The 142,879-nt window shown below is 34.4% G+C and overlaps 16 protein-coding genes and 2 pseudogenes across 26 annotated transcripts in view; 4 read left to right on the plus strand and 14 right to left on the minus strand.

Annotated features, from left to right (window-relative positions):
• Positions 1-15,405: 15,405 nt before the first annotated feature.
• Positions 15,406-18,863, minus strand: LOC141672713 (putative nucleoredoxin 1-2). The gene is made up of 3 exons (XM_074479362.1): positions 18,591-18,863; positions 16,487-16,972; positions 15,406-16,064 (listed from the first exon to the last, which is right to left on the minus strand). The coding sequence occupies exons 1-3, from the start codon at positions 18,795-18,797 to the stop codon at positions 15,561-15,563; spliced, it is 1,197 nt and encodes a 398-aa protein (XP_074335463.1). The 5' UTR covers positions 18,798-18,863; the 3' UTR covers positions 15,406-15,560.
• A 6,808-nt stretch (positions 18,864-25,671) lies between these two features.
• On the minus strand, positions 25,672-29,790 carry LOC141670678 (putative nucleoredoxin 1). 4 transcript variants are annotated; one of them, XR_012554678.1, is made up of 6 exons: positions 29,550-29,790; positions 28,488-28,991; positions 27,916-28,401; positions 27,220-27,711; positions 26,020-26,258; positions 25,672-25,896 (listed from the first exon to the last, which is right to left on the minus strand). XR_012554678.1 is itself a non-coding variant. In XM_074476629.1 (5 exons), the coding sequence occupies exons 1-5, from the start codon at positions 29,760-29,762 to the stop codon at positions 26,226-26,228; spliced, it is 1,728 nt and encodes a 575-aa protein (XP_074332730.1). In that variant the 5' UTR covers positions 29,763-29,790; the 3' UTR covers positions 25,672-26,225. The 4 variants fall into 4 exon arrangements, 3 of the variants coding, with proteins under 3 accessions (XP_074332730.1, XP_074332732.1, XP_074332731.1); XM_074476629.1 differs by having other exon boundaries at positions 25,672-26,258; XM_074476631.1 differs by having other exon boundaries at positions 25,672-26,296.
• Positions 29,791-38,817: 9,027 nt separating this feature from the next.
• LOC141675079 (uncharacterized) lies at positions 38,818-41,182 on the plus strand. Of its 2 annotated transcripts, none has more exons than XM_074481792.1 (5): positions 38,818-38,975; positions 39,464-39,733; positions 39,859-39,925; positions 40,212-40,321; positions 40,741-41,182. In XM_074481792.1, exons 2-5 carry the CDS (start codon positions 39,479-39,481, stop codon positions 40,978-40,980), a joined length of 672 nt encoding a protein of 223 aa, XP_074337893.1. In that variant the 5' UTR covers positions 38,818-38,975; positions 39,464-39,478; the 3' UTR covers positions 40,981-41,182. The 2 variants fall into 2 exon arrangements, with proteins under 2 accessions (XP_074337893.1, XP_074337894.1); XM_074481793.1 differs by having other exon boundaries at positions 38,821-38,975; positions 39,467-39,733.
• A 2,112-nt stretch (positions 41,183-43,294) lies between these two features.
• LOC141670963 (tyrosine-sulfated glycopeptide receptor 1-like) lies at positions 43,295-45,756 on the plus strand (annotated as a pseudogene).
• A 486-nt stretch (positions 45,757-46,242) lies between these two features.
• On the minus strand, positions 46,243-46,677 carry LOC141673112 (uncharacterized). Its single transcript, XM_074479845.1, has one exon. The coding sequence runs from the start codon at positions 46,675-46,677 to the stop codon at positions 46,243-46,245; it is 435 nt and encodes a 144-aa protein (XP_074335946.1).
• Positions 46,678-48,330: 1,653 nt separating this feature from the next.
• On the minus strand, positions 48,331-53,919 carry LOC141671981 (oleoyl-acyl carrier protein thioesterase, chloroplastic-like). Its single transcript, XM_074478454.1, is given in 8 exon segments — positions 48,331-48,839; positions 48,991-49,059; positions 49,138-49,225; positions 51,029-51,124; positions 51,727-51,840; positions 51,936-52,069; positions 53,364-53,498; positions 53,500-53,919. Coding segments are annotated over 8 exon segments (1,134 nt in total). The 5' UTR covers positions 53,716-53,919; the 3' UTR covers positions 48,331-48,557.
• A 6,569-nt stretch (positions 53,920-60,488) lies between these two features.
• On the plus strand, positions 60,489-63,944 carry LOC141671671 (membrane protein of ER body-like protein). 3 transcript variants are annotated; one of them, XM_074477969.1, is made up of 8 exons: positions 60,489-60,864; positions 61,459-61,889; positions 61,975-62,108; positions 62,200-62,322; positions 62,409-62,675; positions 62,775-62,972; positions 63,086-63,147; positions 63,253-63,944. In XM_074477969.1, exons 3-8 carry the CDS (start codon positions 62,090-62,092, stop codon positions 63,706-63,708), a joined length of 1,125 nt encoding a protein of 374 aa, XP_074334070.1. In that variant the 5' UTR covers positions 60,489-60,864; positions 61,459-61,889; positions 61,975-62,089; the 3' UTR covers positions 63,709-63,944. The 3 variants fall into 3 exon arrangements, with proteins under 3 accessions (XP_074334070.1, XP_074334072.1, XP_074334071.1); XM_074477971.1 differs by having other exon boundaries at positions 62,412-62,675; XM_074477970.1 differs by having other exon boundaries at positions 61,994-62,108.
• An 806-nt stretch (positions 63,945-64,750) lies between these two features.
• LOC141671670 (uncharacterized) lies at positions 64,751-72,426 on the minus strand (annotated as a pseudogene).
• A 1,491-nt stretch (positions 72,427-73,917) lies between these two features.
• On the minus strand, positions 73,918-78,818 carry LOC141670451 (dolichol-phosphate mannose synthase subunit 3). Of its 2 annotated transcripts, none has more exons than XM_074476293.1 (4): positions 78,621-78,818; positions 74,865-74,971; positions 74,624-74,731; positions 73,918-74,304 (listed from the first exon to the last, which is right to left on the minus strand). In XM_074476293.1, exons 2-4 carry the CDS (start codon positions 74,964-74,966, stop codon positions 74,269-74,271), a joined length of 246 nt encoding a protein of 81 aa, XP_074332394.1. In that variant the 5' UTR covers positions 74,967-74,971; positions 78,621-78,818; the 3' UTR covers positions 73,918-74,268. The 2 variants fall into 2 exon arrangements, with proteins under 2 accessions (XP_074332394.1, XP_074332393.1); XM_074476292.1 differs by having other exon boundaries at positions 73,918-74,275; positions 78,621-78,808.
• Positions 78,819-84,331: 5,513 nt separating this feature from the next.
• On the plus strand, positions 84,332-87,498 carry LOC141675284 (galacturonosyltransferase 8-like). Its single transcript, XM_074481999.1, has 3 exons — positions 84,332-84,662; positions 85,200-86,450; positions 86,841-87,498. Exons 1-3 carry the CDS (start codon positions 84,411-84,413, stop codon positions 87,114-87,116), a joined length of 1,779 nt encoding a protein of 592 aa, XP_074338100.1. The 5' UTR covers positions 84,332-84,410; the 3' UTR covers positions 87,117-87,498.
• A 216-nt stretch (positions 87,499-87,714) lies between these two features.
• LOC141671257 (GTP cyclohydrolase 1) lies at positions 87,715-91,706 on the minus strand. The gene is made up of 2 exons (XM_074477432.1): positions 90,921-91,706; positions 87,715-89,293 (listed from the first exon to the last, which is right to left on the minus strand). Exons 1-2 carry the CDS (start codon positions 91,126-91,128, stop codon positions 88,134-88,136), a joined length of 1,368 nt encoding a protein of 455 aa, XP_074333533.1. The 5' UTR covers positions 91,129-91,706; the 3' UTR covers positions 87,715-88,133.
• Positions 91,707-105,007: 13,301 nt separating this feature from the next.
• Positions 105,008-106,176, minus strand: LOC141675195 (chaperone protein dnaJ 20, chloroplastic-like). Its single transcript, XM_074481908.1, has 2 exons — positions 105,590-106,176; positions 105,008-105,311 (listed from the first exon to the last, which is right to left on the minus strand). The coding sequence occupies exons 1-2, from the start codon at positions 106,085-106,087 to the stop codon at positions 105,189-105,191; spliced, it is 621 nt and encodes a 206-aa protein (XP_074338009.1). The 5' UTR covers positions 106,088-106,176; the 3' UTR covers positions 105,008-105,188.
• A 7,641-nt stretch (positions 106,177-113,817) lies between these two features.
• LOC141671897 (uncharacterized) lies at positions 113,818-120,699 on the minus strand. The gene is made up of 4 exons (XM_074478329.1): positions 120,542-120,699; positions 119,372-119,804; positions 115,852-116,707; positions 113,818-115,561 (listed from the first exon to the last, which is right to left on the minus strand). The coding sequence occupies exons 2-4, from the start codon at positions 119,447-119,449 to the stop codon at positions 114,513-114,515; spliced, it is 1,983 nt and encodes a 660-aa protein (XP_074334430.1). The 5' UTR covers positions 119,450-119,804; positions 120,542-120,699; the 3' UTR covers positions 113,818-114,512.
• A 1,258-nt stretch (positions 120,700-121,957) lies between these two features.
• Positions 121,958-124,608, minus strand: LOC141673071 (chloroplast envelope quinone oxidoreductase homolog). The gene is made up of 4 exons (XM_074479805.1): positions 124,400-124,608; positions 123,591-123,732; positions 123,018-123,109; positions 121,958-122,771 (listed from the first exon to the last, which is right to left on the minus strand). The coding sequence occupies exons 1-4, from the start codon at positions 124,463-124,465 to the stop codon at positions 122,079-122,081; spliced, it is 993 nt and encodes a 330-aa protein (XP_074335906.1). The 5' UTR covers positions 124,466-124,608; the 3' UTR covers positions 121,958-122,078.
• A 632-nt stretch (positions 124,609-125,240) lies between these two features.
• Positions 125,241-128,302, minus strand: LOC141671130 (chloroplast envelope quinone oxidoreductase homolog). The gene is made up of 4 exons (XM_074477266.1): positions 128,124-128,302; positions 126,572-126,713; positions 126,191-126,282; positions 125,241-126,101 (listed from the first exon to the last, which is right to left on the minus strand). The coding sequence occupies exons 1-4, from the start codon at positions 128,196-128,198 to the stop codon at positions 125,409-125,411; spliced, it is 1,002 nt and encodes a 333-aa protein (XP_074333367.1). The 5' UTR covers positions 128,199-128,302; the 3' UTR covers positions 125,241-125,408.
• A 2,777-nt stretch (positions 128,303-131,079) lies between these two features.
• Positions 131,080-133,585, minus strand: LOC141672361 (quinone-oxidoreductase QR1, chloroplastic-like). The gene is made up of 4 exons (XM_074478938.1): positions 133,109-133,585; positions 132,190-132,331; positions 131,983-132,074; positions 131,080-131,872 (listed from the first exon to the last, which is right to left on the minus strand). The coding sequence occupies exons 1-4, from the start codon at positions 133,151-133,153 to the stop codon at positions 131,186-131,188; spliced, it is 966 nt and encodes a 321-aa protein (XP_074335039.1). The 5' UTR covers positions 133,154-133,585; the 3' UTR covers positions 131,080-131,185.
• Positions 133,586-134,254: 669 nt separating this feature from the next.
• Positions 134,255-137,438, minus strand: LOC141672360 (UV-B-induced protein At3g17800, chloroplastic-like). 4 transcript variants are annotated; one of them, XM_074478935.1, is made up of 3 exons: positions 136,742-136,903; positions 135,389-135,467; positions 134,255-135,264 (listed from the first exon to the last, which is right to left on the minus strand). In XM_074478935.1, exons 1-3 carry the CDS (start codon positions 136,755-136,757, stop codon positions 134,466-134,468), a joined length of 894 nt encoding a protein of 297 aa, XP_074335036.1. In that variant the 5' UTR covers positions 136,758-136,903; the 3' UTR covers positions 134,255-134,465. The 4 variants fall into 4 exon arrangements, 3 of the variants coding, with proteins under 3 accessions (XP_074335036.1, XP_074335035.1, XP_074335038.1); XM_074478934.1 differs by lacking the exon at positions 135,389-135,467 and having other exon boundaries at positions 136,742-137,438; XM_074478937.1 differs by having other exon boundaries at positions 134,255-135,537; positions 136,742-136,879.
• Positions 137,439-140,344: 2,906 nt separating this feature from the next.
• Positions 140,345-142,879, minus strand: part of LOC141672359 (putative glucan endo-1,3-beta-glucosidase A6) — a 3,150-nt gene continuing 615 nt past the window's right edge. The window contains exons 2-3 of the mRNA XM_074478933.1: positions 141,649-142,879; positions 140,345-140,721 (exon numbers count right to left, since the gene is read on the minus strand). The exon at positions 141,649-142,879 is cut by the window's right edge and continues 71 nt beyond it. Of these exons, the coding sequence (XP_074335034.1) occupies positions 140,684-140,721; positions 141,649-142,879 (1,269 nt within the window). The 3' untranslated portion in view covers positions 140,345-140,683. The remainder of the gene's footprint in view (positions 140,722-141,648) is intronic.

Below are 142,879 nucleotides of genomic sequence, written 5' to 3' on the forward strand. Positions count from 1 at the left end.
GATGAAGAATCAAGGGAAGAGTCCCAAACTATAGATGGTACTCTCACTAATGAGCACCTGAATTTTAGATGTTAATAATTATGCTTGCCTCAAGGGTGAATGATCACCCATCTTACGGGATGTAAAATTTTGAGGAAGAACGCAAGACCGAGTACATGAGGAGTATGAACATCAGTATTTGTAAGGGTTAAACCTTATTGAAGGAAGAAGTTACGATTTCTATGATCACCATATCGAGGATAGTGATCATTCATATGAAGAGGAGATCGCCCCAAGAAGGGTGCAGCCGATTGAGGAACCTGTTGCCAAAGGGCGTTTTTAGCCCCGAAGACGTGAAAGGATGAATTCCCAAATCATAAAGAAGAGGATCTGTGCTCATAAAACACACATCCGAAAACCCCAAAAAGATCTGAAATCATGAAGCAATCAAGATCTACCAGCCACAACTCAAGTTGTCGCTTCCATCATTGGAGTACTACAACTCTCAATCACAAAATCAAGAATTCGGTCCCATAATTATGAGATTTCTTTTGACCCGAACGTTGATTCAAAGGACCGATACCCAATCTCAAGGAGTAGAAAACCAAGGGATGAATCCCCAATCGTATTTCAGATGTTAAAAATTATGTTTTCTTCTAGGAGGAAGCTAACCCACCTGATTAAAATAAACTTCGGCGTCGACCGCATTAGGAGTAGAATTCTGATATTTGCAAGGGTTGAGCCCTATTCGTAAATGAGTCAAAGATTTCTTTTGTCCCAATATCTAAGACAATGATCGTTAATCTGGTAAGAAGACCAAACTAAGAAGAAGACGACCAATCAAAGAGCCTGTTGTCAGAATATTTTCTCAGTCTCGAGGGCACGAAGGGGTGATTCCTCAAACCATTACAAGAAAGAATTTGAGCTCATAAGGAGCACATCAACAAGATTTAACAAGTATAGAGGTGTGTTATGCAAAAACCCGATCTTAACCTGAAGGGACGATTTAAGATCCCCAAGTTCAGAAGATATAATCCTTAAGTTTAAGGGTCGAATCCCCAATTTCAGATGGTAGTTGAGACCTTAGCTCTACCAATGTTCTCCTTTCCCAAACCGCGGATGATCCGGGATATAGATTTAAAGATTATGACCAAGGAAGCAGAATTCAACATCAACCTTGCAAAGGTTGTACATCCCCTTATGTTCAAGGATTGAAACCCATCAATGACCAAATTTGTGATTATTCCAGTCCCTGTACAGAGGATGATAAAATCTGAAGTGATAAGGATGCCACTCCAAGAAGGTGACGTCCATGAAGTGACCGACCGAAGAAGGATGTCCCAAGCCTCGAGGGCCTCAAGGACTTAAAGCTTAGGATGATGATAAGAGAATATTTGTCTCATAAAACTCGTGATTTATTGGAGGAGAAGAAACTTGAAAAGGGAGTAACAAAGTCGACTACTTGCAAAATTTGGAAATCCTGGAGCCCCGAGGGTTGATTCCCCGGTATAGTTGGTTTAAACGCCCTTCCATGAAAAAGGAAGACGTATATTCTAAGGGTTGATCCCAAAGATTTAATGCCCCTTTAAGGCCTGAATGATCCAACGTATCTCTTTATGAAAGAAACTACAAATACCTATATTTCAAGGAAGCTGAAGGTACCCCAATCTAGGCGTATGATGAATTCAGTAATCCGCATGACCATGTAGGAAAGTTTTCAAACTCTCTACTACAAAATCTGATGCACGATTTTATAAAGTGCATGACATTTTCTTAAACCCCAGGGGGCATGACTCGATTATGGTGCAAAAGTGCAAGAGCCACACTGCATCCCCAAGAACATGAAACGAGGATAAAAAGAATCCTTGTATGACCTAGACCGATTCAAAGAAAACCCATGATCACCATATACTTGAATGCTATGATGTCATTGATAGTCCAACAAGGAGCATAGGATGTTAACTTTAAGTTATCATTGGCCGAAACCAATATGAAAAACATACATAGGTTGCAACAACGGGGAGGTGAAAATAAATAACATGAAGAAGAATTTGACCCCAAATAGGAGGTGATGAAGATAACAACTAGAAGCAAAAGGAGGATCAAAAGTGTGATGCTAAGGATAAGTATCTTTGATAGAGACTTTCCCCCCAATAAAGAACAACAGAGAACCGAAATTAACCAAGTGTGCACATTTTCATACTCCAAGAAGCCGCATGTTGATGAAAATTAAAAAAGATGAAGAATGTTGATGGTTGATGCCACTACGCACCAACCCTGAAAAGAGGAACAAGAATTTATATCCGAGATTTTACATAGAGGACATCGACGATTGCCGTTAGCTAAGGAATACAATTAAGTTGTAAATCCGAGGAGGGATACTGAAGAGGTTCACCAAAATGGTGGAGAAATAATAGAATGAAAGATTATGAAGAATAAGAGGGGAGATCAAGATACTCCAGGAAAATAAGCAGCCCCGAGGGCCGATTGTCAATATGATCTTTAGAAGACTAATAATCGCTGGGACTTCAAGAAAATCAATGAAATCTTGCGCCCGAAAGGTAGTACACCATAAGGAGCGACAATGGAAATTTCCAATAATTTTGATAATTCTGATTCGAAAGGGTTGAAATTCTCCCATGAAGACCCGATGATCATCACACTTTGATATAAAACTGTGAAAGATGCTTGGAAAATGGGAATCGCTAATTCCCAACTTGCCTTTTATGATATGTTGCCACGATTAAAGGCCCGATTGAGTGAGAGCAGGTCCTCCCAAAAGAAGATATGGAATTCCGAAGGTTCGACGAGCAATGAGAAAATTCAATAGCAGATATGATTCTTATCCACTTGTAACCGGTGTACATTGAGGAAAACGAAGAGGAATTCTTGCCATTGGCAGGCGAGAAACCACAAAACAGTAAGCTGATTATAAGGACGGCATTTTTAAGGTACCACTCCTCATTAACTTTGTAATATTATGTATTTTTTTGCTGCTTTTATTTTGAGAAACCAGATGCCACCTACCAAAGGTTAGAAAGTAAAATTTTTTGAGCATCTCTATTGAAAGACCATGAGAGTCTATGGTATAATGTAATTAAAGGCCTAGACAAGGCAGAATACATGAAACACCTCCGAGAGGAATTTGAAGTGCTAATGCACCACAAAGTAATGTTAAATCCTTCAAGGTGTGCCTTCGAGGTAGGATCTGTAAATTTTTGGGCCACATCTCTGAGTGGGGAATCAAGGCCATGTTGATAAGATTCCTGGTTATGGAACCCACATCTTTCATTAAGAACATAGAGAAACTAAAGAGTGCGATTTAGGAGAGGTTCATCTCTGAACCCAGTGACAAGTGTTTTCCCTTCTTCACGGTATTGAAGAAAATAAAGGACCCATTATGGATTGATGAAAGCCATGTAATCTTTGAGAAATTGAAGAAGCAGAAAACCGGAACACTAGAAGAAGTGCTAAATTTATACATGGAAAACTCAATTGTGTAATTGAGACTTGCCCCTATGAGAAAAGACATGGAGGTTCAGCAACCCATATGTTGAGACATTGAAAAATTATGTGAATAACTCTAGTATTGAGAAGTTCGCGTTAGCCATGACCATGGCATGAGGAAGTTAAACTGTATTTCCAAATATGCAAAACTAGCCCCGGGGGGCATAATGCATAGCCCTGAGGGTGGTGGAAGGTGGTTTAAGTGGATAACCGCGCCTGACGAATTTAGTATAAACATGTACATTATTTAAGGTTCAAGATTTGGCTGACTTCATGGTTGAATGTCATATTGACAACCAAGAAGTCAGGGGGCAGGATGAGATACCCTATGAGGGCAAGGAAACATGTAGAAAAAGATAAAGATATCATACTGAAGTACTATTTGGTTCTCTATTTTAATGGAACATTCAAAACAAAAGTGAGTGTTGTAAATTCATGATGGATTAATGATATAGTTAACCTCGACATCGGATTTCTCAATAATGAATGACGAAGTTAAAAATAAGGCCTCGATGGCCAGACTTAGTTTAGCTCGAACCTTGTGGGTTGAAAACCTCAAAGTCTATGGAGACTCGGTGTTGGTGATTTCTCAAGTAAATGGGGAATTCGAAATAAAGTATGAAAGGGGCAGGCGAAGCCGTGAATAAATTCAATGGATGTTACGTAAAGTTACATCCTAGTGGAGGAAATCATGAAGGATAATGTCCTATTTGAGTTTTCATATTCAACGATAGAGATTTATAAATTTCAGAACCTGAAGCATGGATTCCAAGTTGATACCAACAGTAGGTGTGGAAAATTGTTGAGTTAATTTTATGAAGGTTTACCTAGAAACTAGTGATTGCCCAATGCATATGAGGCATGAAAGCCATTGGAAAAGCGCCTAGGTACGCTCTGGTTGAGAGGTGTTACGTAAGAAATTCTTTGTGATTCCGTACTCGGAATACCTGGGACCCTAGAAACGGAACTAACCTTGAAAGAAGTTCATCCATGAGCAACACCCGGGGGGCAGAGCTGACACCAGAAAAAAAGTAGTTGAGCAGAATTCAGCTCGAAAGGAGATTGAATCCTGACCGAAATACGGTTCCATCAGGCTGTCTGAATTAAAGATAAGTCGACCAGAAGGCTGGAGTTTTAGAATCAATAAATTTGCAACAAGATATGAGAGACTTGTGAAGTCATGACTGAATTTGATGAATTTTACATCCTGAGGAAGGAAGGCAAGAGGGTCGTGACTCAAGAGATACAAAATTATACGGGAAGTTTTGACTTCTAAGTCTCAAAGACCCAAAAACTAATACAAAGCTGATAACACTGATATGTGTGAGGACTCATTGCCTAGAAGTCTCGACTCAAACTAGTCGATGACCCGACGATGCCATAGAAGCATGAAAAATGCTGGAAAAAGCTTTGAAGCTTGATCCGATTGCAAGGACTTTATACAAGAAGTAGTTCGTGACTCCTTACCTGAAATGCCTGAGAACACGAAAAATGAAGTTGGTCTTAAAGTAATACATGAGAAGAAACATGGGCTACGCTCGGGGGGCAAGGTTGTCACTTAAAACGTATCCTATTTAGATTATATTAGCCAAAGATGATGGTCGATGCCAAAGATTGTGAGAGGAAAGTATACTTGATTTCGGAAGCACACACATGTAGGTTGGAAATCTTATGATATATTGATTTTAACCAATTCCCATGTCTCATTTACAACGTATAAGATTGATACTCTTGATACATTCCCATAGCCAGTGCCCGGAGGTAGATCCTGACATAAAGAGGATTGAGGCTAAAACCCTTAGTTGTATAACCAGCATCCAAGTGACACAATTCCCGTAGAAAAGTGTGATATAAAGGTATGAACTCCCATGAATCCTAGTGACGGGTGATAATGGACAGTACAATATCAATGATGTGAGAAGAGTGATAGTAAATCCTGCTCCATAGGAAGTCGAGTAATCCTTGATGGACTGAAAGAGGGACGAATACTCGAGAAATGACTAGGCAGATGTAATATCCCATATTTTCAGATATTATTTTTATAATTATTTGGAATTGTTTATGTGATTTTATGTGAATTTTGGTGAATTATCTGATAAGTGAAATTGATGTTTGGGTGTTTAGATTTGATATTATTTGAGTATTTGAATTTTTATATGTCCAGAATAAAATATAGATAATTGTGATATTTTCTGGTAATTTTTGGACTGTTAGATGATTTTATATTGATTTATGTAATTATTAATTATTTTCTGAGTAATTACAAAATTATTCTACAAAGCCGGGAATCGTCCGACTTCAATCGTTTTTGCATTTTTACAACCCGAAACTCTTCCGAAAACTCCGTGCTAACCTAATCTGGTAATTCCGGACATTTTCTGTGTTTTAACTTTTTCAATCCGGATTACGGTTTGACCTGTGCACGGCCCGGCGCAATATTTTCGATACGATAGTTATTTCGGTAATCAACAAAACCCGTATTCTCGAGAGGCGGGATATTTTTACATTAATTTCGTATATAGTGTTTAATAAAAAGCTCGATTTTGATAATTATCCAATTCTGGTATTTAATTGTATCGTTTTTATAGTTACTTAGCGGCTAAGTAACCTATTTTTGGATCCGATATGATCCAATGTGATGTTGGTTATGTGTTTTCGGGATGTCAAAGCCCCCAAAATTCATATTTTTATTTTTATAAAATTATTCGTATTTCAAATACCCTTTATTTTTGTATTTTCGAATTATTCACAATTTTTGGGGAATTTTGATATTAATTTTGTATTTTATCGTTTTTAAAATTATTCCCTGTAATTATTATTTTGGGGCTTAATTATTGTAATTTAGGGATAAAAACACTCTTAATTAATTTTTGGGGATATAATTTTATGTAAATATAAATAGCTGATCAGAAATTCTTTATTCATTTTATTTTATTAAAATTTCAGAAAATAGGATTAATCAAGAACAAACCCTTGAGTTTTGGGAGTAAAATTTCTTCTGCAACTTCAATCCCTGATTTCGATCGATCTAACAAACCAAACCAGATGCTCTGATAGTCAAAATCATTCCTGTGATAAGAGCTTTCTATTGATACCAGAATCGTGACTTGAGATTGATTGGTGGTAAAAATCATTTTTTTTGTTCTTGTTCTTGAAATCGACTTTTGATTTCTGTGGTATTTTGATTGTTTTTAAGATCATAATTAGCTTTAGGATGGTTTCCTTGATCGACCCATATGATTATCTGAGCTGTTTGAGTCCGGGTTTAGTTTAATATAGCTTTCATTTTTGCTTCGTTTTTGTCTAAGTTTAATTCGATTTTATGGTCTAATCTTGATTGTTCTGATGATTGTGATGTGATGAAGAGTCTGTAAATGAAGCAAGCTTTATTTTGGTATAAAATCAGCCAAGTTTGAGTCGGTTCTGACGGAGTTGGGTAGTTCGCCGAACTTTGATCGGAAGTTGACCGGTTTTTGGATTGTGGTGATGATTTAAGGTTGGTTAAAACGTGATTGTGCTGTTGTGTTGTTGTGGACTGTTTTGGCATCGAAACCGGAACAAAACCATAGGAGTATATGACTGAACGGACCTCGCCGGATAATTCCGAGGTCACCGGAATAGTCACCGGTTTCTGGGTTTCCCAGAAATCCGGCGATTGTTCTTGGGGACCCGGATTAATTCGGCTGACCCGTTTTCAAATCTGGAAATTACCCGGTTTTAATCCCCTAGGCCCCAATTGATTTCTAGGATTCTGTTTTTGGGATATTCTGTTTTAAAAATAATTCAAAAATCCTATTTTTAATTCCTAAAAATTCATTTTTAGTTTAAAAATCATTATTTTATTCTGAAAATTTATTTTAATTTAAAAATAAATCCAAATTATTTGGTTAATTAAATTTAGTTGATAATTAATTATTTAATTAGTTAATTAATTTAAATATTAATTGATTAATTAATTAAATTAGTTATTAATTAATTTTAATTGATTATTTAATTAGATTTAATTATTTATTATTGATTTAAAAATTCCGAAAAATAGTTTCGAGCTTTAAAATATTATTTTAAATTATTTTCCAGGCTCAATAATTCTTATAAAATTATTTTAGGGTGTTCGAACCCTATTATTTTATTATTAAATGATTCGGAGATCGTTTTTATTCCGAAAAATGTTCAAAAATTCATAATAAATCAACCGTTCGTCCGTTTAATACGAAACGAACGTGTATAGACTCAGAAAAATATTCCGCTTTCATTAAAAATACTTTCGAGACCCAAATCCTTTTTGTTTCAAAAGGTCGCTTATTTTACAAGTTATTCTGAGTCGATTATTGATCAATAAATCATATTTCGACCCGATTTCAGTTTTAAACATATCGAGTCGAACCTTTTTATACACCGAGTCATATGTGATATGAATTATGTGATACGTGAGTTATGTGCTTATGTGCTATGTGAATTATGTGTGTATGTGGATCAAGAGTCCTGTGTTTGTCTGTTTTAATTATATGTGGGCTATCGTATGGGTAGACGATAGGCTTTTGACGCGTAGTTCGTCGAGTGATTATTGATTAGACGATTAAAGTTGTATCTTTTAATTATAGATGCGAGTCTTTCAAGACGATCAGGATCAGATGAAATGGATGAAGGCTAGAGTTGAATAGTACGGAATATTGGGTTGCGACACTGCACGAGCAGTAGGCCAAAGAATTAGTAGAATAAAGACGGTGATGTCTTGAGACAGAATGTCAGAATAGATGCGTTTTTGCGAGTGTGACTAACTGCTAAAATCCAAAGGCAAGTACCCTAACCTCACTTATCATTCAAGTGACGTTTATTTCGATTCATATTATGCAAGTATTCCTATCATCACTTATTATTCAAGTGATATTTATTTTAAATCTTATCATGCAAGTATTGCATTCCATATTCAGTTAGAATCGATAAATGTTTTACATATCGCTGAATTAAATAATTCTGTTTGTGCACGTATTCTTCTACTATTCTATGTTCAGAATAGCTAAGTGATTTTACTTATCCAATTATCGGATTTATAAATGTTTTGGATTTTGAGAAAAGTGATTTGGTTGCGAATATTCCTGCCCAAGAATTGGGGGAATAAAATTATTTTGGGTGTCGATTATTATGACCCCATTGCAATAAAATGTTTTAAGATTGGATCATAATTGCGTAAGTGATCGGGACGGACGGTCCAGCGGAGGGCTATTTCTAAGTGCCATATGAAATATTATGACACCATTTTGCCACAGGCGAGTATTGCCTTTTATTTGAGTACTCGTGTTTTTGGGGTCACGTTTCTAGGAATCATGATCTTGTGCTATCACACGGGCTGATCAGCATGTGATAGTACGTCCGTCGGAGAATGATCCTAATCTAAATTATCATATCATTTTTGATATTCATAGAATAAATGATTTATCAACTGATTCTGTTTTGGATTAAAAGTACTGTTTCTGTTTTGGAATAATAGTGAATTGCAGTTTTGATTCAGATTCTGATTTATGCTGATACTCACGTTATTGTTAAATATCAAAGGTGGTATTAGTATAGATGATTGATGTTGACTTCAGTATGGAATGTTGTGAGCATCAAAGTTCGTATTGATATCTAATTTGATATGACAGCAAAATAAGTATTAATTTCAAGAGTTCGGTTTTGAGTAAAGTTACGATTCAATCCATAATCATTGTTTCATGTTATTGTTGTTTACGATATTTCCGTAAACACTGTTTTACGAGTTTTATTCTCGTCAAGATTCAAAGTATTGCTGAAGCCTTTCGCTCAAAAATATCAAAATGGTTTTGAATATAATTAAGGAATCAATTCTGGGGTTCCTCAACTATAATTTTATGATTCAGCAATTATGATTTTAAATGTCCTGCGTTATTGCAGATGTCGGTTTTATATCAAAATGACCCGATATTTACTATAATGATCTTGCTGAGCATTTCTTCCGCTCATACTTGCATGTTTTTAAATTTAACCTCCAGTGAGGATTAGCTTGCACTATTTAGCTGCGTAATTCGAGGAAGCAAAGAAGAAGCTTTTGGAAGGTGATTATTCCAGGGTTTGCGGGCTAGTGTAAGTTCTATTGTGTAAAATTGTTTATATTATTTTTGGGCCTAGTATACTTCTTTTCGAAGTTATACTAGGGGGTTTAGCTTTGAGTTTGGAATTTGTTGAAAAGAGTTTTGAAAGAAAGTGAAAAATTTATTTGTGGAATTTGGATATCTTGTTTCTAGAACTGTAACCTTAAAAGATCTTGGATTAGTTTGGGGTCATAAATGATAAATATCTTCCGCTGGCATTTATTTATTGATTTAACAGGATATTTTGGATTGAGGTTTCATAGTGACGACCAAATCCTTTGACCCCGGATTTGGGGGCGTTACAGCAGACATGCCACTTGCAAAGAAATGATAGGACTTATTCCATTCTTACTGGATGATAAAGCTAAACTTTGGAAGGTTTATCCAAATTTCATGTATGTCGTCCATCACTACAATTACGATAGTACAAAATGTCATAATGGACAACATTTTTTTCTATATACTCATTTAAACCTAATAAACCTACATCCGCAAAGTTTTCAAGTAAAGAGGTTGTCATTTTAGGTATACATTTTAACCTAAATAATATTCTATTATATGTTCATACAACCTACCGCAAATATTCTACAATATATAGATAAAAGTGTTCTCTGGACACACAACAGTAATACATCATGTATTCCCTAAACAAGACACACAGAGTGCAATGCATAATTCCTTAAACTAAATAATTAGGGCTAATCCGATATGATACATGGTAATAGCTTAGACATAATGAGAGTAGGACATGAACGAAAAATAGACAGAAAACTGACTAAAAGAACCACCAGCACTAAAGACAATGACTAAGGCTTCATAAGGCTATAATTTAACACTACAAAGTACATTTTGGTGCAAAAATAATACTCTGTCAAAACACATAGTGCATACAAGCAATTAATTTTCATACAAGCAATTAGGAAAGAAATTGAGAAGGGGCAATACATGTTATAGAGTGCAAACTCAAAACTTAATTCACTGAACTCAAAGATCTAAAGTCCTACAGCCAAAAACAATACAACACGATAGTTAATTTTCATCAAATAAATCCACATAAATATCTACAAAAACAAACACAAACACGCAACCATAATCGTAACCGAAAAAACATACACAAATATACACACACACACAGAGAGGGGGGATAGAGAGAGCGAGAGAAGGAGGGAGGGAGGGGGATAGAGAGAGAGAGAGAGAGAGAGAGAGAGAGAGAGAGAGAGAGAGAGAGAGAGAGAGAGAGAGAGAGAGAGAGAGAGAGAGAGAGAGAGAGAGAGAGAGATAAACATGGATAGAGAAATTAGTAACACAACTACACACACCTTAAATTCCAAATAAAGCAAAGCAAATAAACAAGGACATTTACAAAGCCCTAAATAAAAATAAAACCCTAAAAATTAAAAAATACCTTCAATTGAACACGAACACCTGAAAACCAAACACCTTTAACTGAACACGAACACCTGAAGCCCTAATTGAATTAAGACTGGAAGACTCGATCCCTACTTAAATTGAGCCCTAATTAGAAAGTCCCAATTAAGCCCTAATTAGAAAGTCACCACAGATTATATTTTATGATTATGCATGGTGAGTTTGCACAGGTCCTAGAGATTGATAATGGTGGTGAGTAGAGCTGCAAATGAACAGAGCCGTTAGTGAATAAAACTCGGGATCGGCTCGTTTAAGTGCACTCAGCTTGGCTCGTTTTCTTTAACGAGCTGATCGCGAACATAAAAACAAGCTCGGATAATTAAACGAGTCGAGCCGAGTTTTTTTATGATCGGCTCGGACTCGGCTCGTTTAGCTCGGACTCGGCTCAGACTCGGCTTGTTTATATCACTAGAACTTGATTACTTTAACAAATAATTTCTAATTAAACTTATCCCTAAATTTCACCTCACAATTTTATTAGAGGAGTCTATGATAAAATCAACCAAAATTATGATTTCAAATAAATTAAAATAGTGAGTTGTTAAAATAAATTATAATATTATAATATTTATAGGAAAAAGAGAAAATAATTTTTAATAATTATATTTTTCAACCACTTAAAGGGGCTCGCTTCCTTTATTTTATTTTATATGTCTTTTATAATCTAAATCAATTTAACTGATATATCAAAAATTACTAAATCTTTGACAATCAACATTAACAATTTAAAAGTATGTACGATTTCTAAAGTTGATTTTATTCTTAAAACTCGACTTGTGAAATAAATTGATAAAATAATATGGATTAAGAAAGAAATATAGAGTGTGAGTGTGCGTATATAATTGTAAGATGAAATTAGTATTTATCTCCAAATAACTTTTAAATTATAAATTATACCTTAAGCTTGGTCGATTAAAAAATATAGGCGAACTATTAGTGGACAACTCGAATCGGCTCGAGTTCGGCTCGGCTCGATTGTTCGTGAGCAAACTCGTGTTCGGCTCGGATCGGCTCGTTTATAAACGAGCTGATCGTGAACATTTTTTTTCAGCTCGGTTTCTAAACTCGACTCGGCTCGGCTCCTTTTCAAAAAAATTATGCTCGGCTCAAACAGAACTCGACTCGGTTATGTTCGTTTGCAACTCTAGTGGTGTGAGAGAGTTAAAGTGGCAGCGAAAGAGAGGTTAGCGAGAGAGAGGTCAGAGGGAAGGAAAGTTGAGTGTAAGATTGAAAGTTAGAGAAGGAATTTATTGAAATTTTTGTCCGAAAAATTTCAAAGTGTCTGAAATTTGGGCTGTTGGAGCCCAAATTTTACAGCTCTGAGCCAAAAAATTGACCCGCTCTGTGAGTCCAAAATGAGTTTATATTTATATTTTTTTATTTTAATCATAAAATTTGTTAAAAAATTTATAAAAAATATTTACTTATATATTTTTTATTATCTTTATAATTTAAATATTTATAATATTTCATATGATATATTTTTAAAACGTATATATGAGTGCTCATATCAACACTCTTGTAAGATTAAATTTAAATAATATTTGAACTTAAAAATATATTATATTTATATTTTAATACCCTAAGCTAACATTTTTACAAGTATGTTTCAAGCGACTAAACTACCCCTGTTTGTGGGAATCGAACTCAAGATATTCCATTCATCTATAAAAGTTCATATCACTACACCATATTGTCACATGTGTTTTTTATCATACACATAATATGTAAGTGTGCTAAATGAATATTTTATTTAACTTTAAAAATAATTACTTAAATTCCGCAAAAAAATGATAGTTGCTTGAATATTTGCACATTTAATTTTAAAGAATTGAATTCCAGATATAAAGTTAGGCATAGTACATAAATGGATTATTATCTTATTTATTAATCATTTTTTAGTTTGAATATATATCTCATATATTTTTAACATATTTTTTATTATAAAAAGTAATTAAAATGTACATATATAATTTTTTTTAAAAAAATTAAAATAAAATCGCTTATATCTAAATAATCTATATTGGTATTACATATTTAGATAAGTTCGAATTATAATGAGTCAATGCATTTTAGTTTATATCGAATTTGAAGTCACAACTTGGACCATTGTTAAAAAAATACTTGAAATTTGACTGCATGACCCGGCCGAAAAATATTGTCATATTGTACGTTTAGTAAATTTAAATTACAAATTCGGCGAGAATATCTTACCAATAATGTGAAATTTTTTAATATGTTATATTAATATAAATTAATGTGTTTGAGGTCTTTATAAAATCAAGTCAATTGATTATTTATATTAAAATTACTAACTTCACTGGTAACACATTATTATTTTTGGGATTTGTCCCGATTTTAAGAATATTCGAAATTTGATATGAGATCTCACGAAATTTGTTAAAACTACAATGATATATTAAATCGATTTATTTTTCATATTTCACTTTAAAAAAATAGCTTTTAAAATAGTATTCTTTTAGATAAGCAATATTTATTGATCAAGATAATATTGTACAAATATTTTGAATTATTTTAATATTTCGAATTATTCAAATAAAAGTTATATCTATACTATATTGTAGCATTTGATTCAATGTATTTTATATTATTTAAAGAAAAAATTATATATTATTCAATAATTTGAAGGAATTAACCGGTTGAACTGATATTTATAAGAAATTTTTGCATAAATACCCAAGTTGCAGAACATATTTGCAAAAATACGGATCAACCTCATATACAACCACATATGCAATAGTTTCAACCACATATGCAACAGTTTCAACCTCATATGCAGCCATTTATACAACCTCTGTCCGTATTTTTACAAATATCTTTATAAAAAATGGTATTTTTGGTAAATTCCCTATTTATAAAACTTTATCAAATTGAAAAATATTTAATTTTAGGAGAATAGTATACAATGTTATCAAATTATTATATGAAGAAATATTAAAGTCGGAATGAAAGAAACTTAAAAACAGTTTAAATAACGATATAATTACATTTTTTCCTTTGAATTCTTAAAAAAATCATGAATATCAATAATAAGTATTAAAAATATATAATTTATTTTTATATTACAACCATGATTGATACTCGATTGCGTAAAAATAGATATGGATTGTTTGTAAGTGATAATGTGAATACCATATATAAATTATAGCAATTTATTTATTACATAATTTTAATTTTTGAATAATTATAAATGCATGTTATTTAAGTAATCAATTGTCTCACTAGATGTTAATAATGATTATACATGTACATAAATCTGATATTTAGCATATAAATAATTGAAACCATCATATTTTACTAAGAAATGTGACATACAATAATTTAAATGCTAACACACACATACATATAACTTAATCTTACTTTGTTAACAGTAATGTAAATAAAAACTAATATTTTCCCATATATACGTTGAATTTCAAAAACTAATATTTTTCATTAAAATCAACTTTAATATTAACAGTATTGTAAATTTTACATTATTGTATATTATGATTGCAAGTCATTCTAACTTCAGTTTTGCATTTTTTATCTTTTTAAATTGATTAAGTTAATTATAAGTAAGTAGTAAACTCAGTTTAATATAGATCAGTACATGTAATTTATTTAAATAAAATACAAATTTTTTGGTCAACTCTGTATTCAACATATATGTTATATGTTAATTTTTAGTTTTTTATTTATAAACATACTAACGACATTCTACAGATTAAGTTTAATCGTTTTGTTTTAAACGTACACTGACTACCCTGATTATATTTATTTATTAAATACAAATTATACAACACAAACAAAAATATATATATTTAGCTTAATGAGCTATATTAGAAATTTTGTGTAATTTGGTAATGTCTTGTATGAAAATAATATATATTAATAAACAATCAATTTATATTTGATATACGTTAGACATTGTACAACATTTACAAATAAGAAAACAATTAAGAGCAACTCCAACAACCTCCTTGCATTTTCATTACAAATAATATAAATAAATGAGCTCCTAATTACTTAGAAGCCAAAATCAAATAATTCCTCCAACAATACTCCTTAAACTCACGCTCTATCTATTTTTTTACTCATTAAAGTCATTTATGTTAAATAGACGGGTAAGAAAAATATAATATAATAATAGTTGAGGAGAGGGTATTCATTCCTAAAATTGAGGAAGCATTCGATACTTCTAATGTTATAGAGGGGGACAGAGAACTTGTTGGAGAGGAATTTTATTTCCGTTTCTTCAAATTTTAACTTAAAAACCTATATAAGGATACTGTTGGAGCTTGTTGGAATATTATAATTTTGTCACAACTCACAAAGAGCCAAATGTCCTTTTAACTGATTAAAACGTCTCACGAATTTATTGATTGAAATGTCTCACGCATAAAAGTGTCAAATGCAGAAAAGGAATATCAGTACAAATTTTCTAACAAAAAAAATCCTCATAAATAAAATATTGTTCTGGATTTTTCTGAACAATATTTAGCCATAAATCAATATAAGTAGCGCCGTCTGACTGATTTAGCCATAAATCTGTCTAAACTTTAAAGAGCTGGTCTCTGACTCCGCACGAGAGTAAAAGAGGTTTTCCAAGTCCCATCCGTGCTCGTCTTTCAGTTCTTGATAAACCTCATCATACATATCAGCCTGTATAAATGGTGGATACTGAGAGACCAACTTATCATTAGAAGCTAAGTCTGATCCTTTTGTTTCCAGATGCCCATCTACCCCAAAGGCTGCAATGGCAGGGAGCTGTGGAGATATGGGAAACAGACACTCGAACAAGGATAGTGCAACCTCTGGTTTAGAGGAGTGTACCACCCAAGGAATTTTCTGGATAGTGTTTGAGAAGGAAGTAGATTCTGAACTGATATCCAAATTAATGTAGATAATCTCGAAGTCAACATCACGCTTGTTAACATACGCATTCTTTATGGTAGACAAAACTGATTCCCACGCACAACCAGGAGTCACAAACAATAATAAGACGAGTGTATTATCGAGGTCTGAAACAGGGATCACCTCCTGCCAGACAGATTATTAGTACAAGTTTCAGAGGATGTTTCAACAAAATAGTACTCCCTCCGTCCCTCCCAATTGTAATCGTTTCTGATAGAGTGCTCGATACGCATTTTAAGATTAAGAGAAGTTATGGTTCTTTAACTTTTGTAAAAAAATTATTTTTCTGAATAAAAGTTTAAACATTCTATTTTTATTCAGAAAAAAAAAATTCTTTAAAAAAAGTTATAGAACTATACTTTCCATTCATCTTAAAATGCGTGCCGGACACTCTCTCAGAAACGATAACAATTGGGAAGGATGGAGGTAGTATATGACTGAAAATAGTAAATGATAATAATAACAAAAACTCTATCTTCAAGAAAATAATGAGAATAAAATCAAAAACTGTATCATGGTAGATAGTGCTGATAAATAATGACACATACCTCATTGCCTTGTCTTCGTAAACTAGACTTGGACGATAATATTTCATTCAATACTATGTCGCCTTGTTCATTCTTTGCCTCTTTTACAGCGTTTTCCATGGTAAACGGGTAGGCATCAACTCCAAAGCGCGCAAAGATGTGCAAGGCAAAAAAGCTGACAGAAAGATGCTTATCGCCCTTAAGAATAACTAGATCACATGCTCCGGAAGAAAGGTACGGTTCCTTAAGATTATCTTGGAAAACTTTATGCAAGTAGCGACACTCACTAGCGGGCAGAGTGTACCAAGGGATACTACGTTCGAGATGGCTGCATTCAGCTCTGATCCATGACCAGGAGGAATGGTATGATGTGATGACGGGAATTAAGACAAAATCCTCTTTCTTATCCTCGCAGATACGTTTCAACTCCTCAAGGATAATATGAGATGGATATGGGTTCAACATGTAAAGACCCACGGTCTTATTTTTCAAGTCGGAGGTAGGTACCTGCACAATATACACAAACAAGAATGGTCAGTCACAACATATGGAGATATTCCCGGAAAATGGGAATGAAAGTGCGAACTTGCAAAATACTCCCTCAGTCTCTTCCAATTGTTTACATTTCTGAAAAATTATCCGGCACGCATTTTAAGGTGCATAAAAAATATAGTTATGTAACTTATTTTTACAATTTTCTTTTTATGAATAGAAGTTGTATGTTCTAATTTTTATTCAGAAAAACAAAATTGTAAAATTTTTTTACAGAACTATACTTTATATGCACCTTAAAATGCGTGTCGGATACTCTCTAAAAAATGTAAACAATTGAAAGGGACAGAGGGAGTACAATGTAATATACTTTGGTGTGAATGATCAATTTGTGCCTTGCAAGCGGAATAGAAAATATTTACTTGCCTTGTCTCCTGTCGGAGAAAACACATGAGGACCCAAAATATCATGCAATGAATTTTTTTTGCCATCGATGATTTGAGAACGGAGTTTGGCAGTACCCATATCTACTTCGTCGATCTTTTTATGGGTAAAAGGAAAGCCTCTGACACCATAAGAATTGATGTTCGTTCTGGCATTGTAAAGACACAAGGAGCCTTTATCGTCAAAAAGAAGGAAACACACCGGGTGGCCTGAAAAATCAAACTCCTCAGCAAGAACATTGACGGTTCTCTCATCCTTTGGTGAGACAGCAAGCCACGGCATATAGAAGTCATTAGAGAACGCGTCCTTGTCGTCACCAAGCCAAACAAAGACAATCTCAAGCTCATATTTGTCGCCATGTCTGCCGTATTTTTGGTAAGTTTCTATCAAGTCGGGTAAGATTTCTGGACAAGTAGCTTCCACATCACGGACATAATCATTCAAGAGATGGAGAATAACATATTTGCCCCGAAGATCTTTAAGGTCAACCTGAGATTGAGGGGAACACAGAATAACAAATCAGCGGAATCTTAGTTTTGGACAAATTCAATTTAACAACAATTTCATTCCAATTTGGCATGGTTAATTGATTCATTCCAATTTATGTCGTTTGGTTCGCCCAATACTGTGATCAGGTTTCGGTCATTCCAACCCCATACCTGCTGTTTGGTTCACAAAAATAAAAGTCCAATACCCATTCCTCAAACCCCCAAGGTATGAGTTTTTCATAGCCAAGTGGGGAGCTGGGTATGGGTATGAGAGAGTGGTATGAGAATCAACTTTATAACTACTAAGCATTTAAATATAATTGTTTAATACCAAAATAAATATATGAACCAAAAATATATTAAAATAATAATAAAATATATATTTAATTAAATTAAAATTATTGACATAAAATATTTTAAATTAGAGATGTTTATTCTAGCACTCAACCAAACACATGATATAACATGATATAAGATATGATACATATACCTCAACCCTATACCATGTTAACCCGATTCACCAAACACATGATATGAGATATGATACCTATACCTCAACCCTATATTATGTTAACCCGATTCCTGATGACCCCAAACAACCATGTTAAGTAACCAGGAGGAACACAATTAAAATTCACAAGTAAGTCCTCTAATAACAATTAAAATTTACAAACAGATAAAATATAGAGTGTAAAGTTAACCTTATGGCCTTCCCATGTGAACAGGCATTCTGTATTGGCGGCACCGAAGAGATGGAATATGTTAGTGTTGCCAAGTTTATCGTACTCCCATGGATGACTTTGATTGAAGAGAATATCCTGAACTGACCTCTCTGGGATTTCTGTTTCCGACGGCTCCGGTGGTGGTTGATATTTAGGCTTCCCGTTCCAGTCCCGAATCTGTTCCATTTTTTTCACCCATTGGGCCAAACCTTTATCAACATCGTATATTTCTGTCTTGTTCTTTTTCTGAGAATATCTTTCTGTGTTTTTCACCCAGTGGGGTGGCGCCGGACATTGTATATGGCCTTTATCGTATGCTAGAGCTAGACTCATGATCTTCTGTTCCTCAAAACCAAGAACTTCTATATCTTTTATAGATTTGTATTGGGCCTTCGGGGCCTTGTCTATCTCGATTACGGTGTATAGTTATGTAACTTATTTTTATAATTTTCTTTTTTCTGAATAAAAGTTGAATGTTTTAATTTTTATTCAGAAAAACAAAATTGTAAAAAAAAATTACAGAACTATACTTTATATGCACCTTAAAATACGTGTCAGACACTCTGTAAAAAATGTAAACAATTGAAAGAGACGGAGGGAGTATATAATATACTTTTGACCTAATTTTTTTATTTTGTTACCATTAAAAATTTTTTGATATTAATTCTATATCCTATTAGATATTTAATTCAGTTTTGTTACTACAATATGATAATATTATACAAGTTTTTTGAAAAATAATCCGGTTTAAAAATTGCTATTATTTTTTAATCATTTTATAAAATAATATTTTTTATTTGCAAAAATATGATTTTTTATTTTTACAAACATACGTTTTTCTGTAACTCGGTCCAATTAGATACAAACTCTATCCGTTTTTCAATTTTATTATAATTCTTAATTCGATGAAAAAAGTCCAAAATTATTTGTATATCATATCAAATATTAAAAGGTAGGGGTGACAATTTCGATTTTTTGGTCAACCCGAACCCAACACGACCCAGAACGGATTGAAATATTTAAATTCGAACTCGACCTGTTGAGTTTTTACTTTACCTGAACTCGACTTGATTCGACACGAATTATAAATGGGTCGTTTAATCCAATCCACAAACTTTGGAGCTTTCTTAAGACCATACATAGATTTCTTTAATCTGAAGACTAAATTGGACATGACAGAACTTGATTCTTGAGTAATTCTACAACCCAGATGTGGGTACCCTCGAGGCATCTTCATATATATATATATATAGTGTCAGGCAACTCACCATGTAGAAAAGTGTTGCTAACATCCATCTAACATGTATACCAGTCCTGCATAGTTGCCACTGCTAGCAGAATTCTCACTTGGTGAGTTTTTCCACCGGTGCAAATGTCTAGCATAATCCACCCCATATTCTGCTTATTTCTAAGAAGAATCAACCTTGACTTTTATTTGTCAACTATTCCATCAGGCAAGAATTTTGTTTTAAACAAACATTTACAGCCTATGGCCTATTTATTGGGTGGCAACTTTGTGATCTCCCATGTGCCATTATGCTCCAATGCATCTAATTCTGCATTAATAGCTGCTTTCCAGTGAGAATGTTACACTGCCTCCTTAAAACTGGTTGGATCATGTGTTTTTGCAACACTTAACATAAAGCAGTGAAACTGAGGCTCAATAATGGTTGTGGACAGATTGGAGATAGAGTTTATGTTGGATGGCAACACAAAATCTTGCATCCAAGCAGGATTCTTAGAAACTCTGGTAGATTTCCTGATAACAGGTGGGGGGTATCACTAGCTTGATGCTTATCTGGTTCTTCTGAGGTGTTGTCATCAACCTCATCATCATTATCAGATGGTCAAGAAGGGATCCAATCATCAGAGTTTATAACTGGTGCAACAGAAGGGAATGATGGGGGAACATGGTTCATAAAAGAGTTTGCAAAATCTTTATAAAAGGGAAATATTGTCTCATGAAAGACAACGTCTCTTGATATGAATTCTTTGTTTGTGAGAAGATTTAATAGTTTAAACCTTTTTCAGAGGAGGGTAGCCTATGAAGACACATGGCACTCTTTTGTGAGCAAATTTGACATCAGTAATTAATGGATTTGAAGCAAAGCTCAGGCATTCAAACACCTTCATATGATCATAAGTTGGAAGTTTCTCATAAAGAATTTCATATGGGGTTAGGAAGCCTGTTGATAATATGTACGGATGTCATAACACATGATCCCTATAAGTGAAGAGAGAGGCCATCATGAAATCTAAGAGATCTAGCAATTTCAAGAATGTGATTGTGTTTTCTTTCAGCCCTACCATTCTGATGGGGTCTGTAAACACATGAGATTTGGTGTAGGATTCATTTCTCAGAAAAGAAGTTTTTTGACTCATTGTCATCAAATTCCAAGGCATTATCAGATCTGGGAAACTTTACGGTTTTTTTTTTAAATGATTTTGAGCATATTCAAAGAAGGATTTCAGATTTGTGAGTGTATCAGATTTATGGTTTTTTCCATTTTAAGGTAGTTTGTAGGGACCCCAAATGTCCAAGTGAATCAATTCAAATGCACAAGTTGCATGAGACTGACTATCATTAGAAGGTACTTTAGCAAACCTTGTCAGAGGACATGTTAAGCATATTTGAGGTGCATTGTGAGTGCAAGGCTTAACACAAGGAATATATTTCAATTTAAATAAGGATGCATGCCCAAGTCTATGATGCCATGCACTGTGCTAATTTCTTGGAATGAGTAGAGGAAATATGAGTAGGAAGAAGGTTAGAAGCAGTCGAAGTAGTAGATACAGCTGCCATAACATAGACATGAGGCTCCATTTTTGTGTCCATATAGTAAAGTCCATTTCTTGCTCTTCTAATGCCCTTCAGTTGATTAGTCTCACTGTCCACTATAGTGCAGTGAGTTGAGTAGAACTGCACCTCACAATATCCATCTTTAATAAGTTTTTGCACTAAGAGGAGATTGTGCAGGAAACCAGGCACACAAAGCACATCTTTGAGAACCAGATCAGGTGTTAAACATACAGTTTCAGTGTGAGTGATAGCAACTGTGGCACCAATTGGGAGATTAATTTCTGAGCAAGCTTGAAAGAACTTGAGTTAATAAGAGTGGACAGATTTGGTGTCATGTGATCTGAGGCACCTAAGTCTATAATCCACTTTGTAGATAAGCCTTTAGAGGTGTGAAATGTGATTATTCCATAGAAATGGTGATCCAAATCCTCATCTGTGTCAGAGTCATTAGAGTTTGCAGTTGTGGCATGATTATCATTAATTGATCTAATTGTTATGGAGTGAACAACAGACCAGAGGTAGTTTGGGATTGAGAGGGCATATAGTCATAGGTGGGACTACTGTGAGCTGCAGCCGCCAATCTGGAAGAAGGGTTTGGTTTATGAGGTCCGGACCATCTATTGGTGGTGTTTGAAGCAAAGGTTTTAGGTTTAAAAGCAGGGTTCTTTCTGGTGTTTCTTAGATACCATCTTGAAAAACCAATCACTTGCCAACATTTATCACTATTGTGCCCTTTGACACCACACACAGTGCATACAACATATCTCTCTTGTTGAGTTATACCATACATAAATAAGATCAGTTTCAAAACTTTCAAAATATTATGTAAACCCACCTGAGGATAATAAGCATTATGTTGTATACCAGTTTGATAAAATATTGTTTAGCTAGATCAGTAATATTTATTATATTGTTTTACATGGGGTAGCAAATGTTGCTTTTAGTCTTAGACCCGTTATGTTAACCAAATGCAGCTAATTATATTTAGTTTTGTGTTTAATTTTATTTTAGCCCGGAATAAATATTATTATGTTTTAGACCGAATTGATAATATGTATAATTTTATTTTAGTCTGATGATATTATATATGTCAAACGAATTACTTTCAATTTATTTTGTTTTAACTCATTTATTTTTTTTTGTTTTAACCTGATAACATTATATTGGCCAAACAAATTTGCTTTCAAATTTTTATGAGTTTTTATTATTTTATTTTAATTCGAGGCTGCAAATCCAACTAATTGTACGTAATTTATTTTTATTTTTTATTTAGGATTGGATCAACAGTATAATTTTATTTAATATTATATATTATTTTGTTTAAATCAAACCATTAGACATATTACAATTCTATTTGTATTTATATAATTATACTGTAAATAGTAATCTATTTATGAGAGTATTTTATTTTAAAAATTTCTTTAATTACGGTCCCCAGACCGACTAACAACCAAACTTTTACCATTTTGTTTTTAATATAATAGTATAAATAGTGTAAAAGATAGATATATTGATTGAAAGATAATCAACATATATTAAAAAGAATTGTCCGTAATATTTTTAGAAAAAGATTTTTTTTATTTTGAGAAAATAAATAAGACAACATATTTTACTTAAAAAAGGTAGAGATTAAAAAGAATTGTCTAAAATATTTGTACAAAAAGAGTTGTTTTAGTTAGTGAAAATGAAAAAGAAAACGTATTTTACTTATAAAGGTAATTGGTTAGGTATTAATTAAGGATAATTGAGTAAAATATTTATTTTTTTTAAGAAAGGGTAATTATGTAATTGAAGGAAGGATAATAAAGTTTCGTATTTAATTTAATAATATAGATAGATAAATAATTCGATTTCAAAAATTAAATAATTTTTTTTATTTTGTTTATGTAATTGAATTATAAAGATAATATTTGCTTTAAGTATATTTGTCTTTTATAACAGTAAAAATTATATAAAACAATTTTTTTTATTGTGAACCCGTACAAAATATATCTGCCATAACCAGTTAGAGGTGTATATGATTTTGACTTTTGCATTATTCTAAGAACATAGGGTTTTGCATTATCTTAAACAATGAGATGAAATTGTTGTTATTATCGAGGAATAAGAATGATGATGTTAAGTTGTTCTTTTTAAGCAGTTAAGAGATTATGGATGGCTAAAGTCGGTGAATATTATTTAAATAAAATAAACAATTAAGTAGTTGAAAAAGATAATTTATTAGTTATTAGTGATTATAATATTATTATTCTATTTTATTAAATAAACTTTTATTTCTTTTTATTTTATAATTCGATTACTAAAGTTAATAAAAAATTTAAATTAAATAAGGGTGATTTAGTAAATTCAACTTATACCAAAAAACATACTCCCTCTGTTCCTGCCATTTGTTTACACTTTCCTTTTTGGGATGTCCCTTCCAATTGTTTACATTTCAAAATTTTCCAAAAATAGTAAAATTTTTATAATTTTTAAATTAACTACATCCACTACATTTCTCCACTATACCCACTTTATACATATAATATTAATAGATGCCACTGCTTTACTTATTTTTTCAACTTTTCTCCGCAACTTTATCATTTTTCTTAAACTGCCCGCCAACGGAGGGAGTATGTTTTATCAAAACATACGATAAGAAGCTTGAAAATATTGATCTTGGCCTGGTGAGAAGCTTACATCATGCTAATGATGTCAAATTCATTTGAGGTATGAAAGGTGCAACCAATTATGTTTATGATAGCCTTTTTGGTAAGACTACCTGGGCAGCGAAGTGCTTTTACCCATTAGAATTTTAGTTTTAAAGTTGAAATCTCAAACAGTGCAGGATATCAAGAGATATCATGTATGGACACATTATAACTGATTAACGTTACCTCTTCTGATAGCAACTTAAGTTCAGTGACTAAAGCCTTTGTTGTCTTCTCAATACCTCCGGTGATAAGGACAAAGTTTGCACCAAGCCAAACAAAGACAATCTCAAACTCATACTTTATATTTTAACTTAAAGTATGAGTTTGAGATTGTCTTTGTTTGGCTTGGTGACGACAAGGACGCGTTCTCTAATGACTTCTACATGCCGTGGCTTGCTGTCTCACCAAAGGATGAGAGAACCGTCAATGTCTTTGCAGAGGAGTTTGACTTTTCAGGCCACCCAGTGTGTTTCCTTCTTTTTGACCTAAATGGTCACCTGTGTCTTTACAATGCCAGAACGAACATCAATTCTTATGGTGTCAGAGGCTTTCCTTTTACCCATACAAAGATCGATGAAGTAGATATGGATGCTGCCAAACTCCGTTCTCAAATCATCAATCGCAAAAAAAATTCATTGCATGATATTTTGGGTCCTCATGTGTTTTCTCCGACAGGAGACGAGGCAAGTAAACATTAAAGAATGCGTATGTTAACAAGTGTGATGTTGACTTCGAGATTATCTACATTAATTTGGATATCAGTTCAGAATCTACTTCCTTCTCAAACACTATCCAGAAAATTCCTTGGGTGGTACACTCCTCTAAACCAGAGGTTGCACTATCCTTGTTCGAGTGTCTGTTTCCCATATCTCCACAGCTCCCTGCCATTGCAGCCTTTGGGGTAGATGGGCATCTGGAAACAAAAGGATCAGACTTAGCTTCTAATGATAAGTTGGTCTCTCAGTATCCATTTATACGGGCTGATATGTATGATGAGGTTTATCAAGAACTAAAAGACGAGCACGGATGGGACTTGGGGAACCTTTTTTTCTCTCCTACAGAGATAGAGACCAGCTCTTTTAAGTTCAGACAGATGTATGGCTAAATCAGTCAGATGGCTTTATATATATGTAATTAGATATTAAAGTCTGTATGCAGTGAGCAAACCGGATTCAACAAAAACTAGAAACTATTGTTTTTACGAGGATATTTTTTGTTAGTAAATTTGTACTGATATTGCATTTTTGCGTTTGACCCTTTTATGTGCGTTTATTATATTCTGTTTCTGTTCTTGTCTTGATTAGCTTTCGGAATCTATTATATTCATAATATCCCCATGAGACATTTTAATTAGTCTGGTCCCAGTATGATGAATTAGCAGGGATTGACTCTGGTCTGGTTCTGAATTCACCAACATGTGTGCGCTTGTAGTTTGTTTTATGGACAATGAGATCTTAGTTTATTGATCAACCGCTAAAGTGTTGTTATATCCGTTGCATTTTAAGTATGTATAGTGTTGTTTTATTCATTTTAAGTTTTGTTATACAGTAAATCATGTATAGATGTTTAGGCATAATGTAGTCCTGGAGTGTTCTTGATTATATCACTGCAGAAAAGCTGCAACATTTGGCTTTCACCAAAAACATTATAGTGAATTTAATCATCTTTCTAAACCACAATAATTGTGCAAATATATGTTTGGAAGGCATCAACATTGATTTTTATAATATGAAGACAAAAACACTATTATTTTTATAACTGCAGCTACGTTTGCCAATTCACCATCTTCAACCTGAAATTTCATCAAGTTCTGACCATCACATATTATTTTAATTTTAAAAGTTGAGATCTCAAACAGGGCAAGATATCAAGAGATATCAAGTATGGATACATTATTATAACTAATTAACGTTACCTCTTTTGACATCAACTTAAGTTCAGTGACTAAAGCCTTTGTGGTCTTCTCAATACCTCTGGTGATAAGGACAGGGTTTGCACGGCTGCAACTACCTCTGGATAATAACAGACGGACTTTAACACCTTCAGCGATAAGACCCTGTGCAAGAACAACGGATGTTGTCCCGTTACCAGCCAAGTCATTGGTCTTCGCAGCTGATTGTCTCACCAAGTTTGCACCAATTTTTCCCACCGGAGCTTCCAGTTCAACCAGAAATGCATCAGATATGACAACACTTTATCTGATGATCAATAAACTAAGTCACGGTCCATAAAAAAACTACAAGGCACACTAAAATAAATTTCATAAGCAGGCAAGTAAGAACTATCCTTAATATATCCGGAAGGTGATGTCATATACCATTCTAATTCTTGATATGAACTATTTCCTTTTGACATAACTAATTGGAAGATCTACTAATTAAAAAATTACCAAAACAATCTGTTCAACCCTAAAATTTAGAATTCCAGATGACAGAATAATAGAATTAGACAGAGAACTAATTCTCAGCATATAAATTCTCATTTTCACCAATCTAAGCGAATTAACCAAACCCCAAATGCCACAAATTATACAATCGACAAACACCAATTGATACTCTAGGAGCCGTAATTAACAAGGAAAAAATAAACTAGCAAAGGAGAAATAAAATACGGGAACAGACCATGAAATTACCTCGGACAGCCACAGAATCCATATACTAATCCACACTAACTCGACATCTCTACACCACCTACAACTCTCGATTCTCAATTTCTAATCCTCGAACTAGGCTATGCTAGGAAAATTAATCCAGCCACACTCCAGATCATCATCGTCTTTTCATTCTTCAGTTCCAAACACCAACCCTAACGGTCATAACTCACAAAGAACGAAATGGGCTTTTCACAAGTATGGGCAAATGTCCTTTTATCTGATTAAAATGTCTCACGAATTTATTGATTAAAAGGTTCATGGGATACTATTAATATAATAGATTCTAAAAGCCAATCAAGACAAGAACAGAAACACATTAAAATAAACCTACATCAAAGGGCTGAACACATAAAACCAATATCACTACAATTTCATAACAAAATAATCCTCGTATAAACAATATTGTTCTAGTTTTTGATGAACCCAGTTTTTGTAGCGCCATCTAACTGATTAACCATAAACCTGTCTAAAATTTAAAGCGGTGGTCTCTCTCTCTTCTGGAGAGTAAAAGACGTTTTCCAAGTTCCATCCGTGCTCATCTTTCAGTTCTTGATAAACCTCATCATACATATCAGCCTGTATAAATGGTGGATACAGAGAGACCAACTTATCATTAGAAGCTAAGTCTGATCCTTTTGTTTCTAGATGCCCGTTTACCCCAAAGGCTGCAATGGCAGGGAGGTGTGCAGACATGGGAAACACACACTCGAACAAGAAAACTGCAAGCTCTGGAGACGAGTGTACCACCCAAGGCATTTTCATGATATTGCTGGAGAAGGAAGTAGATTCTGAAGTGAAATCCACATGAATGTAGATAATCTCGAAGTTATCACGTTGCTTGTTAACATACAGATTCTTCATGGTAGACACAAATGATTCAGTCTTAAAACCATGAGTCCCAAACAATAATAATACATGTTTACCATCTAGGTCTGAAACAGTAATCTCCTCCTGCTAGGCAGATTAACAAAACAAGTTTCAGAGGAAGATTCAATAAAATAGTATATGATTGAAAATAGTATATGATAATACTACTTAGTTTTATAGTGATGGCTTTAGGAAATAATCTACAGCTAAATGTAGGTGCATTTTACCCATCATAATAATTACAAAAACTCTATTTCATGCTAGATAGTGCTCATAAATAATGACACATACCTCAGAACCTTGTCTACGCAAAATAGACTTGGATGATAATATTTCCTTCAGTACTAAGTCGCCTTGTTGCTTCATTTCCGCTTGCACAGCTTTTTCTATGGTAAACGGGTAGGCATCAACTCCAAAGCGTGCAAAGATGTGCGAGGCAAACAAGCTGACAGGAAGATGCTTATCGGCCTTAAAAATAACTAGGTCACATGCTCCAGATGAAAGATAAGGATCCTTAAGGTAATTATGGAAAACTTTATGCAAGAATCGACACTTAAAATCGGGCAAAGTGTACCAAGGGATACTACGTTCGAGATCACTACATCCGGCTCTGATCCGTGACCAGGAGGAATGATATGATGTGATGATGGGAATCAAGACAAAATCATCTTTCTTATTCTCACATATACGTTTCAACTCCTCAAGGACAATACGAGATGGATATGGGTTCAGCATGTAAAGACCCACGGTTTTATCATTTAAGTCAGAAGTAGGTACCTGCAAATATACACCAACATGAAAGGTCAGTCACAACATATTTGGTATGAATGATCAGTCAAGCGAAATGGAAAATATTTACTTGCCTCGTCTCCTATCGGGGAAATTACATGAGTACCCAAAATATCAGGCAATGCAACTAGTTTGCCATCAATGATTTCAGAACATAGTTTGGCAGCATCACTATCTATTTCCTCCATCCGTTCATGGGTAAAAGGAAATCCCAAGACACCATAAGAATTGATGTTGTTGCAGGCACTGTGAAGAAATAAGGAGCCATTGCGGTCAAAAAGAAGGAAACGCACAGGGGCTGGAAAGTCAAACTCTTTCGCAAAGATATTGACGGTTTTCTCATCCTTTGGTGAGACTGCAAGCCATGGCATATAGAAGTGATTAGAGAAGACGTCCTTGTCGTCACCAAGCCAAACAAAGACAATCTCAAGCTCATATTTTTCGCTATGTCTGCCATAGTCTTGGTAAGTTTCTATCATGTCGAATAAGATTCCAGGACAAGTAGCTTCCACATTGCGGACATCATCTTTCAAGAGATGGAGGATAACAAATTTGTTTTTAAGTTGGTCAATCTCAACCTGAGAGAAGAACACAGAATAACGAATCAATCAGAGCATCTCCAACAGTGATCCAAAAATCCAAATTTGGGGCAGATTATCCTAAATTCTTCTCCAACAGTGATCTAAATGGTGATCCAAATTTGGATCAATAAACAGTACTGATCCAAAATTGGATCACCACTGTTCACTGATCCAAATGACTTACAAGTAAAATTAACCAAACACTTACATAACTTATAAGTATTCATCTACTTATCACTTTTACGTCACTTATTAATTTTAAGTAATGAGTTAATTATTTTAAGATTTCCCAAACGGGCACATAAATTGTTAATAATAATTAAACGATAAGTTTAAGATAAAATTACTTTTTGGATCATCTGGTGATCCAAATTTGAATTTTTGAATCAAAACTGTTGAAAATGGCCTCAAAGAATCGCCGGAATCCTAGATTTGGACAAAATCAATTTCAACAACAATTTCATTCCAATTTGGCATTCTTGTTTAATTCATTCCACTTTCAACAACAATGACAACAAACACAATTTAAATTTACCACAATTGAAGTTAGTTTACCTTATGGCCTTCCCATGTGTATAGGCATTCTGTATTGGCAGCACCCAAAAGATCGAATAGGTTAGTATTGCCAAGTTTATCATACCCCCATGGTTGAGTTTTATTTAAGAAAAAGTCACTAATTGACCTCTTTGAAATTTCTGTTTCATACGACTCCAGTGATGGTTGATCTTCAGGTTGATATTTAGGCTTTCTGTCCCGAATATGTTCCATCTTTTTCACCCATTGGGCGACACATTTATCAGCATCGTATCTTTTCGCCGTCTTTTTCACAAATTCAGTGGCCATACAGAACATAATTTTTCTGCTGTAAGACTCAAACTATGAACCTGTAAAAATTGTTAAAATAAAAAACATATAAGTTTAAATATAATACGTTGTTGTTGACGGGATTCGAATCCAGAACCTATAAAAGTAATTTAATTGTTAATATAATATTATTTTATTAGTGCATCTAATGATTGTCATTTATTTGGGTTTAGATCTGACGACTTTATTTATCGTACCAAACAACTGTACCAAATAATCGACCAACAACCAAATAAAGTATGTTCTGCTTACAATAGTATAATATAATATACACAGATAGATTGGGCCAGCCATAGTGGTGTGTATTAGATCAAAGATATTTGTCTATTACAATTTTATTTTATTACAAATCTAATCCGATGAAAAAGTTTTCAAATTTTCTGCAATTTTATGCAACTAGATACAATTTTGGAATACAACCAAAAGCAAACTCTAATGTAACCAAAAAAATTCGATACAACTAGTTTATCTGGTAGTTGTATATCTAGTAGTTTTGATTGTATCATATTCTTAAAAATAATTTTAAAAATATACTAAAATTGCATAAAAACTTAGAAAATATATTTTTTTAATAATTTCTCTATATTATATAGCACAGTAATTAGTATTATTAAATTGTCTGTAGGGTACATTAATCTTATATTTTTGAACAACTAATTATTTTAAGATATTGATTATTTGATGATATTTAATATTTTTTATTAAAATACCTATCCCTTTTTTATTTGTGGAACTAGTACATAACCATGTGTGCACCATAACTTTACAATCTGATGATATAGTGTAAGATGGAACAACTAAAGAGTTGGTGGGGCTTACCTCTAAGTTCTAACGCCCAGATTTTGGGGCCAGATTTTTTAGAACGGACACTTATTTGTAAAGAAAAAATAAATCGACTCCTCCTAGCAATTTGATGATGCTAGGACTAACTCTGTAGTAGCATTTTAAACAGGAAATGCCACTGAAAATAGACCTTTGGTATTATCAACCTCATCATCAACATCAACTTTAAACTCATTATGAGTGGAAAGGTCCAAATTTGAAGGTACATGTTGTTTTAGAGTCAAAAGATTGGAGATTTGATTAGTTTGTTGGAGAGTTCTTAATGCAGATGATAATGACACCTCAACAGAGTAAAAAGTTGCAAAGCAACAAGCTGCATTGGTGAGCCTTAAGCCACAACATTGGCTCACTATAGGACGCGCTATAGAGTCACAAGTTATGCAGGAGTTAGACAAGACTACTTGGACTTTGAGTCATTACTTAGCCAGCTGCAATTTTAAAAAGTTTATTGGGATCTGTTTTGTCTATAAATATGTAAACCATAACTTTATTTAGTCAAGTTTGTTGAAATCCATTTTATCAATTTTTCTCTTTTCTTCTTGTTCAAGTTTACTCATATACATTCATAGTTTTACATTTCTAAATCTATCATGATATCATAGCCAAACATGACTGTTTACGATTGTAGATGTCGTTGCGATCTTACTCGTTCACGCAATTACTGATTCGTTTTCAATTTCGCATTACTCACGACGAGTTTAAGCCCTAATTTCCAGCTTCAATCGTTCTTTTTCATCCTTTACTGCTTGTTTCTACGATTAAATAGTTGAGACTGTTATCGTCCAAATCAAATTTGTTTAATTTGAAGCTGTAGATTGATATTTGTCAAATAGACTTGTTTTGCACAAATTGACGAGTATTAAATTACTTTTCTTCTATCAGTCATGTTGAAAAATACTCTTGTGGATAATGTCCGTACTTCTGCTTCAAGTAATCATGTAGATGATGTAATTGAAGAAGAAAATGATACAAAACATGTTGTTGTTCAGAATTTTGGTGATATAGCTATTGATAGCAATGCACATTCGTTGTCATACATAAAACGGATCATCCAGGCTTGCAATTGTTAGCTAAGAAACTACTATGTCCAGATAATTACGCTTCTTGTTGTAGATCTATGCAGATAACTTTGAATGCGAGAAACAAGTTTATTTTGGTTAATGGAACTTATCCGAAACCAGCTAAATCTTCTCTGATGTATGCACAATGGGAAATATTCAATGATCTTTTTCTAACTTGGATCTTAAACTCAGTAGCGGAAGACATTTCGGATGGATTGAATTATGTCATTACAACTAGTGAAGTTTGGAATGAATTGAGAGAGCATTTTTTCTGGAGTAAGTGGACATAGAATTTTTCAGGTTTTGAAGGACATTCATAGCCTAGAACAAGGAAATAGATCAATTGAAGTCTATTTTCACAAATTGAAAGGCTTATGGGATGAGTATGTTATTCTTGAGCCTAAGGTATACTGTGTTTGTGGTGCTCACGAAGTTCAGATTGAACGAGATCAAAAAAGGAAATTACTCCAATTTCTCATGGGATTACATGACAGCAATTCTACAATTCGTGGTCAAATCTTAATGATGACATATCTACCCACCATTTTCTCAAGCTTATGCTTATGTTAAACAAGATGAGAAGACAAGGCAAGGATTTCAGAGTTCAGTTCAAAACTTGAGTCCATTTGCTAATGCCTTGGTAGCAAATTCTAGTGTAGATGCTTCTGGTTCCAGTGTTGTTTTTAAGAAAACATCGGTCAAGTCAGTTCTTAAACGTTCATATTGTAATTACAATGGACATACTAAAGAAAATTATTTTAAGATTATTTGTTATCCAGTCAATTGGAAAAAGAAGAAGGAAGCTGGTAGTTTGAAGAATCCTTTTCAGTTTTGTATTTGCTTAAGAATATTCAGGCTAATTCTGCTTTAACTGGTTCCATAACTTCCAATAATGATCAGATGCGTAATATGCAGAGCCAGATCAATCAAATCATCCAGATGATGAGTTTCTTTATAGGAAATTCTACAAGCAAAGATAGTCCCGAGGATCATTTAGCTGGCATGGTCACTTCAAGAGTGAGTCTGGTTGTTTCTTAAGTTTTCACTTATGTATGGCTGATTGATTCTGAAGCAACGGACCATATTTGTTGTTCACTTGATTTACTGGTTGATGTCAAGCATTTACCGGTACCTATTCATTTGGCTTTGCCAAATGGTGTTTCCCTGTTGGTAAATCAGATTGGTACTTTTAGTGTGCATCCACAGTTAAAATTTATAATATGTTGTTTGTTCCTTCTTTTGGTTACAATTTGTTTTCAGTTTCCAAATGGTTGTCTGATTCTATAGGAGTAATTTATTTTCAGCCTGAATCTTGTGACTTCTTTGGCTTGAATTCTACAGTGCCTTTGGCACATGGGAAGTTGATTGATGGTTTATATCATCTTAAATTTCAAGCTTCCAATACCTCCATTGGTGATAATTCCCAACTGGTGAATACAGTAATGTCTAAGCATAAGCTTAATGCCCTTTGGAATCTTCGTATAGGGCATGCCTTTAATGAGGTTCTTTATAAGACAGCAGATCTCTAAGGCACTGATTTGGACAAATGTAATCAAGTATGTCCAGTATGTCCTTTGTCAAAATAAACCAAGTTTCCTTTTACCCTCAGTACTGCTCAAACTGATTGTATTTTTTAGTTGGGTCATATTGACCTATGGGGACCATATGCACATGAGACGCATCAAGGTTGCATGTATTTTCTCACTGTGGTTGATGATCATTCTCGCTTTGTTTGGGTGTTTTTTCTTCCCAATAAGCAGTATTTTTTTACTTAAATTTAACATTTTGTGAGTTCTATTGAGACTCAGTTCCACACTAAAGTGAAGCAGATATGCAGTGATCATGGCACTGAATTTTTCAATTCAGCAATGAATTCTCTATTGGCTGATAGAGGGATTGCATATCAGGCCTCGTGTGTTGGCACACCAGCTCGGAATGGACGAGTTGAACAGAAACATAGGCAACTCTTGTCTATAGCTCGTTCCATTCGTTTTCAATCTGGATTACCAATTATCTACTGAGGTGAATGCGTACAAACAGCTTGTCATATCATAAATCGATTTCCAACTCCGGTTCTTGATCATAAAACTCCTTTTGTTTGTTTGTATGGTAAGGAACCATATTATACTCAGCTGCGTGTTTTTGGTTGTTTATGTTTTTCATCAATTCATGATGGAAACAAGTTTGGTCCTCTTGCTATTCGCTCAGTTTTCTTGGGCTAGTCCCTTGATCATAAAGGGTTCACACTATTAAACCTCAACACTAAGGAAATTTTTGTCTCGTGTCATGTGGTTTTTCATGAATCCAAGTTTCCTTTTCATGATACCAACTTGCAGGCTACTCTTAATGATCCTTATTGTGTTGCTCAGTGGTTAGACTCTTCAGATTCGTCTTTTCTTGATACTAGCACTCTTAATTTGGAGGATAATCATATTATTCCAGTAGAACAAACAGTTCTAGAGACTAGTGGACAATCTTTCGAGAACGCCACTTATTCTGATTTTTCAGATTGGCATGACTTTCCATCTCATGTTGATACTTTGGTGCATTTACAACCAACTACTGATTTCTTTGCAGAATTTACAAACCATTTTATTCGAAAGCCTACTAGAGATCGTAAACCTCCAGCTTGGTGGTCTGATTATCAAACTCATAATGTTCAGACTCTGAAACCTATCAAGTATCACATTTCAAATTTTGTTTCTACTGCTTCCTTCTCGACAATACATTCTGCATTTATGACAACATTAATCCAGAGAACAAGGAACCCAATTCTTTTACTCAAGCAATTAGAGATCCTAGATGGATAACAGCTATGAACAAAGAGCTTGATGCTCTTGAGTCTAATAATACTTGGGTTTTGGTGCCTCTGCCTTTTGGAAAGCAGACTATAGGTTGTCATTGGGTTTTCAAAATCAAATATCTGGCTAATGGTGAGGTGGATAGATTCAAAGCACGTCTTGTGGCGAAAGGGTACACTTAAGAACCTGATCGACTTTCATGATACCTTTGCACCGGTTGCAAAAGGGGTGACTGTGAAATCAGTCATGGCAATTGCTTCTTTAAAGAATTGGCCTCTTTATCAGCTTGACATCAACAATGCATTTTTACACAATGATTTGAATGAAGAGGTATACATGGACTTGCCATTGGGCTATATTTTAAATTCTGATTCAGTACATCTAGTATGCAAGTTAATCAAGTCAATATATGGATTACGTCAAGCATCTAGACAATGGAACAGAAAGATATCATATTTTTTGTTAACTCTTGGTTTTAAGCAATCTCTTGCAGATTATGCTCTTTTTACTTGTCAACAAGGTTCATATTTTACTGTGACGGTGATTTATGTTGATGAGATCTTGTTAACTGGTAATCACACCTTATTCATCACTACTATTTTAAGAAGCACTTCATGAGAAGTTCAGTATTAAAGACTTAGGTCAAGCCAAGTATTATCTTGGGCTTGAGATTTCTCGTACTGATTCTGGTTTGTTACTTAGTCAACAGAAGTTTATACTTGACTTGCTTTCTCACACAAATTTACTTCATTCTAAGCCACTTTCTATTCCACTGGATCAACACACTAAGCTATATAACAATGTCAAGCCTGGTGTTCTAATTCCCAATCCATCTTTCTATCATAGTTTGGTTGGTAAACTTCTGTACTTGACGCGTTCACTAGGCCCGATATTAACTATATTGTTCATTTGCTCAACCAGTTTATGCAAACTCCACGAGCAAAACACTTGGATGTGCTTTTTAGAGTTTTAAGGTACTTAAAATGTACTGTTGATATGGGTCTTTATTATTTTCTTGCAGCCAATCCTTTGCACCTAGTTGGATATTGTGACAGTAACTGGGGTGGTTGTACTATCATTGTCATTCTGTGACTGGTTTTTGCTTGTTATTGGGTTCTGCATTAATATCTTGGCAAGCCAAGAAGTAGACTGACACTTCTCAAAGCACTGCATAGGCAGAATATCGAGCTTTAGCATCGATTACTACTGAAATCATGTGGTTGAAGTACTTGTTGGCGGATTTGAGTGTTTCGGTTATACATGTTGTTGATGTGTTGTGTAACAACCAAACAACAATTGATATTGCTAACAATCCAGTTCAACATGCTCGCACTAAACATATTGAATTGAATTGTCATTTTATTCGTGAGAAAGTTCAGGATGGGGTTATTGTGCCTACGAAAATTGCTTCCAAGTTATAATTGGTCGATACTCTAACAAAGGCCTTAGGAGGAACTTCTCACTGGTTCATATGTTCCAATCTCGGTCTTCACAATTCGTGTGTGCCTCAAGCTTGTGGGGGGAGTAATGCAGATGGTAATGACACCTCAGTAGAGCAAAAAATTGCAGGGCATCAAGGTGCATTGGTGAGCCTCAATCCATAACACAGGCTCACTATAGGACTTTCTCTAGAGTCACAAGATATGCATGAGTTAAACATGGCTACTTGAACTTGAGTCATTACCTAGCCATCTGTCATTCTGAAAAGTTTGTTAGGATCTCTTTTGTCTGTAAATATGTAAATCATAACTTTGTTTAGTCAAGTTTGTTAAAATACATTTTATCAGTTTTTCTTTTTTCTTCTCATTCAAGTTTACTCATATACATTCATAGTTTTATATTTCTAAATCTATCAGTTCTTGAAGATAATTGTTAGCGGACTCTAAAATCAGGTTGGTCGAGGTTGGTCAAGATATGAAATTAGATTTATCTTTACGACAACCCCACAGTGCAGGACTAATCTTCAACTACGAGATAAATTATTATTTATAGCGAGCCGTTATGACAACCAAACAAAATTTTTAGTTATAGTAGCCACATCCAATACTCCATAAATACTTTTATCATTGCTCAGCATGTTCGAGCATTTTCTGCCAGAGTATGGCCTTAAAGATTTTCTAATAAGCTGGCAAGTGGAACGCAACATACTATCAAGATTTAAAGGGAAATTCTTAGACAAGGAAGTACAAAAATCACTAGAAAGGGTCAATCTGAAGTGGTAGTAAATTCAGGTGGGTAAAGCTTGAAGATTCGTCTGATACAAAGCTTTTGGGTTATCCACAGGCTCTATCACAATTTGGGTACTTTTTGATGGATATTTTGCGGGAGAAAGGAGCAGATGAAAACTTTATCGCATATCGACATTCAATATGCTCATGATATCTCATGAGTTCTAAATAATTTTCACTGCAAGACAATAAATGCTTAAATGTCCAATATAAATTAAATTTTGTTATGTTTGGTTTAAGTGATCAACTATCAAATTAGCTATTAATCATGCATGTAGGATCTCTTTAACACTCTTTTATTCTGATTGATTGTCATAATTCTAGTGTGTACTCACAGGATTTGTGAATGAGCTGGTACCAGAGAATATCTTGAAATATGTGGCAATTAGCATAACTCTTAGAGCATGGTGACATTCATGAAAAGACCATTTTAGAAATTTAATAGATAGCAAGCAGACATTTAACTATAATGTCGTTGATATATAAAGGATAACGAGTAAACACATAACAATTATGATCATGACATCAGCAGGTCCTATGTATTCGAAATTTTAGGAGTAGTATTTCATGCAGACAATTGTGTTAGGAGTTGTCCCACATCATTTGTGGGGGGGCAAATTGCTATAATATAAGCAGGCAGATAACTCCATTAGTATGAGGCTTTTTGGAGTAACCCAAAAATAAACCCGTGCGGGCTCGATCCAAAGCGGAAAATATCATACTAATGTGGAGTTAGGCCTGCTTAGCAAGCCCAACAAGTGGTATCAGAGCTTTCAGGTTGTAACGCTCCAAAACAATCTCAGTTGGGCTTCCATAATAGACCTAGGAGGAGGCAGATGGGCTACCCCGTATGGGCTCAAGCAAAAGGCAGGTGGACTTTCCAGTATGGGCCTAGGGGGAGTCAGAAAGCCAGAAGGATTCTAGTATGGGTCAAGGGGATAAGATCACATCATTATGTGGCAGATTTGGCAGGAGTCGAGCCCGACTATGATCATTGCCACAACGAACGGATTGGTTCTTCTTGCTAACGTATGAAGTCCTTTTGGAGTAATCCAAAAACTAAACCTGTGTGGACTCGACCCTAAGCGGACAATATCATACTAATGTGCAGTTTGATCTGCTTAGCAAACCCAACAAATTGACCAGAGTCATTTCTTGTTTTGAGCCTAGTTCCAGAGCTCAATGTCCAGGAATTGAATATAGCTACGAAGCCATAGTAACAATGACAATCTTCTGTCAAAATAATAATGACATCTCTTGTCTTCGTAATTAGAAATTTAAATCAGTTTTTATATTATTAAGTTATAGGAGAATTGAGAAGTATAGACAACACTTTAATTCTAAACCGTCTTCATTTTGATAAAATATAATAATTCCTATAATAAGAAATATATCATTTAAATTACAAAGATGTGAGATAACAATGGGCAAGCTGGATATCAATATCCAAGTTAATTTCAAATTTTCACACATTTATGTATAAACTGAATGGATCGCAAATCGTATGTTTTCAAAATTTGAAATTCTATCTGTTGAAACATTATATCAAATTAAATTACAAATAAACTAAATGTATTGCAAATCGTATGTTTTGCAAATTTGAAATTCTTATTCGTTGAAATATTATATCCACGTAAATCACAAATATATGAGTAACGCTCCGCAAGCTCGATAACAAGATCCTGTTAATTTCAAATTTCATTCGTTTAAAATATACGGATCGCAAGACATGTCATTAATTTTTTAAAAAATTTGGAAATTCTATCCGTTGAAATATGTATACATATACTCGCGCTATCAATATACGTTATAAGAGAAAACGATATAATTGGATATTGAATTTATCTCGGTATATATTTATTTATAATATCCTGAATTGATAGATTTCAATGGATTTCAATATTTTCTTTAAAAAATATACATAAATACTATGGATCAGTACAATATCTTATTTATTATTACAGATAAATAATTTTAGATTATTTTCAAGATTTTCCACAGTAGTTCTTAAAAGTCAAATAGTTTTATCTCCCCTTTAACTTCTCAATAGATTGTCTTTGTAATCCCCCACCTCACCTCCTCATTATACTATATATAAATCTATACATACACATTACACACAACCATCCATTGGAGATGTCCAAAGCCTCTCTACATTTTCAAGTCTTGCAATTGTAATTCAAGGTACAATTTTACTTCAGTTTTCTTGATTTTCAAGTTCTGTGATTGTGATTATTGGGTTTAATTCTTTTGTGGGTCGTGTTTATTTGAGTTTAATTGATGTGGGTTTGTGTTCTTTTGTTGATTTGTGAGCTTGATTTTGAGTTTAGGGGTTGATTTGGTTAAAGTTTGTATGTTTTGGTCGGGTCGGGTCGGGTCGAAAAGTTTTGATCTTTGAAGTTGATTGAACTTTTGATGTTGGTTTTTGGTTCTGATGAATCTTGTGTCATCAAGTTTTTATGGGGTGTTTGGTTTAGTACTTTAATTTTAGTTTCTTGAAATGAGATTTATTTGTGTTTAAAATGTTTGATTTTGCATCCTTTTACTTATAATTTGTTTGTGTTTTGATGATGAGGAAGTTGAGAGCAATAGAAAGATTTTAGCTTAACTTTTATGTGATCGTTATGTAAAATTGTAGGTTTTTTACTCTTTTTCGCTTTGTGCAAATTTAGCAGGAAGGCTTTAACATGAGTGCCCGAGAGTCGAAGAATCCTGTAACATATGCTAGGAGCTCTAGTAGGCGCAGGAAGAGGCCTTTGGAAGTAGATCTCAATGTTCCGCCACCTGCAGAGAATCGGGAGCAGGGAGGGGTAGCCACTGATGCAGTAGAGTCTCATGTTGGTCCAAGTGTACAACAAAGGAGTTCAATCACACCTCCACCTATTGACCTTGAAGCATTAGATGATGATGTTATTATATCGTCTCCTAGAGCATTTGCAGAAGTATGGTTTCCTTATTTATTAGTATTATTGCCAATCTATCTTACTATGTTATAGTGACTATCTTGCTATCTTATGTGACCGTTTAATGCTATTACTAATGTATGTGTGTTAATAATTTATTACAGGCAATAAACAAAGCTGGAAGGCCTCGTGCAAGAGCGATTCGAGTTGATGTGGATTTGAGTATTTCAGGTTCTTATACTATATGCTTATTTTTTGTTACAGAGCAAGAGTTTTTTTTTTCCTTTTGCTAATTAAGTATTTCAAAGTTATTTATATAGTCACGTATGAGTTTCCATTCTTATTGTGTTGTTATTGTTGTTTCTTGTTTATGTGTACTTGTTTCAACAAAGTTTGCTAATTCTCGTGGCTGCAATAATACTTTAGAATGCATTGTTTTTGTTACCGTATCTACGAACTTGGAATCCTTCTATTCTTTGGAACTCTAATTTTGATTATGCAATCAAATCAAATGCAGATGGTCCATCGTCGAGGGCTGCTCGCAGCAAACGTGGAAGAGGTTCCCCCAACCAAACAGCTATTGATGGAAATCTTTTCATAAATCTGGAAGGAAATGGCAATTCAATGGTAATAAAACTATACCTCATTTTAATATGTTAATGAATAAAGATGATTTATATTCATTATCACATTAACCCGTGAGTGCACATGTCTTGTTCACTTGAATTTGCTACCTTGCTCATCAAACTATGGAATTAAGGGGAAAATCCCATCCCCTGTTTTTGGGCACCTTGTTGTCATCTATAAGCTTGTTTTCGGCACCTTCATTGTTTTCCTTCACTTGTAATGCTCTGTTTTATTTTTGCTTTTAAATTCCTTTTATCCTTATAATTGAACTTCTTTTTTTTAATTTGTGCTCGATTATGCGACCAATTTATATTATGGTCTTAGTAATAAAATGTTAACTTGCATTGAAGGCTTGAATTGAACTTTTTTGTTGACCTTATTATAATTTTCTGAATGCTTTCATCTTTATGCAATTGTAGAGAGATAATGTGCGTCCCGTACCCGTTGTGACTCCGCCTCCCCCGCCGCCTAAGGAACTAGTGTTTACATGTCCAATTTGCATGGGCTCAATTGTCGAGGAAATGACAACCAAGTGTGGTCATATTTTCTGTAAGGATTGTATCAAGGCGGCATTAGCTGTTCGGAACCAGTGTCCTACTTGCAGGAAGAAGATTAGTATGAAAGACACCCATAGAGTGTACCTTCCTAGGTCTCATTAAGTAGTAGTGCAGTCTGCTTGTTGTTCATTTAGCAAATGATTATATGTTGACTTGTCATCATTTGTCAAGACTTTGTGGCTCTTAAAAATTAGAAATCGATGATATAAATCTTGCATTATGGATATAGAATTAATTATCGGCCTTAAACTTCTTGGCCAAAACAATATCTGTAGTTTAATGAATTCCAAAGTTTATTTGAACTTATATTGTTTATTTTTAATGCTAATGCAATTGAACATGAAGGCTAGTAACCAATTTTTTCCGAAAGTTTATTCCAGAGCATTTTTTTAATTTACCAAGTTATTTTAACCAGGGGCATGGGCATACTCTTAAATATTACAAAATATTTTTTATTACTTTTAATTTTTATTTGAGGTATTTGAAATTCTAGGGATACATGTTGCGATATTACAAACTTTTTTTTGTGGTATATTCTCAGAAAGTTTCCACGGTGGCTATATTATTATCGAATTACCGGAAAAGATTTAATACTATACATAAAATGTTATTTGTGTTGTATTAGTTTCTTGTACTATGTTGATATGAATTTCGTTCAAAATGCGTGTATGATGTAAATGCGATTATATTATTATCAAATTGCTTAATACATATTTTCCGAAGTTTATTCCATAGCATTTTTTTTAATTTATTAAGTTATTTTAACCAGGGGCACGGGGGCATACTCTAAAATATTACATAATATTTTTTATTAATTTTGATTTTTATTTGAGATATTTGAAATTCTAGGGATACATGTTGCGACATTACAAGTATATTCAAAGAAAATTCCTACTGTGGCTATATTATTATCGAATTACCGGAAAAGATTTAATACTAAACATAAAATGTTATTTGTGTTGTATTAGTTTCTTGTGCTCTGTTGATATGAATTTCGTTCAAAATGCGTGTATGATATAAATGCGATTATATTATTATCAAATTGCTTACTACATGGTATATTCTTTGTGTTGTATTGGTAGGAATTTACAGTAAAACAAGATGTGATAATTATATTGCCATGAATAATCATATTATATATTAAATAATTTTTAAATATGTTACTCAAAATAATTTTGTAAGTATATTTTAAATTAGGTAGTGATGATTTTCTTTCGTTAATCAATTAAACCACAACTAATTTGATATGAAATAATGTCATGTTATTTAAAAATTTTATATAACAAAATTATGTTATGTTTATAATTATTTCAAAATCTCTAATTTTTTATTGTATTTTAATATTTTTAAATGATACATATAACTTAAAATAATATATGTATATATATATGGGTGTATGTTTTTATATATGTATAATTATTTTACAGTTTGACTATTAATGGATATTAAATATGAAATAAATAGGATATGAGTTTCATAAATATGACAGGAGTTAAGTGTAGTATTAGTGTTTGGAGAGTATAACTTGATTAAATTGTCTCACTCAACCCCCACTTACTTTATTATATATATAATAGATAGATGTGTTATAATATCATTTAAATATACTTAATTAGATGCGAGTAGGGATGATAATTTATACCGAACAGATGGATACTCAATTCATGCAGATTTGATCGGATTTTACTGAACCTAAATATATCGGGTTTGTATTCGGGTTTGGGTATGATAACCCGAACTATATTCGGGTCGGGTTTGAGTTTAAGGCATACTGTTTCAAACCCGACTTGAAACCCGTGTTAATATATAAATAATATTTTACATATATATAAATAGTATTAGTATAATAAATTGCATTATATATTACTTATATTAATACTAAAGAGAATTATACTTTGTACAGACTATTGCATTAAAATCTAACATTACTTAATTATTACCATAAATATGTTTTCACCAGCAGGTTTAAAACAAATATACCATAGCCAGGATTGTTATCTTGTTTCACCAAATTTTTTTTCCTTGAATGCCTGATTCATTGCTTTCTTTGCCTAATCTGAACCTCTAATTCAACCCCAATAATTTCAATATCGTCATTTTTATAAGCCCTTTCCTCGAATCACATCCTCGAATCAGATCACAGTAATTCTTTAATAGAGTTTGTGGGAATAAAAGTGCAATTCGGTAGAGAGATCTACAAACCCGAACCTGAACCGTACCCGATAAAATCCAATTCGGGTTTTTCCGGGTTCAGCCAATTCGGGGTTTTCCGGGTTCAGGTTCGGATTTGATTTTTGCTAAACCCGTTTCGACCGTCCCGATTCAAAAAGATTTAAGTTAAATAAGTACCCGGTGCTTAAATTTTTAGCCTACCAGCTATGCTAGACCAGCTAGTTTACTTTTTAATTTATCAAAATGAAGAATAATAAAATTGTCAACATCCCAAATTCTATCACCAGTCTTCTCCTCTCTCTGTTAATGGGCGTAGACTTAACAAGTTAATAGTCCGCTGCACAAACTCATTCGTTCATGATACTAGGCAAGCAGCAGCAGCAAATACAATTTAATATACCCAGGGGGCAAGCACAGCCATGCAGTCTATACATTCTGGCTGCCTGTTCATTAAACCATCTTCTGCTGCTACTGCATGCTGCTATAGGATTCTTCCCTGTTGTACTTGTCATCCTCTTCTTTCCGTTTTTTCTCGGTTCTTGCCATGCTGGTGCTGCTGTTTGCAATCAGCTGGATCAAAGCTCTCTTGTCAGTCTTCTCCCAAGCAATCAGTTTTTTCAACTGGTCTACTTCTGCAGATTGCTGCGTCTGGGAAGGGATCACTTGCGATGATAATGGTCGGGTTACTGGTTTATTACTTCCGTCTAAACATCTCCGAGGAAATATGCATCCCTCAATAGGAAATCTCACTTATCTTGTTCACCTTAATCTCTCCGACAATTGGATTTCCGGGCCTCTACCGCCTACCTTTTTCACGTCCTTGAATCAAATTCAGATCATTGACTTGAGCTCCAACCGTCTATCAGGAGAACTACCAGTACCCGGGGGCCTGCCTGTTACTGTCAAAACACTTGATATATCCAACAATCACTTCGACGGGATTGTCCCATCTTCATTCCTATCTGAAGCTCTCAACTTGGAAACCATCAATGTAAGTAACAACTTTTTTGCTGGTTCAATTCCTTCCTCAATCTGCACATATTCACCCTCTCTCTTGCGCCTTGATTTCTCCTACAATGACTTTCATGGAGAGATTCCCCTTCACCTTGGGGATTGTCCTAAACTGGAGGCTTTAAGAGCCGGTTTCAATAATCTTTCAGGACAGCTTCCTCGTGTCATATACAGCGCTTTGACACTGCAAGAGATTTTTCTAGCTGGCAATAAGCTGAGTGGATCCATTGAAGAGGGCATTACTAAACTTAGTAACCTCAGGATCCTATCTCTCTATGCTAACCAATTGACAGGAATTATCCCTAGGAGTATTGGAAATCTCTCATCATTGGAACAGTTGCAGCTTCATATCAACGCCCTAAATGGGACTCTGCCTCCATCTCTGATGAATTGCACAAGTCTCCGCATGCTGATTTTACGTGTCAACTTCTTGACTGGTGAACTGTCCTCTCTCGATTTCTCCAAGCTCCTTCAGCTTAGCATAATTGATCTTGGGAACAACAACTTCTCTGGTGAATTTCCACCAAGCCTTTACTTGTGCAAGTCGCTAATTGCAATTCGACTAGGAGTCAATCGATTACAAGGACAGATCTCGCCTGAAATCCGCAAATTACCTTCCCTATCGTTCCTCTCAATTTCCAACAACGGCCTATCCAATATCACAGGGGCAATTCAGAACTTGATGGGCTGTAAGAACCTTCGTATTATCATTTTCTCAAAGAATTTCTATCATGAGGCAATACCAGAGGCTGAACAAACAGTAGACTCTGATGGATTTCAAAACCTCCAGGTTCTTAAGATGGGTGGTTGTAACTTCACAGGTAGCATTCCCAAATGGTTGGGTAACCTGAGGAAACTTCAGGTACTCGAGCTATCTTATAATAGAATAAAGGGCTCAGTTCCGGGTTGGTTTGCAAATATGTCATACCTGTTTTACTTGGACTTGTCTGGGAACCTCCTACAGGGAGATTTTCCGAAACATCTAATTCTGCTGCCAGCACTATCATCAAGAGAAGGTGCAGCCCAGGTAGATGGTAGTATCTTAGAGTTGCCCATTTATGTAGCATCTGAGAATCAATACAACCATCTTGCCAACCTGCCACCAACAATAGACCTCAAAAACAACAGCTTCAGCGGAAATATCCCAGTTGAAATAGGCCAGTTAAAATATATACAGGTTCTTGATCTCAGTTACAACAAATTCAGCGGCACTATTCCTGACCAACTATCTAATCTTACCAAGTTAGAGAAGCTGGACCTTTCCGGAAACTATCTTACTGGTGAAATTCCTGCATCACTCCGACAGCTCCATTTCTTGTCTTCTTTCAGTGTTGCAGACAACAGTCTTCAAGGTCCAATACCAACAGGAGGGCAGTTTGATACCTTTGCCAATTCCAGCTACGAAGGGAATATAGGGTTGTGTGGTCCGATGACTTCCACGGATGTGTACTAGCAGCTCGAGACCTATACATCCTTCTGCGCGTAAAAGATCAGATAATGAACTTGATGAACTCATTGTTGGGCTTATCGTTGGAATTGGCTGCGGTTTTGGTATTGGCATTGGTATCGGTATTTATTTTGATGTTAATACTCTGTTAAAAAATTTATATTAGATGAGCAGCTATTTACTATTGTATGTGAGCTTGTATTTTTGTTTCTGAAACCAGCAATTAAATTTTATTCATTCACATCTTGCTCTACCAGAGCTCTCAGGCTTTGTGAAAAATAATCCAACCATACAAACTCACTATCCATACTAATATCCCATCTTGCAATAAAATGGGCAGCCTTATTTCCTACTCTCCTAACATGAACAAAATTAAAATCTCTACTTAATCTCTCTATGGCTCCGTTTGAGAGTGATGTTGAAAACTGCTGTGCTGTGCTGTCAGGAAAATATTAGATGACTGTTTGGTATTTTTTAGTTTATGCATATTTTGAGATATAATATATAAAAATTATGTTTTTGAGAAGGTTTGACGATGAAACTGATAGCTACTTCTTGCAAAAGCTAACAGCTTTTTACAAAAGCATGGGAGGACATGTTTTTGCAAATAGCTGCTTTTAGACCAAAAACGTTTTTTCAGACAGCAGTTTTTTGAATTTACCAAACACCTTTCTGACAGCTTTATCAGCAAAAAGCTAAAATTGTTGTAGTTGTAGCTGTCTGTAACAACAATATCAAACGGGGCCTATATCATTGTAGAACAGAAAGACCGGTGATGCACCATCCATGTTCTGGTTTACTGCACTCACCAAATTCAGGGCATCACTCTCTAGCACTACACTGTCAAACCCCAGCCTCCGTGTTAACAATAACCCATAAAGCGCTGCTCCAGCCTCTGCCATCTCAGATGACCAGATTCCGCATATTCTTTTTACCGCTGCTGCAAGAAGTCTTCCTCTATCATCCCTTATGACTACACCAAAACAAACACCATTGCCATTGTTCAGATGAGCATCCACATTTTCCTTGATTCTTCCGGTGGCAGGGGCAGACCAAGATCTACTAGAAGGGATATTAGAATGCGAGTGAGATGGTGTAATCCTAGCCATGTATGTGCGGTAGTCAGACTCCATCTTCCTAAAATCTATTGCCACTCCATTTGGCTCCATAATAGCACTCCATATACCTTGTTAATCTTTCCAGCAACCTAAGCAGATCTCTCTGCAAAGGAAAATGAGGGTGCATCCATAATGACATCCATAAATTCACTACATCCCCAAATCTCAACAGCAGATTTGCACTCAAAAATGGAATGAATGAATATTTCATCCTCGGCACCACAAATAGGACAAGTCCTAATCATTGTAAATTAAGTCGGAAACATTTAAATTCATGTCACTCCCATCTTTGGGTGTTTGAACCAAATGATTTCCTTTTCCTTCCTGATTCCAAACATTAATTTCTGTACCATTTCCCACACTTGTTAGGAATCAGTCTTAGTATACTTCAAGTAATAGTACTAGGGTCATGTTCCCTGACAATCGTGTGTTAATTAAGATTTATCTAAGATACTACTCCAGGAGAGTCGGATCTATATTTCAAGGGCCCAGATTTAAGGAAATTTTTTTAGCCTTCCGCGGATATTTTCCGCAGAAGGGCTTTTCCCCTTTCCGCGGAGAATTTCCGCAGAAGGGAGAAGGGTCCGCGAAAGGCTAAAAAAAGGGTTCTAGAACAGTGCGTTAGATATGACACGATTGTTAGGGATTACCGCCCATAGTAGTAATACTAGGAGTGAGGCAGTAGTAGTAAAGCAGTATGACAGGACAGTAGAGTCATTAATGGCATTTTTAGTCTTTTGCTTAGTTAGTTGCTCTACTGTGTGACAACTATAAATACCTGATATAAACTCTCATTTTCATCATGATTTGAATATATGGAAAATGGCATTTGCCAACAAATCTCTTTCTCTCTATAACTGATTCTTACTTTCCCTCTAGGGTTTCTAAACCCGTTCTATCTCTAATCTCTCTAAAACTCTGTTTTCTCTCAAGTTTCTCTCTGATTTCTACCTAATCTCTCTGATTCTATCTCTATTCTACCTAATCTCACTGATTCTATCTCTATTCTACTCTAATATCTGTTTCTTAGCTTACTTTAGCTGTTATCCTACTTAAATCAACAGAAAATATGAAAAATAGACACAAAATTGCCAGGAACTTATCAGTTCCTGACAACACTCCACTTCAGTCCTTAAAGAAGTAAAGATTTTGCCCCCCAAATGCTTCGCCATGTATAGCTGGGATCATCACCTCTACGAGTATCAAGAAAGTCTGACTGCTTAAAATAACGTGCTTTTAGGGCTAGGCTTAACAGTTTCCCGATATCCTGACTCAGATGATATCCCTGTTTTGCTAATATAGCCTGGTTAAACACTTTAAATCACGGAACCCCATTACCGCCCATTGCTTTAGGAAGGCACGACTTCTCCCATCGATGCCGTATTGAACAATAGCATATAAATTTACATCCCGTGAGATATATAAGCAAGGCCGTTCCTGACATTTAGGAGGCCTAAGGACGACAAAAAAAAATGGGCCCCTAAAAATGCTACTCTAAATATTTATATAAACTATTACATCGAAATACGCAATATCCGATTAACAATCACCTGATACAGAATCATGCTACAAGCCAATAACTTTTTTACTTCAAATTCTTTAGAAACAATGGTGACCTTGGGATAGTACCCTTTGGTACAATTAGCAAGAAAACTCTGGGGAGCTTTAATCACTTTTTCTGTCATATCTTAAAATCATAAGAAAAAGAACAAACAAACATACTTTTTAGCTACTAATACTCATTTATGTTATAAGTTACTTGTGTTATATAGAACAAAACCCAAAACACAACATTATACAAGAATAATTAGATAGTTCCTAACAGGGGAACATATCTACATCAAAATTCCTCTAGACAACCAAGATGTTCAGAAGAAATATATAGAGAAGAGAGCGATCACAAGAATGGGGAACAAAGAAACACAATAAGCTTATCTTTTTTCTGGTTTCTTTCTCCACTCTGTGCGGCCCCTATTTATTTCGAGCCCTTGACCTGAAACTCTCAAAAAATGCAAGAACTTGAGGGAGTCATCCCTGGCTTCTGTTGCTGCAGTAGCATGTCCATTAGTTCCTATAACCTTTGTCACAGCAGTATCCTCGTCTACCTCAGGACTAGTAAGAGAATCAACAACATCATCGTGCTGGCATTCACGTCTATAATCCAAAGTTATGGTTTCTAGTTCATGCGTATAAAGGACTTCCTGGGGAATGCTCTGTTAAAAGAGATGGCATGATCTCAATTAGTACAAATTCCTCATGTGAAGCCTCGGAAGGAATAGACACTTCCATATGTTCTTAACTGAAAACAGCAAGAAAGAGAAAAAGAAGCACTACACGGATGGTGAAAAATGAATAGGAACTAACCTCAAGAACCCATCCAATATAGGCAACATTGTTTACATGCTGGTTCATGTCCAGATCAGCTCTTCTTGGCTGCATACATATGAAAGAAATTTAACAAAAGTGCCTGGACAGAAATCTTGTGGGAAACGAATTTTTTTGAAATCCTACCGACAATCCTAGCCTAGAATGCTGAGCAGGATCTTCCAGTTTTGATATCTTCTTTAAACTTTTATTATTCTCTTCGGGAAATGATAATCTGTACACAGCATAAGTGAATGAGCAGGAAAATCATGAAAAGAAAAAGGGATCAGAGCAGCAGACATAGCCAAGAGGGAAGAACTTATGCCATGTAACATACATATATTTCTCAGAACCAACAAAAACACAAAAACTGAGGTAATCTTGATATAGTATACCATATAGAAACTGAAGAATGAGTTAAATTGTAATTTCGGGCAGATATAAATTTTTAACCCATATTGAATGCTTAGTCCCATAACCTTGTTGAATGTTGAGGGTCAGACATGCGTATTTTCGAGCAAGTAAAAGATTTTAATGTACCTATACTAGCAAATACCCCTTTCCTCTTATTAATAAGATGTAAGGGTTCAAGCCTCCATGGAGGCATATGTGTGTTAGCATTTATTTTTAACAACTGAAATTAACAAACAAAAACAGAATAGAGAAAAAGTTCATAATGTATAGCTTAAAAAGATTTGAAACATCATATTTGTCATTGAGGGATGTGAAGGTCCTCGTATTACCAATCAAGGAAAAGACGCTTTTAAGTATGACAGAGCAAAAGAGATATAATCTTTTCCTCTGTTAATTAAGACAAATTTAGAGAGACGGGCAGAAAGATTGGAACGTAAGCTCAATGCATAGTCAGATCTGGAATTTTTAGACTCACTACAGCCATCTGAGCATGCACAGTGTCTTTCACACTGGCTCTGCCATGCTCCAGTCCATTTTTTACATAAAAATCTATTTTCTTTTAAGTGATCATTTATTAGGCTGTTGAAGAAAACCATTTATCACAAAGGTTTACAACTTTTTTTTCCTTTAATAACAAAGGCTTACAACATTTTATTTTTCTGGATAGATCAAAGGTTTACAACCTTAAAAGTAAGCATTCAATTATGGCATGACTAATAAATTTAAAATGTGAAAACAACAAGCATTTAAAACAGTTTGTACGCACGCAACCAATGTTTGATAGCCCTTAAGTTGATTCTAGTTTCACAGATTGTGGTCTTCTCCAACTTTACAGAACTTGATCAAATTTTGCAACCCATAAAAAACCTCCAAAAAACTCAGGGGAAATTGCCTTTAACAAAGTTTGTACCTGAACAGACCTATTACTGAATCACCCAAGATATGGATGAAGAGACTTACGGATTGGTGAAAATCCAAATTCTATGCACATTTGACAATGAGAAAACTTTACATTGCTCTGTACTTGCACATAATGCGCATTCGTGTGTATTACTTGACTAATACTGCATATTAAGCATTTTATATTTCACAAGTCATGAGATAAGGTTAGTTAACCTAGACTTATACTCCCTCCATCCCAAATTAGTGGTCATACTTGACTTTTGCACGTAATTTAGCGTGCCTTGACCGCATATCTCCGTTAATTATTTTTCAAATTTTCTTTTTGTGAATAAAAGTTTAAGATTTAAATTTTATTCACAAAAAGAAAATTTAAAAAATAATTGACAAAGATATGTTGTCAAGGCACCTTAAAATACGCGTAAAAGTCAAACATGACCACTAATTTGGAATGGAGGGAGTGTTTTGTTGCTCATATGATCTTAACTGTTGTGGTGTTATGTTTCTAGAGTTTCTACTAATTAAACTGCACCATGTATTACTTTCATCTTTTATGGTTTTATTAGCATAAGCTATCATGGTGCGGGAGCCTGGGAGGGCTAATAAACTGGTTAAGAAGCACTCTTCTTAATAATTATTTCATCATGAAAAAATTCTATGTCAATAGAATCATACAAATATCAAGATTTGATATTTGCATGTTACGAGACTATAGATAGCAAACCTTGGTGTTTTGGGGCAGAAAACTAGATATTCATCTCGAACCTCATCACTGACTTTCTGAAGCCGTCTAGTATCTTGGTTCATCATCACCCACTTGCTGCAATCAGAATTATCAATTATTTAAATATAAGAACAAATAAATTACATATGAACTAAGTTTTTATCTAACTCTAATTAACAAGAAGACATTTTCACCACATGCAATGCCTCTTCGAAAAAACTTCAGATAGAAAGTTGACTGAAAGAGGTTGATGTATAAAAGTAGAGGCCATTATTTGTAATTATTTAAATTGCAAGACTAAGAGCATGTCTAATTATAGTGCTACAATACGTATAGCTATCCTATATTTGAAATCATATAACAGTAACACATTTCGTATTTTTTTGACAAGCCTAGTAGGGAACAAGGATGTGATATTTTGGTGAAGGATCAAGTTATAGTGCATCTTAGGTACTAGTAATGTTACTAATATTAGATCTGCAAGAAGTCAGAAGCTATGTCTACTTCTTTATACATAACCAATTAAATCAACAAACTTTCCAGTTGCTCATTATTTAAGAGTCAATCTAAAAAGAAATCTTAAGTGAACAGATGTGGGTGTGATTTAGTACTATTTCACTTTTCCCAGGTACTAAAATTACTTAATTAGTTTTGCTGATTTAAATACAATTAAAGAGAGGAAACATATATAAATGCACCTTGTAGCCCTGCCAATAACCTCATCAGTTGCGAAATCCTTGATAATCCAATCACGTCTAGTCCCAATTCTACCTTCACTTTGGCACCATGTCTCTATCTCAACCACGTCACTCCTGCACAGGTTTTTGACATATAATATCTATGGCAAACTTAGGCAGTTATAAATATAACCAGACATTTATGTTTCCAGATGGATGCCGTTTATTACCAAGCAGGATATCTATAGATTTCAATATGCATTCGTGCAGTCACCCATATCAGGTGCAATTTTCTCATAGTGGGTGTGGTTGCGAATCCATCAGTTGAAAATCCAACACTCTGTGCATGATTGCCTCCAACCTCCTGCATTGTGTTGGTAATATAGAAAATGTGTATAAGTAGGTCATGCCAAGCAGCATATCATACCAGAAGGACACTACCAAGAATCAACAGTATAATAAACACTGAAATTTCAATTGTAGATTCACTTCCGTAAGTATGCATTTGCCAAATCCCAATACATGGGGAAAAAGGCGTCAATAATTCTAAAACGGGAGCAATTAAACTTAACAATGGCAGGAGTACCTTTTATCACAGAAACAAGAAAAAGACTGATAGACAGAATGTAATGCACGATAGTATCAAAAATAGGGTTTTGACCCTGAGGATTATATGCAACAATTATATCCCTACGGATTGTGCAATCAAATATTAGGAGAATTAGCATTCGGAAGATAAAGAAGGAAAAATGGGCAATGGAACATTACAATATGCATAACTATTATATAAAACCTTATTCACTGAATTTTGAAGCTCCAAAATACCCAATTACCCATTTAGTGATATAAGACCCAAATGTCTTCCTCTTTGAAGAATGTTAACAAGGATGCAATCCATTTCCAAAAAACTAAAACAGCTCAACGTATAGCAATATCCCTAATATAGACAAAGACATGTGTTATTAACTGATTATAGTGTTGTGGTGGTACTGGTAATAGTATACTCTATTTAAATGTTAAGGGTATAACTAATAAGCTTTCATGTCCCTGTAATCCTTGCTCATTTCCCTATTTCTTACACTGTTCTTTTTCAGTTAACCAAACAGAAAGCACACATTTCCGACATAACCAAGCCAACAATTGCAAAACCAAATCTCTAGAACAACGAAAAAATAGCTTACAATTCACAAATATACAAAGAAAATGAAAACAATAATTTAATAAACAAACAAAACGAGCACCATAATCACACATCTTTACACCACACACACACACAAGAGTGCCAATAGAATGAAATACTACATTTTAGGGATACTAGTAACCCTAAAGATCGAAACTTCAACAAAATTAATCACATACACAAGCTCAAAACACTAAACCCCCACACATTTTATATAAAAAGATCACGCATGCATTCACCAATACAGATATAAACAGAAAAAAAAATCAAGAAAAGAAGAAAATGCATACATAGAGAGGGATGGGAGAGGGAGAGAGATAGAGATGGGAGAGAGAGAGATGGGAGAGGACAGGGAGAGAGAGAGAGATAGAGAGGGAGATGGGAGTGGCAGGGAGCGAGAGATGGGAGAGAGGGAGAGAGGGAGAGAGAGAGAGAGAGAGAGAGAGAGAGAGAGAGAGAGAGAGAGATGGGGAAATACCTGAAGGAGATTAGCAATGGTCTCAACAGTAGCAGTTTTATTGATCCCAACTTCATAACACCTCACAATAAATTTCTCCTTATAAGACAACCCATCTTCAGTTAAGCTCCCCAACCTCAATTTCTCCGCCAAGCTCTACACTTCTCTCTTCCTCTCTCTCCTTCTTCAAAACCCCCAACACCTGAGCATTAACCCCATTAGCACTAGCCGAAAAAGTCGGCGATCGCCACCGCGAAACCGCCGTGCGCCGGCGAATCGAGATCGAATCTGAAGTCAAGAAGCGACATTGAATTGGGGTTTTGAAATGAGGATCCACATTATAAGTTGGAGCTAAAACACTTTTAAGCAGCATAATGTGTGTGTTTGTGTGTGTGTTTTGTAAGAAGTGTTTGGATCAGAAGTAGTTTGAAACAGAGACAGACACACACACACTTGGGGTTTTGTCTGTGTGTAAGAAGATGTAAGTATATGATTTTAATATGTAAGTATGTCCCAGGAAGTGGCGTCGATACAATCGAGGTGAAGAGTTAAGGGAAAGTAGTTCTTTCTGGACTTGTGGGGGTGGGGGTGGGGGGGGGGGGGGGGCTACTACTATACTACTTTTGACCAACCTAATTTTGTCTTTCACTTCTTGCTTTTACCATTTTGCCCTTCCTCGAGTGGCTATTTTTAGTTTGAAAAAAAGAAGGGGAGAGTAAAGCTATTTCAATTTTTGTTACTCCATCTCAATTGTTGTGTTGAGAATTGAGATAGGATCGTGTTTCGGGTTAAATCGCATAATTTGTATAAAATTGATTTCAGTTGTCAAGAGTAATTCGTAATAATACGAATTTGAAAATTACGGGAATCACATGATATGTAAATTTAAAGATGTTTTTACGAAGAACATGGTACGGAACTTAATAAATGTTATAGCTGCTCTTATTTGATGATTCGTAGAATGTGAGATAAATAGTGTTTATACTCTCTTATTTAAAATTGTTGATCATATGTAAATAAGAGGCATATGTATCTTTTTAATGGGTTCAAATCACACTTATTCTTGGAGGACAAGTTACACTAGATGGGCTTGAGTTTGGTCAAATCCATCAAAACCAAGATTTGTTCATCTTGAGGTCGTCATGTTCATGGCCCAAGTCTAATTAGGCTAAAATATGTTGTAATGGCATTAAGAGAAGATATTTTGTTGATGAGACTCGAGAAAACCCGGAGATCTCACATACGACCTGTGGAGTCTGGTCATGCGATGTAGTCTTTATGGAGAGAATGACATCGCATGCGACGCTTTAAAGTATAGTCATACGATGTGGTTATATAGAGAGTACGTGCGATCACGGGAATCTTGGCGACACATAGCGATCCTTCCTTTCATGCGACCTCATATGTGATAGAGGTCATGAATTTTCGAGTCAACGGGGAAAATATAATGTAAATTGATAGGAGATGACCTCTATATGATAAAGTAGCATGTTCTCATTTCTTCTTTTGTAGCTACAATTAATTTTTTTTTAAATATTAATAAGATTTACGTGACCCATAATCGGGAGAGCCTCATATTCGTGTTTAGCGAGGCGACCCTAAATGGGGTGTGCTGACCTGTCTATAAGATTCAGTCCCTAACCGGACTCGTGTCTTCTTTGCATAGTAACGAGAGATGACCTCTATTTTACGAGACCTCGTGTTTTGGTAAAATTTTATTGACAATTATGCCCTTAATGAATATAGATCCAGCGTCAGAGTTTGTTATACCCGTTTTAAACCCATGCCAAAAACATGCATAACCGATGCTATTTTGAAGCTACGCGAATCAAAATTGAGATGTAATTTGTGTTTAATGTTCAGCTAATGTTTCGGGTTGGATCATGTTTTATTTTAATTTAACTCGCTTCTCTATTAAACCGAATGTATATATTAGTGTGTGTGTCTATATTAAGTTTTATATTTATAATTTGATAATATGAAACATTTTTAACTTTTGGAACATATGCTAAATTTTATTTTTGAATTTATAAACTTATTTAACATACCAATTAAACAATCATGTATTACTATTTTTGAAGGTAATATTGAATTTTTTTCATTTAACATGTTTTTGTTGCACGAATTGATCGCTGGGTTGAAAAACTTTATCATTTACAACTATGAAAGAATAATTCTGATTAATTATGCACATTTGAAGAAAGAACTTTAAATTGGAGAAATATTATTATACTTTTGATATCGTTAACAAAATTATATTATAAATTGTCAAAAAATCTGTTAATCTAAACCGATTAAAATTGAATCGGGTGATTTTTTTTACAAATATGGCTGATAACCTTAAAAATGAGTATCTATTCTCATAAATTCTCAAGGTGAGCGAGTATCAAATCCATAATCTGGGACACCAAAAGATAAACTCATAATCACTTGAATTATTCAACCGTGCTTTCGAACCGGGTGATTTAACTAAGTTGATTTATGGATTATGGGCTAGTTTAAATTTTAAATAATTGTTATCGTACATATACAATTTGATTTTTGTTTGATATCTAATCCGAATCAAATCAAACCGCGATCACCCCTATTTTTAATAATAATAAAAAAAATTAATGTAATTCTGCAAATATATGATATAATGACTCCAAACTATAATCGGAGATGAGATTTTAATACGAAAACATACTATGACCTCGTTCTATTCTTTCTATTCCGTGTTAGTAATTTCATTATCCAAACTATAGACTATTTTTTAACCAAACACACCATATTATGTGATGGGTATAATTTATTTTGATTTTCTAAAATAAAAAATGTAATTTTTTCTAGAATTAAACAATAAAACATGCGTCATTTACTCATATAATCATGACCGGATGATTCACTAAAATTCGGCCCATTAACTGGATCTAAACTCATTTTCAAGCCCAATCTCATAGATCAAGGTCCATGTCTACATCTTCCAGTTGGGCTGGCTCGTTTAATCTGAACACTTACACTGGCAACTGGCAAGAGATAACACACATGCATCATGTACATAAACTGATATGAACAATTAGCAATTTGACCGTAGTTGAAAGAAATTCCACCTGTATTACAAGGTATGTCAAGGTATGACAATCAATCGGTGAATTAGAGCACCCGTAGTACGGGGTCAAGTCATGCATGAGGATACGCAAATTGTCCAAATGACTGGACAAGTGAAAAAATAAGCATTAGAGTGGATACTTCCTTGAAAGTGTCCTCAGTCTGTCCTGGATTGGGGTCACTTGTCCACAAATTATTTTTTTAATAATATTTTATTGTCAAAACTGTACATGCATGTGATTAGGTGAGACTGTGAGCAGATATTAACACTACCATCGGTTACAATATTTACGTTAAAATCGTAACGGTTATATAAACGGTAACATTTTTATTTTATAAATACCAATTTCTATACCCTTATTATTCACACTCATTGCTTCAAAAAAATCTTAGCAAAAAATGAACTCAAATAATCCCCCGTCTTAGCCAAAGAAAAGATGTTGAACGAGTGTTTGGTGTGTTACCGTCCCGTTTCGCAATTGTACGTGGTCCGACACGCTTTTGGGATAGAGCAGATCTTGGACTAATCATGAGAGCATGCATCATAATACATAATATGATTGTTGAAGACGAGAGATACACATATGCCACTCAATTTGGTCCACTACCAACCTATGATGCTACAACAAATGACTTACTGGAACCAAATTTAGGGGAAGAACATTTTGTCCGGTATGAAACGTATGTCCAAAACAGTATGCAGGTGCAGGTGCGTGGTAGACATACACATCGTCAATTAAAAAATGACCTCGTTGAGCATATCTCGCAGTGTCATAATAATCGTTAATTTTTTAAAACTGTCACGTTTAAATTTAATGTATTCTTATTTCATATTTTTAATAACATGATAAATTTTAATTACGTTTTTTTTATCTTATTTAATAACATATGTTCAAATGAAGGTGGCAACGAATAAATGAAAGTGCTCAAAATTTTGGATCGTGGCATGATGAGGCATTATTTGCACTGTAGATTGAATTCAATCTACTGCCTCGGTAATATTAAACTACATTATTTACACAGTAGATTGAATTCAATCTACTGTCTCGGCTTCATTTGTTGTGCTGCTTTGGCATATCTCACATTTATACGAGAATCGTTAATTTTTTTATTGTAATATTTAAAAATTAATGTTGTCTTGTATGTTGTTTTTTCTTGGGTTTTAATAATATTATGCATTTTAATTATTGAAATGTTTTTAATTTTTTATAGTATTTTAAAAAAATTAATCACTTTCATTTAGTTGTTACAATTTTAACATTACTAATGTAAATTTAAAATCAAATTATAAAATCATTTTACTAACTATATGTTATAATATCAATATAAGGGGTCCTACAAAGTGTGGAAAATGGTCTTTGCATTGGAGGAGTTAGGGTCAATTTTTTTTTAAGTCACTCCGGACTGATGTGTCCAAATTTTGTCAGCAGAAAGACAGGGAAATAACCCCTGTATTGCGTATGCTCTTAATCGTATAAAGTATATACCGTCTAGGTTCAGAGAGGATATACTATATGTTATCTTACCTCATTCTAAATAATGAACAGACTGTTTTATCAAAACACCTTCGGCTTGTGTGTATAAATATGTATTTTATAGGTACAAAATAATATACAATAATACATAAAAGTACGTAAAAGTAAGCGGAACAATGATTTTTATAACATAACATATCATTTTATTAGAATGTGACACGTCATAAATATCGAAAACCGTATTTTATACTACGGCTTTCCAAAGTTCCAACAACCATTTGTTACGGACAGACCCAACGATCAAAATGTACTACTCATATCATAGTCTGCAATCTGCATGATAGAATAGTACTGTATTAATTTCTTTTAGTACATACTTCAACAACCAAATATTGAATGTGATTGCCAGCAATGACAAATGCGCATGACTATACATGTTTGGTCATCTGTTTCACACGGTCCCCACACTAACTATTTAACTCCGTTTTTAAGTCCTCAAACCCTAAAAAAACTCTCTCAATCCTCTATTTTTAATAGCCGCCGTTCGGGGCTTCCGTCGGTTTTCACCGGTGGAAAGCCCCGAATCATCTATTTTCCTTACTTTGTTCGTGTTTTCAATAATACTCCTCCCTGGGTAAGGATTTATATCGTTAAGATTGTATTTTTGTTTGATAAAGTCTTTGTTGGGTGAGATTTGTTCCCAATTTATTAGAGTTTTGTTTATTCCCTCTTTATGAGAGTTTGGTGTGTTTTTTGGTGTGTTTTGGTGTGATTCGATGTTCAGGACGTTAGATCTGCCGGATTTTCAGAGGTTTGATTCAGTGATAAAGATTTATATGAGATTGCAATTACGATCGATAGCTCAAACTGGTTTTAGTGAATGTGATACATGTGTATATATCAATTTGTATATATCAATTTCAACAAATCGCTTGATTGTATCTTCATAAAAACTAAATTTATCAGCGATATGATCTATTTTATGTTTTTTCGACTCAATTGTTCTTGTAGATGCTGCATGACTTTTCATTATTGAATTAATTCTTATTTTTTTTTTAAAAAACTATTTAACTCCAATTTATGATTGTATGGCTACAAAAACAAACTAAACATAACTCAAATTATGAAAGATTCACAAGCATTATAGGGGTACTTAACATTTTTTAGTGGGGGTCTTTATAAAATAAACATATTTATACTTTAAAATTTTAATAAAAAATTGCTAATTTTTGATTTTGTGAGGGCACCTGCATGAATCGGTCCTTGTTTTGTAGTCAGGTCAAATTAAATCATACGTATCTCAGTTTGCTTCCATTATCATTTCTTAATTATATAATTAGAGACTAATTAAATTAATCACTTCCGACCTTTGACATAATCAAATACTATTATAGTATGATGAAGAAGATCCTAGTTAAGATAATATGCAAAAATATAGTATGTGTTTACAGCTGTATAACGTGCATTGAGATGGAAACTATGTTATACCATTGTTCTAAAAAGCGGAAATCGGGATTTTTCAGTTGAGGGACCTTTCAGGGATTAATCGGATAATCGGTGATTAATCGAATTGATTAATCGGAAGCAATTTATTTAATAAATAATAATAAATAATTTTATTTAAATGATCTTTCATAAGATTTATAAAAATAAAATTACATATCACTAAGTCAAAATTTTCATAGTTAGAAAATTACTACTTACTAATTCAAATCTTAAGATTTAAAATAAATCGAGTGAGGGTAGGACAAAACAATACAAATATGATAGATGTAATCATTGTTGAATAAATTTAGAATATCTTAAGATTATGAATCGACTAAGCAAACGAGTTGAGTGTTGAGATTTAAGAGTAATTCAAATAGAGAATTTGTGTAGAGGATTTATGAATATAAGAATATACGGTTGTTTACTGTATGTAAAAGAGTCAATATATTAAGATATTATTATTAATATTAATTATTAAATGTTAAATATTAATTATTATTTTCAAAAAACTATTATTTTTCTTAAAAAAATATTTTTATTGTTATTTTTAAACTTTGACCGATTTGACCGATTTTTTCCAAAATTCCCGACTTTTGACCGATTTTTAAAAAAAACCGTACTTTGGCCCGATTAACGATTAATCGAGACGGCAACCGTCCGAACTCCGATTAAATTTTGACATAATGAGTATTTGATCAAGTCGTGAGAAATGATGATTGTGAGTTTACTATTAATTAATCTTACTCAAGTTTCATAAACATAAATAGAACTGTTACAGAACTTGAACTATTGTAATACTAATATAAAAAATGGTTTTTGATAAGTTCTAGAAGATAAAAAATTCCAAGACAACGCCACATTGTATAGATTATAATTTATATGAAATTTGACTTTTCGAGATACGTCTCATGTGATTTTAAAATTTTAAGGTCACCTTCCTGCTATTTCCCAAATTTTATGACCACATTGTATATATTTAAATTTATCACACTGCATTTAAGTGTTTTATGGTTGTTGTAACTGCATTAAATTTTTTATAGGATTATTTATAATTTTAGCAATTAATGTAGTACTATATATAGCATGCCCACACTTGTAGTAATTGACCAAATTGAGTAGTTGTGGTGGTCACATTACACACTTGAAAAAAGTTAATATTACTGAAAAAATTTGAAACCGCACTCAAGATATTAATATAAGATCCTGGTAAGAGCATTCTCGACTACAAGTAATGGATCAAGTGATGGAGTCTACCAATGGAGACGCGGTGATGGTCGGAGAGATTCTGGTTCAGCAGAGGCGCGAGGTGGTGCTGCCTACAGACCCCGGGCTTCAGGGTCTTGATCACCAGAGTAGTAATGCTGATACTCGTGCTGCGGACATTAAGAGCAGTACTAATGGCAATGGACATCATGTTAAGGAACCTGTCAAAGAAAATTTCAGAAAAAGTGTTTATTTTGATGAGGATTCAGGTACTTCTGTGTTCTTGAATCTCAGGTTCTGCAGTTGTTTAGTGATAATTATGCACATGAGCTTAGTTGCATGTAAAATTTTATGTGTAAATATGAAGGAATTTGGAAATGTCGACACTGCGTTTGGACTTATGGAATGGGAAATCATCTTAAGTTTAATCATGTTCATCAATATTGCTTCACTAACTTTAGAGGTCAGAGTCTAACTTGTCTGCTTTCGAAATTATATATCTGCAGTATGCATCAGATAATGATAGTTATCAAGTCGTCGTCTTCCCTAAAGACGACGACTTTAGGTTAGATTTGTGATTCAGTAGAGGTATGTCCTTGTGAGTTCGACTAGGGCCTCCTGAATCTCAGGGTCGTTCATGTATAACTGTCACCACTGCACAAAATAAGTACACAAAATGTCCTTGTGAGTTCGACTAGAGGGAGAACACAAGGTTGTGCACTGTCAGTTTTAAAGCTTATAACATGTTAATAGCTTTTACTAATTATATATTTTTGAAATATGAATTCATGCTTTGCTATCCTAAGATTTAAGATCAAGGAAGCCAGATATGTTGAGTTCTAAGGCCAATCTTGTATGAACAGATTCAACCGATGAATGGTCTCTTTCTAAGACAAACAATGGAGCTGCAGAATCAGATGTGAAGCAAAATGTTTCAGATGCTAATCAAGGTGTTTCAGAGAGCAATGAAATTTCACCTGTGATATCTCATGAACCAGAAATTAAACCTGAAACCCCTGCTGCCAAAGTGAAATCGAAGCATGTAAAACTTGAGAACCTGATAGAAGAGAGTGACGATGATGAGGATGTTCATAGAATTAGAATTTGAGAGGGAGATTCAGAGGCTGGATACACATACCATGCACTGTCCCTAATTGCAATGCTACCATAACCAAAGTTGTGCTTCGTAAAAAAAGAACGAAAAAGGGACTATCTGCAGCTCATAGTACTCCACAACCTAAGCCTGAACGCCTTCTCGGATGCTTATCATGCTTCAGTGTATTCGTTCCTTCAGGTAACATTTCAGCTACACAATTTATACCAACTGTTATAATAGTAGCAGCATCATTACCTCGGACCTGATTTCTGGTTTTTCTCAGAATCAGGAAACTGTTTCAGTTGGATCAGGCTCCTGGCACATGGAGGAGAGGATAGTGAAGACATTTCCCAACCAACAAATGCTCCAGCATCTGGTTTAACTGGAGATAATGAAATATGGTGATTTCTGAAGAAGGTGAGAAAATCGTCCAAAAGTTCATTGCAGCATGAAAGCCTAAAGATACTTAATTAGGCATCAAAGATGATTAGCTTATTTGTTTATGCAGGAGATTGCTTTAGTTTGTTTCGGATATTTGGAAACAAACCAGAGAAAAAGGATATACAGAAACCTTCGCAACAATCCTCTTCTGATCCCGGATATGCTGTTGAGGATACCGTGATTAATCAAGGTAATGTACAATATAATATTTCTCCAGCTCTTTGTATTTGAGAAATAGAAGAGACCACATAAACTTTACTCTCTATTTGTGTACAGAAGATGGCCATGCTGCACTAGATGGAGATAGAGATCTTGGCAGAAAACCGAATGTACAAGTAGACCAAAATGCAGTTCTACCAGTTCAAAATGGCAGTTCCTTGGTTAAACAAAACGGCGGTGCCTCTATCAACCAAAATGGAGTTGGGGTGTCAAGTTTGAACCATCAAAATGGAACACATTCTGAATATCCTAAACCTCCACTATCCACGTCGTCAGGAGACTGGAAAATTGATCTTAGAAAGGACCTAGCTAACGTTAATGAAGGTATGTACTGAAAACATGCTTAAAACTTAGTTGATGCAGGATTCTAAGAGAGGCATGTTCTAATGTGTCTATCCTGCTACTGTTGGCATTACAATGCAGGAAATGGCTCTAGTGTGGGTGAAGAACCGGAAGCCATACATGGCATACAAAATGAACCTCTTGTACCAATTAGATTGACAGGAACCGGAGATTCCAAGTCACTAGAGATTGTGAAAAGTGTAGTCTATGGAGGTTTGATGGAATTCATTACAAGCCTAAGTATCGTTTCTTCTGCCGCTGCATCTGGAGCTACAACACGTAAGTCCTTTCGTACTTAAGATTATCTAGTAGTTAATGCTGTAAAATATAATCTTTGCCTAGAACAACACAGTTAGCTTGATTCTGATTACATAGTTCACCTTCTATTCTAGTGAATCTCATAACTATTGGACTCGCAAATCTGATCGGTGGACTTATCATCATTGGTCATAATGTAAGTTTTAACCAACTTGGCTATACACCATTTATGTGAACTAAAATCTAAAATATACTGCATTTTTGTTCTGCAACTCATTTTACACACATTCTGTTTGCACAGCTCTGGGACTTGAAAAGTGATCAATGTGAAGGGGCATCAAACAAATATCAAGAACAACTAGGCAAGAAAGAGAACTTCATACTACATGCAACATTTGCAGTGTTGTCATTCCTAGTATTTGGCCTGATACCTCCTGCAACATATGGCTATGCATTCGATGAGATGAACGATAAGAATCTGACGCTGGGGGCAGTTGCAGTCGCCTCTTTGTTATGCATCATTATATTAGCTTCCTGCAAGGCATACATTATGAAGTCAGATAGGTTCATCATGTACATTAAAACCATAATGTACTACATTTGTATCGCGCTTATGGTATCAGGTGTTGCTTATGAGGCAGGAGATCTAATCAACAAACTCATGGAGAAATACGGTTGGTTTGAGAAGACTCCAGAGTTTCCTCTGTCTCTTCCTGGAGTGAACGCGAGATATCCAGTTTCCTGGACCTCCTACTGAAGATGTTCTGGTTGATTTCGAGTTCCAGCAAAGTCTGTTTCCCTGAGTTTGTGTTAAATTAGGTGTATGAACTATGAAATGCCATTATACATTTCACCAGTACTTTGTAGACTGTTTGTTTCAGTTCACTTTCGTTTAATCTCTGTCCAAGTCCTAAACGGCTCTATTTGCAGAGTTTAAGCAGTGTTATTAATTTAGTCCCCGGAGGCGAAAAGGTCTTAAATTTGACATTCTTATACATATTGATAATGTTATATAAAAATTAATTATAACATCATAATCAGAACATCTGGAAACGCATACTTTGAGTAAACAGTCTCTTCATTATTTGTAACGAGGGTAAGGCTGCGTACAGTATACCCCTAGACGGTATATATTGGGTATGGTTGATTGATTGATCGATAATCAGCACCCATGGATACCATGGGCCAGCAAGATTTGGAAACTTGAATCAAGTAGGATTCTTGGAATCACAGTTTGATGGAGATATAAGATATGAAAAATTGACTTAACAGCGAGTTATTTATATTATCACCTTACCTATCATCTCACACGACTTAATATAAAATTCGTTATGTCAAAGGTTAAGAAGATAAGTAATCCGGTAATGGATACCAACCAACCAAACGTACCAAGTATATCATGCTTATCGCAGGATCCGGGAAGTGTATGATGTACGCAGTCTTACCTTTATTCAAAGAAAGTTCCCCGGCTTACCTGTGTATGGCAAATACCAAGCATTTTGGATTTTGCTTCTCATGTTCCGACTGATATTGGCTGCTATAACATTGTGGTGGTTCTGTAACTGTAAATTTTTCAAGTTGGAACCGGATTTTCGGACATGGAGAAAAGAATGACAGTGAAGGACTTTCCCAACAAACAAAAGTTTCGAAAATTAGTTTGAAGTAAAGTTCGATAGAAGTATGGTGATTGTCCCAGGCTCATTGGTGTTGTTTATTTCCTGCAACAAAGGGTCAAAATATGTACTAAGAAAGTGAAGATATCAAACATTTTCGTATAAGCAGAAGACTGGAAGTAAAAATGAGTAAAAAACATATCTAAACAAATAATCCTCTGACTCTGCACATGATGAGGCAGCTCCGATCAAGCAAGGAGATGTAATCAAAAGCTTGTCCAGTACTCTTGTGCATTTGGCTGGCAAAAGACAATGTGATAAAAAAAAATCTTTACACTTGAATGCATTTTTAAAACCTGAAGTCAAGGACATGTGCAACTGAAAGTACTCTTTCCCAGTGCTTAAATATTCCGATTTACAATATGTGCAGTGAACTAAGAAGTAGTCTTGCTGCAGCACTGCAATGACCTTAATACACCAATACAGTTTTACTTGATCAGAATGATGGTGCCTAACTTAACAGAGGACAGTGGTGTCATGGCGTCTCTAGCAAGCAACATCAAGGTGGAAAATATCCTGGACCTTTTAAACCTCTGCCACCCAAATCACCAGAAGAAGAGTGGAATGTCGAAAAGCCTGAAGTCACAAGAATACAAGATAGATTAGTCCAGGGTGTCCAAAGTGTTTACTACCGACACTGGCATTATTATGCAGAAAATGCACTGGTTCAGGTAATTAGGACCATCAGATGACCTACAAACTGGACCAAATAATATAAGGACTCTAGATTCTAAAATGACTGTGCAAGGAGTAATAGACTTCATTAGTTCATTTTCAAGCCCAATCCTTGTTTTTTCTGCAACTGCATATCAGCATATGAATCTACTACATGCAACTATGCAAGTCTTTTGGTACTAGGCCTTTTTGCTAATAGAAAGGTCAACTTGGCTAAAATACAGGGTTAAGTTGTTCCTGCAAGATGTAGGTGTTGATATTGTAAGTTTATAACTGCCGGACTAGGATATCTAATTGGCGGACTTGCATAATCAGCCATAATGCAAGTAGAAACTACTTTTCCATATAACTACATTTTTTATTAAACAAAATTAGCTCATCCGATAATAAAAATGACTGCAGTTAGAACATCGGATTCCACTCTTCGAATAACTGATGTTTTGGTGTTTTTACAGCTTAGAGACTCGAAATATGATCAAGGTAAAGCGACTTTCAACAAATACCAGGAATAATGAGGTAGGAAGGAAAAATTCTTACAATATGCAGCATTCTTAATGTAATAATTTCTAGTATCTGGCCCAATACTTCTAGCAACTTACGGCTTTGCATTGTAATAAGACACAAGCACTTGCAGCAGCCTCTTGGCTATGCATTCTAGTTGATAAGGTGTACATCACCAATCCAGAGAGGATTTACAAATCCTGTCTATGACGACCACAATGTACTAATTGAGCACCGGAGAGGGTCACGTGTTTCTAACGCAGTAGGAGATTTAATCAGATAACTCGCAAAATTTTGGTTTATTCGAGAGACTTGACACAAAAATGATTAATCAAGTTACGTGGCCATCATACCAAAGATGCGAGAACAGATACTAAATATAAATAGTGCTGCTTCAAGTGTGATATATTATGTTTTCCTCGAGTGAGGAGGAATTTGCGATTCATTCCATATTAACCTTTCATTTAATGATAGGCACACTGACAGCCGTTGCTTAAGTCTCCACAAGTAAACTAACTATAAAACATCTACATAATTCCCAACAATTAGCATGAATTTTCTAAAAATATGTATATAAAGTAACACGGGGAGTACAAATGAAAACCTATCAACCAAATATATAACAAATACATGTTCAGAAACTGCAGTCGTGAAGTACTGGGGAACTAAATGCAAACTATAAATCAATTGGAAGTTGGAACTACCTCTGGCATCAATTACCAATTTTCATTAATGATGCCTAGCAAAATTAACCAAAACATATTCATATTAGACACTCAAGCTGCACTATATAATGGGGGAGTCTCAGACACAACTCTCATGCAAAGTTAATCAATACACAGACATACATAGGGATTAGGGAGAGATGTAAGAAACTTATAAAGCTCTGGCATACATACTACAATGGAGAAACTTACCAAGTCTTTGTTTGTGATGGTCATCTTTCTGGTGGGAAACCTCAGAATCACTGAAGGTGAGCACACATGCCAATGAAGGAGGACAAGATTACGTCTAGAAGGAAGAGCGTTACCCCCACCCCCTTTGTGGTGGATTAAAGTATGGCGGCTTACAGATGGATGGTTGAAATCATTTCCACCATTTTTGTCCTCTTGCGGAAATTGCTAAGCTCAAGAGTATTGTAGGGCTCTTGGAAAAATATATGCCTTTGGCCTAGCAGATATTCCTGAGGCTGATGTAGAAGCGGTTGACTGATGGACCATTACACTGATCCATTTAGGAGTATATCTAATTTAAAAATTAATGCATAGTCCTGCTATATGCATTTATACTAAATGTATGGCTACATGTTTTAATTCCACGGTATCAAATTAGTTTAATTTGTGAGTTGTCTTGTAATCTTATACTCACCCTAGATTTTTTCTTAAAATGTTCTTAAATCAAGAAATTTTCTCATTGAAGATTACATTTTTTTAATATATGACAATTGATATCCGATATATTATAAACTTAAGAAAAAATTAAAACTGATGTTTTATTATTTGGTTGAATTGTCCAGCCATACACCCAAATTACAGAGAGATCATAAGCCTAAATTAGAATTTTTCCCTGGTATAGGTATATATCAACAAAAATCCGGCATGTGTCACATATATTACAAGATTATTTATTTATTTCTAATAGGAACCTAAAACAAATGTAAAGGTTCTTTATTCAATATATTACCTATGTATTAAAAATGCTGTAATAGCTTCAGAGAACATCGTAAGAAAGATTCAAAAGAAAAAAAAGCAAAACTTCATCATGCACATCTGCCAAACCACTCCCTGCCCCCCTCTTCTCCCCTCTTCATTATTAATATAAGAAAAGTTCATATACATAAATATTTCTGGAAAATATAGCACATTCCCTCAGAGATAAACACTCCTTCATTAACTAAGGTAAAACAGAGCAAAAGTTAACTTTCAGAACAAATATAAGCCTCAAACTCAACTCAACCGCTAAAGGTTTACATGTGATGGAGAAAAAAAGGCCAAGACATATCTTTCTTTTGTGTTCTTTACCTACTTTTAAAGGCTCTATAATCTATTGGCACATACTTACTGTAGGTGCACACACAGCCGCAGGAGGACTAACTATTCTTTTGAATCTATGTGAAGTTGGGGAATTTGACTGATAGCTCGGCAAACCCCAACTGCAAGCTGGCTAAGGTTGATGCAAATTCATAATCATATCCGTAAGAATGCTAAGGCTTAAAATCTGTACTTCGGAGAATAACATAAAACACATATTGATGCCTCATTATTGCTTTACAGCTGATGAAGTACTTGACATGGACAAGATATAAAAACATCTTTGTTAAACATCTTTTTATCTTTGAATTGTTCTTCACATATGGTCACAACAGATTGGTAGTACAGTATAAGCATATTAATACTAATATCAATAAATATGCATCCTGCAAAAAAGTAAGACTAGAAAATGTAGGATGAACCTTCTGATATGGGCTGATCAGAATGTCCATTTAGCAGATGAATGAACTGCACTTTGTTGGGGCCTGGTTGGCTGCTGCTCCAAGTTGTTCCGTTTCTTCATTATGGAGGAGACAGTTGGGCTAAAATAGTCATTGCTCTTCTGAGAAGTAGCCCCTTGTGAGTATACTTTTCGACCCTGCAGAAAACTTCCTTGTTTTTCTAGTGTTGTCCTTCGAGCAATCGGATTTCGCTGGACAGATCCCCATCTACTGTAATTGACACAGCTTTGGCTCCTTCCTACTTGCTGAAATTTTACCCCCCGAGGGCTTGGATAGTTGTGACTTTCAGCTGTTTCTGCAGAATACATAGTAACCTCTCCTTCGCTGCTATACCCGCCGGGCACATCTGAAATCTCAACAGGGAAGGAACTAGATTCGACCTCACTCCCAGAGACAATACCAGAACCAGTTGATGCAATCTCGGCATCTGCCACAGTATCATGCCTTTGATCCCTTGAATGCTCATCTCCAACTGCATGCCGCAAGGGAATTGCCTTGACAATATTCTCGTCCAATTCTGAATGCATCTTTCGAGCAGGCTGATGGACGACTGAAGGTTTGATGATCCTTGGTGGAAAATTAATATCTAAGAGCTGGATTAAGGCACTTTCATTCTTTCTAAAAGGAGCAGAAGTTAACTTAGGTGATTCGTAAATCTCTGGAGTTGGAATCCCTTGTAAATGAGGAGCAGTCTGTGATTCGGTAATTGTTGTGTCCACTTCACGTGCATTTGCCACATGGGACGAGCTTGGTCCAGGAATATCTTTGGTTTTGACGTTTGATAAAGATGGAGTACCATCATCTTCAGCTTCTGTTGATTTGAAAACCTGCCGCTTCGTGAAGGATGCACACGATTGTTCACTTTTTGGGCCAGCAGACATCAAACGGATCACTGGTAGTTTTGGTCTAGTAAGTTCATCAAGATTTCCCTCCCAATGTTGGTTCAACCAATCACAGATAATCGGAATCGGTATACCAAATTGCATAAGAGGATCCCTCTTCCAAGATGAAGACGAGGATGATGTTGAAGTGGACTTTGTGTTGGGGGATGATGTAGCTAGTTTCATGGGATCACAGACCATAAACGCAAGATTGCCATGCACATCATACCCAGCTGATCCAGGGCTCCACAATACTCCATCAGTAGACAGCTTTATAAGATTGTCTGTGGCTATGACCACTTTTCCTTCCCCCACTGTCAACTCCGTTTTCTCAGCATAACCCAGTAGGTAAACAGCACTACCAAGATCCAAATTGAGTTTAGAGCACGTCTTTAAGTACTGAGGATGCGGAACCTGCACACTTGAGTCCCCTTCCATCACATCCAGACCAACTATAGTTAGATCAAGAACTGAGCTTGTGATGAAGAATCTGCATGTTATTAAAATGATTAATAACTCTTATGATTTATGAAAGTATAACGCAGACCTAGATACTTTAGAAAGTGAAATTTACTAATAATTATCCATACATGCTACAACACATGGTACATAAAGTCACAAAATTTATCAAGAAGCATTGGTAAATATACGTGAAAGAATTAAGATAAATCATTTGCATTAGAGCAGACAACAATGACCATGTTACAGAAGTAGCGATTAAAATTAAAGGGCAAGATTGGCTTTTATGAAATGCAGGAGTGCATAAAGTACTTGCTATGCGCAGTACAATGAGTACTATTTTTGTATATTATCTTGAGACTGTACCAACTTATCACCCCCACTAGACTTTCTCCTTTCCCTATTTCTGGATTCTGGAATTCTCACCTATTCTATGTCAAAACGCAATTGACGAGTTACGACAGAAGGCTCTTGGATTTGTGCTCGCAGAGATACTAATATACTGTGGTAAAATAGTAGCAACCCTATTCTGTAGTCTAGCAGAATGAAACCAAAACCCTCAAAAGCGTGTAAGCACGCACGCACACACACGCACCCAGCAAGCATAACTTCACAATATAACTCACCTTTTCTATACTACCCTACCCACTTCAACAAGCATAACTTCAATTTACAAATCACCTTTACACTTTACTATACTACCCTTCAACTTATTATTAGATGATTCATCCGATTGTTAAAGTTTTTTACTATTTCTATTCACTTGATGGAGAAATCTAGAGACAGGCCAAGTAGTAGTGCAATTATACCGACTCCCTGATCTTTTCAGGACTTGATATTTATTGTACTTGTCATTATGCTATGCTCGGTTCTGATACATAGATCATAAATTGATCAAAAGGAACTAAAATTTGATTTAAACAAATTCAAAGATATATAATTGATATACATATATATGCAGCAGAGTGAAATGTGAAAGCATATGAATGATGTTTAATTTGAGTTATCAGCTGAGTTCAAGGTCAACGACGGAGTAATCGAAATACGAATACCAGTCACTGCATACATAAAACTAATGACAATTTCAGGTCCACTAAAATTTCAACATTTATCATGACAAGGAAGGTAGAGAGATACTCGTTTATACATATGATCCAACCCACCAGCAAAGTTCTTCTGATATCATAGCCAGGAAGCAATTATTGCATGAACGTTAAATACTCCCTCAGAATGTTGATTGTGTTGTGAGTATTTCTTACGGTAGAATTGCAGTTGCATCAATCTAAGCTTGTATGGTTTCTCTGAAATTCTAAAATTTTAGGTCCAAGTAGCTAAGTGCAAAATCCTTGTCCATCATATTCTGTGTTCTTCACTTTTTACGGAGTCATGACCATCCTGAATCAAGCTTATTATATGATATTTAGAACCCCATCCCTCCCACACACACACAAAGAAAAATAACCTTTTGGCTAAATAGTGTAATCTCTGATCCTTTAAACTTGGCCAGAGGAAAAAAAATGCACATGTTTATTCACAAGACAAAAGGAAAAACAGAGGAACTTCAAGAAAGTGACATTTCAAATGTCGTTCTTCACACTAGTAAACTGTAAAAACTCATGCATACTATATCAGATCTCAACTATAAAAAACATCCCCTTTACTCATAAAGTCAAAAGTTTAGCAACTTTTGCTAATGAAAACCAAACTAACTACATTAAATTGGCAATTTAAATACATCAAAAGAAAATAAAGACTTCACCAGCTCCCAACAAGTTCAATCCGTTCAGAAATAAAAATTTACCAACTTTTGCTACTCTAGACGAAAATAAATCAAATTAACCGAGACAAAAACATAGGCTTAACAATAAAGATTAAAAATTTACCAACTTTGCTAATTTAATCCAAACTACCTAAACTAAATTAATCGAGACAAAAACAAAGGCCTAACAATAAAGATCAAACCTTTATCAAATTTTACGAATAAAAATCAAATCTTGCTAAGTACATTGCTGTGGAAAACTAATAAAAAACAAGAAAAGGGGCAAACCTATGAGGAAAAAGGCAAGCACCGACACCATTTAGCTAATATAATCCAAACAACCTAAACTAAATTAATCGAGACAAAAACAAAGGCCTAACAATAATGATCAAACATTTATCGAATTTTACTAATAAAAACCAAATCTTGCTAAGTACATTGCTCTGGAAATTAAAAAAAATCAAGAAAAGGGGTAAACCTATGAGGAAAAAGGCAAGCACCGACACCATTTTGAAGGCGAATCTCAGACGACTCAGCATGCGGAAACAGAAGGAAGATTAGCATGAGTAGTGACAAGTAAATTGCGGTGAATCAAGAAACCAGTGGCAAACAATGAGCCACCAAGAGCAATTCTAGCCAAGGCTGAAGCTTTGCTGGAAAAAATGGAAGCTTTCATTCTTTCAGACTTGCCTAAACCATTACAGAAACACCATGTTTCTCCCAAGACCCCCATTGCATTCTTTGTTGAATTGGGGATTAGGGTTTAGATCAATTCAAAAATAATATAAGAAAAAATGGGATAATAATGATAAATTTCAGTTCTTGAATTTTCTTGTGTGTTTCTTGATTTAGCTGGTTTTGTGGTATGTGTACTCCCTGACTGTGATGTTCCACAGTGTGTGTATATATTTGTGTGTGTGTATGGGGAGAGAGAGAGAGGAGAGAGAGAGAGAGAGAGAGAGAGAGAGAGAGAGAGAGAGGTATGTTTGTTTTTAGGGCAGAAAAGCTGAGAACTTTAAATCCAAAATACAGTGAAATGTGCAGGGACTGTCCAGTTTAAATTTAAAGAAGTGACGTTGGTAAACTTCATAATCATTTAAGTTCAAAAAAGAGAATTACTGTTCAAATTTTTTGTTTTTGGGAAAGTCAAGTTACCTTATGAATGCTACCACGGCCGTAATTCGTGATAACTCGGTTTCTTCTCAGGTCTTCTCCTTTCTCTCACGTGCTGGACCCGGCCTCCGCAGCTGTTTGGGTGCGGTTAACCTGTTACGTAGGAGTCCCTGCAAAATAGAACCGGAGGGGGTTGTGTCCCGCGGCAACTCTGGTGTGAGAATAAGAAATGGGCTTTCTTGAAGAAGAAGAAGAGGGTAGAAGGAGTTATTCCAAAATATGTGAGGGTGTGTGTATGTGAGTATATCGGTCAAATATTTTCCAACCTCTAAAACCCTCTTTTTGGGGCCTTTTATAGGTCCCAAGATTTAGGGTTTTTGGGGTTTATACCTCTTCATCCTGACATTTGATCATTCTTGTGTGGTGACAGATTAGACGGTCCAGATGAGCTGTGTGGTCAGGTGTCCTTTCTCCATCAGAGCTATCTTGGGATGATTACCCATGAATGGCTAGGATGCAATTGTTCCATTTTGGGTAACATGAGACAGTTGACTCTTTTGTCTTGTGTCACGTGGCACCGGGGACCACTTCAGTTTGGGCCTGGGGTGGCATCTCTTTGGGCCCCTGCTCTTCTACCTGAGCCTGATTATTTCTTGCCCATCAATTCGAGCCTACATAATTCAGAGTCAAGAGTCTAGCCGGATCGTTTAACTAATCAAGTTTAGACCTTCACTCGAACTCGAATAGTTAAATTTTACAAATTGAGTCGAGTCGGGCGAACCGACTTGTTTAATTTTACACTCAACCGAGCCTAAACTACTACCCAAACTCGATTCGTTTAATTTCACCAATCAAATCGAGAAAACTCGTTCAATTAAACAAGTAATAAACTCGCTAAATTAATATTTTTTCTCGTTTTCAACCCTATTACTTTTAAAGAGGTTTAACTGTATGTTGTTCGATTAAAGAGGTTTAACTGCATGTTCTTCTATTATTCCTCTGCCTGTTACTCAAATGTATCCGTTTGTACAAGACTCCTAAAAAGAGCCGCAGTCAGATGTTGAAAAGAAAATGCAATAACATGCCCTTCATTAAATAAAAAAAACCCAAGTTTCGTGTCCCCAATTATTGTTACTTCAAAAATGCGTGAAAGTCTTTCATTACAACTAAAAAATTGCAGATTTTATATACTCCATCTCTCCATAACTCATAAGTGTATGATCACGTGCATTTGTGTCCACATTACAGTTTATAATTCATTTCATATAGGAGTAGTTTAGTTCTGGCATTGGTTCCTCAATATAATTGAGTTTGCAATACGAAGAACCCTGCGAAACTATTAGAAATTCGGTGCAAAACAACAATTGACACTGGTTTTTCCATGCTGCTAAGCTACTCTTATACGACCAAACAATTTTATGGCTCGAGTAATCATGGAAAACTATAAGAAAACTACCGAACAATCCCTCGGCTAATACCACCTTGTACATTTAGAATCCGCTTCTTTGTATAGTATACTTTCATAAACATGGGACAAAAGTAAGCAATGAGTCAAACAATGAGGTTCATTTGATACATGTCAATCGTGATTCCATGATTATGATGTGAATTCTGGCTGTGGGAGAAACAAGGCGATCAGAGGTTGAAATCACTATAAGTTGTAATTGATTTGTGAGCTTAGTTGCTTCCAGAAAGAATGATGGCAATCCTTGTTAGTCGGAACCCACATCTACTCCTCGTTGCTTTAGGAATTCCTTAGCCTCAATTATGTCCTAAACAACAACCAGTTATTAGGCAGCTCCTAGGGCAAGAAAAGAAAATATTACAAGAATATAGCAATCACCATGCAGGGGTTTTGCTTTCTTATGCACAAAACTCTAAACCAGGACTTTACGCAATTTCTTATAAATCAAGTAAGATGTTTTATATTACACAAAAATATTATGAAAATTTCTATGCAAAGGCAAGATGAATAACAGCCAAAATTTGTTTGTTAATTCAGTCTGCATATCAAGCTTGGCTTAATAATCATGATACGAACTAGGTACGGCTAAGTTTCAGAGGATCATCTGTCTAATATCATATTTTTCAATGTGCTGATAAAATGTATGGCAAGATACCTTTTGTAACAAGAGTGATTCTTGTGGACAAGTTGGAAATTGCATTAGGCCGACTCCAACCATCAATAGCCCATAGCAGCCTAGTGATACTACAGAGTATAAAGGGAGCTGGGGAAAACAACACAAGCCAGTGTAAACTGGTAAACCATATCCGCAGAGAATAACAGGACAAAAATATGCAAAAGACATCACGGATCCAAACTATACATTGCCATAATAGTGCATGAAACGGTTAGCTCACCAACCAAGTATAACTTTGTGGAACAATTGATGCCTGCAATAATCCTACCCAGACGGCTGTCATTGCCACCAACAATGACATAATTTTCACAATATGCTTCATCGTATCTGTCATGGAAAGAACCTTTTTGTAACTTAATTCTATATAAATAAACTAAATTTTGAGGAAGGGATAACCATTCCACAATCTCTATGGTCTATGGATGGGTGTACTATACTATCATACTCCATGAGAGGCGCAGCCGCGCAGACAAATGATAATGCAGTCATCTAGTTGCACAGCTAAGAGATAATCAACAAAAAAGTTTGGAGTGACCGAACAATAGACCTTTATGCAACATCGTTATTTGTTAAAGGTTGCATGAATTATAAAATTATACACTCCATATAATATGCACAAAAATTAAACATTACACATCCATTGGTCCAAATTCAGATACTTTGGCACATGATTGTGCTTCATCCACCAAAGTTTTGCGTTCAGTATCCAAATGCATGTGGAAAGTGGTTTTTATAACATAACATGAAGGGATTGAAAAGGTATGGAATTTAACTTTTTTCATGTTTTTAACAAGTTGTAGAATAAACACAACGGCTCCAAATGGCACCCCTTTAACCATGTTGGTCAGTTAATTAAGAATCCAGATTTAACTTCTCAGACGTTTAAACAAACAGTCAAATAATTAAACTATAAGTAAAGATAACAAATTATGTCATCAGAAGGGATTTTAATATAAATATTCTCATTATCCCTATTAAAGGAACTCAAAGCCCTTGCGCAATGTCCCAAACATCATATGACAGGTTGACTTTTTTAATATTTTCTTTTGAAAAAATAATTAAAAGAGGTATATAAATGGAACACAGTACATCTCAAAAGGTAGCTTTTCAGAAAACCAATGACGCTGTATAAAACTAAAACATACACTGTAGCATTGTAACAATTAACATTAAAAAATATAGAGCAGGCCTTGGTGCATGTAATCAAGTCATCAAGAATATTGGTCTGTGGTTTATACACTATCATTTGCATACACAAAAGCAACACATTAGCAGTAAGTTTAGTTTAAACCCTAAACCTAAACATCATATGGAGATCACGGTTTTCTTTCTTTTCTTCTGGAAAAAAAAGTATTAAAAGACAAATATGACGCGAAATGGTATACAATGTAGAATGTTATATATAATGGTTATTTAAAGAAGGTCAATAATCTACTCGCTCCATTCCATTTTACTTGTCCACTTTGACTTTCTCGCGTATTTTAAGGTGCATTGACCGCATAGTTCCACAACTTATTTTTTTAGTTTTCTTTATTTTTTTAAATAAAAATTTATATCTTCACTTTTATTTTAGAAAAAAGAAAATCAGAAAAAAAATAATTCTGAAACTATGCGGTCAATGCACCTTAAAATACATGTAAAACTAGTGGACAAGTAAAATAGAATGGACGGAGTACATAAAACTTGAACATGAATTCTACCGAGAACCAAAAATTAAAAAAATTCAAGGACATGTAATTCAAGAATACTTTTTTGTAACACTTAAACTACATATTTGCATTTTAATAACGAAAATAATTCTGTGTCATCAGAAGGGAGTTTAATATAGATATTCTCATTGCCCCTTTACAAATAGTAAGGGTGACTCAAAGCCCTTGCGCAATTTCCCAAACATCATATGATAAGCTTAACTTTTTGTATATTTTCTTTTGAAGATATAGAATAAGTATACAAATGGAACACATTACATCTCAAAGCAGTAGATTTCAGAAAACCATTAACTCTGTATAAAACTAAAACATGCATTGAAGCATTGTAACAATCAACATTAAAAAATATAGGGCAGGCCTTGGTGCATATAATCAAGTCATCAAGAACATTGCTTTTGTAGTTCTAGACACACAGACAAAAAAACATTTAGCAGCTACTTTGAGTAAATAATGGCATGCCATCAAAAGGGATCATAATAGTCATTGCCCCTTTATAATCGATGGACCAATCTTAAACCCTACACCCAAGCAAACATATGGATATCACCTGTTTTCTTCCATTTCCTCTGAAAAACAAAGTATTAAAAGACATACGACATGAAATGGAATACAACGTAGTATGGCATACAAATGATCATTAAAGAAAGCCAATAATCTACTTAAAACTAAAACATGAATTCTATAAGAACTAAAAGCCAATAATAATCTATATAAAACCTGAACATGAATTCTGCAAGAACTAAAAAATTACTAAAAACATAAGTATATGTATTTTTATGAGGCATAAGCCAGACCATCAAGAATGTTTCTTTGGATACGCTTTCTTAACTTTCAACAAACAGTTAAACAATATATTTGTATCTAAATTAGTAAAGTGATTCTAAGTCATCAGAAGGGAGTTTAATATAGATATTCTCATTGCCCCTTTACAGTGGTAAGGGTGACTCAAAGCCCTTGCGCAATTTCCCAAACATCATATGACAGGTTAACTTTTTTGTATATTTTTCTTTTGAAAAATAAATTAAAAGTATATAAATGGAGCACAGTACATCTCAAAAACCATTAGTTCTGTATAACACTAAAACATATACTGAAGCATCGTAAAAATTAACATAAAACAAATAGAGTGAGCCTTGGTGCATATATTCAAGTCATATAAAATAATGTGTAGCTCTCATACACAAAAACAACACATTAGCAGAACTTATTTATGTACTGTCATGCCATCAGAAGGGATATTAATAATCATTGCCACTTTACAGTTGAAGAAATGACCCTCCTTATCACATGGAATTTAAATGCCCAAAATATCACTATTCAAAAAAATGGCCTTTACTATCACAAAAAATGCATATCTAGATTGCGTTTTTAAAAAAATGGAAGACTAGTGTTTTCCCTTGTTAGGACTTAGGCCATTTTTCTGAGTTGTGATATTTTTGGACAATATACATATAAAATTGTGATAAAAATGATCATCACTCTTACATCGAAAGGACGGCTCTTAAACCCTAAACCCAAACATCATATGGCGATCACTGTTACTTTTTTATTACTTATCTTCAGTAAAATAAACTAATAAAAGACATATATAACGCAAAATATGATACAATAGTATGTTCCATAATGTGGTTAGTTAACGAAGCCAATAATCTATTGTTTTTCAAAGAAAGCCAAGCTTAAACAAGAATTCTTTAAGAAATAAAAAAATTCTAACAATTGCAGGTCATACAATTTACGAGGCATATAGCCAGGCCATCACCAATGTTTCTATGTGAACGATCTCTTAAGTTTCAACAAACACCTATACTACAACATATTTCCTTTTAATTTATTAAAGTAATTTGATGACATCAAAAGGGAGTTCAATAAATATATTTTCATTGCCACTTTTGGTGACTCAAAGCCCTTGCATAAGTTTTCAAACAGAGTACGATAAGCTTAAGTAATTAATCAGCATTTTCATTTTACATTTGCGCCGATATACCATATGATGACCTACAACACCTACTAATCCTCTTACAATCATAAATAGAGTACAAGAGTTAAATATATATTGCAACCAAAAATTCATCGATTTTTAATTAAATTAACTTAGCTAACATAAAGCAGATCTAATTAAAATCTACACAAAATGAAATTACAGCCGGTAATTAGTTATAATTATAAATCTAAAAACTATATATAAACATCAAGTGAAAAACAATTCAACAATATATCGCAGATATTTAAATGATGAGTATATTTACGAGTAAGAAATGAGGACTCACCTGCACCGGAGAGAGAGAAGGAGAGAGAGAGCGAGAGAGAGAGAGAGAGCGTGAGAGAGAGAGAGAGGGAGCGAGAGAGCGAGAACGAGAGAGAGGGGAAGCGAGAGAGAGAGAGATTAGGGTTTAGCAAGCTTGAGAGAGATGGGAGATTGTGATTTGTGAACTCCGCTAAATTGTGGGCTCTTGGGTTTGATTGTAGTGGGCCAGGCCTATGCTAAATGTAGTGAGGGAGAGGCTATATATACACACACGGTCCAGCCCAATACCAGTTTTCGTAATATCATTATTTTTATTTTTATTTTATTTTTTTGAACGGAAATATCATTATTTATGTTAGTCTTATTTTGTGGTTTTGAAAAAATTTATACTCAAGTTTCTTTATATTAGATGATGAATTTATGATAAACATATATTTCTCAAATTCATTTTATACTTATGAAAATAACAAAATGTAAAGTTTTTTCTAAAATTTATGAAAATAACAAAAATGTAACTTTTTTGACAATGCAGAAAACTTTCATTAACTTGAATATAATACAGTCGGGACAAACCCCCCATCGATACAACCAGGTGGTAAAACAAATATCATACTAAAAACAATTAGATGATTTGTTAGCTTATCGTTTAACACATAAAATATAAACAAGATATTTATATAAAAATTATTTTTGTATTTGATTTATCAAAATGAAAAATATGCTTTATTGTGGGACTGAAAATTTAACAGTAAATTGATTATTAATTTCAAACAAGGAGTGACATAGATTGGTTATATAATTTTATATAATCTGTTCTGTTCTGTACAGATTGATTATTAATTTGTATATTATTACGTGTAAAGTTACCATTTATGTCAACAAAGTGTTGCTGTAGTGGTTGAGCTCTTGTACCCTTACGGATAAGAAATGATAGAAACTGCATGACTGTGAGAAGTGAGCCTTGTTAATCTGTTTCAATTACGAATCCAAGGCCTAATGATGGTGCAAGGTTGTAAGCTCATTTATGCTCTGACCAAACCTTAAATTTGTGAAACTTTGGTGATCTCCAAGTGTTTATGTAGTGCCCAGTAACTCCTGTCCAATGTCTATCATCGTTGTTCTATGCAGGGGAACTAGCATAGGGAATGTGTCGATTCTCATTGAAATTTCAGGCTTTTGAAGAGTATAAGATCATGTTCGGGCCTTACTGTACCACCTTAGATGGACTGGTTACTTAACACAGGCGAACCTACGAGTAAAACCGCTCGTAAAGTTACACTATGTTTTCTACACGGATACTCTACGACTGCATGATCAGCGACCATTTATGAAGAGTGTGTTCTTATGTGGACGGTTTGATGAACACCAGCTTTTCTTTATAAATTTTGAACCATGGCAGTTCTCAATCAGTTAATATTTAATAATTAGTATGAATTTTGCCCTTTATGGTTCCGTCGGGATGAAAATTATGACAAAATGGAGTGTTTCTATTATAAAAGTTCACAAATGAGAGGTTGCAGATGGGGGAATTATGAAGATTGACTCGTGTGTTCTTAATTATTAAGGTTGGACTCGCATCCCATCAGACCGACATTTTGAACAATGAGATGCAGAGTTTATAATACAGTAAAAATTCCTTGAGTTCTAAGCAAGACAATTCTTAAGATTCATGTATAGAAGGATTGACTATTGAAAGTTAAACTATGGCCAAGACTAAAACCAGATGCCCTTATAATTCACACAACTACTGAGTATTGGCTCTTTTTTGTATACTTTCTGTACAAAGCACAGTGCAGCCCAGTGATAATTGAAAGGTAAAAAGTTGAAGAGTAACAAAGACAGACATATATAGGGTCCAAGTTCTAAGTTAAAAGCTGAGAGACAAGAGAATGGTGTGGGGGTGCATGGATGATATCCAGTACTCGAGTGGTTCCCCATGTGAGACTACTTCAAGACACCTTCCTACCATTTTGCCCTGCCCCCTTCATTTTTGACCTCTTCCGTCGTCTTCTGCCCCTTCTCTTACGCGTTACATCTACAAATTCTTTTATGCTATGGTAAAGTCGCCTTCTATGAAGAACATATTTTAGTGTGAGAACAATGATCAGAATGATATTAGTTTTTCTCTACGCGGTAATTCAATGAATTCATTGCTAAATTCTAGAAAGTTAGATAAGTTTTGTGCTGATGTATAGTCTGTTAATTAACATATAATCATTACATTCACTAAAACAATTTGTTGGGGGTGCTTTATTAACATGGCTTGTCGTTGTGATTAGAGAGGTACATGGGATAAAGTTGAGCTAAATGGCAAAACACAAGGTAGTTACACAATGCAAAAAGTTTCTCCACATTATATAAAATGCTAGGGACCCCAAAATTGTTCCTGAATAGTCAAGTGTCGTGTTTAATTGGTCTCCGTATATGCAGGGCCTCTTCATTTTCAAGATATACATCCAATAAAAACACCAGTTAAGTATTTGGGAACGCTTTTGAGAATAGTTTTGGGAACTCTAGCATTTCTCGTTAATCTGTTCCTTTTCTTGTCACCTTTTCTTGTCACCGTTAGTTAAGTAGTTAATCAGTCTTCTCTTTCACTGTCCTTTATTCACGCCACTTTCACTCCCACAATCATAACACATTTGCTTTCCTAAGCCAAAACAAATACACTTCATTTCCTTCATCCTTTATCTAGTTTCTTGTTACTTGTTAGCAGGAAATTGAAAATGGCTGGCTTGTGCTTCTCCGAGAATGTGCATTTCTCGAATTTATAGTCTCGTTTGCACCGACTTCGTTCTGTTTGTTTCTTTCGTTTTCTGCCACCCTCTTTACTTGTCATACTTCGTTTTCTTCTCACCCTATCTTCTCAAACTTATGTCCTTTCTTTCCCCTCTTTTTGTTACCGTCTCTCTTATAGCTTCTGTTCTCATTTACGACAATTTTACGCCTAAATTATCCGAACCTGGCTGCAGTTTTTTGCTCTCGGCATTCTCTGCAGTTTTAGACATACTGAGCTCCAAGTTTGCAGAGGGGTTTGAGGATTTTGAAGAGTTTGAAGTGTATAAAATTGTGTTTTTGTTGAATGAGACATCTACTTTTGCTGAAGAATTCGAGCCCGAGTGCGAAGAAAAATATTGCTTGGAAGATGTTGATCAAGTTCTTACTCTCAGTTCAGGCTTCAAGACTAGGTCAAGTATGTATCAACTAGCTCAGACTACTGAGGAAGATGTTTTGAAGTTGAGAATCGGATCCGAGGCCACGGATATTAATATCGATTGTTGTGACAACGGGAAAGAACAAACGGGAAGTGTAAAATTATGTGTCGACTCACACGACAAAATTGGCCCTGAGGCTACGGATATTAATATCGATAGTTGTGACAACGGGAAAGAATGCACCGAAAGTGTAAAATTATGCGTCGACTTGCACGACAAAATTGTCAAGTGTGACGTTAAAAAGGGACTACATGCTTTGAACTTTGACAATGAGGAATCAAATCTTGGAAATTATAGGTCCATGAGAAAGGACAAAGAGTGGAAAAGAACGTTAGCGTGTAAATTATACGATGAGCGACATTATAATGTTATGGAAGGTAATGAAGGAATGGACTCGCTTTGGGAGACGTATGAATCGGATTCGCCTAAATCCATATCTGCTCGAAAAGATAACAAAAGAAGGAGTTTGAAGAAGAAAAGTAGTGATCTTGAAGATGAAGACGACGACGAAGTAGAGATGACAAATGGGCATCTTTGTTGTTTACAAGCTTTCAAATTCTCTGCAAGGAAGATGAATATGGGAATGGGAAGGACCAACATTGTTAGAATTACCAAGGCCCTTAAAGGGATTGGTTGGTTGCACCATGTTAAGAAGCATGATAAAAAGGAGAAATCTTGAATTCGTTGGCTTTTGCTAGTGTGACATCTACTGTTTGCATAGTGATTATCATAATCTGTAATTTTTAGCGTATTGATGTTGATGCTAGCTACTATATATAATATCGATTTATTTGATGTTGATGCTAGCTATTATATATAATATCGACTTATTTTACTCCCTCCTTCTCATTTTAATTGTCATATTTGACTTTGATCCGGTCAAATAAAAAATTATATTATCGGAAAATAGATTTAATCTAGTTTAATATATAATTTTTAGTTTTTTATTCTTATTGTAGGGAACCCGCAGCCGCTACCCTTAGACAACACCAACTGAGACAACACTTGTTTGGAAATAATTTTAGAGTAATGTTTAATACTTGGTCAAAAATTAGTCAATTTAACTTCTCTGAAAGAAAATTTGACAAGTAAAATGGGATGGATGGAGTATTATCTGTCTATAATCGTACAATAAATGCGGAAATTTATAATTTTAGACTAATTTAATTTGTGCAATAGACCGTGAGTTTATACCGACTCAAACTCAAAATTGCATAGGCTCAAAGTTGCGTAGGATTTTGGCAGTTCTTACTACATCTCCCACGACATTGTTAAAACTGTCAGGTAAAATAATTTAAAATAGAAATTATCTAAAAGTTTATTGGACCTATACTTATTTATTCCGGTGGAAGTTGACTACAATGATTGACTATATATATATATATATGAGTCACTCCAATAGAAACTAATTTAAAATGAAAACTAGAAACCAAATAATATTCTTTTTAAAATTAATTAGAAATATAACACATATGGTATGCAAATCGATCGTTGAGAGATGTAAAAAAATACAGTGAAATCGGATTTTAAAAAAAATACGGTTTGACGGGAAATATCAAATTAAAAACGGAGGGGAAAAGCTGAAATTGGTGTGAGAGGGTGCATGGTAGTTGAGTGGTGTGATTTAGGGGGACCATTAGATTAGGTAGATCCTATTCTAAATTGGTTTTTATTATAATAGTCCCCTACATATATATATAAGGGAATGATCAAATACAAACTAAAATTAAAATAGAAACTGGAAACTAATATAAGCCATTAGAACAACATAATCTAATTGTCCCCCTAAATCACCACAACATACTACTCTGCACCCTCCCACACCCAATTTTAGTTTTTCTTTTCCGTTTTTAATTTTGATTTTTCCCGTCAAACCGTAATTTTTTTTAAATCCGATTTCATTGTATTTTTCTACATCTCTCAACGATCGATTTGCATACCATATGTGTTATATTTCGAAGTAATTTTAAAAAAAAAATTATTTGGTTTCTAGTTTCTATTCTAAATTGGTTTTTATTGGAGTAGCCCCTATATATATATATTATCCTAGGGAACCCGCAGCTGCTACCATTCGGATGCGCACCGGTAAACTTCATGGACTCTATGTTATTATTTGATGTTGTGATAAAGAAAATGTATTATTTGAATATGATAACAAATTATGTGTAATTTAAGAACAAGTTGTCAGAGGTTCGACAAATATAATTAACCCAGAGAAATTGGCTAAATTTTTAGTTAAGGGGAATGCACCACTAAAATGAATATTAATTTATATAATATTTAAAATATATATTTTTTATATATTTGACACATTTTTAGATAAAGACCGATTTTCGCCAAACAGGCCCTTAAACGGGCAGAAGTCAAATGTGTATGAATAGAAGAAAAAACAGGGAGAATTAAAAGTCTACAATGACAATAAACCCGCGAAAAGTTTGTTAAATAAGCAGTTAGGTCCCCACTCATATCACCGTTACCGGCGCATATATGAGTTTTTTATACTCATAATAATCTCTCAGAAGAATGAAAACGAGCAACGTTACGATTTCAAAATAATTCAAATTTTATTTTCGGATACATAAATAATTTGAAACCGAATGCTAAAAAAAATAACGGGGAGAGATAACGAATTATCCGGTCTGATATTTCCGGTCCTTTTACAAATGACGAGCATAAACTGTCACTCAATATGCACATTTCTCAAAAACATGGGTTACACGACGTCGCTTCGACACACTCGCCCTCCGACCAAATCCGCCGCCGTCATCCTCCTTCTCTCTGCCTTCTCCGTTGGTGCTATAGTCTTCTTTACTCTCTCCTCATCTCCCTCCTCCTCCGATCTCTCCCTCGTAAGTCTCTCTCTCTCCCCCCTCTCCCTCTCTCTCTCTCCCCTCCCTCCCTCTCTATCTCTCTCTCTCTCTCTCTCTCTCTCTCTCTCTCTCTCTCTCTCCCTCCCTCTCTCCTCTCCCTCCCTCTCTCACTCTCCCTCTCTCGCCTCTCCCTCTCTCTCTCCCACCTCTCTCTCTCTCCTCCCCCCTCTCTCTCTCTCCCTCTCTCCCACCTCTCTCTCTCTCCTCCCCCCCCCTCTCTCTCTCCCCTCTCCCTCCCTCCCTCTCTCTCTCTCTCTCCCTCTCTCGCCTCTCCCTCCCTCTCTCTCCCACCTCTCTCTCTCCCCTCTCTCTCCCCTCTCCCTCTCTCCCCCCCCCTCTCCCTCTCTCTCCCCATACACACCTTGCATTAATAATGTCTACTTCATATATACATTTCATCATTAATTATAGAATTTTATGTTACTCAATTAGGCTTCTTAATTTATTGCATTATTTACTGTATAAATTTTTTAAAAAAATGGTATATTGAATGAAACTGTTTGTATGTATAATTAGGGCATTGGTTATGATTCTTATGGAGGAGTTCAGTCAATTCATAGATCTGTATTAGCGTTAAAGTCGGATCCTTTAAAGCCTAGACTTGATCAAATTCGTAAGCAAGCTGATGATCACAAATCTCTTGTTCTAGCTTACGCCTCGTATGCTCGTAAACTTAAGCTTGAGAACTCGAAACTAGTTAGGATTTTTGCGGATCTTTCTCGTAATTATACGGAGCTTGATACGAAGCCTGATTATTTAGCATTGCATAGCTCGGACTCTAGTTCAATGGATGAGTCACTGTTGAGGCAGTTTGAGAAAGAGGTGAAAGAACAGATAAAGGTTACGAGACAAGTGATTACGGAGGCAAAAGAGTCTTTTGATAATCAACTCAAGATTCAGAAGTTGAAAGATACGATTTTTGCGCAGAATGAGCAGTTGACGAAAGCTAAGAAGCAAGGTGCTTTTTCAAGTTTGATTGCAGCGAAATCAATACCGAAAAGCCTGCATTGTGTCACGATAAGGTTGATGGAAGAAAGAATTGCAAATCCGGCTAAGTATTCTGATGAAGGGAAGGAGAGCCTGCCTGTACTTGAAGATCCGAATCCATATCATTATGCTATTTTCTCGGATAATGTGATTGCAGCTTCGGTGGTGGTGAATTCGGCAGTTAAGAACTCGAAAGATCCTAGGAAGCATGTTTTTCATGTTGTTACTGATAAAATGAATCTTGGGGCTATGCAAGTTATGTTTAAGATGAGGGATTATAATGGCGCCCATGTTGAGGTCAAGGCAGTGGAAGATTACAAATTTTTAAACTCTTCTTATGTTCCGGTTCTTCGCCAGCTAGAATCAGCAAATCTGATGAAGTTTTATTTTCAGACCAAACTCGAAAATGCCACTAAAGACACCACCAATATGAAGTTCAGGAACCCAAAGTATTTGTCTATATTGAACCATCTGAGGTTTTATTTGCCTGAAATGTACCCAAAGTTGCACAGGATTTTGTTTTTGGATGATGATATCATCGTTCAAAAGGATTTGACCGGACTTTGGCAGATAAATATGGATGGGAAGGTGAATGGTGCTGTTGAAACATGCTTCGGGTCATTCCATCGATATGCCCAGTACATGAATTTCTCTCATCCACTGATCAAAAAAAATTTTAGTCCGAAGGCATGTGCATGGGCTTATGGGATGAACTTTTTTGATTTGGATGCTTGGAGGAGAGAGAAGTGCACTGAGCAGTACCACTACTGGCAGAATCTGGTAATGTAGATTCTGTTCATTAAGTAATAGATTCAATTTAATCTCTTGTGATCAGTTGACTATTGCATTGCTTACATTATGTGATATTATTACTTGCTAGTGTTATAGTGCATCTGACTTATCAATCATCAGGTTGTTCATGCATCATATGTAATTAGTTTATGTTGGTTATTTTGTCTAATCAATGAGTCAGGTTGTCATGTTTCTGCGTGTTGTAACCTTTAGCTTAATAGTGCCACACCTTTTGCTTATATTCTTCATTTTTGTGAAATCAGTCGGCTCATTACTCACTACTTTCTCGCAAGGTTGCGTGTTAGTTTTTTTTTTTAAATAAAAAAATAAAAAAATTCCCACAAATAGAGACTGATTTGCGTTCATGTGTCTGTGCAGAATGAGAACCGCACCCTGTGGAAACTAGGGACATTGCCTCCAGGTCTGATCACATTCTATTCCACAACCAAGCCATTAGACAAATCTTGGCATGTTCTGGGGCTTGGGTATAATCCAAGCATAAACATGGATGAGATTCAAAATGCTGCAGTGGTTCACTTCAACGGGAACATGAAACCATGGCTTGATATAGCCATGAATCAGTTTCGCTCAATTTGGACAAAGTATGTTGATTATGATAATGAGTTCATCCAGTCCTGCAATTTCGGTCTCTGAATATTTGAAAGGTTGAAAGTCTCAGATGATAAGATTCGGCAATGCTGATCCTCCTAATATAATCTGGTTTTTGGTGCTCATGGTTCCACTACACGGCTACACTTAAAGTTAGTGCTAATGTTTAGTTCTGTAGAATTTGTTGTCAATTAGCATCGCAGTCTTCTCTGTTATGCTTCTTAAATGTTCATAGTAACTAACGATTGCTTTTTCTTAAAGAATGGTTATCTATCTAGAACATTGTTGGTATGATTGTTTACTAGTGTGTATTATATATCTAGAAAGTTTGTGAACTGTGATATCATTTATAGGCACCAAGACTTCAAGCTATGAAACCAACTGCTTGGCTGGTTTAAGACGTAATAAATAACATGAAATTGTATTATATTTGAGCGCGATGAGATAGCTCAAGTGATTAAGGGTCCCAGATTTTGAGTTCGATTCTCGCTCACCCCGAGACTTGTTAGAACGACTTGTTAGAACAAAATGAATGATATTGATCCTTACTTACACTGAAAATTGCACAATATTTTTTAAAATCCAGGTAGGCAATGGGTAAGAACAAAGAATATGCAAGGATAGGCTGGAGCTTTCAATGAGATGCATTCAGAAAAGTTGATATTATTAGATGTTGCAGGAACACACAGTACCCAGAAAACATCAAGATCAAAGACATCACTACCAAGAACATTTCAAAAATGAAATCTGCCTAAAATTGCCATCAGCCATGTGCTACTCTCATGCCTGCAGCTACAATATAGCGTATGTATTCTGTGGCAAATCATAACCTTGTGCTACAACCTATAGCAGAGTGCAAAAACAAGAAGTAATTACTCATTTAACTGAGCAATACAAGCTTAAATGAATATCGCTGGCAATATTTGAGTTTCTGCAATAACTATGTTGCTACTCTGCTTATAAATGCAGGTAATTGGCAGCAGCACAGAACTGGTCAAAAAAGCTGCAGTCCAGAATCTTCTTGAGTATGTATAATATAGCATTAGTATATAAATGTGCATATTATCCTCCAGTGTTTGAAGGAGGAATGCTCTCCAAAAATTTTGCCCTTGCAGCAGGTTCTGTTGCAAAGCGACCCAAGACGGCCATTGTTGCTGTACTACTACCAAACTTCTCAATCCCTCTAGATATCATACAAGTGTGGTTACACTCTACCACTACCATTATATCTTTTCCGACCAACAATGAAGCAGTTTCAGCAATCTGCCTGGTGAGCCTTTCCTGTACTTGAAGCTTGAAACCATGGAAATGTACTATCGACTGTAAAAGGGATATTCCAATGGCATCAATACCAGCACCAAAATAACCAATGTGCACAACACCATGAAATGGAAGTAAATGGTGTTCACATTGGGACCAAATTGACAAATTTAACTCAGTTTGTAAAGATTCTTCTCTATGACCATTGGATCCAAAAGGATTATTTCTATGGCGATCAATCCCATTTAGCTTCATCTTGAAATCAGTGTTTCTGAAGTTCATCAGCCATCTCACAAAATGGGTAGGAGTTCCCAGAAGTTCTTTTCTTAAAGGGTCTTCGCCCAAAGACTGAATGATAGAAGTTACTGCAGTAATCATTTCTGAATTGGCTGGTTCCATTGTGGAGATATTCTGAGACGGACACCAACAACCATCACCGGATTTTCTCGAACCAGTATTCTCTATATCTATTCCTCTGAATTTTAAGAGACTCAAAAACTCACCCCAAATCACTTCCTTTTCATTTTCGAAAACCCCTGAACCAGAAGTAACCACTGTCTTAGACCATCCCTGGTGATTTGAGTTGAGAACTGCTGACGTAAAATTTGGGAAGTGAATATGCGAACACTGGAGAACAACCGCAACACCTGTTGGCATAATACCATGCTGTAGAGCTGAGCATACTTCATCTGCCAATCGTTGAGGATCTTGAAGTCTTTTTGCAAAAACATCAGCAACTCTAGAAAGCTTACTTAGGCCTACAACTCGTTGTCCAGATGGGACATAACCGACGTGGCACTTGACCTGGAACGGGAGCAAGCATGACTCGCAGTATGAGAAGAGGTCAAGATCTCGAACTAGTACAAGCCCGCCCACTCCACCAGCATGACCAACTCCACTCTCCAAGCCTGCTTCAGGAAATAAAGCGCTCTGAACTATATCCTTCACCTTTAGCTTGTAACCTGTAGCAAAGCATTACAAAGGTTTACAAAAATTAGTCATGGTTCAAGCATGACTTCAAACAAGGTGCAAATTAGACATGCAACAATGCCCCTTCTAAGTTGTATACCATTAAGATGAGCATAATAGATCCAGATTCTTCTAATTAAACTGAAAAAAGTTGATACGATGATGTCATAAGATAATCAAATTTTATGTATGACATGACACTAGCTCAACCCATCTGGAATCTAAACCTTAATATGCCCTCAAATTATAATAATGTATTCAGACTACAGTTCTAGTGGGTCTTCTGTTAAAAGAGTTCCATAGACAACAGTTGTGACAAAGACTGGTCTGATGTAGCGGCTTGATATTTTTGAAGTTAATTGGCACTATTAGGAGATCTTAAGATCAAGACTCATCTGATGAGTTGCTTAAATTAGACGATGAAACCAAACACATTTGCATGTCTTTTCAATAAATTTAAAATATCTTTCTAATCAAGTAGCATGTCTTGATGGGACAAATGAAAATATTCATGAAAATTAGAAACAGTTAAAGCAGTGATGTCAGGCTGATGATATCCTAGTTTCTTTATTTGCATCATTTTAGCTGTTAAAATTTGTGTCATAAGGCCCATAACCAACTATGTAACTAGTCCTATTCAAAAATCAAAACATAATAATTTATCCTAGCACATTTTAACTGTTAATCTATGCCATAACCAACTAGGTAACAAGTCCAATTCAGAGCACAGTAAACAGTTCCGGCACATCTTATTATTATTATCATTTTTCTTTTGTTAGGTATTTTATCACATTTTAACTGTAAAGTTTATGTCATGACCAACTAGGTAACAAGTCCAATTCAGAGCACAAATTCTACACAAATACTAAACAGGTAAGAAATGAGCTGTCACTTGCGTGTCCAAATTTCGTTTGGCCAGGGAAAAGATATATATATATATACTCTAGATAGTCATTATGTGAGTTAATTACACATGGAAAGACTTTTTCTACCATGCTTTCTACCTTTAAGTCAAATACACAGGTATCCATAAGATATCTAGTTATATACCAACACTGGGGACATCTACTATTGACAGCTTGACCGATAGCACACAACACGGCAAAGAACTAACTTCAAAACTGAACCAACAGTATATCACAATAATGCCACCTTATGGATTAAGATCTTCACCTTATTTACATTCACATACAGTCACACAGACACTTCGTAGGCTACATTGAGGGAAAGAGCGCAGATCGGAAGTGTCAAATTCCTAGCCTTTGCATAACTCTAAATTCTAATTATTTTAGCTAGTCTATCTAAAGCATATATGAGAACTTAGCCCTTAATAATCAATTATACACTCCATAGGTTTTTAAGTTTTGTTTTAGACAACATGACGAATTTCAGTAAGTGACAAATCACATAAGTCTAACTAAAACTCATTGGTTGGTGGCATGGCATCCGACAATTCTTGAATAAGTTGCAAAAGGTTGTTTCACCAAACAAATAATGACAAGAAACTACACCGAAAGAACCAATAGTTTCCCAAATCCAATCAATTCAAATTTTACATAAGTGATGAAACATGATATAAGCAGTAGCACAATAGACTAAAAAAGATAATAAATTGAGCACCTCTTGTTCCTTCTCGAAGAGCCTTGGCAACACGAAAGGGGGTCTTACGCAGACCTTCTCGATTAATATCCTCACCTAGACCCAACAACAACACTTTGACAGCATCCTCAATAATCTTGGTCTTTTCAATTTCAGGCTTACTACAAACCCCTAAAACCAATCCATTCTCTAATTCCTCATCAAAATGCCCATCATCTAAAGCACCCATTGCAGACCCAAACGAGCAAACAAGCCTACTAACCTCTAAAAACAATTATAACACTATAAAGATAGAATCTTGGCACCTCTAGATATATAAAGATTCAATCTTGGCACCTCTAAATATATGTGTATATATAAAAAAACAATCTTGGCAGCTATAAAAAGGAATATAATGCAAACCCAGAAAGCTTTCACTCAATTATCCCAATAGAAACCAAAAAGATTATATTTTTACCCAATATATAGATACAGAAACAATCTTGGCAGCTATAAAAAGGAAGATAATGCAAACCCAGAAGGGCTTTCACTCAATTATCTCAATAGAAACCAATAAGATTATTCTTGTACACAAAAAATAATTAAAGATCCAAACTTTAAAATAGGTATCTGAAAAAAAAATAAAAATAAAATAAAAAGAATAAAAGGGCTATTATCTTGGAATGTGTGGAGAGATTTAGAAAGGGCTGCTGCAAGATCTGAGCAGGCACATTATGGGTGTATGTATATGTATATATACAAATGTATTTGGAAATATTAAAAATTGAAGGGGTGTAAAATAAATAATTTAAGTGGTGGTGATGAAAAATGATGACATAAAAGATAGAGCCAGTTGAGGGGGGTGATGGTAGAGAGAGCCCACATGGGTCAATTGGGTTTAGAAGAGGAAGAGGAGCCACCAACCCACCAAGCTTGACACTTTTGTTAAGAAGATTTTATTGGTAGTTTTCAGTTTTCACCCACCTCCCTACCAACCATGCCCTAATTTCTAAATTTTGATATGCAGTAAAACCTAATATAATATTTTATGAACGAATAATCTCGTCAAATAAATAATTTATTCTAGTCAATATAATAGACACAATATATTTTCTTATATCGTAGTCGGTATCATTCGGGTGCGCGGGTGCGCACTGGGTAAACCTCACGGCCTAACGCAATAGCCTATAAATCACGTGAATCAAGGTAAATCGTATGCGACAGGCTCTAACTCAGGAAGTATAATCATAAATTTTCCTTCCGTGAGAATCGGATATGTGACGAAAAAAATATATTTTCCTTACGGGCGACACAATATATTTTTAAACTCAATAAATAAATAATCTCTTAAATATGAATAAATTTTCCTGATCTCGAACGTATTCATTTATCGAGATTTATCTGTAACAATTTTATTATGTTTTCTTTAAAATAATCCATTTTCCAAAAATAAATTATACTTATATATTTAATTATTATTATATTTTTTGCATTTGAGGTGACGCTCTTAATATAACATACAAGATTTAGTTCTCATGTATTTTATATTTCACCGTGATAACCTTAATATAGCATATGTTAAGATTTATTTTATTTTTTAGTTCACATTAAGAGAATAATTAAATTATGTCGTATAATATGTTTATATGATTATTTTACTTTTATTTATTTATAATTCCATCAAATATTGGTAGTTGTTTAAGGTTTGCAACTTCCTAATTTTTATTGTGTTTTTAATATTATTTTGTAAATTTTTTATTCTTGTGTGATGATATTTAACAAAATAATATTGTACATTTTACGACTTTTTTGAAAAATACTCAAGTCTGAAAATATTTTTGCAAAAATACTGTCATTTTAAAATGGAATGCAAAAATACTACTTTTCAATTTTTTGTTGTATTTGGCAACTGAAATCAACTGAATGTAACATTTGACGAGTTTCTGCAACTACATGCAATATCAAATGCGACCAAAAAAACTCCATTCAACTAGTTGCATATCTGGTTGATTTTGGTTGATTCCGTATTTTTGAAAAAAAAATAGAAGATAGTAAAATCGCAAAAAAAAACTTAGAAAAATTAGTATTTTTGATAATTTCTCATAGGGCTTTTTTGAAAAATACCCAAGTCTAAAACCATTTTTGCAAAAATACTGTCATTTTAAAAAAAAAAACAAAAATACTTTTTTATTTGCAAAAATACTATTTTTCTAGTTTTCTTTTGCAAAAATACGGTTTTTTGTCATTGGAATCAACTAGATGCAAATTTCGACGAGTTTCTACAACCTCATGCAACCAAAAAACTCGATTTAACTAGTTGCATATCGGCTTGATTTTGGTTGATTCCGTGTTTTTGTAAAAAAAATTCAGAAGATAATAAAATCACCAAAAAACTTTTAAAAAATTGGTATTTTTGGTAATATGAGCTCCACACCGAGGTGTAGATAAGGACTACGATGTTATGAGGATATGTTCCAGTAGTCGATGCTGAGTTGATTCTGACTAGAGCGATTAGGAGGGTCAGAGACCTCAAACGTCATAACATAGACTGGGGAGAGCAGTGGCTATATACGGGCCTTGTGAGGGCTGGGTGACTTGTCACCAATTTTGTTAGGATAGCTGGTAGTGGATAGCAATCCTAGCCCCACGGGGTGCACGATTATATATTTGATATTCAGTATTCAGGAATTATGTACTTAATAATTTATATTCAGGACGTATATATGGACTCGAACATATATATTCCACCACAAGACATAGTCTGGGAGACCTTGTTGTATAACATCTTTCAGTTGTTGAGAAATTATTTTACTTCTTATTGAACCCTCGATGAAAGCATGCCAAATAATTAATTGCATGCGTACGTACAAATGAATTAATCAAAGTATATATATGTGCAAATGTATTAACACCACAATGATGCAAAGTATATATATGTACAAATGAATTAATCAAAGTATATATAAGTGCAAAATATATATATGATTTGATTTATCATAAACTCCCCATTTTAATGGGGTTTCGGCTCGAAGTGTTGAAGTGCAGTAGTTTAGTAATTGATTGTCTACTTGTTTGCGTATTATGTGCTTTGAACTTTGAAGTGCGCCAATTACCTTGTAATGAAAAGAAAAAAATACTAATAAGATCAACAAAATAAACATCGACAATGGAATCAAAACGAAATTTCCAGCTAATAAAACATTGTCACGTCACCTACCATCTAGCCTACACTGACAACATGCATGTAATAAATAGAACTTGAAAATATGGAGCGGAAGACTGAAAAATTCAAAATTACATTTGAAAAATTATCTTGTATAAAAGATATATGATACTCATTCGGGAAAAATTATGAAAAAATTGTAATTCTATATTTGTTTATATAAATAATTTGAAACAAACCCGAAAATGATATCAAATTTATCATATTAATGACTGATATAGGATAACATTTTAAATTAATATGTCGATTGAAAACGTTCACATATCGGTTTTGCAATTATTTTCTGAAAGATTTATCTTTTTAATGAGAATTTGCTTTTGCTTTTAAAAAAGGAAACAATCCATAACATATACTTATAGGTTGTATATGCCCGAATTAGATAATAAGAACCCGGAAAACGTTCACATATCGGTTTCACAATTATTTTTAGAAAAAATTATCATTTTAATGAGAATTTGTTTTTGCTTTAAAAAAAGGAACGATCCATAACATATACTTATAGGTTGTATAGGTCTGAATCAGATAATAAAAACCCAGTCAATATATGTCTCATTCAATAGTTCTTCAGATGTATATTTTAGTTCATAATTTTCTGGGTTCTTATTATCTGTACTTTCTATTTTCATCCCAATAAATGGATCATTTGTTGTTTATAGCAAATTTAGAAATATTGTCACGAGTACTGACAAGTACATAACTAAACTATTATATAATTTACCTTCCATCTCTTCATTTTCTTTCAGATTATCACTGTTTTCAACAGGGACGGCGCTGGGGTAGCGCGAGATGAGCCACCGCACAGGGCCTCTAAAATTATAGGGACTCGAATTTCATATTAAAAATTAACTAAAAATAAAAAAATTTAATTCTTAAGGAAAAAAGATTTGGTCAAGTTTTTAAAAAAATATAAGAAATATGGATAAAATAGGAAAATTAGATTCATTAAAGTTCTTAAAAAGATTTTTGTATTTTCATAATGTAAAAATTATCTATAAAATTTTAATAACTATTTATTTTACCGTTACACTTATAGAAAAGAGTTTTTCCAAATTTAAGTTGTAGAAATTTTATTTACGAACAACTATATCGTAAGAAAGGCTAAATGTTGATGATGATTTCGTTACAAAATAATCTCATTAAGCGAATATATCGAAATGTATTTGTGCTTTACAATGTATTTTTAATAATTAATTTTGTTTAGAAACCGTTAGTTGAATTTTTTATATTGAAATAAGATTACGGACTCAATTTTAAAATTTCGCACAAGGCCCTCAATTATTTTGTCCCGGCTCTTGTCTTGAACCTTTTATAACTTTTCCACTTCACTACAAAAATGGAGCTTTCTACACTCCCTCCTAAGTTTTTGAATTAGATCCTCTGTCGTACTCCATTAAAATCAATTGTTAATTTTGAATGTACTTCGAAATCTTCATATGAGCTTATACATCAGCCGAGTTTCACTCATTCCCACCTCGATTTTAGCCTCCTCATAGGCATAACTCTCATTAAAAATATTTTTTGTTATAAAAAAGTACGAAAAGAGACTACATTGGTGGATGCTACGGCCTCGCCTGTTTGTTAACTTATTATTGATAAACACTATTCTAGTAATTTGGATGATGAGTTTGAGAAATTTAATAGAGAGATAGATCTTTGAGGCTCCATTAATGGAATCATTTTTCTAACCAGTGCTATGTTTACGGGAAAATATGTTGCACTTTGGAACTTGTCAATCAATCTGTGGAAACAAATTTATCTTCCCCCCAGAAGCCTCAGAAATCAATAAGGGTTGTAATGACGATAAATCAGGAACTGCTAAAGATCAGTGAGTTGTTCTGATCTGGTCCGATATGATGTATTATAGTCAGCCTTGATATTGTGTGGATATGATATAATTCTTAAATGTGTATAGTTAGTCCTCCGTTTTACCTATTTTTTTTCTAGAAAAATATTACTCTACATCTTAAATTAAATTAGTAGTCCCGTACATAACGTGTGTAAAAATTATGAATTATAATCCTTTAAAATATGAATTGTATGAGTGGATAAAATAATATCTCATCCCACCAGCCATTTTCGTACATTCAATGTACTCTACGGATAGAAGAATACATAGAGTTGAACATAGTAATATTGTGTAGATATGATATAATTCTTAAATGTGTATAGTTGTAACCTCTTAATCTTTCCATCTTATAAACATAATCACATGAGTATATACTGCTAGGCTTGTATATAAATTCATGTATCATGCGATAATAAATGAAGAACATTATTTTACATAAACACTTATATGCAACTCATTACAATATCACGAAAGAGACGTGTCCTAAGTCCAATCATGTATGATGATTTAGGAATAACTTTTATGTAATCTGTTCTGATTTCATTGATATTAATAAAAGACTTGTTTTGGTTTTATTGTGGGCTTTATCTATTTAAGTGTTTAAATAAGATATATACCATAGTTTAGAGTAAAGCTTTTTATGGATTATGATGAGATCATAATAATGAGACCTAAAAGATGATAACTCTGAACTTAAATATTTCCTAGTCGTAGAATTACTAACTGGTAATTAGTAATCCGCAAAGATCGGTACATACTATGCTTGCTTCATTATGAAGGATGTCTGTTCTCATAGACATTTGTGTGGTGACACTATAGCTAGTATGTAGGTGCTTATTATAGAATAAGTTCACTAAACATGACTCGCACAGCTGAACAACTGATGGAGTTCACTCACGTGTCAGCAGATGTTCACATAGTGATAGTTGTACAAGTATTCTTAGACTTGAGGTCATCATAGTCATCTTGTGTTCACTGAACTATACTTTGGTTTAGTTCTTAGTCTCCATGGACAATAATAAGAGCTCTACTGGGTGTAGGAATTTGTCCACGAAGATAGTGTATGATCAATAAAGGATCTACCCCTTCCAGTGAAAGGAAGAGAATGTTCAATGTTGATCCACTTATACTAGTTCAGAAATCTCTGGCCAGAGTGAATGAAATTAGAAAGGAGTTTCTAATTCACATTAATTAGAACTAATCATAGTGAATGGGAAAGCATATGATTAAATAAGATAGGCTTGACACGAATTCCAAGCCTTGTATTTAATCATGACATTGTAAGGTAGAAGAAATTAATTGTACGGTAACTATTCACTGAATAGGTTCTTGGTATTCTAAGCAGTGAAATCGTATTATCTGGATAGTCGCGATATGCTGAGAAGTATCCCTCACGATGTAGAATAAATATGATTAATTTATTAATTAATCATATTTAATAAATTAGAGAATTTGTATAAATAATGATAAAATAGTTTTATTATTATTTATTTCTACTACCGGCTTAATATTGAACCTACAGGGTCACACCATAAAAGAGAATGATTTAATGGTGGAGAAATTAATTAATAATGGCTGGTGATTATTTATTTGCGAAATAAATAATTAATTAGCAAATTTAATAATTGATTAAATGAGATTTAATTAATTATAAATTAATTAAGAAAAATTCTTAATATTATTAATTAATAATTTAATTTTGGAAATTAAATCAAGTGAGAGAATTATTTTTCTAAAGTGTTTAGAAAAGGGATTAATGATTAAAAGGTGTTTTAATTATTAGTTAATTGGTTAATAAGAATAATTAATTAAAGGGTTAATAATAATAATAATAATAATAATATTTTATGAGAAAATTTTCAGCTAAAAATTTTGCCTATAAATATACCATTATAAACCCTATTTGTCTCAACCCAAAATAAAAACCCTAATTCTAAAGTAGAAAAAGAGGGAGACAACTAAATCTCTCGACCTCTTCCTCCCTCCATTATTTTGATCTCTTGGTGGATACCGGTAGAGTGCTTCACAATTGAGGAGCAGCTGCTAGGGATCTCCGTTCATCGTTCTTGGATCGCTATTAAAGGTTAGTAATCGATCCCTCGATTTATTCACGATTTATATGCGATTATATGCATTTTATATCAAGAAAAATATTTTACCATGCTTTTGTGATGTATAAAATCCTACATATCATAATCATCTATATTTTGATCCTTCAAGCACCAATATATATATTTCCCGGGATGTTATATTCATTGAACATGTTTTTTCCATTCACAACTATCTTCTCTTACATCAAAAAATCATTCACAATTAATGATTGGGATATTACTCCAACTCATGTCCATGCCAATGACAATAATACAAGCTCCCTTGACCTTAATTAACTGCCATTAATTGATACCATCCCTGTTCAAAATCCAAAATCTAGTTCAGGCCATCAATGTCCATTCCGGTAGCATCTGAATTGACATTTTTACAAGAATCAGTAGATTCTCATTTAACCAGCCCTGACATCTCAGTCAGATTAACCACATGTACACAAAACTCATCCCATGTTACCCAACCATCCTCCCTACAACCAAGTTCTACCACAAGTACTACCACAAATAACACATCACCACGACCTCAAACTACACATCGAATGACCACAAAATAATACTCCCTCCGTCCCGTTAAACGTTTCCTCTTTTGACTTTCGGTATTATTTACGGTAAGCGATTGACTACTAATTTACGTCTAATCTATAATATCAAACATAGTCATGAGTGATCTCGTTGGATTCGTATTTATCAGTACTTTAATACAGTGAAATTTTTATATTTAATACTAATACGAATTTAAAGATATTAACAATCAAAAGTGTGCATTGGCAAACGTGTCCAAGACAAATAGGAAACGTTTTTAGGGACGAAGGGATTATACATAAACCAAACAAAATTTTTTGGTTTTCTTGCCACCGATTCACCTTTCTATACACCCACGTCTCCTAAATATGCAAAAAAAACATGTGCATTAACGTGAATCCATGAAATCATAATTTGATGCTTTGTTAAAAAAATCAAACGCGGGGGTTAGTTCCCAGGATCCGTCTAAAAATGTAGTTGATTGAAAGTGGCTATTTAAAATAAAATACAAGCCTGATAGTGCCATCAAAGGCTATAAAGCTCGTCTTGTCGCTAAAGGTTTTACATAGCGACCTGAACTTGATTATCAATCCACCTTCGGCCCGGTTGTCAAACCAAACACGGTTCGACTATTACTCTATATTGCTCCTCAAATAAACTAGCAAGTTAATCAACTTGATGTTAATAACGCATTTTTATAAGAACAGTTAGAAGAGGAAGTGTACATGAAGCAACCACCGGGTTCGAAAAATTCAGAATTTCCTACGCATATGTGTAAGCTCAAGAGACCCATTTATGGTCTCAAACAAGCTTCTCGAGCTTGGTACATAGAGCTGAAAAATTATTCGTTGTCCCTTGACTTTTATAACTCTCGTTCTGATGCTTCACTGTACATTCTTCACAGCTCTGAGTTTACAGTATATGTCCTTGTTTATGTAGAGGATATACTCATTACGAGAAGTAATACTAATGTTGTTCTCCAAGTTAAACATGAACTTTTTGCTCGATTTTCTCCCAAGGACTTGGGGTTGATTAATTATTTTTTAGGTGTTGAAGTAATTCACTGTCCAAATGGTTTCATCCTTTCCCAGTCAAAGTATATTCAGGACCTTCTAACAGATGAAAATATGATTGATTGCAATGGTGTTAGTACTCAAATATCCCCCCCCTCTCACTTACTGTTGATCCTCATGCTCCGGTAATGGACCTCAGGGCTTATAACAGTCTACTTGGTAAACTTCAGTACTTATCATTCACTCGTCCGAATTTATCATTCGCGATAAAAAAAAGTTGTCACAATTTATGCACTGCCCTCAACAAGCTCATTGGCAGGCAGCCAACCAAGTACCTCATAAGCACATTCATGTATGGTCTTAAATTAGGGAGTCACTGCAATAATCATCTTGTTATGTACTCTGATTCCAATTGGGCTGGAAATTTTTTAGACCGTACATCAACAACAAGTTATATCCTTTACCGCGAAGCTACACCAATTAGTTGGTCCTCCAAGAAACAACGTACTGTTGCTCGATCCTCCACCGAAGCTGAATATCGTGCTGTTACTGAAACTAATTGGGTGACAAACTTGCTCCGTGAACTTAAGATTCCTTTAACAGCTGTACCACAAATTCTTTCTGGCAATGTTAGTACTACTTATGTGTGCCAAAATCCAGTGTTTCACAGTCGCATGAAACACATTGTTATTGATTTTCATTTTGTTGGAGAGCAGGTGCATCGTAAGTCTATTGAAGTTCACCATGTTCATTCTGCGGACCAAGTGGTGACACACTTACCAAACCACTAGCTCGACATGCATTCAACACTAAGTTTGGAAAGCTAGCCTTGGTTGACACCACGCCTATCTTAAGGGGGCTTAATGACAAGACCAATCTGTTTATATTGGATTTTAAGGCAAAGTCTTGGGAACAAAAGTACATTATTTCGCGCTAATCACCGGACATTTGTTGATTCCTCAGTGCTTAGGCACTGCGGAAATCGTACTTTTAGTGAAGAAGCCTTTGCATTTAAAACATCTGGGGTTGTGGTAATAGAGTTAATGCAGAGGGCTGTTACTGTTGTGTATTTCTTTGTGCCTCTCCTCCCCCTTTTGGTTGTGTTGTTGCTTTAATTCTTGTTTTCATGTTGCATTTTTTGTATCAGGTAATGAATCGTCGAGGTTGCGTTGGACTGCACAAAGATATTGTTGTATGATGTTGCATTATAATCTGGATTTGAATGTATGTTACATATGTATGATGTATGTGTAAATTTTGCAGGTTAATGTAGGTTGGTTGTCCAAGTTCTTGTTATAATTTTGTTATAGGACCTTAAGCCCCTGCATGGGATCATATATTTTGTTGAAATATATATTTTGTTAATATATTGTGGTAGTTCATTTTATTTGTCGAAATATATCTTCTTTAAATTTATATTAAAATAAAAACTGTGAGCCCAATTTTTTAATTTGGCACATGACCCCAATTATTTTGCCCCAGCCTTGAATCTAGCAAAGCACTTGACTTGTTAGTTTTGAACCCCTTGAGGCTTGAGAATTTGGATTTGTAAACTTGATCTCATTGTTTATTTTCCAAGTAACTCGAGCTCATTGTTACATTTATTCCTGCATTCCTATGCATTAAAATGTCGTATCAATTGTTTAAAGGGATCCAGGTTCCATTAGTCATTAGATTATATTGGTCTGGACTCTGAAGTATGAGGCCCACTGGCCCAGTGGGCTAGAACCTTATATGAATACAATAAGATAGGTCTACAGTAAAAACTAATCAAATATGTACTTGAAATGTATCCGAAGAAAAGATGAAGGGCCTGTTTGGCTGCCCATCAAAAAACAACTTTTTCGCTTATAAGTTCGTAAGTAATTATAGACGAATGTTTGTCGACCTGACTTATAAGTAGAATATATAATTTATAAGCTGATAAGTTATATGTTAGTAACGACGTACTTTTTTCTACTTATTTTGATTTTTTATTTCTTTATCAACTTAAATTTTAAAATATATGTTTTTAAATGTTCCTCTAATTTTAAATTTACAAATTAAGATAATTGTATTCAAAATATATATTTATTTTAATTTATTTAAGTAAAAAAATTTCTAATTTTAAAGTAAAATTATCCAAACACTTATTTAACTTATAAGTATTATTCACTTATCACTTATAAGTCATTTATTTATTTTAAGTTATAGGTTATTTATTTTAAGGTTTTCCAAACGGTCATGTAGTTCGCATGAGATTAGGAGAACTAGAATTTGGTGAATGGTGAGTGAGTGAGTCATATGTCATATGGATAACCATCAAGCCATGTTGGCAAAACATGATCGTGTTTGACAACTAGGCATGCAATGCATAGAGCTTCATACGGATAACAACAATGTACAGTCTCTAATCATATAAGTTAATGATTTCAATTTTTTCTCATTCCGAAAATATCTTCCAAATACCTTTTTATTGTCACTTTTCCGAATCAGCTTACACGCAACTAAACCAATTTCGAAGATGGTCAGCACAACATCCAATAGCCACATTTTCAAAATATATTACTCTTTTAGTTTATAGGTATTACTGAAGAGAATTGAAAAATGCTATTTCCAAAAGAGTTTTTATTATTTCCGGAACAAAGAGAAGAGTGAAAACACAAAACTCTCTCATCATACACAATAAAAAATTCTTAAATATCCGCAAAAATTAACTCACTTGGTTAAAGAAGGGATAACTGTCCTTTTAGTCATAGGTTCGAATCTCATAAGAGGATGGTGCTTAAATGCGATTCACTCTGATTCACGTAATTTACAGGTTATTACAGCATGTGCAGGGCGGGCAGGGCTGTTTTGCACCTCGAGACGCGTGAAATGACCCTTTCATCAAATAAAGGCACGAGACAACATTGTATGAAGTAAAAAAAACTGGTCGAGTCCCTCTTCCCGGACTGGGACAGTTCAATTTTTTAGTATAATTTTTCATTCACCTTTTGTTAAAATTGTGCCCATCTGACTGTATATAGACGTTACCATATATTATCCGGATTTTTTATTTACATATTAAATATTATTTTATATTTCATAACTCGAGTGAGTAGTTTAAATAACGGATAAAATAATATCTTAATATATTAGAGAAAGTAGTTTAGATACTGAAATAAAGAATTATTTTTTAATATAATATATTTAATTATAATAATATAATTATGCATAACAATTTGTATTGTCTAATATTAGTGTCAAACACAAGCTTTTAATAATATATTCAAAACAATATGTAGATGCGTGATAGACGGGCACATCATCAGCTACAAAATGACTTGGTTGAGCATATCTCGCAGTTCAACGAGAATCGTTAAATTGTAACGTTTAAATTTTATGTTTTCTTGTGTGTTGTTTTCAATTTCATGTTTTTTAATAATATAATGCATTTTAATTACGGGTCATATTTTTTATTTTACTGACATTTTTAAAAAAATTAATCACCTTAATTTTATTATTAAAATTTTTGTACTAATAAATTAAAATTAAAATCAAATAATAAAAACAATTATTAGATATATAATATAATAATAATACAAGGGTCCTACACAAATGTGGGAAGTGGGCTTAACATTGGATGGATTAGGGTCACTTTTTTATGGGGTCATTTCGGGTGACGTGACGGGGAATGCGTAAGTGTCCCGGGGGAATTGACCCCGAGGGCGAGGGCTGTGAATGCTCTTACGTGAGCCCGTGGGATTTATTCAGTGCGCACCCGAAAAGTAGCGGCTGCGGGTTTTCTACGATAAAAAAATCCTTAAAAAAATTAATGCAAAGATAATTTCATCATTACATGCTTTATTACTTTGAAAACAAAAAAAGCTCTCCGAAAATAACAATTCCCAACAAATATCACAAACACTGAAATTGAGATTAATTAGCATAAATAGGGATTAAAGTAAAGCTTGTGAGATAAGGTGATGAATTATAAAATGGTGTGAAGGACCTGGCTTCTAGACAAAAGAGTGGGGCCATATATATTCCCTACGATTAAATCTAAATAATGAAATTAGTAAAGTCTTTGAGGCCCCAACCAGTTTTAAAGGTAGAATTGGACACTTGTATGTATTAGTCATTTATGTTGATGTGTTTGTCTCTTATTTCTCTTTTCTACCGACAACATTTTCACCGTATCCTTAAACCTTAATCTTTCACATTTTTTTTAATCTTTTTCCAACCCCATGTCTTAGTTAATATCACGAAAAATAGTCCATAATGTTTGTGGTTCATGTTCTTTTCATCCTCTAGTTCATGATCCTGAAAATATGATTACATATTTCGAAAACCGTAAGTAATTAATTGAGAGATTGATTTGTGATTTACCGATAATTTATTAAATTAGATAAATATTTTTGATTGATTGATTAGTAATTTTTAAAATATTGGGCAATTTCTATAACCAACTTTAAAGTTATAAAATGAAAATAATGTCTTGGATTAGGTTCTATGGAGTCCCCTATTTCATTGGAGTCTTTGGAGTCTTTGGAGTCCATATATGTTCTGCAAGTAAAATATAGCTTAAATTATTGCAAAACGTATTATTTTTCGAATGATATTCTATAAATATCACGATTTTATTGAAAATATTGCAAATTGCATATATTTTACAAGTAAAACGTTGCAAAATATATTATTTAACAAAACATGCTTAATTTGCAGAATATAAATGTTCATGTAGCAGAACATACATATTGTACTTATAAATATATGAGATTTGCATTATTTTATTTAAGTAATGATATTTGTGAAATATTTTATAAGATAACATATTTTAGATATATTTTATTTATAGAACATAGATGAATTTGGCAAATTTCAATTAAAAGGTGAACTTTGTAGAACTCCGTAATGTCTTGTTTGAGTATGTCAGGCGCTAAATACAATCAGTTTTGCTTTTTGAACAAAAAGTAGAATATTTATATCCGATAAAACCTCGCATTTCAACTACCCGGAAGACACGTGTACTCCCTCCATCTCATGGGTCCACCTCACGGATTAGGAACGGGGATTCGGCACAAATTTTAGTGCTATAGTAAAACATGTTTTTTACATAATTTTAAATATTTTTTTTAAATAAAAATATGATATTTAAACTTTGATATAATTTTTTTAAAATATAAATTATAAACTATATTTTATAATAGCCAAATAAGTGTGAGAAAAAAATATTAAGAAAAAATACGTAAAAAGTTATGTGCAGAGGGAATATAATAAGTCAATATTAATATTATCATCATTGCTCAAGTACTAATTTCAATACTAATAAAACATTAAAAAAATGGAGCGCGATAAGATAACTCAAGTGATTAAGGGCTTATTTCTTGTCGTTCCAGGATTCGATTCTCGCTCGTCTCGAGATTTATCGGGAGAGATACTCAATTGTAAGACATATAAACCAAGTTAGTAAAAAAATACATTGAAAAAGTAAACATATGTACATACATGTAAATATAAAAAAGATAAAAAATAAAATAAAGCTGGTGAGTTGTTGATACAGGGGAGGTAGAATATAGGTCCCCTGTTTTTATCTAATCTAGTTGCTATGATATCAAAACAGAGCACTCTGTTTTCTTATCATTCTCTGTTTTGACTACGCATTCTTGCTCCCCACGATTGTCTTGAGCCATCACCATTGTACATGCTCTTGTTTTTCAGCTTTGTTAGCTGAGATTCCCATATGTTCTTCCACTCTGATCCCTGTTTCACATACAAAATCAATATTAATAACTGTTCATATATAAACCAAACATATACGGTATATCCCGTCAGCACAGGGTTCGGGAAAAGTAATGTTTAAACCAAACATATCCAGAATATCCCGCTTAACGCAGGGTCTGAGAAGGTAAGAAGTACGCAACATTCCCCTCATTCCGAGGAATGTAGAGGCTGTTTCCCCTCATGTGTGATGTGTTAAATATTCGAGGTAAACGAGCAACAAACTACGTCGCTAAAAAAATGAGGACAAGGTTGTGCACCTGTTGTTCATAAGCAGAGCCTCTTCCTCTAGCAGAGAAGTTATAATGGAAGCCAGTAGACAAATCCCTATCATACAAAGCTTTTGTTTGTGGATCAGATAATGTCTCATAAGCTTGTTGAACAAGAATGAATCTTTGAGTGTACTCATCTACCCTCTCTGCTGGAGACACATCAGGGTGATATTTTCTTGCTAGTTGCTTATAAGCTTTCTTGATTTCAGAAAGTGTTCCACTTTCTGAAATACCCAAAAGCTGATAAAAGCTCTCAGTTTCTTGAGGTGGAGCATACATGTTACTAGTCATGGCAGCCATGGTTCTTGATTTTCTTGAAGCAGATGATTTCTTGACAGAAAAGCTAGGTGTTTTGAGATGAGTATCCAAAGAAATGAAACCAGAAGGCTCAAGATTTGATCTTTTTGGTGAAGGGTTGAAAGATGGGGAGAGATTGTAGGTATGAATGGGAGATGATTCTTGGAAAGAAATGACTGGAGAGTTCATGTTTTCTTGTTTATGTCACTGTTTTTTTGGTCTGTTGAAACTTGAAACTGGATGTTTTGTAATAGATATTGTGGTATGTCATATGTGAGGGTTTGGTTTGTTTATATAGGGGGGCACAGCTGCTGTTTTTGCTTGTAGGTTTTTTTTGCAAGTGTCTACGCGTTTTGTGTCTGTTTGACACGAATCCAACGTTCAGACACTTATCGTGTGACTCATCTCTAGGTTTGTCCCCACTGGGCCACCGAAAACTGTAACTTATTCTTGTTGAAACCGCAGTAAATGGAAAACTGGTAGCTTAAGCTGTTTTCAGTCCTTTTTTTGCTAATTAATTACACACGTTACACACCTGTTAAGCAGTTAAACTCGTAACCTCGGGCAATAGTTTCCTCGTGCACCAATCTTTTGTTCGGCTGTTTTCTATCTTTATAATAAAGAAAATTTACATGTATATATGACATAGTGTTTTAAAACACGTAGGGCTGAGCAAAATCGAAAAACCGAACCGAACCGTGCTAATTCGGTTCGGTTCGGTCCTAAATTTTTCAGAAATTCGGTCTATTCGGTCCGGACCGAATAGACCGAATTAAAATTCGGTTCGGTTCGGTCCAAAAAAAATGACTATTCGGTTTTTCGGTCTATTCGGTTCGGTCCGGTTTTGGACCGAACCGACCGAATGCTCAGCCCTAAAAACACGTACATAAGAATTAGTGGGATAAATAATTTATATTGATTAATTAGATAACCGATAATTGTTAAAACGATTAATCATAAATTCATAATACTACGATGAATTTTAAAAAGACTAATAAAATTTAATTTATTAAGTATAATTTTGATTTGAGAAAAATATGGAGTGATTAATCAGATACTAAAATCGAATCGACAGAGTATTTTATATTCCCTCCGTTCCGACCAATTGTGTACATTTGATTTGGGCGCGGAAGTTAAGAAATATGTATAAAGTAGTGAAAAAGAGAAAGGAAAGTGAGTGAAATAGTGAGACCCATTGATTTTTAATGTATAAAAAGGGAAAAATGGAGTGTAGTGTGGAAAGTGAGAAAAAGTGGGAAAGTGGTGAGACTCATTTACTATTTTTAATAAGTTTTGAAATATAAAAAATTTGATAACACATCCAAAAAAAATGTAAAGAAATAGGAGTAATTGAGACAGAGGGAGTAACAATTAACCATGTCTGCATAATCAGTTAATTTTAGAATATAGATAAATAATGACGGGTGTATTAGAAAAAATGATCAAAACTTCCGAAATAAGTTTTAATTTGTGGAAATTATCACAAAAAAAGAACATTCTAATTAAAATGTATATAATGTCTGCCGCATAAAGGGTGAAACCAAATATTCTATTTGACTATTTCAACAAGAAGAAACATACTATTCACTCTCACCCATTATCTAATTGTTTATAAGTACTTTCACTTGAATTTATATATATATTATTTTCATTACGGTGATGGAGACTTCTTTTAATACTTTGATGTTAAACATTGCTTCCAATATTAAAAGGTCTGGATTGTAAAAATATGGAGGTACAAAAAACAAAAGAAAAGTTATTTATTTATTGAGACTATCAAACAATTTAGTAAAATATTCTAGAAATTAGGAGTAATTCAATCTTATTATATTGCTACCAAACAACACATTTAGATTATTTTTCTCTAGAAGTTAGGTATAAGTTTTCAATATAGACCCCCCTAATCATAAATAACCGTGATTGGCTGAGAAATCTAATAGTATATAATTATTGGCTTAATTATAACTTAGTCCTTAAAGTATTACACAATGTACACGTAAACCCCTCAACAAAAAAATTGTACATGATAATCCTTCAACTATGAGATTTGTACACTTTAACCTTTTTCTTAAATTTTTTACCGAAATCACCCGCGAGGGTTAGAATGTTCACATTGTATACTTCAAAGGCAACATTGTTCGTAAATCATTTTTTGTCCCTTTTTATTTATCAAATAATAATATATTTTTTAAAAATTGAATTGTGTATTATATATTAAATAAATATTTATATTTTTGAAACTAATTAATATGATAAACACTATTATAATTTATGATAAACTTACTAAAGGGTTAAAGTGAACAAAACTAATAGTTAATGGGCAAAAATATACAAAACTCGTACTTAAGGGGCAAAAATATACATATGTGAGGGTAATATTGGAAAATATTTTAGCAAATGGCTTGAAGTGTACAAAACCTATAGTTAAGGGGTTGAAATATACAACTTTTTAATTTAAGGGTTCATGTGTACAATGTGTTATACTTTAAGGGCGAGATTATAATTAAGCCATAATTATTTGTTTAATCTATATGCAAAGAAAAATTTGCAAAAGATAACACATGTTTCTTTAATGCATTGCAACAAAAACATGCAGCTTATTGTTAATTTGTTAGGCTCCGTAATTTGGTATTTTAAATAATCCTAACATAAACTCTAAAAAGAGACCGAATGCACTTAGAAAAAGACCAAATTTGAATGCAGTTTTCTGATATTCTGATTGGTCGGTTTTTGCTTTTTTATTAGGTAGGCTTGACAATGTTGATCTATCTATTTTGTTTAATAATTAAATTTAACAAGCAAGAGTTTGTTTAGTATCCCTTGTAAATTATAATCAAGTGTTATATATTAGCCGGCTATTAGCTGGTAAGGGTTGACTCACTTGATTAAATAGATGATAATTATCCTGTTGATAACATATTCGAATCATAAACTAGAGTCTGTACTTTAATTACGATTTATCTTGATTCACGTGTTTTGCATTTTATTGCGTGATTTGGTAGGATTTATCCAGTACACATCGGAAGGTAGCGGTTGCGGGTTCACTACAATTAAAAAAATATTAATATCTATTAGGTAAGTTGACACTTTTGATCTTATATTATATAGAATAACTAGATATAAATTATTAGTACCCCTCTTAAATTACAATCAATTGTATTTTCAATTATAATTTTGAGGTGAAAAAAATGACCTATAGATTGAGTAAAAAATTTACTAACACCTAATACTTTCAGAGACTTACAAAATTTAGTAATTATGAGTTTATCCTTTGTTGTCTCATGTTCTGACCTCGTTCGGTACTTATATGTAAGATTATAAGTCATATCAGTAAAAAAGAAAATTACAAATGAAAAGGAGGGTACAATATGGGAATGCATGGGACGGTTGTGGGCAAAATATGTCTTGGGAGTTTAATAAATTTTCTTGATTAGATCACCGGTTATTTTTTCACTGGAAACTTGTCTGTTTCTTGATAATGAAGTAAAGACTATGAAACTCCTCCATGCTAGCATGTGATTGCATGTGGGTGTGTTGGTTTCTGTGGTTTTCTCCTTGTTATGCACCCTAATACAAGTACACACAAATTAAGCACTTGCTATCATACGAGTCATATAGACATGATAATAATGATATACGACACGTGAATACGGTACGAATTGATATGAAAAATTAGAGTTTGGTTTCGAAAATTTGGTACGAACACAAAAAAAGACGAATATAATTAGTGTCTGATTTGAGTTTTCAATATAGGTACACGACATGGAACGGAAGTACACGGAATAAATAAATAATTAAAATTTTAAAAATATATAATATATATACTAAATATCAAATGTGAATTTATCTATTCTAAAATAACATATATATATATAATTGTAAATATTAAAATATATTTTATTGTTTTTTGATTACGTGAGTGAACACTTTACCATTTAATTATCTATTATATTTTTAACAAATAATATTTTTCGTATATAATTTGTATATTTTAATATACTAAAATGGATAAACACGAATATATTAATTCCGGGTTAGTGTCATCAAATTGGTACACGAATGCGAATTCGAATCGGATTCAGATTTAAGATTTGATATATAAAAATACGAAAATATACCCACTACACGAAACGTTGACAGGTCCAGTTATATTAGTATATGACTCTCTAATAAGGGCCAAAATTGAACTGTACATGACTTGTTTTCACATGTCACAAGATTATGAAGGGATTCCAATGGACATGGGCACCTGGTAGAGGTGGCCAAACGTGCGGGTTCGAACCGCACATTCGGGACCGGCTCGTACGGAAACCGTAAAATATTCGGCCCGATTCGGGCCGGTTCAAACCCGCACAACCCGCCGAAAGAAGCGAACCGAATACGAATTTAATTTTAAAAAACCGGAACCGGCACTAACCCGCACGACCCGCACAGGCGAAGCCCGCGTGAGCCGCACGAACTGTGCAACCCGCACAGCCCGCACAGCCCGCACGGCCCGCGGGTCAGTGATGGTCGTAATTCTGGGATTCAGGGAAGAAATAAAGGTGTTCCTTTTAAGCAAGTTCAGTACTCTAACCGGGGTGTGGTTATCCGGGAGAATAGGGAGAATATTGGAAGTGTTAAGGAGAGAAGTCAGGTTGTTGGGCCATCCGGAGTTAATAAAATTAGTTTTGATTTGCAGAAGGGTGGTTTGGGGAGCTCGGGTTTTTCTAAGGTGGTTGGTAGTGATGTGAAAGCTGGGGGTTTAAAGGAGAACAAGAGTATAGGTCGTCCTCCTGTGATTATTCAGAATAGGTTTGATGTGTTGAATGCTGAGGAATTTGTACAAAGACTCTGTTCAACCCGCACAACCGCCAACCCGCGTACCTGCAACCCGCAAACCCGTGAACCGCCTGGCACGCACACGAGTTCAGTGCCGAATCCGGGTTACTTTCTGTAAGCTCAAACACAGCCCGGCCCGATTCGCTCGCTTCCAGTGCCGGTTCAGTGTTCAGGTTTTCCGGTTCCAACCCGCTTCCAACCCGGTCCGGCCCGCACGACCCGCACGGGCGGCCACCTCTAGCACCTGGGGTTTGTATGTATTTACCGATGTGTTCCATGTTAAAACTCAGGTGTCTAAAGTATTTTAGACATAAGTTTGAAGTCATGTCTGAGTATTTATATAAGATCATGATTCTGACGTTACGACGTTCTAGATTTTAAAGTAATTGGTTATTTGACAAGTTAAAATAGGTAAGAGTAATTTTTTTTGAGAAATATGACTTATAATCTTATAAATGAGTATCTGTTCTTATAAATTCTTGAGATAAGCGATGATCGAACCCAGTACCAGAGACAAAGACGATAGATGATAAACTCTTAACTAATTGAACTATCCAACCGTCAACCGTGCTCAGGTAAGAGTATCTTTAGTGATGATAGACTAGTTATTTGGTAAGTTAAAATAGGTTGATAGATGTTAAATGACATAATTCTAAAGTTTATATCTATGAACACATGTTAATAGCAAAAAATTATAAGTTTAGATCACTTTAATTTGTATAATTTTTATATATACAGGAAATCTATCGTTATTAAAAAAATATTAACCAAGTAAAATGAGTTACATTTTAAATTTTCGTGTTTTGTATGGATCAATGAACACACTAGAAAAGCTGTTAATTTTTTAAAAAAAATGTTTTAACCCTTAAAGTATTTTAATAACTTAAAGTATTTAACATTTTTTACATATTTATTATATATATTAACTCTTAAAATATATTATGGTGAACTTTTTAACACTCGAGATATAATAAATGTATCTTTTAACCCTAAAGTTATAAAAAATGTACATTTTAATCCATAACAATACAACTCGGAGAGAGCAAAATGTCTATTTTGCCCCTCCGATTTATACTGGTAACGGTAAAAAAGGTAAAAGAGTACGAAATCTCGTATGGTTGAAGGGGTACGAGTTTAAATATTTAGAATTGATAGATATAATGATAAATAGTTTATATACTTTAAGGGTCATATGATCATTAAGCCCTATAAACAATCAAAACCACTAAACCACTAAACCTTCCTCAACAATTTAGTAAAACGAACAATAGTCCCAATCGACCTTGGTGTCAAATTTTATCTCAATCTAAGTTGCTGCGTTGAGTTAAAATCATTGAAATGTGAGTTTCATGCATTGCAACAAAAACATGGAGGAGCAACATGACAACTTGCCTACTACATACTTATCTTCTTCACACAACTAGTTTCCCTTAAAAAGGATTTAATGCAATGAATTTCAATGCATAACTATTTTTTAGGGGGGGGGTGGGGTTCATTGGATAAGGCTTGAGCTGAGGGGAACTCACATTTTTGTGACCTAAAAAATACAATAGTGTTAGTGTTTTTTTGACAAATATGATTTATAGTCTTACAAATAAATATTTGTTATCGTCTTATCGAATCCCGTATCTGGGACGACAGAAGATAAACTTTTAATTATTTGAGTTATCCAACCGTGCTCAATGTTATACCAATTTATCTAACAAAATTTGGGATAATTTCTTGAGACTTTATTTTTTATACATATATAAATGTTTTAGCTTTGAGAAGAGTCCTAACCCACCTTTCAAATATTAGTCAAAATAACTCCCATATTGAATCGAGAGTAGACTTGACAATTCAGATAATCATGCCGGTTTCAGATCGAATATATTATCGAATTATGATATATTTGGAGATGGTTCGACACGGATTGAATGTGATTCTATTTGGATCTAATTTGAATAAAAACTGGATACAATTCGAATTAAGTTTAAATAAAATTTAGCTTTCATAGCCAACAAAATGTTGGTGCAGTGGTTGAGCTCTTGTACCCCTTACGAGAGGTCAGGAGTTCGATTGACGTGTGCGTGTGTTATCAATTAGCAACAAAATTTAGCTCTCATAAAATTCAATTCAAATTATATTACTAAGATCTTGGACCCATTTTGTTAGGTCTAATAGATAGTTATTTAGTTATGATGATGTTATATACTTAAATATTGTACAATTTTGACAATGTAAACAAGGTTAACCAATTGACTATCTGGATGATTATCTTGTTTTAATTCTTAAGTTGATTATTTTGACAAACATTCGAGAATCTAGAAATTTGAAGGCAGGCAGGCCCCATGAAAGAAAATTAGAAACTTCTTTCAAATATTGCTAGCCAGAGATACTCATACATCTTTTCAAATGAAAATTTAGATTTGTTTTCCTTTAGAAACTTCTAAAAGTGTGAATTGAATGAATTGACATTTGTGTGAACTGATATAAAATTATTTTTAAGTTTTTACTTATTTTTTTACTATTTTTTATGTTAGTGCAGTAATGTAAGGATGTCATGAGGTTTAGTTTGACAACAGTTTCCTGCCAAAAATATTTAGGTCAAACAAGTATGTTACAGTGACATACTCTTAAACTACTCTGGTCGTCCCAAAATATAAGTTCTTTTAACCTTTAACGTAAAGTGAATAAAAAAGATAGTTCCACGAAAATATTTTCAAATTTCATATTAAAATTTAATTTAAGAAAAGAAATTTAAGAAAAAAATACGTGAAGTTATGACTTTTATACACCTTAAAGTACGCGTAAAAAGTCAAATGGACTTGTATTTTGAGACGGAGAGAGTAAACCACATAGAATTCAATTCGACTAAATCAATGTGCACATTCTTGCTCCATTGTCTTCTAATACATCATCCTGCAAATATTGTAAAGATTATGCATTTTGTACCTACATGTCTACTACACACTAAAAACACGTAGTTAAACTCACGCACACGCTAGCGGTTGAACTATTGATGTCTTTTAGAAAGATGCCAATTTGTCTTTATTTCATTAAAAAGACAAAATCCGCTAAAATCATAAACTGCATCTGAAATCAGTAACAAAAGAACGTCTCATTAAGTTTTTTTATATTAAGAAATAACTGTAGAGATATAACTTGTAGTTTTCTCCACAATGTATGTGTTCAATTTCCTAATTCCCAGATGGGGAGGCTTTGCTCAACAAGCCTGACTCTTCTCTATTTTCTTCTATAATTCTATTGCACATTCCCATGCACGCTACATCTATAACTTACACCTCAAAAATGGAAGATCATGGTGTAGTAAACTAGGAGATACCATATCCTCCATATATAATAGTACATTTTAACAAGCAAAGGGAAAGATGATAATTCGTAATTTACTTGTATCTTGCAAACTGAAGCATTCATCAAGATTTCGAAACCTGACTGGTGGCAGACAACAGATCATTCTTTGGTCTAGTTACTGGTCTCCATGATATACTCCACCCTCAAATTCCGCTAGGACATGGATCCTATATTTGAAGCCTAATCCCCTACACTAACCATTAACCAACGCCCAGCACACATGTGTGAATTGATTGAACAAGCCTCTGTCAAGTAGAATGTAGATATCCGGTGTTCATATGGCACGATCCCACCAGGAAGAATAAGGGTGGTCTACATAAGTATACAGTTCAGCAATGTAAAGAAAATGCGCAAAAAATGCTCCTTTTATCAGTGATCTACTCTTCGCAACTTCCAGAAAATGAAGTAACATTAACTTAAGAGAGAGGCTTAATGTCATCTAGTACGGAATAACATATGGTAGAGCAGTCATATCAACAGATTCTAACTGAAGAGCCTTGTCCCACACCTGCTTCGTCTCTTTGACCTGGGAAGAATTAGGATTTGCTTCAGTGCTTTTCCTATTGCTGCCCAAAATCCATTCTTGTCCATCAAAGTCTGACCACTCAATACTGGGAATAGCAAGTATCTTACTCAAATACTTGGAATCGGGATGGGGAGGTTTGGGACATTCTCCAACAATCTGTTTAACTGTAGAAGATGGCCTCGTTGAGGAACAATGTGGCTTTTTATCCTTTACAAAGCCATTTACCTTGTGTTCCTTATTGTCAACCTTTGAGTGACCGATCGCCTCATGTCCTCCAGCTGCTGTGAGGGTAGCAGCTTTTTGAACCCCTTTATTTTCCAGAACTGGATGAGCAAGCCCTAATTTGTCATCCACCTTTTGCATACTGCTACTTCTGGCACACTCAGAGGCTAATAGGGAACTTGCTTTCAACGTTTCTAACGTCCTTCCATTTTCCGAAGCAGAACGAGAGGACGGGACAGCATTATTCAACTTATTATCAACCTTTGAATGACCAATCACCCCATGTTCTCCAGCTGCTGTGAGGGTAGCAGCTTTGTGAACTACTACGTTTTTCAGGACTGGATGGGCCAACCCTACTTTATCATCCACCTTTTGGTTAATGTCACTTCTCCGGCATCCAGAAGACAGGGAACCAGCTTTTAACGTTTCTAGTGTCTTTCCATTTTCCAAAGTAGAAGGTGAGGATGGGACACTATTATTCACCTTGTTACTGTCACCTGTCCTATGGCTCACAGAGGCAAACTGGATGTCAGGCAAGGTGGCCTTGAATTTAGATCTATCTTCTGTGTTCCGGTGGGAGGATGGCACCTTGCTTTCCAGCTTATGGTTATCAACCATTCCTGCTAACTCTGGCACTGATTTGGTTAAGGTCTTAGAAGGTTTCAAATCTTTTTCATTTTCTACAACTTCCTTAGCGCAAGAGAGAGGTCTCTGCAACTTAGAGGGCCGAATCTCATCATCTGAAACATAGTTAAAAGAAAGAGTCACATATAAGAAGCAGATAAGAAAAAATAACTTACAAAACTACTCTTTTAATACCCTTAGATTTTAGTTGGTGACTTGGTGTAAAGAGCTCCAAGAACACAAAAAAAATACACGCATTCCACAAAGTTTACAATTACCGTAAAAGGGTGCAGATGAAGTCAAAATATAGTTTCTTTAAAAGCTTTGTAATCTATCATAAAGATAGCAACATCAGTTAAGTTCATGTTGCTTATAATTAAATGGATGCTGCATTGAAGTTACTCACCATGCAGAAAACCATTTATTCTCAGTTCCTTCCTCTTGCTAAGGTTAGAATTCTTGTTGCTTTGAGAAGATCCAGTAATACTATCATTGCAGACTGCATGCCTATTCTTTTCTCTAGCTATTGGCAGCTGCTCCATGTTTGGTTCCTTCTCACTTTTCCTTTCTGTACTCGACTTCTTTTTCCCATCTCGATCTCTTTCATTTCTTTTATCTCCTCTACTTTCAGAACTATTATGCTCATCAATTTTGTTGTGCACAATCCTCTTCTCAACATTCTTGCCAACCAATCCAGTCACTCCTTCAACCATTCTTTGCTGACCCACGACAAATTTTTGAACATTGCCATTTTCAATACCTCTCGCATCACTGTTGTTACTTCGCTCACGATTTTTTGAATCATATTTTCTTTTCTCTGTGAGAATTGCATTACCATCAGAATTTCCATTGTTGCCCACACTCGCCTTATCCGGATATCCAGAACAAATTTGACCAGTAAGATTAATTTTCTTAGCCACAAGATCTTCTGTAGTTTTATCATCATCTCTGATTCTCTTGCCCAATCCCACCAAAAATTTAAGGTCACTAGTCTCATCACTTTGTGTGCAGCCGGAACCAGGATTGTCAACGGTGCTACATTCTGGCAGCCCTGCAGTAATATTATCTTCAGAAGGCCTCTTCTTTTCTTTTTCTTTTTCCTTAATCTTATCTTTTTTGTGTTTGTGCCTTTCCTTTTTCTCTTTTCTTTCCCTACGTTTTTCTTCGCTGCTCTCCTTGCCTTTCTTATGCTTACCTTCTTTCTCTTTCTTCTCCTTCTTATCTTTCTTTTCCTTCTTATGCTTTTTCTCCTTCCGCTTTTCCTGAGATCGAATTTCAGATAGAAATAAAAAATATTAGGTAACGACAAAAAAACGCTGGCAGCATCATAGTAACATTAACAAATCAACTATAAAACATTCAAGATTTCTTTCAAGACAAGTATTAAGGTTGAAAAATAACTCCTATATTAGCTATATGCACTCGGCTTGCATCCAGCATAACATCTCCGAGACTCTTCTGAGCCAAAAAACTCTATATTATTTTACATTGAAAATGCAAGAAAACCAGTTTTCAGTGTTTGTCAACTAGATTACACATTACATAAACAATCAGGGCCCAAAAAATAATATATCACATATTTTTAAAGGTTGTAATTTACAAAGCTTAATATACTTTATAAAGTGGTAAAAGATCTATAAGCGCTAGTAAAAGCAGCCAGACTCCTTTTTCTTTACTTTTTGGCAATAGAATGACAAAACCATATTTAATAATAGACCACAGATAACATAACACAAGGGAAGTGTTTTTAAGTAACTATCACACTGCAAGTATCTGTTAAAATTATGATAAATGAATTGGCAAGAAGCCTGCACAAACTGAATGAACGTTGAAAATTAATTGATATGTGATTACATGAGATATTGTAGTTTTAAAGGCCTAATAAAGAAAGATTTTGGGTGTAATGATTCATGATAAAAGTTATCATGTTAATAGTAACTGTATGGTTCTAAAATAGAGACCTTTGGCTAAGATAAATGCTGAAAAACATCGACATTAATAATTATTTATTCCATACTATCTTCATGTTACCAATTTAACAGTACAAGACCGTTTGACAAGGCCAAACATTTTGATATTAAATTACAAGTCAGGTACAAATAGATAAGCGCGTCCGCAAATATTATAAATGTATATGAAGCCATGACAACTAAATGTTCGTTCAGATGAAAATAGGTTCAGTTCAGAGGGCCACTATATGTTGAAGTGTGATGCATCTGGACAACAGAATGCTAAACGTATGATGGAAAATGGAAAATGCTATAATATTTAACATTAACTACTCAAACTAGTCAAATATATATAAAAGTCTCCTAAAAGATCTATGGCATCCAACTGTACTCCAATGGCAATGGTACTACTACTACTACTACTACCACCACATTTATCCAGCTTAATGTAGTAACTAATCAAATTCCAATTGCTATGGATTGCTTGCGAACAATTATGACTTTGTAAGGTAAGCAGCTGAATTAAATGGTCCATGTCACTGTTCACTGTATGTTATTTCTATAATAGGTTAGCATTTATGCGTGTTCAATACACAAGACAAGACAACAACTTCATTAACTAAATGAAAACTTGGCAACCAAAAAGTGTAGTAAAAGAGAATATATTTGAGCCGAGAGAGGCGGCCTGAACTAAGCATAAAAAGGGCATCTAGGACCACAATATCTCGAGAGTAAATTCTTACAATAATAAATAAGCGCAAATGGAAGCTATATTACCCGGGCTCGGGTATAGGTGTCGGACACTGGTGCGGATCCAAGAATCAGATTCTTAGTTTTTATATAATTAAGATTCTTCAATATGAATCCAAAACTGGACACGGGTACGGGGATGCGGGGATGCGGCATGTTAAGCTGAAGACGAGTAAAATTTTGTATGGACTGAATTATTAGACCTTCTTAAAAACAGTGTCTACTACACATAAGTCATATACACTTAATTATGTATGTTAAATTGTAGTATAAAACCTAAAATACAAGTTCATAAACAAGTTGCAAGGAGGTCTTTTCATTTTGAATGGGGATACTACAAAGTGAAGTGTCCGGTTTATATAAGGATTCGACTCAGATCTCATACCACACCAAGGTCATGTCCGCCTGTCCGGCGGACGTGGGTGACACGGGTATAAGGGCAAAAATGGGGGGTCCAGGTAATGAAGAAGAGAATGGAGAGATCAAAATTATACAAGGACAATTACCCACCCTTAGCAAAATAGATTTTTTTTTTGCTGAAATGGAGCCCGCTAATTATAAAATATTATCCCCCACCATATTAGTAGACCAACTTAGAAAATTAAGTAAAAATCCTTCAAACTCCTTTGTTTAGTCTAAATCAGAAAATCAAGGCTAATGCCTTTATTAGAATGGTGCAAGTGTACAACATTAAATGCACGACAAAAATAATCAATAAGAAAATATTGCTAAACTAAATGCATCAAAATCTTCTAAAGAGATGCCGGCTTGTGTATCTCTCTTAAATACACATTAATTCGTAGTTTTTGGTATACGATTATATCATTGAAGGTCTCCATTTGCTAAGTTCTACATAATTTATGGTTCTACAACTCATCTGCTCCAACTCGTCAAAATCGATACTTCTCACCAGAGAGTCAGAGACCTCCTAAATTGATATCAGCATGTTCTTCACATATTACCGGTGAATAGCACATGAAAAAGGGGGTGGCATAAATGCATGATGAAACCCAAGACATGAAAGTGATTATCAACGCCTCATAAATTTAATTGCACATATAGTTCCTTATCTCTGTATTCTCTAATAAGTTTTTTAACTGAAAACCTCCTATGACCTGATTCGGATGCTATGATCATAATTACTTGCAATATGCAACATAGATAGATATAAACAGATAAAAATAATGTGACAGAGCCGTTAAAAAGGATACACGTTTAAAGTATAACCTTTTCTAGCAAATTCTCTTCATCAGGTCTAGCCTTTTTCTCATAGCCCGGAGGAGGAAATGGAAAGCAGCGAGACATTGCAAGTGAACCTGGCCAAATGAGGCCACTCTACTACTTTTAAACCTTTACTTAAGTTCTGATCACGATGTTCAGAACTTGGAACTGACCAGAAACAACTCCTTATTCCATCAACCATGTCCTTCTACTCATCTCCAGCTTGCAATTAGCTCAATGATCGTCCCAAGTTAACCAAATACCAGATTTTCAAATGTTATCAGCTTAATCCTTCTAATGCTTCAAGGGAAAAAGTTAAAGTAGCTGCTCAAACATTAGTTTAACCTAAACAAACGAGTCCAAAAGAGTTGTGGCAATCGAAGATGTCTGCCCAACCACGATCTCCTGCAAACCCTTCTTGACCATACAGTGACAGAACCTGTCCATCATCAAACATCAGAACAGTTTACCCAAAAATAAACGTCGGCTTATAAAGCGTTGATAAACCATGACATTAAAATGTGAGAAAATCATGTTCAGCCAGCTTACAAATCCTAAACAAAGAACCTAATCTATCACAATGTCCACACAGAATTACGGAACAACTTACAACTTAGTCACTAATTCAGAGTACATAAACTCAAAACCCCATACTGTATCCCCACTAAAATGTACTCCATTTACCAATCATATCAGTTTAAACAGACTCCATGAGGTTACACACTTAAAAAACATACAAACAACACAATGCCCGCAATTCATCGGTATCTATAGTGTTCTCTGATCATCAAACACCTAGCAATTTGAGAATGGAATATAGGGTTTATTAGATACACAATCTCCCCATTTAGCCAAAAAAACACAATCTGAAAAAAAAAACTCGAATTTCAATCAAACAACCCATGATAAGATTTCTAACAAAAACCCCAGAAATCAAACAGTTGTAATCAACTGATTCAACACTTGTTATAGCCTCAAAAGGGGTTTGAGTGAATTGGGTAAAAATCACAACTTTAATCAAGAAAATTACAAAATTGCATTACAAGACCTCAGACATTAAGTATACATTGCAATACAACAAAGACAGGAGATCAAACAAAGAGACCAAGAAAAACAAGATATAGATACATAGAGATACACACATATACACATATATCTCAGTTTCTTTGTTTGTACCTCTCTATCTATACAGTAATTATATGTGTTTTTAGATCATCGGATTGTGAATTCTTGACATGGGTTTTTCTTAATTTCTCCTCCTACGAGGCTAGCCAGCTCTCTCTCTCTCTCTCTCTCTCTCAGTTGTCAAAACACCAAAAGAAAAAGAGTAACAAAAAGGGGAGAAAGCGCCTCTATTTATATAACCGGGTTTAGAGAATAGATATTTTATGATAAATCATCGGACTATAAAAAAGGATTAAGCCCCCAATCCTTAGTTAAACTTGTTCTTAAGACAGACCACTGTAAGATAATGTGAAAAAAATAAAATCTTGTCTGAAATTTTAGCAATTTGACAATATTTTTATATACTATAGATAGATTTTACAAAATCTCTATCCGTAATCCGTAAAATTATATCGTATCTCATCTGTAAATTTGTATCGTATCCAATCTGTTTCAAATCCGCCAATATTTTAGATAGACCGGTGTTATTTAATTCGTTCGATAACTGTATTTGATATTTATGGTAGACATGTGATTGTTATTCGTATACATTTTTACTACAAAAAATTAAAAATAAAGTATGTTATTATATAATTATAATAAAAAATATAAAAAATTTTAAATAAGGAATTAAACCCCATTATTTTGCTAAATGGGCCCTTAAATCCCCATTATTTTGCTAAATGGGCCCTTACATAAGCCATTATGTACCTTAATTTGGTATATGGGCCTTTAAATAGTCCATTATGATTAATTATAAATTGAAATGTTTATTGCACTTGTCAAAGGACAAGAGTTTGTTAAGTTGTGTTGGAGTTGTCAAAATTGTTTCCAGGGAAACTTAAAGAATATGAGGACCAAGAATTTGATCATGGTAGCACATCTGCTCCTTTTGAGTGACATTGTACTAAGCAAACATAACAAACAACTTTTTTAAGATAAAGATTCATTGTTTTGTTGTCCGGGTCCGTCATAAAATCGGTAATCGGTACTAATAGGTTTACGTACGATTAAGGATTAATCAGCAAATTGGGGATTAATCGGAATAAAAATCGGATATATTTAAATATTTTAATAATAATTAATATATTTACCTTATTTATTATGAAATATATAATTCAAAATAATTTATAAATATTAATCAGATTTCAAAAATTGAACCGACCAAATATTTTTTAAGGATTAATCAGGGATTTTTAGAATACTGTCTAGTCATGTAAAAGCTTCAGGGGGAATTGTTATGTTTTACATGAACAACAAAATGAAGGCCAGCTTGAAACATGAAAGCATCTTGTTTTTGTAACTGCCATGATTTTGCCTTGAGTCCTTGGCAAGCCTGGAAAATATTTCAGTTTGAACTAAGCTCTCTTGAGCTATTGATTAGCTAAATAAGAATCAGAAAATATAGCAGGATGGCACTACTGGAACTGGACAGTAACAATCATTTGTATGCAGCATTGTATAGCTTAAGTTGCATATATTTCTTTAAACATCACAACTCTATGCACATAGCTTCTACAGAAAAACAGCATTCAAATTCATAAAGTTTTTATGGCTCCACGATTACTTTACCGGTAGCATGGCCATCGATGCTCTTAGCCCAAGCATCTTCAGCTTTGCTTAGTGGATATTTTGAGTCGACCACTGTTTTAAGCTTCCCTTCCTTCACCAAATTAACAAGGTAAGCGAGGTTTTCACCTTTAGGGGTTAAAACCAAAGGCACCATCTGCTTCCCAGAGAATGTGATTTTCCCACTTAAGAATCTCCACATGGTAGCAGAACTTGGTGTAATATCGATTACCTTCCCCTTAGAGCTCAACTGAGGTTCGAAAGTAGACCACGGGATACCTGCTGCACAGTGGATTACAGCATCATATTTCTGGCCAGACGGACTTTTCAGAGCTGCTCCATCTGGCGTCTTGTAGTCAAGAACCTCATCAGCACCCAAACTCTTCACCAGATTAATGTTACGGGCGCCACAAGTGGCTGTCACATGTGTGTTCCCAAGCTTTGCAAGTTGAACAGCATACAAGCCAACACCTCCTGAAGCAGCAGTGATAAGAATATTTGATCGCGGACCACTTGCATCAAGCTTAACTCCAGCAAATTGGGTGAGAGCCTGATGAGCAGTAAGACCTGCTACAGGTAAGCCGGCACCTTCAGCAGCGGATACCTCAGGTGGCCTAGAAACTGTCAAGTTTTTGTTGGCCACTGCATACTCAGCTAATCCACCACCACTTACCTAAAATTGAATCCCACAAAACCATACAGAGACATGGGCGTGTCAGCTAAACCATAGATGATAAATACATATTGTTGTCTTTCACTTTGGAGTTAACATATTTGTGTCTGCTCATTGGGCAGAGTGATCACACAGACAACTGTTAAATGGGGTTTTTTCATAACCAATTATTGGCTTTCATTGTGTAGATAATAGATTCTCAGATAGTAACTTGAAAGCGAAAGCTATGAGGAAAATGACACTTACAAAGATGCTAAGCATTGCCACAACTTTGTCACCTGCTTTTAAGTTTTTCACTTCAGCTCCGGTTTCAATCACCTCTCCTGCTACATCAGCTACTGTTCTTCCAACAGAAACAATTAAGTCTAAAGTATACCAAGAAGACCGATTTTCGACTTCTCGAGTGTCAAAAAATATAAAAAGAATTAACATTTATAAGCAAAAGCCACAACAAAGTGATGCATCACACTCTCAAGAAAAAGCAAAGAATGAAAGGTCGGGTACTAAGCCTTTCACATTCTTAGGAGCCACATTCTCAACACAGTTTTATTTCACCGCAAGATAGTACCAGGTATTGAAGCAAACAAAAGTTTGTCACAAACTACTAAAACGTGATTTATAATTCACTTTACTAACAACATCAACATTAATAAAGTTTAACCATATGTTACGAAGTTAATAACCATAGCTGGAGTTCAAGCAAAATGTTGCACACAACCTCAATCACATAAAAATTGTCATAGTTTTTTAGGTTCTAAGGAACATAAAGCATCCAACAAAAGGTGTCGTAATAGGTACTTTACAATTTATCAGCCTTACATGGTGTTTTAGGAAATCGAAGGGGCAAAAAAGGACGCAGCATGCCTTTCTGCACCTTCCAATCAAATGGATTAATGCTTGCAGCATTCACTTTCAGCAAAACTTCATCTTTTTTCGGAACAGGAACAGGTATCTCAACATGCTGGAAAACCCCATAACAACAAAATGATTTCAAAACAGGTATACCACCTACTTAAATCCAAACAAAATTCAACAGTAACAAGAATATATAAAATTTCAAACATGAGTCAACCTAATGACTTGATCATCACTATTATAATAAAAGATTTGACCTTTAATTCAAGAACCCCATGTAAACATATACTCAATCCGTCCCAATAGATTGTTAACTTGAAATAGTGTATTTCACACGCATTTTAATGCTCTTATCTAGTATAGTTTCATAACTTATTTAAAATAAAATCTGAATAAAAGTTTAAATATTTAATATTTATCCAGAAGAAAAAAGTTTATAAAATAAATAAGCGTCGATAACTCCATTTCAAATGTTAACAACCTAAAAAGACGGAGGGAGCATATAATACTACTACTATATATCACACATGGCCCATTTCAACACTAATTAAAATTTCAAACTTAAGCTAATCAAAACTTAAGTAGTCCACAATGTAAGCAATCATAGAGAAGTTAGAACATTCTTGATGGTATTTAATATACAAACCAACACTTAGAACCATAAAATCTTTATCAAAAGTAGAGTCTTGATTACTAAGAACAAAACCCACAATTAATTATAAGAAATTATAAAGAATGTAATAAAGAAAATGAAGAATTAAAGGTATAATAACCTTTAGAGCCGAAGGGCCACCACCATAAGAGAAGTACTGAATGGCCTTCATGATCTTTTCAGCCATGCTCAATCACAAGATCTTTACTTGTTTTGCTAGCTGTGCTGTGTATCTCTATGTTATATATGTGTGTATACACACACCACCCAAAACGTTGGTTTGGGAACTGCAGGGTGATTTTGTATGTTTCTTTTTCTTTGCTTTTTTTTTTTCTATCAATGTTTTTTTTGCTAATTAGTTTCGAGTTTCGAGTAATGTTATGTATCCCAAAATAATTTCAAAAACTTTTATAAGTAATACGTGTCATTATTTTATTGGCTAAAATTATAATATTGCACGAGGAGTCATTTCATTTATACGAAAATATTCAATAACACTACGACAACTCAGTATTTAATAACTTTTTCAAGACTCTAGCATTTCTGGTTTGTTTTTACTCATCAACACATTTTTTATTAACTTCCCTTTTATTTTTTTTCTTTTGAAAGGATTTGTACACAATTTAATCTTCTCTATCATTTTCCTCCAAAGTTTTTATAACATATAATTCAGCCATGATTACAGAAATTCATCATTTTTTCAAAATCATCGATTAATCATTCGATTTTCAAAAATGACTGATAAATCACAAATCATAAATCGGTATTTTAACGGATTAGTTTCAATTTCCGAAATTTGTAACCATAATTTTAAGTAAAAAAATGGTTGAAAGAATTTGCTATAAGCTGTAAAATTATACTGAAACATTTGAATTCCAAGTTAAGATAATAATATCAAATTATTCAAATTTCAATATGCCCCAATAGAAAAGTTCAAGGAGATGCCAAAGAGAAGACAGATATTCAACTGTTTGCAATCTACTTAACACTTGATCAGAATACATAAGTTATTAAAAACTTGATAAAGATAATAGAAATCCAAATAAGTATCATATCACAAAACATTCTACATAGAGTCAAAGAAAGAGAGAAAATGTTTGAGCTTTATAGAGAGAACAGTTTCCACAGACTTAACAATGCTCAATGATGATTTTCCCAACAGCATGGCCATCCACACTCTTAGCCCAAGCTTGCCCGGCTTCGGTGAATGGAAATTTCGAGTCGATCACAGTCTTAAGTTTCCCTTCTCTTACTAGGTTCACGAGATACTCAAGATTCTCGCCTTTGCAGCTCACGAGAAAAGGAACCACCTGCTTCTTAGAGAAGGTGAGCTTCTTCAGGGCAAAATTTGCAAAGGTTCCGGCACCAGGGGTCAAATCTACGACCTTTCCGTTGTCTCCCAACTGAGGCTCAAATGTAGTAAAGGGAATACCTGTGGTGCAATTGATAACTGCATCGTATTTCTTGCCTGAAGGGCTTATCACAGCTGCTCCCTCGGGGGTCCTGTAGTCAAGAACCTCATCCGCGCCTAGGCTCTTAACGAAATCAAAGTTGCGGGCTCCACAGGTTGCAGTTACGTGTATGTTACCTAATTTTGCCAATTGTACAGCGTAGTGACCCACACCTCCTGACGCGGCTGTTATAAGGACATTAGCCTCTGGTCCACTTTTATCGAGCTTGAGTCCTACAGTTTCAGTGAGAGTCTGGAGAGCTGTGAGACCAGCAACAGGTAAAGCAGCAGCTTCCGCAGCTGATACTTCAGGAGGCCTTGCAACAGTCAAATTTTCCTTTGCCACAGCATATTCGGCTAATCCCCCGCCAGCCTGTCAAAAGTAAATACATAAGTAATAATAATAGATGACACCACAAAAGCAAAGAACAATAACAACATAACAGTAGCGTTAAAGCACACCGTATCGCTAAGCTTAGCAACAACTTTGTCACCAGCTTTGAATTTTGTGACTTCAGATCCAAGCTCAACTACCTCTCCTGCTATATCAGTAACTGTTCCAACAAAGAATAGTCGCAACCATTATTATTTCTACAACACAAATAGGTTCATACAAAACTACTCATCGAATGTGACTGAAGATGATGCCCAAATGAATTGAAGATCTCAGTTAGACTCATATTCAAAATCACCTCTTAAAATAACTATAACTGGCAAGCAATCTTGACTAATTCAGAGAGCAAGTGAATCTATGGTAACTTCAATAAAGATGAGTACAATGGCAGGACTAAGTGAAGGGGTAAAAGTTAAAACACAACAAGTAAACAACACACTCAAACTTACGAGGAATGAAAGGAAATTTGCGGGGTAGGATGGGACGTAACATCCCTCCCTGTATTTTGCAATCAATTGGATTAACTGTTGTTGCCTCCACTTTGATTAGAACCTCATCTTTCAAAGGAGCAGGAACAGGAGCTTCAACATGCTGCATAATACAACAAAAAATAAAAACATTTAAATAGTTGTGATAGTAGCACATGATCAATCTGATCTCTGTGAGGCATCCAATTCCAAAATGTTTTAAATGATATAAACTTAACAGAAGCAGCCCCGGGGAGGGTAGATATTTGCAGACCTTACCTCACTCGGTAAAAGAAGAGAAGAAATTACAGCAGTCTGTTGTCAACACAACTTACTCTACTTAGTTAGCTAATTGCACAATTAATACATGTAAATGGAACATGTGGCCAAATTATTCAAGGGAGATCATAGTATTATCTTACTAGTGAAATATGGTCATTGTGTTAAAAATGAACATCACAAACTATTATAGTTTCAATTGTACAAATTTACAAATTACTAAGAGTGTTTCAACTACTTAGAGACATTAGAGGTCAATGGTAAAAGACAGTTTTTAATATCAGCTTAATCTAAGGTATTCCATCCAGATAGCAATTGCCTTCAGTACAGATGGTAGATACAATTGTATAGCAGATCTAATACAATCTCAAGCATTTAGCTATGGTCATGTTTGTGACAGTCGCGTTGCATCAACAAGGCAATTGTGTGTCCTTCCTACGTTTAAGATATTAGGATTACTGGCTCGGGTTGAATACAAACTAGGGCTGACTTAACAAGTAAACAGTAGATCTTTCAACAAAAAAATTCAAAGTCAAGGTAATTTGAATCCCCGTCACTTTCATACTACTACTACTTAAAAACACTTCAGTTTAATCAGTAACCTCCCAGAGTGACAGTATCAATTCATATCTGTTACTAGATCCAACAAATATGAACAAACCAAATTATATAACAAGTACATCAAATCCTTGAACTTCAGTTACTTACAAAAACAACTACATAAACAAAACAGACCAAAAATCAAGTAAAGGCCTTTGGTTGATCTGGGCTCAGATAAGTTGATTCAGAACACCATCATATGTATTACAAACATGAAACTAAATAAAAATTGCCCATCATTTCTATAAAGCAAAAAAAATCAAGAAAATCCAAGAAAATGGAAAAATAAGAATAAAGGAGCAATCTTTACTGCAAAAAATCAAGAAAATCCAAGAACAAGGAAAATTAACAAGAAAGTACCAATCTTTAAACCAAAAAAATGAAGAAAATGGAAAAATAACAATAAAGGAGCAATCTTTAAACCAAAAAAAAACAAGAAAATGGAAAAATAAGTATAAAGTAGCAAGCTTTACTGCAAAACAATCCAGAAAATCCCAATAAAATGGAAAATTAACAATAAAGGAGCAAACTTTACTGCAAAAAAATCAAGAAAATCCAAGAAAATGGAAAAATAAGAATAAAGGAGCAAGCTTTACTACCAAAAATCAAGAAAAAATCAAAGAAAATGAAGAAAATAAGGAGAAAAAGGAGCAACCTTGAGAGCAGAAGAGCCACCACCATAAGTATCATACCAAACAGCTTTCATGAGCTTAGCAGCAGAGCTAGCCATACTGTAGAAAAATATGAAGAAATAGATCTGAGGAGTTGTTTGATTTTTCTTTACTAAGTTGACCAAACAAGCATATTATTGTGTGTAATAAAAAAGGATGGAATTACAAATGGTTTGATGGGGGATTTATATATATACACCTTAGTTTTGGATCCTTCTTCAAGCTTCTTCTCTGTGTTGACTTGTTTTTTGCCGTGTCTTGAAATCACGTTCACGCCCGCCTTGGAGAGATATAAATAGATAGATGCATATATTATTAATGGGGACTAATTTTAGCCCTTGTTTTCCGTGTCATGTGTCGGTGCTGATTGTCGGATTCGAATCGGATCAATTTAAATTTATATTTAAATTTTTTTATTTTTTCCCAAATTCGAATTATATTTATGTTGGATATTTTTAAGATGAATTATTGAATCAATTTAATTGGATCACGGATTAAAATAAAAAAAGTCTAAATCATTAATTCCAACTAATTAAAATAAAATCGAGTGTTATTATATAGATAAGAAAATGTTTGATTTTGTAAAGAATGAGTGAAGGGAGAATGTTGGTCGAAAAGAGTAATAGCTCCAGGGTTATGTTTTGTAATTATTATTAACATATTATTATGCTAAATATTTTTATAATATATGATAAAAGATAACCTATAGCTTATAAATAGAAAAGCTTTTTATTAGTGCACCTTAAATTAATAAGTTTAAATAGTAAATTAAAAATTCAATCATACATATATTAGTATCATCTAAAAATAAGTATTTTTAGATTACCTCATCAGTGATGCAGCATCCAATATTTAAGTATTTTATTATTTATTGTGCAAAGAACCCATGAAAAAGCATGATGGGCGGATAAAAATAAACTAAAAAACTTCCCCATGGGTTTCTACTTTCTAGAAGCCTTCCATCTATTGCTCCGTAGATTACCTTACGAGTAAATCATTAATTAGTGAAAATAAACTATGTAATAATGAAATTATAAAGTTTTGTTTTAAAAGTGTCATTTTGATATGAATTTATGATCGCCCAATATTTATTTTTTTTGCAAACAATGGAATTTTATTGATTAGAAATCATTTGTCAATACATTCTTAACCTCAATAGGTATAGAAATCCTATCGAAAATTTGATCCCAATATCTCTTTAAATACATCAAAACATGCATTTTTTTATAATTAACAATATTTTGTAGTGATATTAGATTTATGGGAATATAATCAAAAATTATAAAATATATGTATAGCTATTAAAAGATCATAAATACAGGTTTCCTAACAACTAGTGAATTTCGCTTATTTGTACGCGTGTCACAGGTTACTCTCTCCGTCCCGATGAATTTTTTACATTTTGAAATAGGATATTCGACACACATTTTAATGTTCTTATTTATAATAGTTACATAAATTATTTAAAAAACTTATTTTGTTAAAATAAAAGTTAAATGTAAAATTTTTTATTAAAAAAAATCTTAAAATAAATTATGAAACTAAATTGGATGATAGTTTTAGCTTTTAAAATAAGTGTCGAATTTTTAATTTCAAATATTAAAAACTTCCGGGGAGGGAGGAGGAAATATAACTTGTAAGGCACAATTATTGTCAATGAAAAAAGACTTCAGCTTGGGTGAGGTCACAAAGTTAGTGAACGCAACGATTTTTCGGGAGTAATATATCCGGACTTAACTTAGGGGGTGTTTGGTTGATGGTTTAACGGGAATTTGAATCTTAAATCCAAGTAATATTATTTAAATTACCAATTTAGTGGCAGGGTTGTGAAAAACGCAAATTGGTTCTAAGCGGCGGGAAGACCTTCTGGCGCTTAAGCGGTTAAGCGGACGTTTAAGCGGAATTTTAAGCGGGTCTATAAGCGGATAAGTAATATTTATTTAAAATTTTATATATAATAATAATATGTGTAATACTAAAATAATGAAAATAAATAATGTATGAAGAATATAAATATAATTTTTCTTAAAAACTTATATATTTTTATTTTTTAATCAAGATCATTATTTTATTAAAATAAAAATTAATAATTAAATTAAAAAATTTGACAAGTCAAAATCGGTTTGACCGCTTAATGACCGTTTAATCCGCTTAATTACCGCTTAATCCGTTTATAAGACCGCTTAATTTTTAAAAACGCTTAATTCTTTGATTAGTATAAAATCGAAGCGCTTAATGATTCAATTTCGCTTAAACGGCCGCTTAGGCGGCCGCTTAATGCGCTTTTCATAACACTGTTTAGTGGTAGAAAATGGGAACTATATTCTTTCTTGGTGGGTAAATCAAACCCACCGTAATCCCGGGTTTCCATTTTATTCACATTCTCATTAACTCTTATTCCCTACCCTCCATTATCATTTCCGATTCTCATTCCCATGTCATTTGATTACATTGTTGAGAACGTAGAAGGTTGATGTATGAACAAAACACAATAATATTTTTATTTATTAAATAATATTCTAATATGACAGTACATGAGCTAATTCATATCTCATATCCTTTTTTTAATTCTTTTTCAGGTTAATTGGTCGATAATAGATCTGTTCCTGTTGAAGTGAATGCAGCTTTGAAAGTGAATTTAAGTTAATAAAATTTCTTGTTTGTCAAAAAAAGACTTCCCTGATGAATTCGAAAAAGAATATTTTTATTGTTATTTTTTTTTATTATGAAAATAGTTGGTACCGTGCGAATATGGCACGTATACTTTGATTGTTATTATTATAATCACCTAATTTCACGTGTACTGTAGAGAAAAAATGGTTTTTTTGGTGTCTATCCCACTCCTTATATTACTGTGATCAGGTCCGAATTAACGGTTCGACGAATTTTCTAAACACCCCTGGCTTGACTAATTCGAGGTGAGGAGGAGTGTTAGAATACTAAGCTCAAATGTTTCAATTATTCCGAAATCAGTTTCAAAGTTAAATCTCACACAATACTGTTACAACTGACATGAATGTAAAGTGCCTACAAACTCAAAGTCATTTCACATTTCCACAATGATTTTTCCAACAGCATGTCCTTCCATGCTCTTAGCCCAAGCCTCTTGAGTGTTAGCAAAATCATACTTTGAATCTACCACAGTCTTGAGCTTCCCTTCTAGCATCAAGTTCATAAGATACTCCAAGTCCTCAGCTTTATGTGAAACAAACAGAGGGTGCAATGTTTTCTTGGAACAAGAAAGTCTCTTCACAACAGAACTGGTTATGGACTTGGGGCTAGGAGTTATATCTACTACTATTCCATTAGATGTCAGCACATTTTCGAATGTCGACCAGCTGATGCCTGAGGTGCAATGCACCACAGCATCGTATCTTCGTGCAGATGGCCCAACCAAGGCCTTGCCGTCAGGAGTTCTGTAGTCAAGGACCACGTCCGCGCCCAGGCTTTTCACAAAATCAATGTTGCGAGAACCACAGGTCACGGTGACATGAGTGTTTCCTAGCTTTGCAAGCTGAACTGCATAATGACCAACACCACCTGAAGCTGCGGTGATCAGTATGTTCATAGGCGGGGCATCTTTTTTCAGAATCACTCCGCCTGTGATCAGGCATTGGTAAGCTGTAAGTCCAGGAGTGCCTAAAGCAGCACATTCACCAGCTGATAGTTCAAGTGGCCTTAAAACTGTCAATTCTTGCTTTGCCACTGCATACTCAGCTAATCCACCTCCACCCTGTTCAATAGCATAACTTAACCGATTACTTAATCTATTACTTATCCGATTGTACTGATGATTTAGTATTTGTCACAAGTTACAACCGAAAAAGGGAAAATTTTATATACCAAGGTGCCGAGCATGGCTACAACTTTGTCGCCTTTCTTGAACTTTGTAACTGCAGGTCCAACATCCACAACTTCACCTGCAATATCAGAACCTGGCATGATAGCAAAAAACACAAAAACTTAGCGTTACTAAAATCAAGACATGCTCGAAATTTATGCTCATTATGCATAAAAATTAAACTAAGCAGCAGCAATACTACAAATTACCAGGGATATGAGGGAATTTCTTGGGAGCAAGAGGGCGCAGGAAGCCGTGCTGGATTTTGAAATCAATTGGATTGATACCAACTGCTTCCACTTTTATCAATACCTCATCTTTCTTTGGCATTGGAATTGGAACTTCAACATTCTGCAAAAGCCATAAGAAATTAACATTTTAAGCTATGAAAAAACTAACCTGTAGTCTACTGGTTCTAATCTTCAAACTAATCACTTATTAGATGACCAATCTCCTAGAAACTTAAAGCTAGATCTTATAAGTTTGTAACTCCTCATTACTCCGCCTCATACGAGCAAAACACCATAGCAAATCTCACTAAGGGACACATCAGGCCCCTTCTAAACTTGAACAACTGATAAAGGTGCATGCGATGGACAATAATCATGATTTACGCGAGTCTTTGACAATCTTACTACCAATCTTGGCTCTCAATTCTACTGTTTTCTAACACAAATGTCAACAATTCATAAACATTAAAGCTATGTTTGTATGATACTTGAAGATCCAGCCTTTTCTTGCTATGTATGAAACTGAAACACTTTATAACAAGCAAAAACAAGCAATAGACTTAGAAGTCGATCTAAAACTTCAAGATCAAGACTTGCAAGGTATCAATCTATCTAAATAAATACATAATCTTGAGTAACCGGTCCATCTAAAACCTCACGGCGGGTTACAGGCGAGTAAGACTTGCATCTAGGCCCGACACTCAAGGGCCCCAAAAACTTCTAACTTTTTCAAGTAAATATATATGAATTTCCATGATATATGTATATTAGGGCCCCATAAACTGATTTCAACTAGGACCCCTTGAATCTCAGGGCCGGCCCTGCGTTAGAGTAAGACTTAACAAGATCTTATGCTATTTACCACATAAAAACAAGAAAGATCAAGAAAAGGCATTACCTTAAGATCATCATGTCCATATTTGAAGTACTGAACAGCTTTCATAACTAAACTTTAACAGATGAAGGTTATGTATAATATCTGAAGGCACAAGTAGAATGAGAAACAGAGAAGAGGATCAAGAAACAAGAAGATGGTTAAAAACAAAGCTCTAGTTGAAGTAGACTGGATAGAAAATTGGAGGAGACTAGTGGTGTATTTAAAGAGAATGCATTTCTGATATTATTATACTTGCACCGCGTTAAAGGAAAAACAAATACAGCAGGGGTGAAAACTGAGAACTGCAGAAATGTTGATAACACAATTATTTAGTTTGATCTGTCCAAAGTTCACAGGCGTACACGGACATCTAGAATAATATAAGTGGGCTAAATTATGCTTCTAGAATAAAATAAAGAAGGTTCATCTTTATTTTAAGTACTAGTCTTTTTTCTTCAAGTGACTTTTTTATAATCAGGGGTTCAGGTCGACACAACATCTCCGTCATGATCCCTACTTAAATTCGAGCGTTCATATTAAATCGAATCTAGGTTCTTGGAACTGATAAGACCCTAAAATTCCGGTCTCAACCTGTCGAGCAACTCGGATGTGTTGCTTTACTCCATCTCTTTCATCAGTAATGGTGATTAGAGAATAAAAATGGGGGGCAGTTGAGCAATGTTAGTGGAGGCAGGTGGTATTCACAAAGCTAGTGCTTTTAAGATATGAGTATTATTGCAAATAATACCAAAGACTATAATCCATGTCTTGGTTGGGTAGGGTAGATTAAATTAATAAAGCATCACATTTCGTAAGGTGTAATTATTGTAATCGAAATAGCTTTAGGTGGTTAATCAAGATAACGGATAATAAGTTATTGCAAGTTGCAACACGTTATTAGGAACCGGTGAAGTGTTAGTATAAGGATAATAAGTTCTCGCAACACATCGTCACAAATAGTTACCGTTATTCCACCACATCATTAGGAACCAATTGCAACACATCACCAGAAACCAATATACGGACGCATACTGCAGTTACCATTAAGAACAACATATGCTGCAACAATCATTGTCAAGTATCCTTAAACCTCAACACATCATTAAGAACTGGCATATGAGCGAATACCGCAACAATTACCGCAACAATTACCGTCAAGAACAGACATACAAGAAAATCTATTGAAGGACTGAAATAGACGAATATACCGGAACTATATATATACCATCCAGGAATTCATTACATTTAGAGTAAAAAGAGTTGTACTTATCAGTATATACTTCTATCTTCATAGCATTGAACAAAAACGGCTTTCAGAGTCGAAAGCAAGAGAATATATACAGTACTCAACCAGCCATGAACAGCTTCTCCCCTCAAGTTAGTTTTGTTTAAGCTTATATGCACTATCCACATACTCCTCGCTGTCCCAAAGAAATGAACCGAAAGCTACAGCCTCCAGAACAAATCTCTTCTGGCTCGCAAGAGAAGTGGATATAATCTCATCTACTTCTATCAGGCCAGACTTCTCATCACCAAATAGAGCATAGCTGTGCTTCTCTATAAGATTCATAGCCTCCCTCGATTTTGGTTTAGCACACATCTGTAATACTTCAGGATCAAACCCCATTACATAAGAACTCAGTTTTTCATGTCTCTTCACCTGGCTACATGAAGCTTCACCTACAGCTGTTACGTGTTTATTCTGAACTCGACCAAAGGCAAGATTTAAACCGTACGACCAAAAATCTGATAGGGAAAGGCGGGTGCCAGTATTGGCTCGAAGGTCATGGTTCACGTCAGTCAGGCTTAGTTCAAGGCGATGCCTCATGGAAGCAGACTTTAAAAAGTAGCCATACAAGATTGATGCAGCATAAATTCGGCAGAGCCGGAGCTTTGATATATTAGTTGTAGCCCAATTTTTTGTTACACTGGAGTCTGCTCTCCAGCCAATAACAGCGCCGAGATGTTCTTTTATCATCTCCAAAACCTCCAAGCTGTGAATAGACTCTAGCTCCCAGTCCTTAGAAGGGTATATTTCAAGTCTACCGTTATATATACATTGTGAAAGCCTTGGAACCAAATGCACTCTGATTTCGGAAAACTTATAAGATATTAACATATACATGACATCTTCAATTGCCGTTTGGGACTCCTGCTCTTTCAGTTCAGCTATCCTCCTGGTATTAGATGCATGTTTAATTAGTGAAGCCATACGAAACATAGACTTGTTTCAACAAAAAAGTTTCCACAGGTCGAACAATTCCAAGCATGAGATAGTCAATTCCTACCATGTTCATTTACCTATCACCACCACTTTGTCCATGATTATAATATTTTGTCAAAAAGTTGCCACTCGTGCAACTACATGCCCATCTGATATCTGTATCCGTACCAGAGAGAGCATCCACATTAACATCATAGCTTACATAATTTGTCACCAATATCTGTACCTACAAAGGCCCAATAGTGCAAGAATTTGCACATGAGCATATAGACTTTACAATCACAAAGTTCTAGGGAATAATATATAAGCTGGAGGGGAAGAGACAACTGTTCTCTCTGGCCTAATAGTATATATCCGGGGGGAATACTTAAGCGAGCTCTTAAGCCTCAGGAGTTATCATCAAATCATGTACTACCAGTTAATTAGTAACAAAGTAAGTCTTCATAATTATTGCAGCATATGTAGGGAAAAGCTTGCCTGGTAACACACAAACTCAGTTCTTAGAATGGATATATTTTTGTTTATTAGCCAAGCTCTGTAAGGTTAAGTATATTTCTAAAAAGGATTCAAGTAGTGTGCAACACCTTAACTAGCACATACTCGAAAGTCTTAGTCTTAGGATATAGGCAAGAGGTACAAAGTAATGGAAGGAAGCGGTAATCGCAAGGCAGATATAGTTATTGTTATATCACCATTTTCTAGCAAGAAATAATTGATTAAATAAGAACTATTACTTGCCATTTGTTCTAAATATCTACTAACATAATTTTCATTCTCGTGAAGAACTTGTGGAAGGCCAATTGCAGGTAAACTACTTAAAGCGTCTTTGAGATGAGGGCTACTATGACAAGGCAAAAAGCCATTCCAGATAATAACCGACCCCCAGTCAGAAACTTACAAGTCCTAGACCCTTGGGACTATTAGGACTTAGTAGTGGAATAACATATATGAGCTTATAATCTGCATCGACCATAGTAAACAGTTAACAAACCATAGAGTGAGGGAGAATCAAAAATTGAACACAAAAAGCATGAGGTGCAACTAATTTACTTAAGCTAGTTATCCCCTCCAAACAGCTTATTTCCGCAAAGTCAACAACCTCCCTTCTCAAAAATTGTTATATCCTATCAAAATCACACAATTTACATTGTTTTATATTTTCCCAAATTTTCAGAATCCATAGAAACAAACAAAGTAGACTAAAAATCTTAAATCAACTCAACCTAGTCCATTTGAAAAAGGAACATCTCTGATTCATATACAATTGAGCAACATATACATATACAAGATTCATCACAATTGTAAAAAACCAAATGATCAACATATATAAATCCTCAATAACAATAACATAAGCCAAGAAAACATGAAAAAAGAGTATAAAATAATGAAAAAAAAGGCAGAAAAAATTGAATGTAAAGAGAGTCATAAACCTGTAAAGAGAAGCATGAGAAGATCCAACACTCAAACTGAGCCTAGCCAAAGCCTCATCACGTTCAGAAACCAAGTGATCCAACTGTCCAGCCACTGCATGGTGAAAATTCTTGCGGTCATTCTGCAACACTCTTGACAACAACTTACCAGCTGGTGACTTGAGTTCAAGTGGTGTATTCAAGCTACTAAAATCACACTGACTGTTGTTTTTACTACTTGCAACCACTACGATTCTCCTCTGATTAACCGGAAACACAACAGTGCTGGTTGAAAACGATAAAAAAGATGAAAAAGATGAAGTCAAGGGAAGAATCTTGGAAGATGGGTTGGTGTGTGAGATGCAGCAGTCCATCAAATATCAAGAAAATATGGTAAATTTCAACAAGGGTTTTTTGTGTTTTGTGGTGTTGTTAATGAAGGTGTGTGTGTTTAGGATGTGGGTTTAATAGAGGATAGAGTAAGGTTGTGACTAGTGTACGATAATAATTGACGAGAGAGAGAGAGATGGGAGAGATTTAGAATAGAGAGAGAGAGATGGGAGAGATTTAGAAGAGAGAGAGAGAGATGGGAGAGAGATGGGAGAGATTTAGGGATAAGGTTATGCAAGTGTGGGTTGGGTGATGCGAAAGCCAATGAAGTTTTGTATCAATATTCAACTGTACAACTACTAGCAGTCGTAGTACTTTGTTTTGATTAGTTTAGGCATTTGTGTTCGGTTTGGTTTTCATGATAAGCCCACTACTCGCTTATTTTATACGTCTCCTTTCCTTCTTATCTTATCACTGTTCCTGACGGACAGCTTATATTACCGCCCCGTTTGGGTTTTTTACTCGATAACTGTTTTTCGATCCAATTTATAATTTATAAATTGATAAATTTAGTATTAATAATAATAATATATTTTTGGTCTTTTTAAAAAAATAACCAAGTCCAAAAATATTGTAATATTTTTATAAAAATTTAAAATTTATTTTTTAATTTACAAAAATATTACTCACTCTGTCTCAACCAATTCTTTACGTTTGGTTTGGGCACGGAGGTTAAGAAATATGTATAAAGCAGTTAAAAGAATAAAGAAAAGTGGGTGAAGTGGTGGGATCCATCGATTTTTAATGTATAAAAGGAAGATAGTTGAGTAAAAGTAGTGTTAAACGGAAGGAAAAGTGGGTAAGTAGTGGGACCCATTGACTATTTTTGGTAAGTTTTGAAATGTAAAAAATTTGATGACATCCCAAAAAGAAAACTGTAAAAAAATGGTTGAGACATATGCAGTATTTTTCATTTTTTTTTATAAAAATACGGTTTTTGTCAAATGCAATCAGCTGCATGGAACATTTGACGAGTTTCTGCAATTAAATGCAACTCCCTTAAGCTAGTTGCATATCTGTTTGATTTTGGTTGATTCTGTATTTTTGAAAAAAATATCATAAAATAGTAAAATCGCAAAAATACTTAGAAAAGATAGTATTTTGGTAATTTTTATATATTTTTTTAATTTTCTTTATTTTGATTTTTCATATTTATATTAATTTTAATTTTAAAATATATGTTTTAAAATAATCTGAATTGATTCTCCAAATTTGTCAAATCCCTTTACACTAGATCAATTATAACTTTCGTTTGTTCCAAAGCCAAGATTTTACAAATGTTGAGATAAAACATAGTGAAAAAAGCTTAATATAAAAATAGTTGAATATTTAATGGTGGGATGGGATTGGATAAGAACGAAGAGCATGGTTCTAGAAGAGAGGGTACAATTTCTTATCATATCCAAAATAATTGACTAAATTAACACCCGTGATTGATAACAATTTATAAGCAGCAGCCTTTTGTTTGATAGTATTTCATTGTTCCCCTTGAGTCTTTCGGACAATAATTATTAATTACCCATTTGTCTATCAAATGCCCCCTTTTAAATATAACTGGCGATAACCGGTATTAGAGATTTCGGAAATCGGAACTATTCGGTTGAGGTACTGATTAAAGATTTATCGGACGATTTTTGAAAAATCGGATAACTAATCGGCGATTTATCGGATCGGTCGAATCGGATAAATATTTTTGACCAATTTTTGAGCGATTTATCAGCGATTTTTTAAAAATCGGCCGATTTCTATAACAGTTGCGATAACTGATAAGCTAACAGCACATAATTTGGCTGTTTAAATGTTAATTCAATTTATACTCTCAGTTGGGGGTTGGTTGTTAGGTTTTCATGTATTATTTTGGTCCGGATTCTCGTTTTTTTAATCGAATTAGTGTGGACGGTTTTTAAAACACAAAATCAAAATACATGAGTTAAATGATGAGATCATACCAAATTGGACCATAGAATAATAGATTGGTTCGGTTTCGAACCATGGTTACTTTTATTTCATTTTGTTCAACTTACAACGAAACTGTTATTTAAGAATATTTAACATGAAGTTTATCATATTCAATATTATATATTACATATAAGTACTATTATTTAGTTTAAATAAGACGTTCATATACCCTAATTTAATTTAAATAAATACACACATGTTGGTAACACTACAGCATATTAACAATCAACTCAAGTTTTTATTTTTAAAATAATATGACGCTTTCAATTAAAATACCCCCTCAAATACACAGTCATAAATTATGATCTTAATTTGTAATAATATACTCGAACTTCTTATATAATATTATATAACGATCCGCTCTGGTTCAAGCGATTTAAAAATATTATGAAACATAATTAAACCATTATGTGTTAACATTTCGGTTAACCGAATCATTAACAACGATTTCAGCGATTTCTATTTTTCTGGGTTCCAATCATCATGATCCGGTCCGGATAAACGATATGACGGATATTTCGAACACCCCTAACTGGTTGGATTGTGATTATGCAGATTACTAAATAAATCTGAGAATTAATACACACCCGACCCGAACCACATATAAATATCTAACCTTTTCTTGTGTACCTATGCCTGTTTATTCTAAACTGTCCCGGGCCTTTCTTTTTCCATTCCAGCCCATTATAATCGGGCTTCAATCACTGATTACGATTGGCCCATGAATTTCTACCCTACTTTGTTTACCCGTAGTAAATGCTTCGATTCAAGTTGTGATCATTTTTTTATCAAAACGAGTAAAAGACCAAGTTCATGGCAAAAAAATTTTATCAAAACGAGTAAAAGACCAAGTTCATGGCAATGTACTTTGGCTTATCGAACCCAGACCTGGGACACGATGAATGATAAACTCTTAACTACTTGATCTATTCAACAGTGCTCGAAATGTGTGCATCTAAAGCTGAATCAAAACCAAATTAGTGAGTGCTCGACTCGAATTAAAGCCCTGATAACAAGAGTTGCTACGCAATTGTGCTACAGACAGACAACTAAAAACATTTAAACAAGAGAAAAGTACAAATCTGCCTATTGATTGTCCAACAACATTATATAGCCGTTGCAAAAGGGACTACATAATCTCATACAACACTTTCCTGCTGTCCTACATATCCGGATCTTAAATCTGAACTTGCAACAGCTATATTCTGCTAACTTACACAAAATGAAATGCTATCGTTCATACTAAACACATTTCGACATGATTCTCCACAACCGTAAACTTCAAAAGACTAAATTTATTGTCATAAATAATAAATTACTAAATGCGTTAAATGTAAAGATTGGTTGACCAAAAGCAATGCAAAAACAAAAGATAACTCCCTACTAACAAATGCTACCTTGGTGGATACAGAGAAGTAAACATTACGCTAGGCACAGGAGGAGCTCGGAAGTTTCATAAAAAGTTAATGGTTAAGAAAAGCAAAGCTTTTAATCTCCACACCTTTTGCTAGCAAATGAAAATGGCATCCGAAGTCAGTTGTCCCTTGAAGAAAGAATGGTCAGGTCATATAGGTAGCTTTTTTCTTCATTGTTCATCGTCAAACTTCCTCCATTTCAAAGAGTAACACTTGGGAATTTGCATGCGCCATAACCTACAACATTCATTTTAACATTAAGGAAACCGCTACTACATGTAGTAGAAAAGGATCGAAAAAGATATTAATCAAACAACTGAAGCACCTATTCTATCACTAGCAAACACACACACACACATGTTAACTTTAATAGTTCTCTTTTTTCCTCGCTTTAAACCTATCTGATGAGAGGAATATAAATCACACTTCCATATGCAACAAGACACACACATGCTGACATGTATACACCGAATTCTCGTAAAGAAAAAGAATAGATTGTCTTTTGCTCAGATCACATGGTTTATCTTTTTGCTCATATAAGAGACTGTAGTGCTCTTCCACAAATTTTATACATAAATATTGAAATAAATGGAAACAAGACAGTTAAGACTTATTACATATGACCGGCATAAATCACGTAATTTGTCGACAGAGAGCTGATATAAAGTCGTTGATATATAAATTGATCTAACTGGTTATCCCTTTGCGTTCCAATCATGTAAAGTTTCGAAAGTGTGAACCAAACTCACAACTAATTCATCATCAATTAAAAGACATTATCCCAATAGAGTAACCCCGCCCGAACCCAATACGTCGGGAGCTATAATTGTAACTCTATCCTACTAGAAAGTTTGAAGTCACCAAAGTTCCTACATCCAAAGTTAAAAGGCAAAGAATCTAATAAAGCTAGCATTCAACTCCCAAAGCTGTGTATTTAAAAGGAAAAGAACCTGATAAAGCTAGCATTCAACTGGCAAAGCTGTGTATGAAACTAATAAATGTGATCTGAAACATTACTTAATTTCTAATGCTAACAAATGCAGTTTTAAACCAAAACAGAATAGTGACAAGAGTTTTTCATTTGATCTATGCACAAACTTTTGGATTGCAATACTACAAATGAAACATTTAGCTAGACTATATACAGCAATTTGAAATACTTACTTGGATCTTTGGCGGCAACGAATGCAACCCCATTAAAACTACAAGTCCCTCCGAGCTTCTTGAACTGAGCCCAGTAAGAACTAAAAGCGTAATTAGCATGGCCAATCAATGTATTAGGTTTGAAACACTTTCCACCAGTTTGAATCGGGTCACAAGTTCCATTTCCTTGGCCACAGGCATAACCTAAAGCCGCAGACACGTCGGTCAAGTTAGCTCCTTTCTTCACCATGCACCATAATTTTCCCTTATACTTCTCATTGTTCAGAGGCTTTGGAAGCGGTTTGTACTCAGACAAAGGCTTCTTCCCGGACAAATCAATTTCATAGATATTTGTACCATTTGGGTATAACAACCCAAAATGCCGCTCTGTACCTGGTCCTCCCTTTAGGTTTTCATTGTACAAAGCAAAAATAAAGCCCGGTAACACTACTCCCGGTCTAGCTGGTGTCCCAATAGCCGGTTTAGCATTAAACTTCTTAGCCACATTACGATTATAAGTAGCAGCATTGTATATATTCCCTCCAATTTGATCAATATCACAACCATTAGGCCAGCCAGTTTCCGCAATAAATAAACGAATATCCGGATACCCCAATTTTTTCATAGCAAAAATTACAGCATCCATCATTTGGTCAAGCAAATTCGTATAAATTAAACCCGAAACAGGATCCTTAATAGTAATATTAGTAGCCGATAACAATGCATAATCAAGATTAATATTATCAGGCTGATCAGACCAAGGGAAATAAGTATAAACATCAAGAAACAAAAAAGATTTAGTCTTGTTCAAGAATTGTAACATAGGTTTTACCACAGGAATCGCAATGTCAGACCGGAAAGTCCCATTCGAAGGAGGATACGAAGATTCAAGAACATCCATAGCCACTGAAGTTCCAACTTTAATCTTATGTAAATTATAACATTTGAGTGAGTACTTAATCTTTCTCATTGCGGGTACGAGGTTAAACCAAGTGGGATTAATAGAACGGTCGGAGAGAATCTCATTTCCGACAAGAAGGTACCGAATCTTGGTTTGGGGGTAAAAGGGTTTGACATTGTTGAAGACCCATTGGTCGGAGAGGGTTTGGTTGGATGAGAAATTTGAAATGAGTTGGTTTGGGAGCATGATTGAGACTTGAATGTCTGTGTTTTGTAAGGCTTTGAGGATGCTAGGAGTGGCATCATAGATTTTGACACGTTTGGCTTTTAATGATTTGATTAACTCAACTGA

The sequence above is a fragment of the Apium graveolens genome, chromosome 7 (assembly GCF_009905375.1).
Source record: "Apium graveolens cultivar Ventura chromosome 7, ASM990537v1, whole genome shotgun sequence".
Classification (NCBI taxonomy): domain Eukaryota; kingdom Viridiplantae; phylum Streptophyta; class Magnoliopsida; order Apiales; family Apiaceae; genus Apium; species Apium graveolens.

Bases quoted from the DNA above. Each gene is read 5' to 3' on its own strand.
- LOC141675284 (XM_074481999.1), top strand. From the start codon at position 84,411: ATGCTAAAAAAAATAACGGGGAGAGATAACGAATTATCCGGTCTGATA. The intron at 84,663-85,199 runs GTAAGTCTCTCT...ATGTATAATTAG, and splicing joins CCTCCTCCGATCTCTCCCTC to GGCATTGGTTATGATTCTTA. The intron at 86,451-86,840 runs GTAATGTAGATT...GTGTCTGTGCAG, and splicing joins ACCACTACTGGCAGAATCTG to AATGAGAACCGCACCCTGTG.
- LOC141672713 (XM_074479362.1), bottom strand. From the start codon at position 18,797: ATGGAACAGATTCGGGACTGGAACGGGAAGCCTAAATATCAACCACCA. The intron at 16,973-18,590 runs GTTAACTTTACA...TATATTGTGCAG, and splicing joins TCACATGGGAAGGCCATAAG to GTACCTACCTCCGACTTGAA. The intron at 16,065-16,486 runs GTATGTGTCATT...TCTGTCTGGCAG, and splicing joins TACGAAGACAAGGCAATGAG to GAGGTGATCCCTGTTTCAGA.
- LOC141672360 (XM_074478934.1), bottom strand. From the start codon at position 137,094: ATGGACTGCTGCATCTCACACACCAACCCATCTTCCAAGATTCTTCCC. The intron at 135,265-136,741 runs GTTTATGACTCT...ATCTAATACCAG, and splicing joins TCTCATGCTTCTCTTTACAG to GAGGATAGCTGAACTGAAAG.
- LOC141671130 (XM_074477266.1), bottom strand. From the start codon at position 128,198: ATGGCTAGCTCTGCTGCTAAGCTCATGAAAGCTGTTTGGTATGATACT. The intron at 126,283-126,571 runs GTAAGTTTGAGT...TTGTTGGAACAG, and splicing joins CAAATTTCCTTTCATTCCTC to TTACTGATATAGCAGGAGAG. The intron at 126,102-126,190 runs GTGTGCTTTAAC...TACTTTTGACAG, and splicing joins TTGCTAAGCTTAGCGATACG to GCTGGCGGGGGATTAGCCGA.
- LOC141675195 (XM_074481908.1), bottom strand. From the start codon at position 106,087: ATGAACTCTCCAGTCATTTCTTTCCAAGAATCATCTCCCATTCATACC. The intron at 105,312-105,589 runs GTGCACAACCTT...TATGTGAAACAG, and splicing joins GCTCTGCTTATGAACAACAG to GGATCAGAGTGGAAGAACAT.
- LOC141673112 (XM_074479845.1), bottom strand. From the start codon at position 46,677: ATGGAGCCAAATGGAGTGGCAATAGATTTTAGGAAGATGGAGTCTGAC.
- LOC141671257 (XM_074477432.1), bottom strand. From the start codon at position 91,128: ATGGGTGCTTTAGATGATGGGCATTTTGATGAGGAATTAGAGAATGGA. The intron at 89,294-90,920 runs GTGCTCAATTTA...GCTTTGCTACAG, and splicing joins TCTTCGAGAAGGAACAAGAG to GTTACAAGCTAAAGGTGAAG.
- LOC141671897 (XM_074478329.1), bottom strand. From the start codon at position 119,449: ATGTCTCGCTGCTTTCCATTTCCTCCTCCGGGCTATGAGAAAAAGGCT. The intron at 116,708-119,371 runs GTTATACTTTAA...ATTCGATCTCAG, and splicing joins AAGAGAATTTGCTAGAAAAG to GAAAAGCGGAAGGAGAAAAA. The intron at 115,562-115,851 runs GTGAGTAACTTC...ACTATGTTTCAG, and splicing joins AATAAATGGTTTTCTGCATG to ATGATGAGATTCGGCCCTCT.
- LOC141672361 (XM_074478938.1), bottom strand. From the start codon at position 133,153: ATGAAAGCTGTTCAGTACTTCAAATATGGACATGATGATCTTAAG. The intron at 132,332-133,108 runs GTAATGCCTTTT...TGGCTTTTGCAG, and splicing joins ATGGACATGATGATCTTAAG to AATGTTGAAGTTCCAATTCC. The intron at 132,075-132,189 runs GTAATTTGTAGT...CTATCATGCCAG, and splicing joins GAAATTCCCTCATATCCCTG to GTTCTGATATTGCAGGTGAA.
- LOC141670678 (XM_074476629.1), bottom strand. From the start codon at position 29,762: ATGGAACATATTCGGGACAGAAAGCCTAAATATCAACCTGAAGATCAA. The intron at 28,402-28,487 runs GCAAGTAAATAT...GTATATTTGCAG, and splicing joins TTTCCCCGATAGGAGACGAG to GTACCTACTTCTGACTTAAA. The intron at 27,712-27,915 runs GTATGTGTCATT...TAATCTGCCTAG, and splicing joins TGCGTAGACAAGGTTCTGAG to CAGGAGGAGATTACTGTTTC.
- LOC141671671 (XM_074477969.1), top strand. The intron at 62,323-62,408 runs GTAATGTACAAT...ATTTGTGTACAG, and splicing joins GGATACCGTGATTAATCAAG to AAGATGGCCATGCTGCACTA. The intron at 63,148-63,252 runs GTAAGTTTTAAC...CTGTTTGCACAG, and splicing joins TTATCATCATTGGTCATAAT to CTCTGGGACTTGAAAAGTGA.
- LOC141675079 (XM_074481792.1), top strand. From the start codon at position 39,479: ATGAGTGCCCGAGAGTCGAAGAATCCTGTAACATATGCTAGGAGCTCT. The intron at 39,926-40,211 runs GTTCTTATACTA...AATCAAATGCAG, and splicing joins TGTGGATTTGAGTATTTCAG to ATGGTCCATCGTCGAGGGCT. The intron at 40,322-40,740 runs GTAATAAAACTA...ATGCAATTGTAG, and splicing joins AAGGAAATGGCAATTCAATG to AGAGATAATGTGCGTCCCGT.
- LOC141673071 (XM_074479805.1), bottom strand. From the start codon at position 124,465: ATGGCTGAAAAGATCATGAAGGCCATTCAGTACTTCTCTTATGGTGGT. The intron at 123,733-124,399 runs GTTATTATACCT...GGGGTTTTCCAG, and splicing joins GTGGCCCTTCGGCTCTAAAG to CATGTTGAGATACCTGTTCC. The intron at 122,772-123,017 runs GTAAGTGTCATT...ATTCAATTTTAG, and splicing joins TGGCAATGCTTAGCATCTTT to GTAAGTGGTGGTGGATTAGC.
- LOC141670451 (XM_074476292.1), bottom strand. From the start codon at position 74,966: ATGAAGCATATTGTGAAAATTATGTCATTGTTGGTGGCAATGACAGCC. The intron at 74,732-74,864 runs GTGAGCTAACCG...TGTTTTCCCCAG, and splicing joins CACAAAGTTATACTTGGTTG to CTCCCTTTATACTCTGTAGT. The intron at 74,276-74,623 runs GTATCTTGCCAT...GTTGTTGTTTAG, and splicing joins AATCACTCTTGTTACAAAAG to GACATAATTGAGGCTAAGGA.